This window comes from Sturnira hondurensis, unplaced genomic scaffold (assembly GCF_014824575.4).
Source record: "Sturnira hondurensis isolate 20B ecotype Veracruz unplaced genomic scaffold, ASM1482457v3 Scaffold0011880, whole genome shotgun sequence".
Classification (NCBI taxonomy): domain Eukaryota; kingdom Metazoa; phylum Chordata; class Mammalia; order Chiroptera; family Phyllostomidae; genus Sturnira; species Sturnira hondurensis.
In genome coordinates this window covers 540,500-683,668 of record NW_028084511.1, presented here as the reverse complement: position 1 = coordinate 683,668, position 143,169 = coordinate 540,500, and the positions used below count along the sequence as shown (strand labels likewise).

The following is a 143,169-nucleotide window of genomic DNA, read 5'->3' as shown; positions in this document are numbered from 1 at the left end:
TGGATTGTTTCTCTGGGATGTGATAAAAATCCTAATTCTTTGGGAAATTAAAATAATTATATGAACAAGAGGACATAAGAATTTATTAACCCACGTGCTATCTTCCCACTGTGCTTTCAGTAATTGTTGGACCTGACCAATGTGTTATTGTACTTAAGAAATAAACCTCACTCACTTATATATTCATCCAAAAAGGACTCAATGTACCATGTCAGGTACTGCTGGTATCACTGAGCACACACAGATAAGAACCAGGGTCCCAGGCCTTGTCCAGCTCACAATCTAGCAGCATAGAACAAAGGTAAATTATATAATATTACCAGTATGTCAGAGGCTGCTGGAACATACAAATGATATACCAATTCTACCTGAAAAGGAGTATGTAGAATTCAAGGAAGAGATTCCCAGAGAAAGGAATATTTGAGTCAGGACTCAAGATCATAGCTTCAGGAGATTTTACTTCCTTCCCTCTCCCTCAGAGAAATTATACCACATCTGTTGGAAAAAGACCTGAAGAAATGCCTGTTTATGAAGTTTTCTGGGAGTATACAATAGTTCACTATGTGGGCAGCAAATAATTAGAAATTAGACTTGAGATTTACACAGGAAACCAATGGAGGATGGTCTTCAGTGTTTGGGTATGATGCTATTTTATGAGAATTTTCAATAGAAACTTGAAAAATGCAAACCAGAAACTGAGACGTATTTTATGATCTCCAAATTGCTTCGTAACCCAGCTCCAATCAGCACCTCCCTCCTACCCTTTCTGAGATGGGTATCATCTTCTGCATCCACACTGTGGGTCCTTACAGCCATGCTCTGTCATCTTTCACAACAGTGAACATTGAGACATATGACAAAACGGCTTTTTCTCTTTGCGGGAGCAAAATTATCAAGATGAATTTTAATCACGCGTCTGCCTGAAAGGAAGAGATCATTGCATTAACGTGTCTCTCTCACCACATACATTTCCTCCTTCTGACAATGCATTAGCACCTGCTGTCCATCCACAACCCCATCTGGCTTCCTCTTTGACAACCAAGGGTTTTCCCCAAACTCAAAAGAAATTTGCTGTCATATTGCATCTGAACCATTGTTTTCTCAAACTGAATGCTCAAGTTACTCAAAATAAATATGCATAAATGTGCATGTTACACACTGAAAGTGCACTATTTCTTAAGAGGTATCTTCTGATACTCCCAAAGGGAAATCTCTCTCTCTCTCTCTCCCCCTCTCTCCCTCTCTCCCTCTCTCCCCACCCTCCACAGGCAATTATGGGTTCAATAAATACGGTTAAGGTGCCAACCCTGAGAGAGGCTGAGATTGATACAAAACTCTGAATGCTCCACAGTAATGGAAAAATATTGTTCACAGAACAAGACAGATGGCCCCAATAAGCTTAGTGCTGAGTCCAAACTTGAAGAGAATACCTTTGTTTTTTCGTTGATATAGCCTCAGAGATGCAAAGAGAAAGATTTATACAGACTACCCAGTTGCTCCAAATCACTCTCTAATGTATGCCAAACTGCTAATATAGTACATGGTACATAGTAGGCACTCCCTAAATGATTGTTGAATGTACTAAAAAAGTAGTGTATATACAAGATCTGTCTGGAAAAAGTTAAGGCATTGTTAATATAATGAGAACAGTTTGCATGACATTGATATAACTTGGCAGCCAAGAAGAGTGGATTGGAATGCACATGTGTGAACAATGATGACTTCACTATACTACTCAGTGAGGGTGGTAGACACTATTGAGTAAGCATGTGCACTGTGTGGCCGTGGCATTCAAAATGACTGAGCAAGTAGAGCGATGAATCTGAACCAAATTTCGCATTCAGCTTAATCATTCCTCCACAGGGATTATTTGGGTGACTCAGAAGGCTGCAGCTATGAGCAGTTGTTGTGACTGGCAGCAGCATCACAACACCGCACCTGCTCATGCATCACGTCTCGTGCAGAGTTTTTTGGCAAAACATCCAGTCACCCAGGTGACTCAGCCCCTCCAGTCCAGATGTGGTGCCCTGTGAGTTCTGGATTTTCCCCAAACTAAAATCACCTTTGAGAGGGAAGACTTCAGTCCATTGATGAGATTCAGGAAAATACGACAGAGCAGCCAATTGTGGGCAATTGGGAGAAATGTGTGAGGTCCCAAGGTACCTACTTTGAAGGGACTGAGGCATCATTGTCCTATGTATAATGTTTCTTGTATCTTGTATCTTCTTCAATAAATGTCTCTATTTTTCATATTACATGGCTGGATACCTTCTGGATAGACTGTGTGTGTGTGTGTGTGTGTGTGTGTGTGTATACACACACACACACACACACATATATATATATATACACACACATGCATACACACATATATTCTGAAAAGGAGAAGTAAGAATTAATAGAGATTATAGAAAGACCTTTGCACATATGGTAAACAAAGAGCTAAGAGTAACTTGTGGGTATGAATTTATGGACATTGTGGTTCAGTTCAGTGTCAAGAGAGAAAAATTAATTTATAGATCAGAAATATAAATAACTCAGCAGTAGATTCATAAATCAGGAGCCATATATCTCAGAGGAAAGAAAGCCATTAAAGTTGCTGGAGGGTGAAGGGGGACCCACAGTGGAAGAGCGAGGATTTCTGTCATCTTTTCTGAACATGTGACTACCATCCCACCTCAGCCTAACAGCAGCACAAGACCAACAACAACAGCAAGATCATTGTCAAGGAGTGTGGTGCTATTTCCCATTTGCTTTACTTTTATTTCACCCTCATAAAAACTGTTGAAATAGTAACTGATACTTTTATACTTATTTTACAGATGAGGAAAAATAGGTGAGAGAGGTTAAATAACTTGCTCAAATTAACACATATCTGTGAGATAACACATACTGTTATATGAGATAACACATAACACATACTGTTATGAGTGACAGTATCAGAATTTGAACCCACATCTGAGACTTCAAAGCCCTTATTCTTTATGTCTCTGGCAGTTTCTCGCCATGCTTTGAAGAATAAATGTTGATCTTGCTCTCAAAGCCCTCAATCTATACCATTCTTTTTGTATCAGGATATGCATGAATGCATCTCAACAGCTAACTGAAATAAAATCTTGAGGTTTGACTGCCTTACCTCAAATACAGTTAAAATTTATCTTAAGGATGATACTGATTTGTTTCATTTGACTGTTTTCACAATGCTGATTGCAATGCTGATGGACCTAAAGTCAAGAAGCATTTTTTGTAGTAAAAAAAAAAAAATCTGACTTTTCTTTTCATTGGATAGATGGAGGCTGGATTTTAGCGAGAAAACATGAGATAGAGATTATTCTCTCTGCCTTCTTTAAACCTTAGAAGGCCATGGCATAGTCAGGTAAGAAGAAAGAGTACCAGTTTCTGGGAACAACTTTGGAGTGGTGATCACAGAAGTTACAAAGCCAGGAATGCCTGAAAAAGCATGAAGTTTAGAGTGAAAACAGAAAGGATTGAGTTAAGTGTCCAAGTTTCTCACGATAGGTGCCATGATAGTAGGAATGCGCTTCAAGGCTCATGTTCTTTTGAGTTCTTGGCTGGAACTCTAACTCGCGGAGATTTGAGGTTGAATTTCCTTGTGCTCAAATTCACTTTAATGAGGATGTGATCCCGATTCCACAGAACTGGGGGTTGAGGAAGTTGCCTGAAAAATAAAACAACATCAGTCTCTGAGAAGAGGCTTATCACCTGCCTCTCCTTCCGTCCCTTTCTATTATCATCATGACCATCACCAATAATATTAACTCACTGATTATTACTGTGCTAAATTAAAGTACTATATGCATAGTCCTTTCACAAACATCAGAAATGAATGAAAACAGTTTCATTTTACAGTTACCAAATAATCTAAAAGGAATTGGGAGGTTTTTTCCTGGGTATACAGCTAGAAAGTGACAAACTACAAGGAAATAATAATTCAATTCTTTCTGTATAAAAAATGTGTGCTCTTAGTATGAAGTGCACTCTTTCCTCCTGCAGGTTTTACATCAGAATTCTTTTCCAGCCCTCATTCCATCTCTAGCATTTGTACCATCTGTTACTCCAGGAACCCCACAAGCCATTACTGCATAGATGTTTCTTTTCGATCTCAGGAGTCAGGGATGACCTCAAAACCCAGAGGAAGGTGGCAGACCATAAGGATAATTATTCATGTAAACAAACCCACCTCTCTTGAGCTAAAGCAGTTTGCTTTGCACCCCATGACTGAGACAGAGACGGTTATGCACAATTCCATCAAGGTAAAGATCGGCATTAAAAACACAAGGCCCTAGGGGACATGATGCCTCATATCAGACCCAGTAGAAACATTCAGAGAGAAAAAACATCAGCAGAAAATCAAACTACAATATTTCCCTCCCACAGAATAGAACAAAGGAAACTGTAAGTTAGTTTTAAAACACAGCCACACACTAACACTCTGTAAGAGACACAATGTTGGTCTGAAAACACGGAAACCTAGTTCCTGGAGAAAGAGAGATGTTGTGTTTCTGTATCAGGTGAAGCAGGCATGGGGGGAAGACGCTACCGAGGCAAAATTCTGACCCAGCCACTAACATCTCCCAGTTGGAGTAGCAGCAAACGAAGAAGGTGAGGAGGAAGGTTTTTTTTAAATGGACGAATATCACCCCTCCACAATTTCATTAATAGCACTTCATAATGGTTTGGGCATTTACACTATTCCTAACAACTAAAACACTAAGCAAAAATATTAAACAAAAAAAGTACCGGATTAGTGGTCCTTCTCTTATTATTGAAGCACCTAGAAAAAAGCAAATACAAAATTGCGCTGGAAAGAAAATACCATAGAATCCATGGAAAAATCAGAACCATATAAATATGAACTGAGTCATGAAAAATATAAAAAGAAAATGAAGACACAAACTACCATGAATAGCATCAAAAAACTGGAGGATTACAGGACTTCCACCAAGATGGAGGCATAGGTGGAAACACCGTGCCTTCTCCCACAACCAAGTTTGGATACAAGAAAAGTTTTGGAGAACAAAGACACACCCAGAGACCAGAAAACCAAACTATAGGGAAGTCCAACAGCTACGAACCGTTCAACGGGGACGGTAAGAGAGGCAGAACCAGCAGCGGAGCTGGGTCTGGAAGGACAGACCTAGGAGCGCAGGCAGCCCGGACCTAGTCGGGGTGCGGGGCAGACTGACCAAGGTCACGCATTCGCGCGCAGTGAGACGGACCACGCAGGCCCCAGAGGGCGAACCCAGTGGTGGAGGGCTGACAGCGGTGGCACACTCGCATGCAGTGGAGCGGGGCGCGTGGCCCTGGTGACAGTGGTGGCTGCGGTGCTGGTGGGGGTCGCGGAGGCGGGCGCCAGAGGGAAGCCATTGTCCCTCTTTGACCCCACCCCCACATACAACATCACAACCCAGCGACTGAGTTGCCCTGCTCTGGTGAAAACGTAGGGCTCCGTTCCTGCTACTTAACAGGCACAAACAGCCCAAAGGATGGCTCAAGAAGAACTCAAAGTCCCAGAGCCAATAACTCTAAGTGACCAACAGATTGCCAGCCTCTTAGAAGCCCAATTTAAAAAACTGGAGGATTAGAAGTGAGTAGGTAAATAATAGTTTACAAATCATCATGGGGAAAATGAACAAATTGAAAAAATATCTTAATTTCTATGTTGATCTCAGAAGAGAGAGGATGCCTAAATACAAATACAAAAAAAAATAGAATTTGGAAAGATCACTAAAGACCTTTTCCTTTGAAAATTCCACAACCAAATTTAAAAGTGAAGTAATCCAAAACTTCAACGAGTCATTGTTGGAAAAATCCCAGACCACAGAGGAACTTACAAATCTTCCAAGTTGGTTTTAAAAAAGCAAGATGTGAAACAAAATTTTTTTCAATTTAAACTCTCTGGGGATTTTAGTAGTAGTAATAATATTAATACTAATATAATTCACTGTGGTAAGCACTATTTTAATTGTTTGTCACATATTAATTTATTTAATCCTTGTACCAACCCTGTGAGATTGATACTATCATTTCAAAGATGAGAAAATTGAAACACAGAGAGGTTATCTAATGTGCCCTTCTTTACAGAGCTAATGAATAGCAGAGCAAAGATTCAAATCAAGGCAAGATGGTAAGCCTACATTTTAGATAGTTTGCAATATTTATAATGAAATATAACTTTTTAAATACATATGATTGATGAGACACCCTGGTAAATGCATAAGTCCTGTGATGATGCAGACTGACAACTCTTGAATAACAGGATGCCAGTCATTAAGTTTGTTGAGAGAAAAGCAAAGCCTTCTATAGTGATTGTAGCGCCGGCAACATTGGTCCCACAGTTGTTTTCCATCCAGAAAGCAGTCAGAATTTTCAGTTAATGTAGACAGCACATACTTCCTTCCTTTGCCTACAATTCATTTAAATAAGTATCATTAAACATTGTTTACACAACCAGCAATATCCTAGACACTGGGCAAAAGTCAATGAACAAAGATTCCCTACCCTCAAGGAGTTTATATGCTTAGCAGCAATCACAACAACAACAACAAAGTAATTATACTAATAGGTAAATTATGTAGTATTTTTTTAAAGTAATTAAGTGCTGTGGGATGCTAGAGTGGAGTCAGGAGGATATGGAAACCAGAGAGAGGCGGGGAGGTTTGTGACACTCATCAGGAAGGACCGGTGGGGAGAGGCATTGAAGAGCTGAGGGAGTTGGCCCCCAGCGTATCTGGAGGGACGTCCTTGTAGTCCCGGAAACAGTCTGTTCAGAGCCCTGAGGCCACAGCGTCCCAGGCGTGTTCCAGGGAAGCAAGGGGCAAGGTGGGCAGAGGGGACCGGAAACAGCATCAGGAAATGAAGATGGAGAGTGAACAGACAGCGGACCGTGTTGGTTTGCCATCTCATGAGGATGAATGCAATCGCCAGTGGAGCGAGTAGAGAAGGTGACAAAGCGTTGGGCTCTGGGGCACCCCAACATTAACAGGTCAAAGAGAAGAAAAGGAAGTAGGAAAGGAGATTGAAGAGGAGAGACTAAAGAGACAAGAGGAAAACCATTCAATGAAGATGTCCTGGAAGCCGAGTGAAGACGTTATTGGAAGGACTAAGTGACCAGCTGTGTGCTAGGTGCAGCTCAAGGGGCCATTTTCAGAAGCATTGAGAACTGACCTCTCCATTACCAATGTAGAAATCTGATGGGGGTGTGATAGGGGAGAACAAAAAGCCTATTGGAGTGCGTTTCATTGAAACTGGGTAGATAAAAATTGCAAAGTTAAGATAATTCCTTTATGGCACAGGTTGCGAGCACAAGGCTCACAGGCTGAATCTGGCCCTCCACCTTTTTTTATCCAGCTCAGTGCCTTGTTTCTACCCTGGGGCAACACGGAGCTCCTTGACCTTAGTTAAGGGATGGTTACACTTACACAGTCCTAGCATTATATCCAGCCCTTTGAAGGCAACCGCAAGGCTGATGTGGCCCCCAGTGAAAATGAGTTTGACACCCCCGCTTTAAGAGTTTTAGCTACAAAAGGAAAAGCAAACTGTAGCTCTCAAGAGAAAATAAGGTTGAGACTTTTTTTTTTCTTTTGAGAGAAGTAACTGGATGCTTATAGGCTGATTAAGAAGGTCTAGGAGAAAGAGAACTGGAGTAATACACTTGTGTGGTGGGGAAGGAACAGAAGCTAGGATTCAAGGAGGGGTATTGGCTTTGGAGAAAATCACAGAGAAGTCACTGATGGTAAAAAGTTAGAGTGGAAAAATATATCGGTACAGATCTGGTCCATGAAGGAGATGTTAGAGAGGGATCTGAAAATTCTCTTTTGATGCCTTGAGTATGTCAGAATAGGAAGCCAGGTCATCACCTGAGAGAGTAAAGATGAGAGAAAAGGGATTGGTATTTGAGGATAGAATATAAAGAAGAAATAGCCATCTAGGAGAGAGGGAGAGGAATGGACCAGGAAAGTAGTCTAAATGGGTGGACAATTTAATGGGAACACATAATAGAGACTTAGTAATTGTTTAATGGATCACTAAAGATAGAATTTTTGGCTTTTGGTTGTGGAACTAGTGATGGGAGAATGTACACTCAGAATAATTAGAATTGTTCAAATTTAACAACACAAAAATCAAGAAACTTTTTTTCTAAGTTTCAGATTCTCGAATATTTATAGTAACCATCGTATTCACAAAATATGTGATTTTCTGATGATCTACCATATGAGTGCCTTAAGAAAATTAATTTTACTGAGCATTAAAGAGACTCAGCGTCTCACACTCATCAACTTCTACTCTCCTATTATTTCTTAAAAACTTTTTAAAACAACTTTATTCGTTTACTTTTAGAGAGAGGGGAATGAGGGGAGAAAGAGAGAAACATCAATCAGTCAGTTACCTCTCACATGCCCCCAACTGGAGGCCTGGCTGGCAATGACAGGCATGTGCCCTGACGGGGAATCGAACCCACAACCCTTTGGTTCGCAGGCCAGCACTCAGCCCACTGAGCCACCCCAGCCAGTGCTACTCTCCTATTATTAATCGGTAAAATTTCTACTCTTGTGATCATAGAAAAAGAGAAAGAACTGCCACTTACCAATACTCTTGTGGGTTTTCTCCCGGCTACAACAGAGATCCTGAACTAATAAACTGTTTGAAAAGAGAAATGAAACAAGTTAAGAAATATTAGGTCACCACCATTTTTGTTGGTCTCTCCTGGTATATCTAGCAACAGTCATATAAAACTTCTTTTTGAAATTCACATCCCAGAGCACAAAATTATACTCGATGTTGTTCATCATTTATATTAATACAATTTTAAAATAGTTTAAATTTTGAGTCAATTTATATTTTCATTTAGTTTTATGTCTGACTATAGGTTTATGTAGGTGTGTATACTTTAAAAACATAATAAATATATGTTTAATATAATTACCTTTGTACTTATATTTCTATTAAATGCAAGTATCTATGTAAATATGTATTTACATACACATGTACATGTAATATGCTCACATTCTGTTTTTAAAATATTTTATTTATTTAATTTTAGAGAGAGGGAAGGGAAGGAGAAAGAGAGGGAGAGAAACATCAGTGTGTGGTTGCCTCTCATGTGCTCCCCCACTGGGGACCTGGCCTGCAACCCAGGCATGTGCCCTGACTGGGGATCAGACTGGTGACCTTTTGGTTTGCAGCCTGCACTCAGTCCTCTGAACTATACCAGCCAGGTCCATCCTCATATTCTTAACCAAGCTTCAGGTAAGGATTTGATTTATCAGACTAGATGTTCTAAAAGGTCTTTTGTAAATATTTAAGTGTCTATATCAATATATCCACTATTTTTTAAGATTTTGATATGTTATTGTATCCATCACTCTAATTTTGATACGCTGAATTCTCAAAACCTCATTCTGTTTTTTTTACCTCGTGTTTCTTCCACTTCATTCCTCGTCCCTCCTGATCTCAAAGCTCAGTCCAGCCTTGTTTATTTCTTCCAGTCCTGTCAAGTGTCAAGCTCCCAAACATCCTGAACTTTTCTCAGTACTATTTCCCTCCTCCTGAAACACAGTCCTCCTCAAGCTCCATCTAGGTCATTTTTGCTCTTTTTCCAGACTGAATTGCAGCCCACATGTCCTACTTTGATGAATGTTACTCTGAATTCCCTCCTTCCCTTCTCATTCTACTTACTCCTCTGAGCCCTGATTTTCCCCACGTCTCATCATTCTAACTCCAGTGCCTAGCTCAGTGTCTGTCATATGTTGGGCACTCAGCTAATATATGTTTATTAAATGAATGAACATTTGGTCCAGCCTGATGCCACCGTGCCTTATGAGAAATACATTCACAAGAACTAGAGTCTCATACAGAGAAACTCCAGAGCAGTTCTAGAGGGAGGAAACCTATTCTAACCACATTATTCAACTTGACTTAAAATAAATATATATATATAATCAGGGAGAATTTTTAGCTTTCAGGTAAAGTAAATTATGTTCTAAAATATTAATTCAGTGTTTTTCTTAATAAAGGAAATGTAGACTTTCTAAGGACCCACCAGTTAAGTCCACTTATCTAGCTTTCAATGTACGTTCTAAGTATCCTACTCATGTTACCTGATTTAGTTCTCACAACATCCAAATGAACAGGTGAGGAAGATTCTGTTATGATCTTTTCCATGTGAGAGACGAGGAAGCTGAGCATCAGAGAAGTTACAGTAACTTGCCCAAGGACGCACAGCCAGCAATCTGAGGAGCTGGGAATCAGAACCTGGCTGCCACTAGAAGGTCATTAACTGAAACTGTCCCCCTGAGTTTATGCAGAAACTCACTCCCCAAATTCCATACCTCAGGTGTGTCCACACCATCCCTCGCTGCTGGAGCTGGCAGCCGAAATTGGGTGCAGCCACTTGGATTTAACATATCTAAGGGGTGTACGTCTGTATGTACGTGTGCCCATGCACACCTTCTTCCAAATAAATAACTATGTAATTACATCTAACAATTTGCACCATGGCACCAAAGTAACCATCAAGAGAAAGCCATCTGTAGAGCTGGCTGTTCAGAATTTCTACATAGCAACCAAGCACGAAATTTTGCAGACATCCTCAGTGGCCTACTGGGTGACACTGTTAATGGATACAAAAGACAAGAGAGAGGGACTCTATAGGGTTTACCTTGGAGGCTTCAAGCCTTGACAGACTTCTTTCCTCTCAAGCTTATCTTGCCGTGAGTAGGAGACACTTAGCAACGGTCACCACAGCATCTTTACCAGAAGATGGCAGCCTCTTCTAACTCGGGCTGAATGGATCTCTACTTTATGCAATACTTCAGAGGAGGCAGTGAACATGTTTTGCTGGGAGACTAAAGAGTGTGCTAACCACTCAGATGTCACTGTGCTGTCTGCAGGCATAGTGTTGGGTAGGAAACTGACTTCAGGAATAACTGTTTCTGACTTTGAGATGTTGTTTAACACATTGTTGGAACAAGAAATACAAGCAGAAAGTATGGGTAGAGGGATGGGAAGGAAGGGGCTGTGGAATGAAGGAAGAGCAGTTAGCCAGACCCATTGCAAATGGAATACTGCAGACAAAGGGTACAAGAAAGTACCTTGAAAGAAAGAGAGGAAGAAATATGAGGAAGTGTGTCACAAGCATATGTTCATGATACAGTCTTTCCTTGTAAATCAGCCAGGCAACTGCTCGGCTAGCTGTCTGCTGAGCAGCCTGGCACCAACAGATAGATAAGAGTCACACTCAGTAACTATGCTATTTACTCAGCTTTTATTGAATGCAGCTTCACTCAAAGTAGAACATCGACATATATTAATATCCTCCTCACACTCTAACAACCTAAGAAATACAACACACACACACACACACACACAGAATAATCGATGGAGGATAATGAACCTGAGTCTCTGAGTCTCAGTCTGCAGGTTTGGGAGACAGCATGATGGGCAAAGGAGTTGTCTGTATCCTGCAAGGAAGGATCTCAGGAGCCAGGTGGGCTGCAGGGAAGACAAGTCTTCAGTCCAGCAGGGCAGAGCCTCCAGCAGCCTATGCCAAGGGAGATCAGCATGGCAGGAGGCAGCACTCTGGTGTGCGGAGCTCAGCTGGCTCAGCAGTGGTCTGGAGCCTGCCTCAGTTCTATTTTGAAAGTGGTGCACTCCACTCTTCTGGGTCTTTTGTTAAGTGTCTTGGCACCCCTGGTGGCAAGTGAGGAATTTTTCCAGGAGCCTATCTATGAGTGGTCCTGCTCTGCATATGTGACTCTTCTGCCCACCTGTGCAGGTACCTGAGGTGTGTCTCTTTGCCAGATGTGTCTGTTCTGACTTAGGTAGTTTCCCTCTTGAACCAAAGTGTCCTGGCTGACTGACAGCCTTCTCGATCGACATGAGGGACTCCGCTTTATCCTATGTTGATCGGACCAATGCCATTTTATTGATCCTGCTCTCCACAAAGTGAAAAAAAGTATTTCTTTGAACATACTTGTTTTAAATTTAGAACTGTAGGAAGAGCTGTGCAAGGAAATTATTAAAACTATAAGACTTCAGTTACCTCATTTGTACATTTAAGCTCATAGTACCCACCTTAGAAAACAGTTTTTCAGTGACAGAATGAATATAAAGGTCTTAGCAACTAAGGACTTTTGTAGTAATGGATAACTCTTCAGGTTGTTCGGATTAAATAAGTTGTCACAACACGCTGGTGGTATTGTCTGACATTCCTTTCAGGCCTTCCAGAGATGTCATCATCACCTGTGTTTTAACTGCCAAAGGATGTATCCATTATGGAAATGTTTAAATTCTTTGACAAGTAAGTAGCCACAAACAACATTTTATTGAATATAAGGCAGTAGCATGTTAAACTATTTTTAAAGCTTAATGAATGCTGGGAACTGTCCTGCCTGGTTTCAGAAGCTATAACCCCCGCCATGGCTAAGGCTGAGTGAGAGATCTTGGGACCAGAAGCCACTAAGGAAACAAAGCTTATCTCCCTGGCAGGGGTACCGCCTCTGCCCCCTTTACTTCACCCAACTTGGCCCCAAGCCTGACCAGTTAGCCAATGACAGGTAAGATTCCTCAAGGGAGGGATGACTTAAAACAGGCATGGTCACAAAGGGGCCCTCAGGGAAGGACTTGGGGGTGGGGGCTATAGAAAAAGGGGGTGATAGACTCCCACTCCTCAGCTTTGACATAGCCTGAGTCCTCATTCTATCTGCAAGAAGTCTCCTAATCTCTTTGGCTGCCTTACTTCCCCTACCTGACTTAAGCCTGAAAAAATGCCTTGAGCCTGAAACAATGCTGGAGATGGGTGTGGCCCTGTTCTGGAAAGAATGGGTTCCCTTGGGCAATCAGGCCTAAGAAAGAATGCATAAAATCCTATGAAACCTACTTTGCTAAAACCCTCAATTTAAATGATAAGGGTCCAAGCATGAAATGAGTTTGTTCCCCAAAGTTTTATGGCCCTCTGACCCTGGCTCAAAATAAGCCTTCAGAGTTCTTTGAATGTTATCTATTGTTTGATCATTATTGCCTGACAATGATTGATGAGCTTTACAAATACACCCCGTATTCCTATGCAAATTAAACCCAAGAAAAGCCCATTGAGGAACAGGCTCCTAGCCCTTCTCCTTTGGGAAATAGGCCACTTTTCCTCCCCAAGCAGATCATGTCTTGGTAGACTTATTCTCATCCCTGGTGGCTGGGTGGAGGCGAGGAACTCTTTGGGCAGATACCCCCCCACAAAGAAGCCCTGGCTGATGTACCTCAGTAGATTGAGCATGGGCCTCTGAACCAAAGGATTGCCAGTTTGATTCCCAGTCAGGGCACATGCCTGGGTTGTAGCCAGGCTCCAGGTAGGGGGTGTACAACAGGCAACTGCACAGTGATGTTTCTCTCCCTCTCTTTCTCCCTCCCTTACTCCGTCTCTAAAAATTAATAAATAAAATCTTTTAAAAAAATGTAATGAGCTCTGGCTGATGTAGCTCAGGCCTGAAAACCAAAGGGTTGCTTGTTCAATTTCCAGTCAGGGCATATGCCCAGGTCGTGGGCCAGGTCCCCAGTTGGGAGCATGTAAAAGGCAACCACATATTGATATTTCACTCCCTCTCTTTCTTTCTCCCTTCCTCTCTCAAAATAAATAAGTAAAGTCTTGACCAAAAAAACTTAATGAAAAATATCTTAACAAAATTTGTTCCACAAAGGATGTAGCACCCAAAATGTATATATCAGTAACTAATTGAATATAAGAAATATTCCCAAAGTCAGAAGTTAATTTTTTTTGGTATATTATTGGGCAGACTGCCTCCTGAGTGAAAAGAAGATAGCACAAATAACTGGCGATAGGTGATCATGTAATGAATTGCTCTTATGTGTCAGGATGATGCGATGCTTGAGCATCTCACCCTGTCAATTATTTCAAGTATAGAAGGGTCATATCAGAAAGAAAGGACAATCTGGCATCAAATTTCAGTGAGGAGTGTAGTCCTTAAATTCTAGAACTTAGATTCTATTTCTCCCGCAATAATTACTTAAATATGGTGAAAATTATTTTTAAGACTCAGCTTTACTGATTAATTAGGAAAGCATACCCAAGTTAAAGCATTCTCACATAAAAAGACTTTATGTCTCCTGGGAGTTAGTATATTTAATTTTAACTTCTGTACAAATTTTAGTCTCTGGCACATGTACACACTTGTCTCTATTTTATATTCTTACTAAAAAAATACAATAATTTTAGAGGTTCATATCAAATAGATCAAACTATTGTCATTGAGGACATATGGCTGAATTAATATATAGAACAGGAAATGGAATTTAAATGGGTAATACCAAGTACCACATAGTTAACATAAGATTAATGAGGCATACCCCTAATAAATAATACTATTTAAAAATGCACCTTCAGGCCTGGCTGGTGTAGCTCAGTGGATTGAGCATGGGCCAGCGAACCACACGATTGCGGTTTGATTCCCAATCAGGGCACATGCCTGGGTTGCAGGCCAGTTCCCATCAGGGGACTCACGAGAAGCAACCATACATTGATATTTCTCTCCCTCTCTCCTTCCCTTCCCCTCTAGAGATAAATAAATAAAATCTTTTTTAAAATTAAATTAAAATAAAATAAAAATGCACCTTCATTGAATCAGAACCATCATTGAATTAATTTTTTTTTATCAAGATACCCAAGGAAAGGTTTACAGCAATTACTTTTTGTACCAAAAAAAGCCCCAGCAAACTTTCCAACAAAATTCAAGACGTCAATTTCACATTTTCTTTTTTTCCTAAGGAGGAAGTCAGTTTAATCAGCACATAGTTATCTTAACTCTTCTGGCATTGCCTTGAAGTCAGCAATGAAAGGACTGGGATCCAATTTTATTTCTTCTGTTGAGACTGGTGTAAGCCACACTGGTTTCCTAAAGAAAGGAAAAACAGAAAGCAGCGAGTGTGCACGTGCTTGGCACCAAGTCTTTCTGAGGCTGACCTTGGAGCCAAGTTCTTTTCATTTTCGCCACTTTTGAACAGCATCGTCCCTATCAGTTTGTTGTTTTGGCAGTGCAGAACAGGACCTGTACCTCCTGGAGGAAGGGGACATAATGCCTGCATTAGCAGAATGCCAAAGTGTCCAGACTTAGACAAATAGGTCCTAAGAATGGCAAACAAAAACTGTCAAAAGCTTCACCTGACCCATTGCTGTGTGTGTGTGGTGCTGAACCACTCAGCCTTTGTTTTGCCCAATTAACGGGAAGGTCAGAGGCTTTCAACAGTGTGAATGAGCTTAATGCCACTAAATTTTAAACTTAATATAAAATGTACCATTTTAGGCATTTTGTATATATTTTACCATAGCAAAAACAATTCTTTCTTACTTTCTTACTCCCCCCAATAATACTCTGATCATGCTAAAGGATACTGCACATTAGCTCTGAGCTCCAAATTCTTTGCTTTGGTGTCAACTATTTTTATATATTAAGCAAGGACAGAATTCTCCTGTGGTTTTCAGGTGGTTTCCAGATTTGTCATTCAAGTTTATGCCACTCAGTGCAGATATTTCACTGAAATGGTCAAAGTCTACCAGGATACCATTCCACTGGTCTCAAAGTTCAATGTCGGTCCTTTTAGGATTCAGTGTCTCAGTTTTACAAAACTGCAAGCAAAGTACATTTAATTATTAGGCTGATAAGCTCTTCCTTTCATGTACCTCTGTGACTTAGTATTAAAATGAAAAATTGAGCCCTGGCTGGTGTAGCTCAGTGGACTGAGCGCGGGCCTGGGAACCAAAGGGTTGCAGTTCAATTCCCAGTCAAGGCACATGCCTGGGTTGCAGGCCAGTTCCCAGCAGGGAATGCACGAGAGGCAACCACACATTGATATTTCTATCCTTCTCTCCTTTCCTTCCCCTCTAAAAATAAATAAATAAAATCTTTTAAAAATAAATAAATAAATGAAATGAAATGAAATGAAAATTCCCAATTTTTTAGCTATTTACTCTCCTAACGTGCACAAGTATCAGAAGATATATTATGAAAATAGCTTTGAAAGGTAATATCATGCTTGATTCTTTTACTTACTAAGGTGACTGCATATTTAATGACTGTGCTTTGTAGTTCAGTTACTGTGAAATAACTTAGTTCCTCTAGATTCCATATGTTTTGATTCTAAATGGTTACAAAGGATGAGAGTAGCCATTAAAATATTTTCATAAATGCTAATTTAGTGTTTGTTGAGAGACAGGCTTATGGGTGAATCAGATAGTCTTCAAAATATATGCCTCTACAGAACTGTCTGAGCTATTGGACTCACCTAAAGGTGGAACACTGCAGAGGAATCATTTGGCAATGGCAATGTAGATCGCTCGGGTTATAGTACAGCTCACTTTGCAAGAGGAGAATATGCTCTGACACAACCTAGGAGAGCACAAAGATTAAGTAGAAGGTATTTATTGTGGGAGAGGAGTCATACACAGATATGAACAGGAAGCAGAAAGCATTCAACTTCACAGAAATGGTTATTTTCACTTTTAGGAAACTGCAAAGTTCTGACAACGCACTGGGAAGAAGAAATTGTTAGCTGGATGAGTGGATTTAAAGTGTCTGGGGCAGGGGGAATCTGAATAGTACCTTGAAGTTACCTAAACTGCCACTTAGAGCCACCTTTGTGATTTATTATTGAAAAGGTTTTCAACAGTTCTTTTGAGAAAGATACTTTGCAGGTCAAATAATAGAGTGGTTCAAAGCATCAGCTTTGAAGGATAACCATCCTGGTTGGCTTCTAAACTATCACCAACCAGCCATGTATCCCCAGGCCAATTTTTAAAGCACCTTCCAAAGCTCCAGTTCCCATCTTTCCAAAGCAGAGACAAGACCTTATTCACAAATGACTGCCATCATTAGTAATTGGCATGAAATATTTTTGTAGTATGACTACACAGTGTTTAAATTTGAAAGTCTGTTTTAAAAAATAACATGTCAAGATAACAATGCAGTTGATTTGTGCTACCAAATAGTTGACAGATTTTATTCCAGTGAAAATCTACTCCCCATATTGATACATGTCCTCATAGAACACGGGCAGGTTCAAATGACATAAGGTTGAATATGATAAACTGGCCCAGGACTGGGTACCTTCCATATTAGGAGCTTTCAATGAAATTTAAAACTGTCTGCTAAGCTGTAGTGAAATTCAATAGTAGCCTGAAGATAACTTAAGGTCAGTTCCCTTCCAGTCTGTGAATCTGTGTTACAAGGTCATGTGCACATAGATGGCCCATATTCATTGATTGGTAAGTAGAAACTGTGTTGTTATCTATTCATAAATCATTATAAGCAGGAGCAAAACTTGTTCTTAAAAAACAATTTTAGCCCTGGCTGCTGTGGCTGTGCGGGTTGAGTGCCAAGCCAGCCTGTGAACCAAAGTGTTGCCAGTTCAACTCCCAGTCAGAGCACATGCCTGGGTTATGAGCTGGGCCCCAGGTAGGGGGCACTCAAGAGGCAACCACACATTGGTGTCTCTCTCCCTCTCTTTCTCTCTCCCTTCCCTTTTCTCTAAAAATAAGTAAATAAAACCTAAAAAAAAACCCACAATTTTTGCACCAGCCATAAAGGTCTGAAAAAGTATTTATAAATTGTTTTTACAAATAATCACTAGTCTCACCTGTGTCCTGATACCGCAATCAGAAATGAGATATACAAAATGATACACATATGTTTCAATCCGAGTCGCAGGACAGCCTGACCCCAGGTATAATTCCTCAGCCAGTATATACTGATGTCCACTGTAAGTATTTGGGACAACTTGGACCATCATCCAGTCCAGAGAACAAGCTACTTTCACTACAGAAAGAATCATGAGACAAAGTGTCAGATGTGTAGTTATCTTAAATAAGTGCTAGAAGTTATTCAGTTCTAACCTTTGTAATAAATAAAAGATAATCAATTGATCATGAATCTATCAGTGAAAGGCAAACACAGCTTATAATATAGAAAAGGTTTTCACATTACCATTATTTCCTAAAATATATACAGTTATATCCCCAAATAATTACATTTCAGTAGTTTCACAGGGAAGAAAATCCACACACAAGAAGAAGCACCACCATAAATATACAGCTCCACCCTCTTAAAGAAATTAGATTCCAAAGAGGGTAATATTTTCTGGACTACACACGAGGGAGAGAAATGAGTTATAGTGCATTGGAAAAGGAGTCGTATATTCCCAGAAATATTTTAAAGGAGAAGAAGGACAAAGGGTGTGGTATTAGTAGAAGCCACATCTAGAGTAGCCTGAACCAGAAACAATGGGAAATAGTTTAATTACAGATGAAAGTCGAGCATGAAAATTTCAGAAAATTTCTCATGTAAAACCCATTATTTTCTACACTGAAATCTTTGGTAAATTCATAATAATTACTATTTCTAATACTGATTCTAATGGATTTGTTTTTCCTCTGGAAGAAGTAAAAGTGTGCTAGAGTCTGACTTCGTATTCCAGACAGGCATCAACCAGAGTTAAATTTTATAGGTCTTTCTATTGTTGAGAGAAGAAAACAAAGATTTGTTAGCTTTAGAATTAATTTTTTATCTTTTATAGAATTTAATGACCCCATCCTCTAAGAAATGAAAATATTTCCAAATAACTTAAAACATTATGATGTTTTCCACAATATGGTTTTTTTTGGTGTTCTTTTTTTTCTAATTTTTTATTTAATTATTGTTCAAGTACAGTTTTCTGTCTTTTACTCCCATCCCAGCCCACCCCCACCCCAGTGCTCCCCACCTCCCTCCCATTTTCACCACCCTTAGTTTTTGTCCATGTGTCCTTTATACTTGTTCCTGTAAATCCTTCCCCTCTTTTCCCTGAAATTCCCTCCCCTCTCCCCTCTGGACCCTGTCCCCCTGTTCTCTATTTCAGTATCTTTGGTTTTCTTTTGCTTGCTTGTTTGTTTTGTTGTTTAGCTTCCTGTTAAAGGTGAGATCATATGGTATCTGTCTTTCACCGCCTGGCTTATTTCACTCAGCATAATGCTTTCCAGTTCCATCCATGCTGTTGCAAAGGGTAGGAGCTCCTTCTTTCTTTCTGCTGCATACAATTCCATTGTGTTTACATACCATATTTTTTTTTTGATCCATTCATTTACTGACGGGCGCCTAGGTTGCTGGCAGGTTTTGGCCATTGTAAATTGTGCTGCTATGAACATTGAGGTGCATAGATTCTTTTGGATTGGTGTTTTAGGGTTCTTAGAGTAAAATCCCAGCAGTGGAATTGCTGGGTCAAAAGGCAGGTCCATTTTTAGTTTTCTGAGAAAATTCCATACTGTTTTCCACAGTGGTTGTACCAGTCTGCAATCCCCTCTTCTCCACAACCTCTCCAACACTTGTTTGTTGCTTTGTTTATGATGGCCATTCTGACCGGTGTAAAGTGGTATCTCATTGTGGTTTTAATTTGCATCTCTCTGATAGCTAGCGATATTGAGCATCTTTTCATGTGTGTCTGGACCTTCTGTATGTCCTCCTTGGAGAAATGTCTGTACAGGCTATTCCAAAAAATCCAAAATGATGGAGGAATCCCAAACTCTTTTTATGAAGCCAGCATCATCCTAATCCCAATACCAGATAAAGATGCAACAAAGAAAGAAAACTTCAGGCCAATAACGCTGATGAACATAGACGCTAAAATCCTCAACAAAATATTGGCAAACTGCACCCAACAATACATTAAAAAGATCATTCATCATGACCAAGTGGGATTCATCCCAGGAATGCAAGGATGGTTCAATATTCGCAAATCAGTAAATGTAATACATCACATAAACAAAAGCAAAGACAAAAATCACATGATCACATCAATAGATGCAGAAAAAGCTTTTGATAAAGTAAGACACCCATTTATGATAAAAACACTCACAAAGTGGGAATAGAGGGAGCATTCCTCAATATCATAAAGGCCATATATGAGAGACCTAAAGCCAACATCATACTCAATAGGCAAAAACTAAAATCTTTTCCACTAAGATCAGGAACAAGACAAGGTTGTTCACTTTCACCATTTCTACTCAATATAGTATTGGAAGTTTTAGCCACAGCAGTCAGACAAGAAAAGGAAATAAAAGGCATCCAAGTTGGAAAGGAGGAAACAAAACTGTCACTGTTTGCAGATGACATGATAGTGTGTGTGGAAAATCCTATAGACTATACCAAAAAAACTGCTTGACCTAATAAATGAATTTGGCAAAACAGCGGGATACAAAGTCAATATCCAGAAATCAAAGGCATTTTTGTATACCAATGATAAATCAGCAGAAGCAGAAATCAAGAAAAAAATCCCATTCAATATAGCAAAAATAAAAATAAAATATCTGGGAATAAATCTAACCAAGGAGGTAAAAGACCTGTATGCAGAAAACTACACAACACTGAAGAAAGAAATCAAGGAAGACACAAACAAATGGAAACATATAAGTGTGTTCATGGATTGGAAGAATTAACATCATCAAAATGTCCATACTACCCAAAGCAATTTACAGATTCAATGCAATACCTATTAAAGTACCAATGACATGCTTCACAGGCATAGAACAAACACTTCAAAAATTTATATGGAAACATAAGCAACCCCAAATAGCAGCTGCAATTTTGAGAAAGAAGAACAAAGTAGGAGGGATCACAATACCTGATACCAAACTGTATTACAAGGCCACTGTAATCAAAACAGCCTGACACTGGCACAAAAACAGGCACATAGACCAATGGAATAGAACAGAGAGCCCGGAAATAAACCCAAATCTCTATAGTCAATTAATATTCAACAAAGGGGGCAATAACATAAAATGGAGTAAAGACAGCCTTTTCAACAAATGGTGTTGGGAGAACTGGACAGCTACATGCAAAAAAATGAAACTTGAGCACCAACTTACACCATACACCAAAATAAATTCAAGGTGGATAAAAGACTTAAATATAAGCCGTGAAACCATTAAAGCCCTAGAGGAGAGCATTGGCAAGAAAATCTCAGATATTCCATGCAGCAATATTTTTACTGACACGTCCCCTAGAGCAAGGGATATAAAGGAAAGAATAAACAAATGGGATCTCATCAAAATTAAAAGCTTCTGCATGGCTAAGGAAAACAGTATCAAGATAAAAAGAGAAGCAACTGTTTGGGAAAACATATTTGCCAATGATACCTCAGACAAAGGTTTAACCTCCAAAATATACAAAGAACTCATTCGACTCCACTCAAAGAATACAAGCAACCCGATTAAAAAATGGGCAAAGGCTTGAACAGACACTTCTCCAAGGAGGACATACAGAAGATCCAGAGACACATGAAAAGATGCTCGATATCACTAGCTATCAGAGAGATGCAAATTAAAACCACAATGAGATACCACTTTACACCGGTCAGAATGGCCATCATAAACAAAGCAACAAACAACAAATGTCGGAGAGGTTGTGGGGAAAAGGGGACCCTAGTTCATTGTTGGCAGTATTGCAGACTTGTACAACCACTATGAAAAACAGTATGGAATTTTCTAAGAGAACTAAAAAATGAATATGCCTTTTGACCCAGCAATTTCACTGTTAGGAGTATATCCTAAGAACCCTGAAACACCAATCCAAAAGAACCTATGCACCTCAATGTTCATAGCAGCACAATTTACAATGGCCAAGAGTTGGAAGCAACCTAGGCGCCCGTCAGTAAATGAATGGATCAAAAAACTATGGTACATTTACACAATGGAATTGTATGCAGCAGAAAGAAAGAAGGAGCTCCTACCCTTTGCAACAGCATGGATGGAACTGGAAAGCATTATGCTGAGTGAAATAAGCCAGGCGGTGAAAGACAGATACCATATGATCTCACCTTTAACAGGAAGCTAAACAACAAAACAAACAAGCAAGCAAAAGAAAACCAAAGATACTGAAATAGAGAACAGGGGGACAGGGTCCAGAGGGGAGAGGGGAGGGAATTTCAGGGGAAAGAGGGGAAGGATTCACAGGAACAAGTATAAAGGACACATGGACAAAAACTAAGGTGTGGGGGAGGAATGGGAGGGAGGTGGGGAGCACTGGGGTGGGGGTGGGCTGGGATGGGAGTAAAAGACAGAAAACTGTACTTGAACAATAATTAAATAACTTTAAAAAATTAAATGTGAAAAAAGAAATAGAGGTAAAGAATCTTGACTTTAATATTTTGAGTAATTAAAATTTTTATTTCAAAAAAAGAATTACAAATTGCTCAGTTAAAAAAACACTTATGGGAATGTAAAGTATAGCATGGGGACTATAGTCAATAAAACTGTAATAACTGTGTGGTGTCAGAATGGTACTAAACTTACTCGGTCATCACCTCATAATTTATATAAATGTCTAATTACTATGTTATACACCTAAAACTAATATAATATTATATGTCAATTGAAATTTAAAAATAAATTTTTTGAAAAATAAATTTTAGAACATAATCAGTCCTATTGACAGGAATTTATGGAGATGTAGCTTGTCACAAGAACATGCAAAGGATCTGTTCTGTGTCTCCCATGCACTGGGCAGTTGGAAAATATGATGTAGCCTTTACAAAAAAAAATTATACATCAGTTCCACACAAAAATGACCCACTGCAAACAGAAGGAAACATACACGTATAAGTGATCTTCTAAAAACATAAACACAAAACATAATATTAAAATACTATCTTAGAGTGGTTAATGCTTAGTCAGGCCTTGAAGCTGGAAAGCATATGCAAAACGCACATATACACACACCCCCACACACAAGAAAATATTCCAGATAAAACAGAAAAATATTGGAATCAGCTTATGGACAGACCAGATATTGATTTAGCTTTATCTTCCTATCTTTGCAGAGCCATTCATGAATCTGACATGAGTGAAGTTCAGACAGTATTTTTAAAAAACAATAGGACTTCTGGCCAAGATGGAGGTATAGGTAGATACATTATGTCTCTTTACACAACCAAAAGAAGGACAACAACAAATTTAAAAACAAAAAACAACCAGAACTCACAGAAAGTCAAACTGTATGGATATCTGATAACCAAGGAGTTCAAGAAGAAACATTCATCCAGACTGGCAAGAGGGGTGGAGACAGGCAGCTGGGGCAGAGATGACCCATGGCAAGGCAGCCATTGGAGGACTGGCCAGTCCCACATTTGTGTGCAGATAAACCAGAAGGAACAACAAGGGACCAAGACAGACCGCACAACCCAGGCTGCCAGTTTGGGAAAATAAAGCCTCAAAACCTCTGGCTGTAAAAATTTGTGGAAGTTGCAGCAGTGGGTGAAACTCCTAGCCTCACAGGAGAGTTCACTGGAGAGACCCACAGAGTCCCAGCACATACACAAACCCACCCACCTGGGGATCGGCACCAGAAGGGCCCAATTTGCTTGTGGGTAATGGGGGAAGTGACTAAAAGTCAGAGAGCCAAGCAAGCAGCATTGTTCCCTCTCTTCATTCCCTCATGAAAAGAATCTTAAAAGCAGCCAGAGAAAAGGAGTTAGATACAAAGGAGTTCCCATCGGACTGTCAGCTGATTTCTCAAAAGAAACCTTGCAGGCAAGAAGGGGCTGGTAAGAAGTATTCCAAGGCATGAAAAGCAAGGACCTACATCCAAGATTATTCTATCCAGTAAAGCTATCATTTAGAATAAAGGGGCAAATGAAGTGCTTCCCAGAGAAGGTCAAGTTAAAGGAGCTCATCATCATCATGCCCTTATCATATGAAATGTTAAAGAGACTTATCTAAGAAAGAGAAGATGATGAAAAATATGAACAGTATAGTGACAACAAACTCGCAACTATCAACAACTGAACCTAAAAAACAAACAAACAAAAAACACTAAGCAAACAACTAGAATAGGAACAGAGTCACAGAAAGGAAGATCACATGAGGGTTATCAGCAGGGAGGGGAGAGAATGGGGGAAAAGTTAAAGAGGATAAGAAGCCTAGCCCTGGCTGGTGTAGCTCAGTGGATTGAGCGCAAGCCGGCAAACCACACAATCGCAGTTTGATTCCCAGTCAGGGCACATGCCTGGGTTGCATGCTGGTTCCTTGCAGGCTAACTACCAGCAGGGGACGCACAAAAGGCAACCATACATTGATACTTCTCTCCTTCCCTTCCCCTCTAAAGATAAATAAATAAAATTTAAAAAAAAAAAGAAGCATAAATGGTAGATACAAAATAGACAGGGGGAGGTTAAGAACAGTATGGGAAATGGAGAGGCCAAAGAATTTATATGTATGATCCATTGACATGAACTAAGTGGGGGGAGGAATGCGGGTAGGAGGGGGCATGCTGGGTGGAAGGGAGTAAAGGGGAGAAAAAGATAGGACAACTGTAATAGCATAATCAATAAAATATACTTAAAAAAGAAGAATAGAGCAGTATCATCACCAAGAGAAATATTAAGAGTCTGGAAGTAAGAAGGTCAGTTAAGATACAACCAAGTATCTTACAATACAATACAACCAATTGTATTGCAACTGGCTGTGGGCTTGAAAATACAGACGGACACATAGAGCCAAGGACTATTTCTGAGGCACCTGCAAATGAAGATCAAGAAAGAGAGAGAAGACCACAACAAAAGAAAAAGAAAGAGCTCAGGCACTTGGGCAGAAAGAGAAAATGTCCTCAACAAACGGACTCAAGTCTAGTTGGTCTAAAATATTTCTCTTCTAGCAAATTGTAAGATCGGGTTTCGCAGAGGGGAGAGTGCCTAAGTGGAAAGCCATCATTATGAGTAGCCCCTCCAAGGGTGCCTTCTCTAAAACTGGGCATTTACCATACATGTTGTTAGCACAAGGCCACATCGAAGCAGCAAGGAGAAAGAAGACCTCTAAAGTCACAGAGACCTCCATCTCGGCAGACCCGCTGCACGGGGCTTCTCAGGAAATAGGAAGGGGTAACTGGCTTAAGTGATTTTATATGGTCTCCCATGCTCAGCTGCCTTTATTTTCCTACTTATTTGAATAATCCATGGGGTTTGCTTATAGTACCAACCTCCCAGAAGCTGAGACTCTCCTAAGTTCCCAAACACTGAAGTTCAGAGAGGTGTATCAGGCAAAAAGTGCTTTTTGACCTTTGTGTCTGCGTGAACGGCCTATTTAAGTCACCTGGGAGATTGGCATGACACACTACACTTCCAACAGATGCTCACTTGTAGGAAACTGTGTTCACTAGGTGATTCTCAGGTGTTGCCGAGTAGGCTGAGCAGCCTAAATCATGCATATTTGAAATCAGGAGATGGTCACTTTTTCATTTCTGTGGGTTTGGCTGAAAGAATCATCAGCAGAGACAACTATAAACCCCCAAAAGGAAAGCTCTTGGTTTACTTTCTTCGGCCAATTGGGAGTATTTAGGTAGAAAGTAAGTTAGTAGTATAAAATTGATGGACCATGGATGTAATTATCGAAGATACTGTTTGTATTACAGAAAGAGAAGCAGGTACAGACCAAAATGAGTCTCCTATGGCTAATGTCAAGGTGCCGGCAGGGCTGCATTCCTTTGGATTACTCTAGGGGAGAACCTGTTTTCTTCTTGTCTTCTAAAGGCCCCCCACATCCCTTGGCTGTGGCCCCCTCCCTTGTGGTCCCATCACTCCAATCTTTACTTCCATCATCATATCTGATCACTCTCCCTTGTTCCTATGATCCTCTCTTCCACCTTGCTTTTACTACATTAGACCCACCAAGATAATCCAAGGTAACGGTCCCATCTCAAGAGCTTCAATTTAATCACACCTGCAGAAGTCCTTTTGTCATATATGGTAACACAGTCACAGGGATTAGGATGTGGACAATTTTTTTTTCTGTACCACAATTACCCATCCAAGTCCAATCACCTAGGACCCGACACAGGTCTCATAGAATGATAATGAAGAAGTTGACTATACTCAGGAACAGAGGAAGGAGGGTGACATAACAGCAGTTAAAATCCTAGTATGCAAAAACATCAAACTCAAAGGTAACAGTAGGGTTGGAAGCATCCTCTACTGGAAAATAAGCACACGTGTATAAGATTTGTTCAAGGTTTCCACAGTTACGCAGCTCTGAGGATTATCAGAAGGAGAAATCCCTTAGCTTTCAGTTGTACTCGGCCGAAATGATGTGCAAGCCTGGAGAATGAAGCCATAGCATTGGTTTTAGCAAAGTCAAGGGCACGGCCTCCATAGGTTTCTAGGGGGAGAAAAAAAGCATCTTGAATACACTTACTGATGTTCTTCTTTGCAGAATTAAAACACTTTAAAGGTGACTGAAATGCACCAATATTGCTACTACTCAACATTAACTCCGATATTGGTAGGTGGGCATACTGGAGCAAACTAAAGATTCCTTCTCAAATAGATGAAGGAAACTATGAAAACGACTTACTTCTGAAGATATACTATGTGACTGGCACTGTTGAAAATGCTTTAAATGTGTTATCTTATTGCAGCCTCACCATGAGCCCATCAGAGAAGGATGAGAGCGGATGGTTCAACTTAGGCACAGAGAACTCAAGGACCTCTCTCAACATAATTCAGCAAATATTGAATAGACGGCAGAGAAATTTCAACCTGCAGAAAGCCTAAGTGTGGAGGCAAAACCCTGAGACTACCATCATTCTCTTTATTGTCCACTACAACCTTCAGTCGCCACAGTCAGAATTAAGAAAGCCCATGTCTTCTCAGTCCTAAAGCCCAGCCTCAGCAACTGACGCTGGGTTAAGTTTGACTGAATTTATTTCCTGTGTCCTAATAACAAGCGTGGGTCTAAGTACTAGGAGAAGGACAAAGATGAAGGAGACCCTCGTAAAACTTAAGGCCCTTCTGACTTGTTCATAAAACATGAAAGTAATATGTTGGAATCACTGTACTGGATGATCGTACAGGAAGGTCAAGGTGGCAGCCACACAGGGATGAAACCACGAACCTGATTGGAGATGCAGAACCGGCCCATCAAACCAGCTACTAGTTTACAACCAAGGGAAAGCCTGTTTCAGAAAGCCGTAAAGGAACTATTTGTACGACAGTTTTTCAAAGGCCGTCACACTGTATAAACCACAACTACTCTTCTATGTTCTCTCATTCATATCAGGTAATAGAGCCAAAGCAGACCAAATCACAGAAACAAGGAGGAAAAACCTTTGTAGCACAGAAGCCTTCATCTCCTCTGATGCAGAGTCAAAATCATTAAGGAAATGAAAATGCAGTCATTGACTTTGCCACATGCATCTGTCTTCGATGACTCAGTCTGCCCAAGGGCAAGACCAAGACTCGGCACACGGCACCAGGTAGGGCTCAGGTGTTGAGAAATCAGCTTTTGCAGCCTGCATCTGCTCGTTATTTCTTGGGACCACCGTTTTGCCTTACAGGTAAAGAAAGCTGCTTTGCTTTGACGTTCGCTGACCCATTACTCCAGTCGCCTCTCTTAGGCTGTGCGTGTACAGGAATGGAGAGCACAGGGTTCAGCTCAGGTGCTTCCTGGGCTCTGCAACATTAGCAACCAATTTAAAGCAACACTCCTGCATAGCCTCCTCTGTGTTCTCCGTGCCAGAGTGCCTGATACTAGGCCAGCTGTGAAACTCTCTTTGCCAATATTATGATTTTCCCACTGCTAGTAGCATTTACCTACCCTCTCCTCACACCACCTTTACTTATACCGATCTTTTATTTTATTTTTACAGATCTTAACAACGTTTTAGTAAACAAGAGCCATTCAAGCAATCCAAACCCCCAACAGCGAGAGCTACAAAAATAATGCGCACAAACCAAGACTGTAAAATCAGCCTCCTCACACACACACACACACAAATGTGTGTGGATGGATGTAGACAGATAGATACAAAAATAGCTAGTGTCTAGGACTTGTACATTTCAAGAGGCCCAGGCCAGGTGCACTGCAAGACTACCCCGTTCCATCAACTGACTTCACTCAGGAAAGTGAATGTTTTTCTATACAAAATTGTATTTGAATTAGGAACATCTGTGACTTGGCATTCAGTTACAAGTATATATTGAGAGATCACTATGAGCAAAATATTGGTTTATGCCTAAGGAATAGATTATTTTTCTTTAAAAAAAGACAAAAATCTCTTCCTTTCTTCACCTCACATCCTAATCCATAAGAAAAGTAAAATATATAGTATGTGTTCAGTGATAAGAAGGCAAAATAAAGAAGAAAGGGAGTATATAAAATGTTGATGTGTGTGAATTTTTAGATAGGGTAGGAAGGACTCAAAGAGAAGATGGTTTTGAAGAAAGTGAGCAAGTAGCTATATGGATATTTAGACAGAGGGAACAGCAAGGGAAAAGTTTGTGAGAAAGAATAAAGTATCTCAAATAATGCCATTTAAAGTAATTAAAGATTCGCTCCCACAAAACAACAGCACACATTGGACTCAAAAAACAGTCACTGCTGATGCACGTGGACAACAGTGTGGTGATGGCGGGGCGGGGTGAGGGTGGAAGAGAGTATGGTGGTGGGGGTCAATGGTGATGGAAAAAATAAAATAAATTAGTTAATCAATTTTTGTAAAAGATAGTCACTAAATACATTATACAATTGCCTATGATGGAGGAAGGACTGGTCAATTAAATCAAGAGAAGGGTCTTGCACTGGCTAATAATAATATGGGATTAACCTGACCCTTCAAAATCTCTTTAAAAAGCATGTCTACCTAGGTTTGATTTTTGTCTAAAATCGGAAGTAGATGAAGCTAGTTCTTCTAGGTTTACCTAGAAGAGAGACTTCAAATCTGAAAAATTAACTCTAACAGTGAATAATTAGCAACTCAGCACCCCAAGAACTACCTCACATGGGCAGCCCCTGCAAGTGAAGTGCCTCTTGACACTCACCATGCAGCAGATTCACCTGGGGAGCCTGTTAAAACACAGACTGCTGGGCTCCCACTCCCAGGGGTAGGGCCCAAGAATATACATTTCTGACAAGTTCCCAGATGATGCTGATGCTGGTACCCTGGGGAGCACGCTTTGGAAACCGTACTTCAGAAGTCTTAAAGATATTCCAAAGATGACTCACAAAATGCTTCCGTTGGTTCACACAATAATACCCTGCACTTCAGACCTCAGGAGTGTGTTGAGGGCTTTCTCTGGGCTCCCCAAAGTCTCAAGTAATCATATACTAAGTGGGGCATTAGGTATAAGCCCATTTCAAACTTGTCAGATCCTCTCAACGTCCAGTTGCTTCAGGTGTTCTTAACTGCAATCTAGCATAAAGGAAGGCTTTGTGAAGTTATGTTCTATGCATCTTTAATTTGGACACGTTCTGGGCAAGACCCAGGTATGAGTGAACTTTGGCTGATAGTACTTTGAAAGACTGGTTTCTTGATGACCATAAGATAGGGGCTTCCTGGCAAGTTGCTTAGGTTTGATTGTTCTTTCCTAAAAACTGAGAATGGGTAGTCTCAATCAGCCTCCTTGGGCATGGTTCATATCGCTGGGTAATTGATGTGCTCCCATCATCTTTTCTCCTGAAAACATAGTCTGAGGGTTCTCAGATTTAATGGGCCTTTTATCTCCCATTTCCTCCCATTAGGACATCCTTGTCCTACCTGCTTCTCCTTCCTGGCAGTGAGAGAATGCAGCAGTGAACAAATCTCTACCTTTGCAGATGCTGCCCTCTAGTGGCGGAGTCAGAATTAGAAAACACCCAACCCCAGGTTACGTTATCTGTTTAGTTTAAGAGATTCAGCAAAGAAAATGACAATGATATGGGAAGGATGGCTAGTGTGGATAGGGAGCTGAAAGCAGGTCCTCCTGGGGAGGAGACATAAAGCAAGACATGCAAGATAAGACTCATCAGTGCAAATGTCCATTTGAAGAGCATTCCTGACTGAAGGAAGAATTCGACCTGTCCAAGGAACAGAAAGATGGCCAGCATCCTCCCATCAATGGTCATCAGTAAGGAAGTAGCAACTCACCCAGGGTCATCCAGGATATGCCCCCAAAGAGGAAAAAAGGGGAGCCGCAGTCCTGACTTCCAGACTCGGCTGCTCATCCACAGATGGGGCTCTGAGAAAATATTTAGATGAATTACACTAGTCCAGCCAGAAATGATGAGCGTCTGCCTGAATTATAATGAGGGAAATCAAGAAAAGGAGGTAGGTTCAAGAGTATTTTAGAGTAGAATAAAATATTATGTAATTAAAATTGACAATTTATAAATGCGAGCAACTAAGCTCATCACTCACACCTCCATCTTTAACACAAAAAGACTACCCTTCTAAGAAAGTTGACCAGGTAGATAGATGTAAGATATAAACTAGCAATCACTTTCATAAGTTAATTTGTTTGTAAATATCAGCTTCCCAGATTGGTAAGGAAGTGGGCATACATGTAGTTATAAACGATTAAATGTGATACGTGCGTGTCTGAGAGCAGGACCTGTATTCATGAGGTCTGGTATCACACGGCACTGCCTTTTTTAGCAACATGATCTCCATGAATAAGGGTTAATTGTGACCCTTATTAATTAGTGTTTCCTATACATATTAAAAATGAAATTAACAAAACTTTCTAGTTTCACACGGGTACAATCTATAATCATCTCACAGACCCCAAAATATACCTGGAAAATGCAGAAAAGTCTAAAAAAGAAACAACTGTCAATTCATGGGGTTTTTTTAAATTCCTGTTTCTTTAACTTGCCTCTTTTTGCATACAAGTGCAAAGGTAAACAGACCTCGCTCCAAGCCTTGAGGGTGTCATTAGGTAAGGCAATGAGTCGGACTATGTAAAAAAGGTAACGGTCCTGAAGGTACCCACAGGACTTCTGTGCCCCTTCATTTCCACACATAATGAAAAATTAATAACTATACCCTTCTTACAAAATAATGATAACATGTATTATTCATCTACATAAAAAGAGACCTCTACTTTTTAATTTTAGACAATCATGTTTCTCAAAGTACGAATCAAGGGCCAACAGTTTCACCTTTACCTAGGAAATCATTAGTGTTAGAGATTCTTGGGTCCCACTTCAGACCCTGTCTCAGGAACTCTGGTAACAGCAAGTGCTTAATTGATTCTGGCGCATGCAGAAGTTTGACGGTCACTGTAGACTGCTGGTCAAGATGACAGCACAGGTGGACATGGCTTGCTGTGCACAACCACATCAAAAGTACAAGTAAATTATAGAATAACCATTACTCAGAACCATCAGACATTGAGTTGAATGGAGGAAAGCAACAGAGGAAAAATTCACAGGAAATGGAACCGACAAAGAACTTGTACACATGGCCCATGGACACGAACAATGCAAGGGGGATTGCCTGTGGGAGTTGGGGGAGCTGGGTTGACAGGGTCAAAGGGGGGAAAATTGGAACTATAATAGCATAGTCAATAAAATATAATAATAAAAAATCACTGTAGAGTCCTTTATCTCTAGCAAAGAATTTGGTATTCTAAAAATACACACTGGGCTTCCGCCAAGATGGAGGCATAGGTGGAAACACTGTGCCTTCTCCCACAACCAAGTTTGAATAAAACAAAGATTTGGAGAAACAAAGACACAACCAAAGGACAGAAAATTGAATTATACGGAAGTCTGACTACATCTAACCGTTCAACGGGGATGGTAAGAGGGGCGGAGCCAGCAGCGAGCAGGGTCGGGCAGGACAGGGCCCCCGACCCAGGCGCGCAGGCAGACGAGAGCCAGTTGGGGTGCGGGGCAGACCGCGGGCGCATATTCGCGCACAGTGAGACAGACCACGCAGGCCCCAGGGGGCGAGGGCTGATGGCGGTGGCACACTCGCGAGCAGTGGGACGAAACACGTGGGCCAGGTGACGGCAGCAACTGCGGCACCGGTGAGGGCCGTGGCGGCAGGCGGTGGACAGGACGCCATAGTCCCTCTTTGACCCCGCCCCCACATACAGCGTCACAACCCAGCGACTTAGTTGCCCTGCAATACCAGTGAGAGCCATTGTCGCTCTTTGACCCCGCCCCCACATACAACGTCACAACCCAGCAACTGAGTTGCCCTGTTCTAGTGAACATTTTAGGGCTCTGATCCTGCTATGGAACAGGCACGAACAACCCGAAAGATGGCACAAGAAGAACTCAAAGTCCAAGAGCCAATAACTCTCAGCGACCAACAGATTGCCAGCCTCTCAGAAGCACAATTCAGGACACTATTTATCAGGATGCTCACAGAACTGGTAGATTATAGTCACAAATTAGAGGAACAAAGTCACAAATTAGAGGAACATATGAAGGCTAAACTAATTGAAATGAAGGGAGATGCACAGGAAACCAATAGTGATGGAAAGGAAACGGGGACTCAAATCAATGGAATGGACCAGAAGGAAGAACAAAACATCCCACCAGAAAGGAATGAAGAAATGAGAATTCAAAAAAATGAGGAGAGGCTTAGGAACCTCCAGGACATCTTTAAACGTTCCAACATCCGAATTATAGGGGTACCAGAAGGGGGAAAGAAACAGCCACGAGTGGAAAACGTATTTGAACAAATAATAAAGGAGAACTTCCCCAGTCTGGCAAAGGAAATAGACTTCCAGGAAATCCAGGAAGCTCAGAGAGTCCCAAAGAAGTTGGACCCAAGAAGGAACACACCAAGGCACATCATAATTACATTAGCCAAGACCAAAATGAAGGAGAGAATCCTAGAAGCAGCAAGGGATAAGGGGACAGTCACCTACAAAGGAGTACCCATCAGACTGTCAGCGGATTTCTCAAAAGAGACCTTACAGGCAAGAAGGGGCTGGAAAGAAGTATTCCAAGTCATGAAATCCAAAGACCTACAGCCAAGATTGCTTTATCCAGCAAAACTTTCATTTAGAATGGAAGGGCAGATAAAGTGCTTCTCAGATAAGGTCAAGTTCAAGGAGTTCATCATTACCAAGCCCTTATTATATGAAATGCTAAAGGGACTTATATAAGAAAAAGAAGATGAAAAATATGAACAGTGAAAGGACAGCAAACACACAGCTATTAACAACCACACCTAAAACAAAAGCAAACCAAGAGGACAGCTAGATCAGGAGTGGAACCATAGAAATGAAGAACACATGGAGGGTTAGCAACAGGGGGGTGGGAGGGGGAGAAGGGGTGAGAAGGCACAGAAAATAGCATAGACAGTAGGTAGAAAATAGATAGGGGGGAGGGCGAGAATAGTGGGGAAATATAGAATCCAAAGAACTTGAGATACGTGGTTATAAACTAAGGGGGGCAGAATGGTGGGGGAGGGAGGGTGCGGGTGGAAGGGATTGAAGGGGGGGAATAGAACAACTGTAATGGTATAATCAATAAAATATATTTAAAAATAAAAAAATAAAAATAAAAATACACACTGCCCAGGGGGAGAGGGGAGGGAATTTCAGGGGAAAACAGTGAAGGGTTTGTAGGAAGAAGTATAAAGGACATATGGACAAATAACAAAGGGGGTGGAAACAGAAGGGAGGTGGAGAAGGCTGGGGTGCTGGGCTGGGGTGAGGGTGAAAGGAAGAAAACTGTATTTGAACAACAATTTTTAAAAATTAAAAATTTAAAAAATACATGCTGCACATGAATCAAATGATGATCTCAGGTTTTTTTCTTAGTAAGTTCTGAAAAAATCTTATTTAAGATTTCTGAGTGAAAAGGAATTTCACTTTAGCGCTAAATATTTTGTAACATGCAAAAATAAAGAATGAGCTTTTGACAGGTTTTCCTACTGGCACTATTGGGAGTAGATAAAACTGGTTTTCTGGGTCCCAATTGTACTCAGAGGTTTGCTTTGGGGATGTACAGAAAATGTAGTGTTTCTTAAAGCGCCTCACTTCAGTACCATCCTACCACCAGCACCAAGAAATGTACTCAGAAATGTTAAAAGAAAAAAAAAGCCTGCAAGAACTCCTCTATAGGTTCAGAGTCATCAGCAATAAAGATGATCCTCTTCTGTGCTTTTCAGATTTCCTCCCAATGACCAGACACCTATATTCACTCAACACACATTTAAAAGTGATGGATTCACCAACACAACCTTGACGCCAAAGAAGATGGTTTCTATGGAAGTATTCAAATAATACATTTCACTCTATTCACCTTATTCTCCAGCACTTGTATTAATAAAATGCTAACTTTTAGGAGGCTTTCTTACAACGAGTAACGGTCCTCCTCAGGCTGTCCAAGGTGGTAGATTATTGTGGACACCTGACAGACTTCAGTTACAACAAAAGGCAGGTGGTCCTCTCACAGCTCCCGGTTCCCTGAGTGAATGTTGCCTTGGGCTCTGGCCAGATGAAGGCTTTTCCAGTGTTAGGAGAGCTGTACCTCCTTTTTTCTCTGATTTGGACTTGCTCCGGAGAACAACCAGGTATTTACAGAGCACTCAGGGAGGTGGTGGAAAGTTGATGATCAAGAATGAGGCTACTTCTTTGACTTTCCAAATCTGAACGTTTCAGTCTGCTACTTCTTTGCTAATAACGAAGGGTCTGAGCTACACGATCAGCTTTGGGTGGTTGCAGTTGAAATACCTCGTCTTTCCGCCTGGCTTCACCCCTAGTAGCTTCCTTTGCTTCACAATATCCCCTCCCCTTTAAGGATGGCTTCTCATCCTGTGAGAAAAGTGGGGTTGGTCGATTAGAGAGCAGGTTTCCATATATCCAAGATGGAAAGGTTATCTTGGCTTCAGCTATGAAGAATGATGTTGGGCAATAAACCTTTAAGAGAGAAATGCATTCACAATATATGTGCATGTATCAAAGCTTGACTCTAGATTATAAGCTATTTCATGGGGACCTTTATGTTTTTAGCCTTGTAAAGCAAGATGTCAAGTGATTGGGATTATTTGTAACAAATATCCTGACAACGGAGCCAAGAGAGTTATTATGTCCCAGTACATTTTCAAGATACAGAGTCTAGTTCACCTCCAGAATTTGTTATCTGACAACATACACACTTAAGGACCTCTGGACATACATTCTTAGTGCTATTTCTAAAGAAAAGGAAATGAACTCTCACCGCTGGAGAGACTAATTCAGAATTCTGACAAATGCAAGTCCCACATCACTCAGTGGTTTTGAAGGCTTCTTGGATAGAGAAGATCTGGGGTGCATTTTAAAATATGTAGACCTCTGGGTCCCACTCTACACCTTATTAACACCTGGATTTCTGAGAATTTGGCCAAATAATTTCATTTTTTAAATTTTTTATTGTTGTTCTATTCCAGTTGTTCCAGTTTTCCCCCTGTTGCTCTCCCCTGCTTCACCCAACCCCCACTCCCACAGTCAATCACCAGCCTGTTGTCCATGCCCATGGGTCATTTACACTTGTTCTTTAACTAGGCCCTTCCGCTTCTTTCCTCCTTATCCCCCTCCTCCATGCCTCTTGTCCCCATCAGTTTGTTCCTTGTTTCCATGCCTCTGGTTCTATTTTGCTTGTTCGTTTTGCTCATTAGGTTCCTGTTATAGGTGAGATCATGTAGTATTTATCTTTTTAACAATTATTAAAAATGACTTCACAATGGAATTTTGATAAAAATTAAGAGACTTCGTAACTTCTAACTGGAATTGGGACTCAATGTGAAGTCACCTTATGCACATGCTCAAAATGGACAAAATCAACTCTCAGAAGATTTGGCAAGGCCCTCCAATTCTTCTCTACAATACAAGTTCATGTTCATAATTTCTATATGCCAAATTCTTTGAGATCTTATACTAATGCATTATCTCATTTGAACTCTTCTAACTAGCTATCAGCATATTAACTTGGATGTCCAGATGTATCTTTAAATTATTATATCTAAAATAAAATGCCTGCACTTAAAAAGTATCTCAAACCCACCTCTCCCAGTTTTGTTTATCTCAGTTGACAGCAGCATCATCTATTCAGGGTGTTTTTTTTTATTTTTTATTTGTTGATTTTATAGACAGGAAGGGAGTGGGAAGAGAGAGAAATGTTGATTTGTTGTTCCACTCATTGATGTATTCATTGGTTGATTCTTGTATATGCCCTGACCAACGCTTGAACTCACAATCTTAGGGTATTGAAACAGTGCTCTAACCAACTGAGCTACCCAGCCAGGGCCTATCTGGGTTCCTTTCAAATTAATCACTTTTTCTTCCCCAGCCCCACATCCACATGCATCCAAAATATTTCTAGAATCTCACTGGTTCTCACCATCTCTTCTACAACAATTCTCAAGTCCAAGCCTCCAATAGCCAGCCTTGGTCTAATTTAATATTCTTAGAACTGATCTCCCTAATTCCATTCCCACTCTTCCCCTATCCACCAGAACAAGCTTCTCAAATCATAAATCAGATCCTATTTACCCCATACCATACTTGCTGTGGTTCATTACATTCTGACCACATTGGCCACTCTCTGGTTTTGGAAGTCACCAACCAGGGTCTTTGCACTCTTAATTCCACTGCCTAGAATAACAAGTGACTTAATGCTCAAGATGCCCTCTTCCCCTCTGTGTAAAGGAAGAATGCCTAGTCTATCCACCACATGTGAGCCAAAAAGAAAGAATGGACAGGTCAATGGTTTTATGTTAAGTCTCATGATTCTAGTACCAAGATTCTCCAGTGGTTAGAAATTACTGTCAGCTAATGATGGCTTTAGTATAGTGAATGGTTTACCCATAAAAGCTCATCAGTCCCACCACAGGTTAAGCTCCCAGTGGTTCTATGCCTGCCCTTTAAAAGAGCACAAAATTCCTTCTCAGATTCTCCAATTTATTATCTGAATTGCCAGCAGTTCCAAATTACTCTGGGATTTAACTGCCAGAACCTATATTTCACCATTCTGCTTCTGGGTCTTTAGCAAACTTTAATGCTTCAATTAAAAATATAGCTTCAACTATCTTCTGGTTGATGAGGTATAATATTTCTTGAAGTCACAAACATTTTTCCACCTTTTATCAGGATATTTTGACTTCATTACAACTCCAAGTTTTCCCTCTGTTTTAGGTCTCCTAAAACACAGCCCAGTGCGTATCTCTTTCTGAGCAATAGTTTTGTTCGTGTATTTCCTTAACAAATATTTACTGAGTGCTTATTGTGGGCTTGTTCTTGGTTCTAAGTAATGCAGCAATGAAAAATAAACAAACCAAATCTTCATTCTCATGGACCTTCCCTTCTCATGTGAAGAGAGCAATATTTTACAGCATATAATTACTAGGTCACAATTAGTACTAAAAGAAAAAAAGTATTAGAAAAGTGTACTCTGTTAACCTATCTATAATCACTAGATTTCTATTCCAACTTTATTAGTTTTAGTTTGCTCCAATGTCTATATTGCTTCAGAAAATACCGAAATTGAACAGAGGTACCAGGATCAGAATAAAGATTGTGCTTTTTAGGAGCTGAAGCTGGGAATGAGGCCTGGCTGACCATTGCCCATAATTACTAATATAAATGCCACAGTGGAGATGTCTTCCACTTAGAACTGAAATGGGGCATCTAAGATCTTGTTTGGGTTAATGCTTATCCACGTGTAGGATCACCTGGATGATCCTTAGAGGCGGGAGGGTAAGTGAGTGCTTCAAGGGGGCAGGTAAGACTATAACGATCACCTCTCAAATCTGTTGTCCTCTACCGAGGGCAGGGACAGGAGTGTGCCTTTTTTGTTAACCGGCCTTGAGCTTCCCTGACTTTCCATGGTACCATTGGACTATCTGCCAGTTTCTCCTTTCTACCTTGCAACAGTGTATGTGCGGTGCAGCCCCTCTCTGTTCCTGGCCAGACTCAAGTCAACTGCGTTTGATAATGATCTACCGGTGGGCCCAGAAGAAGTGTTTCTAGGAGATCGTTGTCCTGTAACCTCGGTGCATCAAGGATTTTATGAGTTTCGATATCGTCCCACTGATTGTAAGATTAGGATTCAGGTAATGATATACCTGCCTAACTAACTGAATCTTCTTAGAGACTTTCAGGCTCACAAACAGCATACCATGGTTTTGGTTTGGGGATATTTTGTTGTTGTTTTAGTTTCCTGTTATTCTAGTAATAAGACTAGTTGATTCTTGCCAGATGTTGTATCCAGACCATGAGCAGTGGAAGAAGGTGAAAATGCACAGTTTCCACTCGTCAGTCAGTTGTATCTCCCTCCAGAGAACGCAAAACTAAATAAGACATACCCTGGCCAGTAAGGCTCAGTTGGTTGGGATGTCATCCCATAACCAAAGGGTTGTGGGTTCCATCCTGGTTTCTCTCTCTCCCTTTCTCTCTCTCTCTAAAAGCAATGAAAAAATATCCTAGGTAAGGATTTTTTTTCAAAAATTTAACTAAATAAGACATGGGACTCATCTTACTCCTAGAGAAGAATAGGCATGTTTTATTTTATTTTTTGTTCTTTATACAAGGGGTCAGCAAATTACTACAGCCTGCAGGCCTGATCTGGCCCACCACCTACTTCTGTGGTCCATGAGCTAAGAATAGATTTTAAAATGCTTAAATGCTTAAAATAATATTTGATGGTAGGTTAAGAAGTATAAAATTCAAATTTCAGTGTCCATTAACTCAACTTCATTAGAATGCAACCACGCTCATTTACTCATTTATTTATTTATTGTCCACAGCTGTTTTCATTCTAGGAGGGCAAGGTTTAGTAGCTGGGCCAGAGGCTACATAGCCCATCCCCACCCCATTGTAAAAAGTTAACCACAGAGCTTCATATACCTCTAAATTTTTATAGTGCTTCCTGGCTGCAGGCCACTGGAGAAAGAGTTCAAGTAGTTGACATATGTGACATTTTCAAATGACATCTTCAAGCGACCACCAGACCTGTCCTGACATCTTAGCTCCCACTGAAGAGCCTGGTGCCCCTTCCTGGATGGGGGGTCAGGCTGGACAGAATGAGGGCATCAGGCTGACTCAGGGTATGGATAGTCTGAAAGCCTCACGGGCAACTTGGGTGCTTTGCCTTCACACACACCCAATCCCACCCCACTCAACTTCCAGTAAGAAACCCTGAGAAATGTGTCATTTCCTGTAACTTCTCCTCTACTTAAAAACTGAAGAACAAAGGCTTAATGCCTTTTTTAAAACAAAATTTAATACTATGTTCATGTTCCTAAAAAAATATTAGGAGGCTGATGAGAGTTAGTGGCTGGGCTCGATAAGCTAATAGGAGAGTTTCCCTTTTATTAAATAAATATTGAGAATAAACAAAGAAAACATGCACCAGTCTTCACTGTGGCGGTCCCCAGATGATGAGATTAAATTTTCCCATTGTCTATGCTATGTCATTCACATTTTCTTAAAAAAATGTTTTTTCTGAAGAACATGAACCTATTCAAAGTATTCTTTATAACTAGATGTATCTCAGTATTTTAAGATCATGCTCAGTATCTCAGGGCCTAAAATCTGGAGAAAAGTTTCTCAAGAGAAGAAATTATTCATGTTTTCTTGATGATATAAATGGTCTTTTTAAAGCAATCTTATTTAAACTCAAGTGGCAGGTTCTTGCACTTCCTGGGAACCATACCCTATAACAAAAGTTAATTCTTCTGGCCTCTTAGAAAATGGCTCTCTCTTTCCCACTGGTAAGATGCCTTTTAATGTGTGTGCCCGTTTCTCAGAGATGTTGACTGAACCAACTAATTCCTAACAAAATCTTGAAGTCGACTTATACATTTCCTTTGGCTCCTCAGACACTCCCAAGGGATCGTCTCCTTTTTATAACTGAAATCATCTTCTTGTCACTGATCTCCGTTCTGGAAGCTTCGATACCTGTGGCCTGTGCTGTCCCCCTGTGAGTCTGCCAACCTGGTTTCATATCATCTCCACTGTCCTCACTGGTTAGAGGAGGAGAAGTGAGCCGGAGCCTAGAAATGAACACCATGTTGACCAAGCCTCCGTGAGACTCTTACTCTCTTGCTGCCATATTGTTCTTTGTCCCTGATCTCTCAGCTCTGCTACCTACTACCAGTGTGACTTTAAGGAAGTTATTTATTACTTCTGTGCCTCAGATTCCCCACCTTTAAAGTGAAGAGAATAGTGCCTGTTTCACAGACTTGTGGTAAGAAGTAAGTGACATAATGCATGTAAAGAGATTAAACAGTGCTTGACTCATAACCTGTGTGTAGTGGCTGGTGCCCTCATTGCATCAGTTAATTCTCTTCATTGTGGTAGAAAGCTGTGTATACAACCAGTAGGTCTCATTTCACCATATATGTAGTAACTCGACTGAGAAATCACCTTGTTCTAATTATAGTGTTCATGTTATAAATTCCATTTCTTATCTCTCAGCCAAGACCCACGGGGAATATTTGAGGCCCTAATTGAATCAATGATAGTAGACTGATCACTATAAAGCCATAGACTAGGGAAAGAGGTTTATTAGAATACTAGTTTTAACTACTTTAATGTTAAATATTTTAACTTTATCCATGATTGATGACATAGGACTCTTATTGGCTCATTTAGACCCTGCCTTTGATTGATGGCTTAAGATCATCCAATTTTAAATAATGATATCCGGTCAGGTAATAGCAATCTGGTGATATATTCGGGAGACCCTTCCCTAGATGAAGCTTCCTAGGTTCAATTGTTAAACTATTAACTCATTTTCTTTTTTCTAATTTTTTATTGTCACTATATTACAGTTGTTCCAATTTTCCCCCTTTTCCATCCTCTGCCCAGTCCACCCCCACTCCCTCAGTCAATCCCTGCACCATTGTCCGTGTCCGTGGGGCATTTGTACATGTTCTTTGACTAGTGCCCTCCCCTCCTTTCCACCGTTGTCCCCCTCGCCCCTCCCCTCTGGTCACTGTCAGTCTGTGCCCTGTTTCCACACCTCTGGTTCTATTTTACTCATTAGTTTAATTTTGTTGTTGTTGAACTATTAACTCATTTTCTAAAGTGAGGACAGGATGACACCACATGTAGAGGTACTGAACTTCAGTCACCAGGACTGGCATAAATATTAATCCCATTCCTCTGTGTCTTCTTTTCCCTTTCTCTAGCCACCCAGCTCCTATAAGAATAAGCATAGGAAATGATGCAAATAAACAAGGTGGTCCCCCAAGAAGATCAGGAAGAGCAAATTTATACATTGGAAAGCCAATCAACCAGAAAGTTGAGGTGAGCTTACTTAAAATATGTAGATTAACTTGGTTCAAGGATATGTTATAACAGGAAACAAGGTTTTTACGAGGAAATTGTATAAACACCTGCACTTCCAATTCAGAAAAGGCTGGTTAAGGCGTTCCTGCCTCACTAGGGGTGCCGGTCTTTTTAGCAGCCCCTTGTCTGTCTGGCATTAATCAGCACGTTAACTGGCTTTAACCACATTCACTCAGATTGTCTCTCAGGAGCCATGGAAGAGGAGGCAGTAGGTGAAATATGTTTACCAAAGTCCACATCAACAGAATATTGAATAGAAATGTTGTAAAATTGATACCAAACCGTAGACTGTGGACTTTGATAAGGTAGAGATAATCCATGGTAATATGCACTCAGGAATATTTTAGACTCTGTCCCTAACGGATTAAATGCCTGACTGCCATGGTGTGCATTTCCTAAATTATATGGCTCCCCCTTCCTGGGCAGTGAGAAGGGAAATTCTAATTTACAATATATACAATATTTGTATACAAATATGTATATTGTGACCTTGGATGTAGCTCTCTCTGGAGGGGAGGAGCTGTACGCTAGAGAGAGGTAAGCACTCTTTAAAATCTGAGGTGTGTTACAGATGCTATATTAAATTAGATATATATTACAAATCTCTGATATATTTTATGGTTAAGAAAAGTAAAAATACTTATATTGCTAGACATATACAACGTGTATTAATGCTTTTAGAACATGATCCAAAACATTACCTCTTTGCTCCCCTCCTCCACCCCTCCCTGGGGCTCAGGAACACTAGGGCCTCTGAGACAAAAGAAAAAGCTACACTGTGAAGATGCTGATCCTTTTTCTCGTTGCAGAGCGATGATCATTTCTGCCCCTTAAAATACCCACTCGGCTCATCTTTCTCCACCTGGGAATTCAGAAGCGAATACTGTCCCCGTAGCTGTGACTCTAGGAGGATGGTGTGTTAGCAGCTGGAGTGCTGTCTCGGGGTCCTCTTTGTCATCTTAAACTTTTCAATGTTTTAGATGATTTGATTTTTAATGGGATGGACTTTGTTGTTTTATAGTTCTTTATTTAGAAGGGTCTGCCTCTGTTTTTAACTTCATAAGGAGTTATAATAAAATGGTTTTTCTTATAATGGGTTATATATTATTGCTTAATGCACTGTGCTATGTGACACCTCACCCCCTGTACAACTTGTATATGGAAACGCCCGTTGTCATTAGTGGTTTAGTGCCTGGAGTCCAAGGTTAACCCTAGTCGTCCTGATTGACACAACCTGGGAATCTAGCTAATTTGTTTGGGACTGGTTAGAATAAATTGAACTGATGGAAACAAACAAAGTTAGAGTAAATGGGTGAAAACTTTCCTGTTTCACCCACGCTATTCAGTTCCAAGGGGAAAGGGAGCTAAAGACCCCAGGAAATATTTCCATTTTACCAACAGGGACCCTGATGGCCAACACAGAGAAAGGCTTATTCCAAGACCGTGAAAGCAGGAGTTGCTTTGACCACTAGTCCCATACCACCACCAAATCCAAAATTAAACTAAAATATTTTCTGTGTTCTCTGAACAGAACTGGTCCTGAGTTTGAGAAATGCCTCTTCTTAGGTGACATTTGTAATTGTATCCAGGGAAAAACCTGTTTGCAGTATTATAAATAGTATAATCACACCCACCCTCCAGGTTTCTCAAAATATTGAAATACTATGGAGCAGAATACAAAAAAAAATTTTTTGAACAGTGAACCCAGTAAGAGTGAGTTCACTGGATATCCTAGAGCAGAACAAATATTAGTCTTATTCATTTGCTAGTGTTTTCATGAAAAAGTACCAAAACTGGCTGAAACAACAGAAATTTAGCTTCACAGTCCTGGAGTCTAGAAGTCTGAGGTCGAGGTGTTGGCAAGGTTGGTTTCTCTTGAGGCCTCTCTCCTTGGCTTCTTGATGGCCATTCTCTCTTTGTGTTTTCACACGTGGTCTTTCCTCTGTGCGTATGTGTGTGTCCTAATATGTTCTCCTAATGATTATTATCATCTCAGGACCCAGAAATCAATTGATCATACTCTACAGCATAGCCGACTAGTATCATTCATCTTTGTGAAGACCCTCTAATTGTATTATTTTTCTTTTAGCCAACTCCCTGATTTCCTAATGGTCACCCTTAGAAGTGGTCAATGTACATCCTTCCATAGTACTTTCCAAGTGTTTCTTACATATGTGCAAATGTGAAAAAGTATGTTTTATTGCATGTTTGTAAACAATGTAGTGCTATAGGCCTTAGGGTTTTTCTCGTGTTTTTTAAATTTATTTTTATTGTATTTTTCCATTACCATTTATCTCCCTCATACCCTCTTCCACCTAAACTCATCTCCCCTTTACCCCTGCAATGACCACACTGTTGTCGATATCCATGAGTCCTTTTATTCACCTTTCTGTGTGGAGCTGAATCTGTGTTTCTAAGTGACATCTAATCGATTCCTCTTTATGTTGTATTGTATTCCCTACAATTCTTCCCGCCTCTCCAAGTTCCAGAAACTATGACCCAATTCTCTCAAGTATTCAGAATCCCTTATGTATTACTTTCCTATCTCTGCATAACAAATCGCCACAAATCTGGCAGCTTAAAGAAACACCACTCATTACCTCACAGCTGTGAGATCAGAAGCCCAAGTGGGCTCAACTGGCTTCTCCACTTAGGGTGCCATGGGGCCAAAATCACAGTGTCGGCAAGGCTGGACTCTTACCTACAGGTTCTGGGAAAGCAACTGCTTCTGTTGGTTGAATTCAGTTCTGATCTCATCAAATTTACAGATAGACCTTTGTCTTATTCCTTGTATCTGTGACATGAGGTAACATTTAAACACATTTTGTTCTAAAACAAAACTCATAAGCACAGACAACAGTATAATGATTACCAGACGGAAAGGGGGTGGGGGAAGGTAATAAAGGGTAAAGAGGGTCAAATATATGATGACGGAAGGAGATTTGACTGTGGGTGGTAAATTCTCAGTGCACTATACAGATTATGTATCATAAAATTGTACACTTGAAACCTGTATGATTGTATTAACAAATGTCACCCCAATAAATTTAATTGAAAAAAATAAATAAACACTTGTTCTAAAATTTTTCTTAACTCATTTAGTCATTAAAAGAGTCCTAGGAGGGAGATATTATGTATATTATTCCCATTTTATAGATAATCACGTAACACATAGAAGAACAAAAAACCAGTCCTAAGCCACACACTCGTAAGTGAAATGCAATCTGAACGGAATTCAGACTCTGAGATAAGAGTTCAGACTCAATATTGGTTTAAAAGTAGGAGATTGATACAATTGCTAATATTAAGGAGGGTTCCTGATATGAAGATGTGCTTAATTTAACTGGCAGATGGGAACCATTCACTCATTTTTCTGGAAGTTCTTTCTCAACTCATTTTTCCAACCTCATCTCCACTCACAAGAGGTTAAACTAAAAGAATTCTAATGTGTTATCAGGCATAAACTAGTAGAACCATTGTATAAGCAGAACCACGCCCCCCCAAAATGAAATTATCTTCTGCAGGGCAGGCCACTTGTAGTAGAGGCTTTTCCCTCTAGGTGAGTGTTCTGGGCATCAGTGTCCCAGATGGCATTGTTGTGAGAGGCCGCATTCGGCTTCAACGAATGTTTTATGAAGATTCTTTCAACACATTTATCCATTTCATGATAGGTGATTTACGAGTGCACCTGTCTACACCACACTGAGTGTTCAGCAGCTTTTGACAAAACAAAAACAAAAAACAGCATGACCCTTTGCCCCACCCTCCTTATTCACTCAATCTCGTCCCAGGCAATTTTTTTGTTTCCCTGGAAGAAAAAAAGTCCTCAAAGGGAAAAACTATTTGCTGATAAGGAAGAGGTGAATCAAAAAACAGCAGAAGCACTAAAAGGCATCAAAATCAACAAGTTAAAAAACTGTTTTGAGCAGTGGAAAAAAATGTTGTGATTGGTGTATTGCATCAAATGGAGAGTACTTCAGTGGTGACTGAAGCTTAAACATGTAAGAATAAATACACAATTTTATATAAATAAATTCCAGGGTTTTTTATTTGGATACCCCCCTCATAAGTGATTTAAGATTTTATTTTATTTTATTTTTTAGCGAGAGGGGAAGGGAGGAAGAAACAGAGGGAGAGAAATATCAGTGTGTGGCCCCCACTAGGGACCTGTCCCACAACCAAGGCATGTGTCCTGACTGGGAATCGAACCAGCAGCCCTTTGGTTTGCAGCCATCGATCAATTCACTGAGCTACAGCAACCAGATCCCTCATAAGTGATTTATTGAACAGCTACTTACAGCAGGTTGGGTGACAATGACCTTCCACACCAACCTCACAGTATGTGCCTTATGTGAGTTGAGCACTCAGACATCAAGAAGCACAGGCACAAAGACACGGCATGTTTTCTTCGTAAAATGAACTCCACATAAAAACTATATACAGACACCCACTTGTCATAAGAAAATATACAAGGGCTACCTTACCACTTTGCTAAAACACACACTTCTTAAAAATGTATGAAATATTAGGCACGATCCCAACACATCTGGAAGTTATTCTAGATGGCCTCCCAGGAGGCATAGAGAAGTCCCCAAATCTACAGTGATTGGTTTAAAAACTAGATTTAAGAATTCTACAGAACACACTTGTCAAGATTGCTACAGAGTAACCTAAAACACAGTCACATTGCCTTCTCATAGGCTAAAGAATGAGGCCTTTCAAGTAGAAATGAGTGATGGGGTGGCTTCACCTGAAGAAGAAAAAGACAAGTAGTTAATGAGCAGCTGCAATGTTGCTACCAGCAAATTTGGTACAGAAAACCCAGCTGACTACTCTCTGACCAATGAATATTAAGCACCTACTATGTGTCAGCTGTTAGATGGGAAGGGTGAGGAGATCGAGACACATGGCAACTTTTATCCCAGTACACAAGCACTATTTAAAGTGAATGGTTTGATCATCAACCCAGATTACATGTAAACCAGATGAAGATTTAGTTCATTTGACTCATAATAACTGCAGTGAGGGAAGACTTATCAATAAGTCTACAACATATGTGGACACATAGAAGTAGCACTTTTTCCAAACATGATTATAATTAATGTGGGACTTATCACCTAGCTAGACACTATTTAAACTAAAAGAAAAAACTAATAAGCAGAGACTTGAGCTTTGTCCTTCCTTCTATCAACCATGTCATCATTGCCTGTTCTAAGGATCTCACTGAGGGGTCGTGGAAGTATGGAATCCAAGGCAATCCAAATAAGCAAGTATTGTGTAAGTTCCAGAAAAGACCAGATTTGGCAGAGAGAAGATCATTGTCAGACTCTGTAAGTCTGTTGTCAGTGGTGCTTGGAGTGGTATCTAAAAAGGATGAGCCAAAAGTTTTAAAGAAGAGAAATTTTGTCTATCAGGTCAAATTTTAAAATAAGCCACTAAGTCTCATTTTCACCTGGCTGATCGCTGCCTACCCTATTAAACAGAAGTGGCTTTACTGCCAGCCTTCCCCCACCACCCTGCCCCTTACTTGATTTTTTTTAGAAATAACACAATTAAGAGTTTCCCCTCCAAATGGATAAATGGTCATGGAAAAAATACAATTAAAAATTTAAGGAAAGAAAAGAGTTCCCCACTCCCCCTGCCAACACCCTATCATTGGGGAATCTGTTCCCCAATCAAGAATGTTTGTTAGTTCTGATATCTTTATGCAGAAGTTCCCAAAGACAACCCTCCCAAGCATAGAGTGGAGTCATAGATTTTTTAAATTTTCCACTAGAAGTAGAACCTAATCAACAAAACAAACAAGTGAGCAAAATAGAACTAGAGACGTGGAAATAAAGGACAAACTGACAGTAACTAGAGGGGCTGGGGGAGGAGGAAGATGGGGAAAAGAAGGAGAAGGGTCAGGGAACACGGGTAAGGACACATGGATAAAGGCATGGTTGGGGGGGATGAGCACTGAGTGTGGGGGAGTGGGGCAGGGGAGAGTGATGGTAGAAAAATGGGAGCAACTGTAATTGAACAATAAAATTTTTAAATAAATAAATAACAACAAAAATACATTCCAAATAGTGTTGGAATACATTCCAAAATAATGTATAGAATACCAAAAAGTGTTATTTCATTGATCCTTAAGCTATAAGAAAAGCTTAGTAAATTTTCCCAAAAGCCATAGGGTCATAGTATCTACGTTAAACAAGCACCTAATTTCTTTTTTAAAAAAACACTAGTTTTTCAATCCAATAATGACCCCTCAAGTGTACAGGTTTATGTAAGTTACACAGTTAGAAAACATCAGGTCTTAAATAGAAGAAAAAGTCATACAACTTAGGTCAGGATTAATTTTTTTTTACGTTTGACCATAAAGAGTAGACACTGAATGCTTTTGCCACCATTCCTATCTTTCCAAGCATCTCCTGATCCTCAGAGGGGCAACTTTGTGACAAGGACTGTTTAGGTCCTCACTTGTCATCTCCTAACCAGGTGACCTTAAGCATTTCAACCTCCCAGCTCTATTAACCCACTGTACTGTCTCAGTAGGACGCCCACAAGCAGAATCTGACCAGAAGATTTAAATACAGGTGATTTATTCTAGAAGTGCCCACAGTAAGGCAATGGGGAAGCAAGAGAGGAAAATGAAGATAAGAAAAGTGTGCTATTTCAGGCAAAGTCCTTGCCTCAGCCAAACCTGCAAGAGGGCTCCAAAGTCAAATGCCGCTTCACACTTTGCCCTTGAATCGGGCAATGGAGTCAGCTTTCTCACAAATTGCACTCGGTCGTCGAGGCAGGGAGAATTTCGTCAACTCCCAGGCCTCCTTGGGGTGATTCAAGGCCCAACTGCCCAGAAGCAAGGTGAGGGGCCACAGAAATGGAGTGGACAACTCAAATGGGCCTGGGCAGAGCACTTGCAATGACACATGACACAGAGAAGTATTTCATTGGACGAAGGAATTGTTCAAACCAGCATCATTCCAGGACTCCAGCCCAGCTGAGCTTCATTTTCCAAATGTTTAACTTTTAACAAGCAGTTCTTAGAAAGCAAACTGTGAACCAGTCGGTCCATTAAACTCACCTGGAAACAAAGCACATTAAGGGAATTCTTCCAGTGATTCCTTTGTGAGTGATGGTATAGTGGAGAGCTGAATAAAAATCACTCCATGGAACAAAACCTAATGGGGCAAAAAGACCTTTGTAATATCACCTCACACAGGGGTTTTAATGAAATCTGGACAAGGAACAAATCACATCAAGATGTAAGATCTTTATTCTAGTGTCTCTTCAGAGAGCATCAAGAAAACACCAAGTCAAGCTCTACCAAGGGTGTCGAACCCACAGTCCATGGACCACATGAGGCCCAGGAGGGCTATGAATGCAGCCCAACACAAAATGGTAAACTTACTTAAATTTTTTGACTTGAAAATCACTATATTCTTCCCTAATGCACCATGACCTCTTCAAGACCAAATCCTGGGTCCCATTGGCCTTTATCCTAAAAGTGCCAAATTCAAGTGTCATGAAAACAAGCAGGCTCTTCATCTTTGGCCTTGACTGCACCTATCTTGCACTGATTCTAAGCAGAGCACCATCGCAAACTAAGATCAGGCTGACATTCAGGTTGTTATTTGAAATGGCCACAGCTCTTCCCTCTTTCTGAATCCCACACTCAGTGACCAGGTACTTAAACTCATGTCCCTTCTCAGGGATTATGTTGGTTACAGGACAGCCAAATCCCAGAGACATTGTGTCAGAATGCAAAAAGTGATCTTGGCCAAGTAGAGTCAGTTCAACCACAGCCCAGAACATGGAAAAAGTACATCCTACAGACACTGTTGAAAGAACACCCCCCAAAAAGATTCAGACAAAAATTTTAGTCCTGGAGGACACTCAGAGAAAATTTGTGCATAGTCTCTTAATAAACTAGTAAGTACCCCCTGGAACACCCCTGAGAGATGCAATGCAATCGCTTCAGATGAAGTTGTAACAGCTGTGAGTAAAGAGTTAACGTCAGATCAGGCTCGTGCAGGCAACCTTCATTTCCTCCTCCCAGCACCATTTCCTTAAACACTACAGTTAGGCTACACACGTGATCCTGACTCCGCTTCGCTTGCGGTGTGGGACTGTTTCGGAGCCGGGGAGCCTCCAGCTGGTGGGCCAGCCTTGGGTCTACAGGACAAGGCACTGCAGTATAAATGACCAGTGGGACATTTCCTCTGGCCCTCGTCCGTAGTAGCCACACACCTTTTGTAGCTGAAGGAACAAAGGAACTAAACCATATAGTTGAGCAACTGCTCATCTTCCTATGAATTGAAGATCTGTACCTGTTGTGTCTCCTGCTCCGTATCCTTCTCTACAGCAAAAGGAAGAGTATCTTAGATTAAAGCTTATCCATGTCTGGTAAGTGTGACTGTCAACTCAATTTCTTATCCACAGCTGTGGTGCCTCATTTACTCTACTACCAGGGGTAAATTCTAAGTTTTCAGATGGAGATGCCGAGACACTTTATCTACAGATAAAGCTATCCAACACTGTGTTTTCATGATTGGGAAGTATGAGAAATAACAAAATTAACATTAAATTTACTTTGTATGGAGTACTTCTATCCAGTGACATTTTCAATAAAGAAAAAAATAAATAACTTACATGAGAGAAGATCACTGTAAATTAAGCCACAAGTAGAATACATAGGGTTACGAATAAGAGATATTAAAAGATAACTTTATGATGCAGGAAAAGTAAGAAGTGAGAAGAGAAAAATGGAGAGCTCTGTTTCCACAACCTGACTTAGAACTAACACTCAACCGCTTAGGAGGGGGCCAGGGGTGACCAGACGTGGGCGGCTGGATTGGGAGCGGATCACTGTGGCATAATGGAAGAGCAGTCTGAAACTCAAAGTTGGGGAATCTCTTTCCCCAGGTGGGACGTTGGGAGGGAAAGCCGCACAATGGGAAATATGTGTATCCAGAGGAAGAATATAATTATCTCTTTCCCAAACATAAGGTAAACTGGATAAGTCACTTGCTTCGGCGTATGGGGGCAGGGCATGGAAAAGGAGAAAGGAGAAAGCATCACTGCTACAGAGGTTAGAAAAATAAAGTGGTGAGTCGTCGCTCCTGAAAGCAGCAAATAGTAACAGCCAGCAGCCTCTAAGAAACCACACCTCCGAACAACAAAACAGGTACCTGACTCTTGCTCAGAAAAAAATAAAATCACGCACAAAAATAATTATTAACCCCACAAAATCCTTCCTGGTTTTGGTCATCAGCTCCCAACCAATGATCCTTGAGAAACACAGGAAATTGGAACCACCTGACCTGCTCTGGATACTTTTGTAGCCAATGCCACACCCAGCTGACTGCATTTCCAAATTACTTTTTGCTGATTGCTTTTATTTTCTAGGGATGTGTATTGAGTTTTTTCCTGATCCAAATTGCTTAAGGTCTGAAAAATATGGAAAGTACAAAGAACACAATTAAATATTCTTTATAAAACTGGCCATTTTTAAAAATATTCCCAGAAAGACTTCTTCCTCCCTCCTGAATCTGGACATCTCATGACGACTCCAGTGCCGACACCAGGGATGCATGTGCAATGCCACTGGCAAAGCTTTGAGACCTGTGACTCCTCCAGGCCTTCTGAAGCTCCTGGGGGAACAAAATGTTCAGAAGTGTCAGTGCCTGTCTATAAAGTGTCAGGGAATGACATTCAGGGAGATATCTTGAGACTGGTTTTTAAACACAAGCACCATCCAAATCACCTGCTGGGCTTGTGGAAACATGAGTTGCTAGGCTATGTCCTGGAGGTTTTTACTCAGGGATGGTGTGGAGCCTGAGAATGTGAATTTCTGAAAGCTCCCAGGGGATGCGGATGATCCTGGTGCCAGGACCACATTGTGAGAACCACTGACTCAGACACTCTCCCTTCAGAGAGCACCCAACATTATCTGGAGTGCTATTTAAAAACACAGATGTGTTAGTCCCTCTCCAGTCCAGGGGGACCTGCTGTGGCTGGAGACTTTAGAGTGTGTGTGAATCACTGCAGTTTCTTGTCTAAAATGTCAATCCCCACAGTTTAATATAGAGGAATAGGGCCCAGGAATAGGCATTTTACCAACTGCCCCAGGTGAACTGTGGGGGCTCACATTTCGAGAAACCTTGAGCAGAGGTCCTGGGGACCACTGATGAGGGGAGGAGCGAGGCAGGCCTCCAACTCCAGTTATTTTCATTTCACTCTCATCTGTTTTATGGTAGGAGCCTTATTTTAAAAAACCTACCAATTTTAGAAATCCTCTGTGTCCTCTGACATGTAAGATCATAATTTTAAATAAGATATCAGATGTGTCTAGACTACTCAATAAATGTCGTCTTTGATGAATCACCAGGAATTAAAAAGTGAATCTAAATCTTACTTCGCTTCATGTACTCTCTTGGTATTTCCAACACTGACCCGACAGAAATGCTGTAAAACATTCGTGCTAGTAGTCATGGTCATTGGAGGATCTGGAATGACCTAAAAGAACAGAGAGACCAGTCCAAGTAGCATGACACTGGGGCAAATTCCAGAATCAGCAGTCTGAACAAGGCTTTCCATAAGTGGGGGAGAAATAGCCTCCACAAACAAGGTAGCATTTCACTCCTTCCTCCCAGTTTTAGCCTCTTCTAGACTTCCACATATGATAACAGGGGGAAAAACATGGGATAAATCAGTTGCCACCGTGCCATCTTTTATCACCCTCTTGACATGGAAAGGAAGGGCCTCTGCTCAGCAATCCATGCTTTCCAGGGCCTCACTCTGGCTTTCTCCATCGTGCCTTTGCTTGGGGAAAAAGGTAAGTTGGACCGAGAGGTCAAGCCCCCAGAATTCCCTGCCCAAACAGCCCTCAGCTCACGCTCAGGGCCTACACAAGACCCTTCCCCGAGTCTGCCCTCCCAAGGTGTGTACCCTGCACCCCGTGAGGAGCCAAGGGGCAGTTTCCTGCTAGAAATGTGAACAGAGCTTGGATGCATCATCTGTGGTGCCCACACACATGCACATGGGTGGGAGGGCCCCTAGAGCACAGGTCAGAGTGGGGTGGGAAAGAAGGGAGACACCGGCCCCTGGGCTGTGAGTTGGGGAGTGCAGCGGAGTGGAGACGGCTGATGGCACTCACCACATGGAAATGTTTGGGGAGGGCGTTCTGAGCCTCTGAGAATTCTGGATTAAAATCTGTCTTTCTATCTCATTATGAATGTTGGCTTGTCAACACAGGAAGGCAGGACAGATCTTGTTTAAGAGTTTCTTGAACTGATTTATAACTTTTACATAGAGATATGGTATATGTGCCTCCACTCATACCCTTGTTCCAGCCCCCATACGTGCAGTGCAGGAGTAGACCTGAGGCCATTTGTGCTCAGCTCAGAGTAACTCGTTTTGGGCTGTATCTCCCGATCACCCTAGGATCCCCGAGGACCTTGCCTTGCTCTCCTGATAAGCCTGGAAAGACTTGGATAGTATGTAGTAGTGTGTACTAGCAATGTCTAGTATGTACTAGACAGTTTGGTACTTGGCTCATTTCTCCATAGTCACCCTCAGTAAGTCAAGCAAACAACCAGAACTACATAAATCTTGCATATCGACACAAAGAAGTAAAAGAAAAGGAGTGTAGATTATCCCAAAATGGATCTGCTTGATTAGATAAGGAAGTGCTGAATAGATGACTCCAACATATTTAATAGTTGGGTGACCTTGACTCCAAACCCCAGATGCTTCAATTCTGAATTCTCTCTCAGTCCTGGTGGAAGTCACCTCCATGGCTTAGTTACTTTTCTAGTTTGCTCCTGTATAAACTTCTAATATTTACTCCAATAAGATTATCTGTGTGTCCTTAATTAATCACCTGGCTCTGGATCTGAGGAGTTTCCTTCCAGCAAACATTGGACAACCTCTTATCTAGCAAGCATTTCATAGGAAATACAAGAACAAACAAGAAAAATCTACCCTTACCTTTGAGGAACTCACTGTCTGGCAGGGAGACACACATTAAACAAACACAGTTAAGAAATAATTCTGCAGGTAACTAATTGTACTTCTCAGAAGCACCACAAAGGAAAGCACAGAGTGCCAGGAGAGTAGATCACAGGAGGGCATAACCGGGTCTGGGGGTGCAGGGAGAGCATCCTGAATAAGTGGTCTTGAATCCAAAGGAGAAGTGGGCTTTTTGAGGAGACAGGAAGCAGCACCACCTGAACGCAAGCAGTCAAAGAGAGGAAAACCACTTGTGCAAATGAGCCTTCAGGCAGGAAGGAATTTGGCACACTAGAAGAGTTGGGGGAAAGGGAGTCTGGAGCATGGTACACAAGATAGTGAAATAAATGCTGAAGAGACAGGCCAGGGTCAGAAGGTACAGGTTTTCAGAGATCACATTTAAAATATGGAGTTTTATTCAAAGTGCAATGGACGCCTCCAAGGGCTTAACCTGGAAGCAAATAATCAGAATCAAGGTTTGGAAAGTCATTGTGGGCGTGAGACCATACTCAGAGCTCCCAGAGTCGCAGACATATTTTCAATTCCATGAGGATCTGAGTAATTTTTTTTTTTTAAATTTACCAGGACAATGAAATACCTGTTCTCCAAGAAAAACTTAAAACTGACATGTTCCTAGAGTCGAAGTCTTAGGGTACTCTGCATCTAACTCTATTCCTTGGGAATTCCTTTCCTTTAGATGCAGTGTGTGCATTAATCAGGTTTGGGAAATACTGCTCCAGGAGTTAGACAGAAAGGGGCCAAGAGGAGGGGGCAAGTGGCTAAAAGAAAAATGTGGAAGTAAAGAAATTATGGTAATTTAAACCACAGTAATAGCTGTGAAGGCAGAGGAGCAGACTGGTTCCAGAAGGTAGAAGGTTTGACTCTGGAGACTGATTAGCTCAGTGGCTGGGGGAGGGAGTCACCTATCAGGGTTGACCATCAGATTTCGGGTCGGTACAAATGAGTTAATGGTTATTGAGACAATAAGAGTTAGGAATTATGTACTGCCTGTTTTGTACTAGGTGCTATTCCAGTGCCCTTATGGTAATTTATAAAATTCTCACAAAACCTTTGGAACAAAGAACTATTATTATCTACCTTACATTGATGAGGAAACTGAGACTCACAGAGGTTAAAGACGTACGTAAGGCTGTTTCTGCATCTCTAGCCAGGACCACAGTCAGTGAACCAGCCTTCTCGGGTCACAACAGGGGAAATGCCAGGCCAGGAAGAAGAATTCGAGTTAGCTGATCCTGCACTTGAGCTTGTGGGTATACAAGGCTCTCTCTGTTGGTGTGCCTTCTTCATACAGCCCTCCTCGGCAGCTCCACTGGGGTTTCACGACTCCCTACCTGGAACCTGAAGTTCCCACAGAACTTTCATCCATGGATGGCTGTATCACATGTTTTTTCTGGGGAGGGAGAGGCAGTGTGAGCAAGGGACCTCCTATTACACCATCTTGCTGACCCAGAGCGAATAGTTTAAAACTAACCTGGTAGTATTTGCTAAAAGTTCTTGGAAGAACTGAGAGCCATTTTTCACATGTAGCATGTGGTATCTTGCCTGGCACAGCCAAAATCCATGTTTATCATGTATCTTTGTGGTTATCCTTCTGGCTTGCAAATTCTCAGGGCATCTATCTTGGGAGAAAATCATTGGTAGAAAACCACTCTGCCTCCTGTGTGCCAGGCTCCCCTATACTGTCTGCTCCGATTTTAGGCTTAGAACTTCTGCTTTCACATTTATGTGTTGTAAGCCCTTGCCACATCAAATCTAATGTCCAGGACACATAAAAAATTAACAACAGTGGAATGGAAAAGAGGGAAATATTACTGAAAATAGTCATGCACCTAATTTATTCTCATTGGGATGAAGGCAAGCAACACATGTGGACCTTGAAGGTTTGGAATAGGAAACAAATTATTTCCTCATTCGCCCTGACTGTACCTTTCCAGTTTTTTTCCTGGTTTGTCATATTACTTGGAAAAATACCCTTGACCACACCTACCTGAATTGCTCAATATTTGCTTGAGTAAAAGAGGCTGCAAGCTGAAGTAGGAGCTCTCATTATCTTCTGTCCACCACCCAATAAATAAATAGCCAGCCTAGTCCTCCCTCACCTTCCCAATACACTGTTGGAGAGATGAAATAGTCACACCAGCTGCCCCTAGTGGGGCTCCTATTGTTTTCTCTTATTCCAAGCCAACTATGTACCATCTGTGGTGAGTACCCTTTGATCTAATATTACTCTAGGGTGACAGACTCCTGACAGGTACTGATAGGAAACTTTGTAGAGAGTTACCTGAGCAAAGACCCTATTTCAGTTCTATATGTGGATGGACCCTATGAGTAACATAAAGGGTGGCCAGAGAGGGTAAGGAAAATTCTACAATGTATATTATTATAAACAGGATTATGGATTCAATGTTAACTTGCCTAACTCTACTTTCTATGCTCAGGTCCTCTCTACTACAGTGACACTACCAGGTAACTGCCTATTTTTGTTCATTTTCAATGGTCAAAAATTCATGACCCCAGAAAATTCTCAAGATCATAGAAAGTTATCTTTCAATTTTGAGATACAATTTATATTCCAAAGTTCAACCCATGGGTTTTGGGTTAACCATTTGTGACAACACAGAAACAAAAACAATATTAATAATCCCTTTCAAATGATGAAGACTGTTCTCTGGTCATCATTGAGTTTAGCTGTCCCAAGCTACACATCCCCCTCCCTTCAGCTTTTCCTACAGGGTGTGGGTACAAGCCCCATTAAGTCTTCTTTGAGTGTAGGTTCCAGCAATTACATGGTTCTATTAAAAAGTAGTAGTAGAAGAAAGAAAAATTGGGTTCAGTCTGATCCCCTAGTAGCTGAATGATCTAATGTTCTTGACTAACTTCATTCATAAACAGAGGATAATCAGAGAAGGGTGTTGAAGCAGATTTCTTGAAGTCTAATGTAGCTTTCAGATGTATGATTTCTGCATGTAAGTCTTTACCTTGGAATTGAGCTTCAAATCACCCCAAAGATGACTGTATGGTCCCATCTGTGGCTTCATCTTCCTGGTGCTCTATAGCCCACAAGAAGAGATCAACACCACAACAGAAAGACTTGTGTTCAGATCAGCTAAAGCACAGACTAGACCAACTCTAATGTTATTTCCCAGCGCGTCATTTCTTTGTCATGTCCTGTAAAAAGGGATTCTCTCTAGAGGCTTTGAAATTCAATTCATTATACAAAATCATTAACTTTGCCTTTAGTGGTCAAGGAAGCTTATTTGACTTGTCGACCAGGAACTAAAAAGTCTGTTTCTGAGCCAGAAGATCTGCTGAACTGGATGCTTCCACAAAATGTCAGAGGTGACCCAACAATTGTCCAATTGTACTTGTGGCAAAGCATGACCTTTCTACAATAACTCAATTCAGATCTTCCTGATCTCTATTTTAAAATGAGGAAAGGTGGGCAAGGCAAGTCACATACCCTGGATTCTCTAAGTATAGGGACAGAAGGTCCAACTAAGCTAAAAGTAATAGTTTGTACAGTATTTTACAATTTACTAAGTGACTTTCTATCCAATATCTATGAAGTAGGTGTTAATATACACTGTTTTAAAATGTGGAAAGAGAGAAGTTATGTAACTTACCCACAGTCATAAATTGAGGAGCACAGAATCCAGCCAAGGTCTGGCTGGCCCAGGGTTCATGTTCTTCTCATTATCCCTCTAATCCATGATAATCTGGAGATGGGTAGGATTTTCTTGGAATTATAAACAAAGCATATACAGAAATATTCTGAGTGGTAACTAACTCTTCTTATTCTCCCCCAGTTTTTGAGGGACTCTGGATTCTCTTATTCTTTCCACCATATAATGTGATTCCCACCACCCTTCCCCCTGGGATTTGGGCAGGTCGTTGGCTAAGACTGGAGAGTTTCCCAAAGCATGCATACTGCTAAATAATTATCTTGATGCTTGGTCAGTTGGTTGTCAGATAATTCCATTTTGGGGCCGATTTCCAATATAACATAAAATGTTTGCCTTCTCTCCCTCAGTATTAACCAAATTGAGTTAGCAGAAGATGGAAAAGAAAAGAACAGAATCCAGAAATTAGAAAGGGCTATAGACTGGGAGTCAGAAGATATGTATTCCAGTCTCCATTGGGCCTCTGATTACCGAATTTTCTTTAAGGACTCCCTCTGTAGGCCTCATATTCAAAATTAGGAAATGATATTAGGTCTCCAAGGCAGAATTGGTCAGTACACAGTGGCAAGGAGGAGCCAGGGGTTAACATATTGCAATACCTCCCTGCTGGTCGGTAAAGGAGTAGCAGAAGCTCCAGCAACTCAGCCAGTGGCCACTGGGTTTGTCTGTGTCTGTGCCATATCTGTTACTGAGTATTTTCACATTACACCTGTTTCTAGCCTTAATATTTTCTGTGTATATCTTATTTTCTCCCTCCCCTGTCACAGAGGTAAGCCAAGACAACTACTCCTATCTAACCATATTGCCTCTATTAAATACAATGATCAGTTCACAATATACCAGAGGAATCCAAGCTGCCCACGTCCTGTTGTCCCTCAGACTCGTTGGGATCCAGGACCAAAGCTTAGAACAACAGCTGATCCAAGAAGTCAAAGAAAATGAGGGAAAGAAGGGTGAGTACATATATTCTCTGGAAAGTTTAGGGAAACAGTTGCCTATCTATAGAGTATCCCCAGAGCCCTGAGAATTGTGTCTAAAGTGTCCCTTCTACATCTATCCCAGCTGCGTAGAACTTGAGGTTGCCAAAACGTGCCTCAAAATACCAATCTCCTGCCAGTTACTCTAGAGCCACTTACTTCTTTGGGTCCTAAAAACCATTTTCCTTCAAGAGGTCACAGGGAAAAGCAAAAGGAAGTTATAGAGTCTCACCCATTGCTATTGCTCTATAAGATAGCTGAGTTCACAGCCAGACAGGGAGGTGGACCACAACTAAGAAAGCTGACACCAGGGAGGCAACCAGAGAGCAACAGAGATGTGGCCTGGGTTTGAGTCCAGGCTCCACTTTTTGCCCTTCATGTCAATGTGGAGCCTCAGCTTTCTGTTTAATATCAGAGGGAAATGAAGCTATGCTTTCCTACCCCTTATTGCAAGAATTATGAGAAGCCTGGGCGTTTTGATACTCTATAAGGCAGAATATAGAAGTCAATTATTACTATCCTGGCAAGATGACACCCACAAAAAGAGAATATCCCAAGATTTCCATTATTTCTCTATTTTTTCTTTATTATTCTTACAAAAATTGCATGATTTCCAAAAGCTCCCATATTTCATGGGAAAAAAACCTAAGATTTAGCTTACATTTTGATCATACAGCTAGAAAAGGCTCTACTTGGAGAAATAAAAACGAGAACAGTAAAATATTAGTATGGAGTGGAACAAAAGGAAGAGGTGAGATGTGAAATAAGTCACAAGGAAGAGAGGGGGCCAAAAATATTTAAAATATATACCTTGTTAAAACTAAATACTTTTCTTTTCAGGGTTAGCTTTAACCTCAGAACAGCTTGCCTTGGTTATGCTGGCTTTGGGAGCCTGTCAGAACTCTGATGAAACCACTACATATGTTCACCTAATCAGCCAACTAGAAAAGAAATTTTAAGAAGAAATTACAAATATGGGTGAGAATCAAGTGTTCTTGATTCTCAAGGTTGTCTAGACAACCTTGTCTTCTCCACTGATTCAAAAATGTATGAAGTTTCTTTCCACCCTTCGTTCTCCTCTTCATTTCATACAACCCACTTTATTTTGTAGATCATCTTCCTTTCTTCCCTGTTTTTACACACATTTTGAATTGTCTTTTAAAATATGTTCAACTGAGCATTGACCCTACATCAAGGACTACCTTATATTTGATGGTGCGCATGTGCCCGCGCGCGCGCACACACACACACACACACACACACAACATAATTCTCTAGTCCTCTACAAGCTTGACTTTTAGATAAATAATGAATCACACCATAAATAGCTGAGCAATAAAAGACACAATTTCATTGGTACCAAAGTATACAATACCAGTATGGAAAATAAAGATAGTCAAAATTACTTCATCACTGGAAACAATAGGTTAACCATGATGGCTGCCACTGAGGTGCATTGTTTTCATTTCAACTCCTACTCAATATTCGATAATTCGTTAAGTCCCTCCAATCGCACCCTTCTTTGAGATGGCCTCAACTTCTGCTTATAGCTTTAACATATTACTATTCAAAGTGCAAAAGGCTTGGGGGTGGGAAATCTGTGTCCTAGTCTCAGCTCTGTCACTACCTGAATATCAGGATAGTATTTTAATCTTTTCAGTGCTGGGTCTCCTCAGTGATCAAATGCAAGGACTTGAATTTGGTGGCTCTTTAGAATCTTTACATTTCTCAAGTTTGCTGATTCTATGAGTGATTGTCCTTTCTATTGCTCACCTCTCCTTAAGTGGAAAGAAATGAATAAAGTAAGTAGGAATAGGCCACAAATATATTAGCCAGCACCACTTCCATGAATAAAGTCTTTCTTTTCTCTCTGCCAGTGACACACAATGGCAATCCGCTGACTAGCTACTACCAACTCAGCCTGGACATTCTGGCCTTGTGTCTGTTCAACGGGAACTACTCAATCACTGAAGCTAATAAATACTTCACTCCTGAAAATAAAAACTTTTATTTTGGTGGTCAGTTCTCAGTAGGTGAGTCACTAAACCCAATTCCCTTGACCAAGAGGACACAGCTACGAGCAGGTCTTCCCTTAGAGTTTTTCTACCAGTAAGTACTTAGATTTTTTTTCTATCCCATCTACAGTAGTCTCCTTAAGAAGGAAATTTTCTGTTTGAGATTAATGAAAATCAGGGGGGCAGTCCAGTCTCTTTCTATATTTTTAGCATAGTAGAAAAACCTGGGTTCTATCCCAGCTCTTCTTTGAGTTATAGAATCAATAAACATTAAATTTTGACTTCAATTTTCCCATCTTTAAAATGAGGATAGACCACGAGATCTTCCTATAAGACACTTTAGGGAGTGTAAGTGTTAGAGAAAGGGAATCCAGTGGAATTGATATACCATAACACTTGCCCCTTTTTCCAATTTATTGGAACCCTTTGGATGTGTGAGTTTACTTGAACAACACAACCTCTCAAGGTGACAAGGCCCAATATTTTGATTAAAAAAAGTGTGTATTCACAATGGGGGAGGACCAGAAATTTTCCTCCAGGTCAGCTTACTCATCCAAATAAAAGTCCCTTCTAGGATACTATCATTGGTATTCAGGCCCTATGGATCCAGATATACAAGCTCAAAGAAAATCATTCAGTATCTCTGGATAGTAAGAAGAATGTGAGATTTATCATGCTTTTTTTCCTATGAAAGAGGGAACCAGGTAACAAGCCAGAACAAAAACCTGTTTTCTAATCAGTGTAATGGAAACTTTGGAAAATTACAAAGACATATTTTGTTTGGTGTATCATCCTTTCGTTTTAATTCATTTGCCAACGTGGCAGAAAGATTTCTAAAAATGAAAACAAAACAAAACAAAAACCAAGATCTAAAAGTCAAAGACTGTTCATGTGTATGCACCTACAAATTTATATGTGTTTCTATGACCAAGGTGTGAGTTAGTGAGTACAAGGTACTGGTTACTCAACATGAGGAAGGAATCCTAAAATATATGAGTGACTAGTATTGAAGGGAAACTTCTATATCTTGAAACCCTTCTCTCCCACCATCAACTAGCACGCCCAGCCATCCCAATGTGCCCAGATATGTTCCTCTTTCAGCACTGCAAGTCCCACATACCAGGAAACCCACCAGTGCAGGGCACACTGGCATGGTTGGCCACCCTATCACCAATGTTTGGTTTCCTGAGAGACACTGGTGCAGTGGCTGTCCTGGCCCTGACCTGTATGAAAAGGAGCATAATAAATGGGCAGATCAAAGCAAATGAAATAGATTTAAAGCATATCAATTATTATACGAAGTCACTGGTAAAAAAGATTTTGCATGAGAAAAAAGAAAATGGTCTCGTTGGAAACGTATTTACTATAGGAGAAGCTGTGCAGGTAAGTCAGAGGTTAACACAGGAGACAGAGAAGGGAGTCATGGAGAAAAGCACCATCTCCATCCTTTCTTATTGGCCTCCTAAGATCATATAACCATTCTGTTTCCTATACAAACCTTGATTCTACTCACATCTCCCTCCCTGCCTGAAATGTATTCTTCTTACCTTCACTCTTTACCTTTTCATAGTCAATGCTTTCATGAAGGGTTTTTTTTTTGACAACTTCTTCAAGAAATTCCAGAGTCTACTACAATTACAATCTGTCTTGTTGTATCATATGCAATTTTACACTTTACCATATCCCATTGTTTTGAGTTTTCATCTTACTTCCCAAATTACATTATTGTACAAGTTGCAGTGCAGGAACAGCAGCTGGTATTTAGTGACATTAACTCCTTGATGTACAAAACAACCCAGTGAAGAAAGAGTCACTACCTTCACTTCCTAGGATAAGAATATGAATCATAGAGTATCAGTAACTTGCAACTGGGGATGAAACCTAAAGAGCTGGTTTCGGAGCTCACAGTCAGCACCTACACTGTCTTGTAAATCTCCCTTGAAGTCTCAGACTTTATTCCTGCACTGATTTACTCAACTCAAAGAAGAGATCAGGAAGGCTTACAGAGAAAATTTTTCATGGAGTATTTATGATGAAAAAAGTTTTGTCATGCCAACTTAAGGTGAGAGGACCTTCAAAGAGACAGAGGATGGCAAGAAAAAGACCAAAGGCACCAAGGAACATTATACATTTTAAGGAGATCAAGGTGTTGAGCATGGTCAGCATAGGGTCCTTGGGAAAAATCACAATATGAGGCAGGTGTTGCAGGCAGGAGTCCAATTGTAAGGTTGTTCATGTTGTTGTTGCTATTCATGCCATCTGCCTTGCTAAGTCNTGGTTTCAGAGCTCACAGTCAGCACCTATACTGTTTTGTAAATCTCCCTTGAAGTCTCAGACTTTATTCCTGCACTGATTTACTCAACTCAAAGAAGAGATCAGGAAGGCTTACAGAGAAAATTTTTTATTGACTATTTATGATGAAAAAAGTTTTGTCATGCCAACTTAAGGTGAGAGGACCTTCAAAGAGACAGAGGATGGCAAGAAAAAGACCAAAGGCACCAAGGAACATTATACATTTTAAGGAGATCAAGGTGTTGAGCATGGTCAGCATAGGGTCCTTGGGAAAAATCACAATATGAGGCAGGTGTTGCAGGCAGGAGTCCAATTGTAAGGTTGTTCATGTTGTTGTTGCTATTCATGCCATCTGCCTTGCTAAGTCTGAATTTAATATAAAACAGTGGCTTCTCATTCAGGCTGCATATTTTGAATCACCTGGAGGATCTTTTAGAAAACACTCTTGTTCAACCCCCATGCCATCCAGTTAATAAAGGAACATGTATAAAGAACACATGGACAAAGCTAAAGAAGGTAGGTTCAAGGGTGGGAGGTGGGGATGAGTGGGGCAGGGGTCATGGTGGTAGGGGAAATAGAGACAACTGTACTTAATTGACAATAAAAAATTATAATAATAAAAAATAAATAAAATATTTGCTTACTAAAAAAAGAAATTTAGGGGTGGATCATGGGCCTTGGTGTTGTTTATTTTTACTCTTTTATTGTTATTTAGTTACAGTTGTCCCCATTACCCCCTTCCCTGCCCCAATTTTCTCCCCTGCCCTGTTTAACCCCCACTCCCAAGGACCCATTGTCCTTGTCCATGGGTCCTTTGTACATGTTCCTTGACTTTACTCTCCTGTTATTCCCCTTCCCCCTCCCCTCTGGTCACTGTCAGTTTGCTCTTTATTTCCATGTCTGTGGTCCTATTTTGCTCATTTGTTTGTTTTGTTGATTAGGCTCCACTTATAAGTGAGATCACACATTGTTTGTGCTTCACCGCCTGGCTCATTTCACTTAGCATGATGTTCTCCAGTTCCACCCATGCTGTCAGGAAGGGCAGGAGCTCCTTCTTGCTTTCAGCCACTTGAGCTCCCTTCTGCTTGTTTAAAAGCCCTTCAGGTGATATTAATTCCCAGTAGGATCAAGAGCTTTCTGCCTGCAAGACAGTTTTTAAGAGATGCAGTATGCTCAGTTTTGTCTCTTTTAATATCCCACTAATGCTTGTTGACTTGGTTAACTTGAAGAGCCTTCAAGAAAAGATGGAAAGGGGGAACCTCCCTCCCCTGGGAAACTACAGAACAACACCTTCAAGTCCAACCTGTTTTACTCTTTGTCTTTCTCACTCAAATACCCTCCTGACATTCCCTAACCCATAATTCTACTCTTTCAATCCTGTTTACATCTGCTGGCCAGATAGTTTCTGATCAAGAACCTATGAGACTTCCCCACTGTCAAGCAAATAATGTCAGACACCTCACCCTAAAATTAAAAGCTCTACCAATCTTCCCCCACCCGCCTATCTAAACTGTGCTTGTATAATGTTCCTGATTGTTCCCTATACACCAGTCCTCCCAGAACGGGAGAAAGCCCCTGGGAATTTTGCTAAAATGCAGATACTCTCATCACAGCCAGGCCAGGCCCTGGCCACTGCTACTCTAGCACCTTCCATTACTCAGTTCCCTCTGGGTACAGGGCTCCCCTCCTCACGTTACCTATTGAAATGCCACCATATCATCAGGCCTACCTCGAGTACTACCTTCCCCACCAAGGCTTGCCTTGGCCCCTCTACCTGTTTAAAGCTCTTCCTCTTTAGAAAGACTGTGCCACTAAATGCTCCTCTTAGAGCATTCATCCCAGGGACTCCTTTACAACAGTTTTTTTCTCTTAATGATACTTATTGAGTGCCTCCTGTATGACAGGTATTGTTCCAGAGCTGAGGATACAAGAGTGAATATGGTAGAAAAAGTCTCATTGGTGCTATTATAGTTTGTATTATTAAGCAATTCCCCCCCTACCCACTCAAAATAGTTTATAAGCTTCCTGAAGTCAGGAAATGTCTTTGCTGGATAAGGTACCTCCTTTGTAGTCAATGTCAAATGAATATTACTGAATTAGATGTAAGCTTTTCCCTTTGTTTTAAACAATTCTCTCTCTCTCTCTCTCTCNATTGTTCCAGTGCTGAGGATACAAGAGTGAATATGGTAGAAAAAGTCTCATTGGTGCTATTATAGTTTGTATTATTAAGCAATTCCCCCCCTACCCACTCAAAATAGTTTATAAGCTTCCTGAAGTCAGGAAATGTCTTAGCTGGATAAGGTACCTCCTTTGTACTCAATGTCAAATGAATATTACTGAATTAGATGTAAGCTTTTCCCTTTGTTTTAAACAATTCTCTCTCTCTCTCTCTCTCATTAGGCTCTCTCTGTCTTATCGAACTATTACAACCAAACTGAATGGAATTGTCAACAAACTCTGTATACAGTACTCAAAGAAATTTCTCAGGAATCATTCCGTATGCCAGCTGCTGCAGCCCAGATCTTACCTGCCCTATTTGGAAAGACCGACTTGGGTGTTAACAATGGCTTTTCTTGTTCTTCAGGTATAACACTAAAGAGCAAACTGTTTTTGCCTTTGAGTATAACACCCAAAGCTCATGAGATGTAGGTGTCCTTCTGGGCCAGAAGTAACCAAATAAAGCACCGCAGTTCCCATATAGAACTCAGTCCTTGATATGTCGTCAGAGATTGAGAGCCCCTGAGGATTTGTTCTTAACAGGGTAGTAGATGTCATTTTTGGTTTAAACATTGACAAATAAGGTAGACTTGATAAAATGATGTCTATCTCCAAAGGCATTTTTCTGATTGCTGGATACAGAGAGATGTTCTGAGCATCTTCCCATCCTAAACAAAGCATGCCATATTTGACTTTGCATTATGCACAGTAAATGATCCCTCAGGGAAATAAGACATCAGTGTGGAAGGAATACGGCAGTATTGTAAGATAATGCAGCATAAGTCATTGATTCAAACAACTGGTTTTACAACAAGATAAAGAGACTTACTCCATCACATTTATTCTTGGTTCAGTCACTGACAGGGTTAGAGAACTTGGACAAAATGTTTAACCTCTAAGATTCAATTTCTTAATGTAAGAAATACAAATGATAATAGTATCTAACATAGATTTTTATAAAAACTGAATAAAACAGTTCATGTAAAATGTCCAGTACAGGACCTGACACACTATTCTTTCCATAAGTGTTAAGAAGTAAAAAGGCAAAAAAACAAAGAAGCATTTTTGTATGCTGTAGCAAAAGAAAAAAACCCAGGAGCCTCCACAATAAAAATGAGAGAGGAGGGCAACTGAGTTGTTAAACAGCTGGGAGTTGAGCTGAACACAAGCTTTTGAAGCTGGTGAGCATCTGGTTTGAATTTCTGCCTTCATCGTGTGAGAGAGCTGCCCTCTGATGATGTCACTTGCTCCTGTGGCAAATCCCCTTCTGCATAAAGGGTAGGAGTTCATGAATAGAGGTTGGATAGGTTGCAAACTCTAACATCGCTTTTATTATTCCAAATAATAATTCCTCCCCGCTTTCCTGTCTCTGCCGTGAACGTCTCCATTCATGAGCCTATACCTGTGGAACCTAAAAGCTCATCCTCATGGATCTCAGTCAATTACACTTTGAAAATCAATGAAACATATGTCACCAATGTCAACGTGAAAAAATGGCTCTGTCTTTCTGGATGTGGTGAAGAGAGCTCAGCAAATCAATGAGACTGTATTTCCGTATGTCTGTACATAACTTAAGGTTAAGGGATTTGGTGTAATTTTAAAAGACTCAGTAAAAAATACATCTGCTCGTGAATACCAAGTACATTTAAAACACATCTTAATCAGCACCTTTGCTGACCATCCACATCTCATGTCAGGGGTTTAAAGAAAGAAGGGAGCCTTTCATCTTCTGGCACATAGTAGGCAATAAATTCTTAGTAACTTAATGGACAAGTAAGTCCCAGGGACCTCTCTCCTGTCAGTAAAACTCCTTTAATAACTAGAAATTCTTAAGTCAGACATTGTGTGTCTAGAGCAGCGATTCTTAACTATTTCTGAGTCACTGACCTTTTTTGCGTAAGATGTTCATCCCAGAAAAACGAACACAAACACAAAACATTTAAATCAGAGGTTTCACAAATGCCTGGAAGCCTCTCCATGCTCACCCCCCTTTTCAAGAGATTTCATGGACCCCTAGATAACAGTTCCCTGGTTTTGAGATGTCAAATATTAAAATCAAGATCTTGACTCTTTACCTGAAAACTATGGTTTGTTTGGTTTCTTAAAGTAATTGACAATTGTTTATTGTGTTTAATAACATGATGTAAGATGCTACAGAGAAAATCATATATATGATGACAAAGGCTCCTTTTCAGTATTCCCAGGAAGATTGAGAAACATGACTAAAGAAAGTGAAACATATATTGACCATGTCAAGAAGTGAAGTGAAAGAGATTGGACCATGTCTAATAAGCTGAATTCTATTCAAGTTTCCCCTGGTGACTGAGTGACCTTGGGCACCTGAGGAAAATGGGAAGAAAGGTTTACTGTTGCAACCACAAGCAATGAGATCAAGTAGACACCTTGCAGGAGAATGAGCTCTCACAGACCCAGATGCAAGAGAGGAACCAAGTGGACATATGGACCTCATACAGATAGTGGATTGGAGAAGAAAATGTTGCTCTGCTCAGAGGGGAAAATGTGAGGTTCATACATAAAAAGTCAATCCATAGAGTTTGAGAAAAAATATCATGCCCTCCTCCAGCTGTCTCTTATCTCCCATGGGTCCCACTTGTTCTTTTTTCCACATTTATTTTCCTTATTCTACCCAGTAAAAATCACATTGATATTCATATCCTCAGAAGAAACCTGCAAATAAAATCACCTCTGACTTTCATCTCAGCAGAATGCACATTTTTCGAAAAGGTTAAATCCTACTTAAGCAGCATCAGCTGGGTTATACTTTTTACTGAGGATCTGAGCTACTTGCACGTACAGTCAGGAACTGGAAGTACCTTCAAGATGCCCAAGAACAGAAGGTGCTTCAGATAAAGTATCAAGTTACCCATTGAAGCAACCACCAAAAGGAAAATGCCTGGAGGAGAAATTAGTTAAATTATTTTAGCCCTGGCTGGTGTGGCTCAGTGGATTGAGTGCTGGCCTTCAAAACCAAGGGCCACTGGTTTGATTCCCAGTCAAGGCCCATGTCTGGGTTTTGGGCCAGGTCCCCATTTGGAGGCATGTGAGAGGCAACCACACATTGATGTTTCTCTCCCTCTCTTGCTACCTCCCTTTCCTTCTCCCTAAAAATAAATAAAATATTTTTAAAATTATTTTAGCAATGTTTCCCTCATTTCTCCAGTGTTTTCTTCACAACAGTTCTTGCTTCCTCCCCTCCACCAGCAACTGTGCAGCATAGTTGGGGTTTGAGCCCTCTTCCCACGCACTTGCTTTCTGGTACTCATCATCTGCCCTCAGGTTCAGCTCTTCCCGGGCCTCTAGTAAGTGGGTGAGACAGGTGTCCTCACAACTAGACAGCAATGCATTTGTCCTCTTGGATCTGTGTCACATCTTAACAACTAAATTGGGGACAGGGGAAAGACATGTTCTCCCTTCCGGGCCTCCATGGTACTATGATTACATTGGGCCCACTCAGATAATCCAAGATAATCTTCCTATCCTGAAGTCGGTTCATTTGCAAATTCAATTCCATGGGCAACCTTATGCCCTTTACCTGTAACCTGACACATTCTCCAGTTCTAGGGATTAGGACGTGGACATTACGAAGGCTGTTATTCTGCCTACTGTTCTTTCACATGGTGTGCAAGGCCCTCCATCCACCAAGCAAACCCAAACTGTCTCTCTTGTCTCATCCTCCACTCTATGCCATGTATCAGTTATACATTGCTGCATAACAAGTTACCCTAAACCTTAATGGTTTAAGACATCAACATTTATTATCTCACAGTTTCTGTTGGGTCAGAAATCCAAGAGATGGCTTAACCAGGCCCTCTGGTTCAGGGTCTCTCCTGAAGCTACCGTCAAGATGTCGGCTGGTGCTGCCTCCATCTCCAAGTTCAACTGGGGGAGGTTCTGCTTTCAAGCTCATTCACATGGTCACTGGCAGGAGTCCTCCCTCCCTGGCTGCCGGCTGGAGGCCTCTCAGTGTTTGACACATGTGCTTCTCCAGAAGGCAGCTCCCAACATGGCAGCCAGCTTTAACAAAGCAAATAGACAAGAAGAGATGGAGAGAGACTGCAAATGACAGGGAAGTTTGTGTTTAGTGACCTCATCCCATCGCTCTTGCTATATTATATTCATTAGAAGTGAGGCCAGTCCACACTCTGGAGAAGATTATGCCAGGGCATGTACTAGGAGGTGGGAACATGGGGCCCTGTTAGAAGCCTTCTTGCTCACCCCAACATGTAGCCTACGGTCTCCCCTTCCAACACCACTAACATTCCCTGAGAAAGAAAAATAGGCTTTCCAACCCATGTCTTACATCTGTTGATCAGTTCACTCGTTCAGAAACTGACCAAGTGGTACCTACTGTGAGCTAGGTAGTATCTCAAGTGCCAGGGACAAAGCTCTGAGGAGCGAACATTCTAGTGGGAAGGAGACAGACAATAAATAAACTGCACGTACACTCAGTGTGACAGAGGGTGAGAAGGGCTACAGATAAGGCATTAGTGGAGCACAGTGGGGGTGAGCCTGTCTTATATACAATGGTCTGGGAAGAGCTCTCTAAAAGCCAACCTTTGCACAGAGACATGGAAGGAGTGAGGGACCCACTGTGAGAATATTTGGAGGAAGAGTGTCCTGGGAAGAGTGGACAGCAAGGGCAAAGGTGACTGAACAAGAAGTCCTCACAACCTCAGCAATGTACATGTATACAAAGGAATACTGCTCAGCCACAAGAAGAGATGAAATACTGCCATTTGCAACAACACAGATGGATATTGAGAATGTCATGCTAAGAGAAATAAGTCAGACAGAAAAAGTCGAGAACCATAGGATTTCACGCATATATCAAATATAAAGCGGAATGTAACAAATGAACAAACAAGAAAAACAAACAAACAAAAATGCACAGACAACAGTATGGGGGTTACCAGAGGGGAAGGGGTTGTGGGGGATGGCAGTAAAGGGCAAAGGGGGTCAAATATATGGTGATGAAGGTGATTTGATTTGGGGTGATGAGTACACAACGCGATATATGAATGATGTATCATAGAATTGTACACTTGAAACCTATATAATCTTATAAACCAACGTCACCCCAACTCATTTAATTTTTTTAAGTTCTATGTGGCTGGAGCATAGTGAGCAGGAGACAACGTGGACGGAGGCGAGGTACAAAAGGAACCAGACGCCAGACAGCACGGGGCCTCGTGGGTCATTGGAAGAACTCTGCTTTTATTCTAAGGTGGGAGCCACTGGAGGAAGTCCCCCTAAAGGGAGCTGCTTAAAACCCAGTGGTTAGAAAACATTAGCCCCCTCCTCATAGTCTTAAGACACTATTTCCAGTTCTCTGTTATTCACACACACACACACACACACACACACACAGGTGGTGGGCATAAGTAGGTTTACAGCTGTTCATACAGAAAAAGACATGCAGGTTGTGATTATTACAATAGCTCCATTAACTCAAATGTCACAGTGGTGCAGTGCTCTTAGGTACGGTCACCTGAGTGCTCAAATTGCCGGACTTCATTATTTATATATCGTGGTCTACTTGCTGTCCCCAAGCACACTTTGGCAGAGTTTTTTACCCACTTTTGCCCATGCCTGTATATACTTCACAGTTAATACAGCTCACTGATCCCATATTTTCTGATTACTTACTTTAAAAGATAACATCTGAAGCCCCAGTATTTGAAACTAATTTCCAGATAAGGAAAGAGATGTCAAACAAAATTTCTGGGGAACTGGTCCATTGCTCTGCCTAAAGTCAAACAACTTCAAAGAGCCTAGGCTGGAACCCAGGTCATGTCAACTCCACTGATTACATAAAGCCAGACCTCACCTGGAAGATCCTCACCTGAGAGCCTGAAAGGACACGTGGAAAAGCACATACCTCAAACCATAGAGTGAGGTGGGGCCTTAGGTGTCGCCCAAACCTCAAGGAAGTGGTTGCTGGTAGAGAGTTATCTGACAGGGTAGAAAGCAGCCTGGGAGGAAGTCTTGTCTATACTCAGTGTAAAGACCCAGGGTCCTGGTAAAGGGCACTTTGTCATCACGGCCTTCACTGCATGTGCAGCCCAAGTTTCTCATATGACTGTGCTACCTAGAAGTCACCTTCAGATACCCCGGTGGGTCTGTATAGTCAGTAGACTTAGATAAGCAAGTGGAAATGAGTTCTATTAGGGAGAGAGAGGTCAGCTGAGGTGGTTAGGAGTGGCTGGGCTGGGCGTGGAGGGCAGACTGTTCCATAAAGAGAAGTGTATATAAGAGAAAGTAGAGAAACACCCCTAGTCAATAATACCAGGATTTTTGAACGGGAGACACGGACAGGACAGGACAGAGAGGGATGGCCTGGTTTTCCCTTTGCCTCCTGAACCTTCTCTGGGCTATGGCTGCGACCAGCACCCAGACCCAAAGCTCATGCTGTGAGTATGCAGTGTTTCCCAAGGACCTCGGGGATAGGCAGGAACCTCAGACGCTGAGGTCTGCTGATGGGAAGGTGGTGGAAAACGGCAATCACTAGGGGTTCCAAAGAGGGTGAGTCAGGGTGCGTGCGGTTCCTTTTCCCCGCGTAACTTCTCGAAGAGGTGAGTCTGTGCATGTTCAGTTAAGAGAGACTGAAGTAGTGTTGCAGGAGGGATGGTGCAAAGACAAAGATGCTCAGGGACTGACCTGACCAGGTGCCACCACCAGTGGGGACCTCGGGTCCTCACTGAGTCATATGCCAAATCTTTAATTAATTCATCACATAAGGAGGAAAAAATGCGAGGAAAACTGATTTCTGGAAATGTGTTACAACGAATACGAACTGTCCAGGAGCCATATCGCTTGAAGCTGTCAAATGAGAAATGAGTTTCTGAAAGATAAAAATTATTTGAGAAGATGTAGGGACTAATTGGCCTCAAAAGAAAACCTTGATGTTTTTTCCATGTTTCTTTAGGAATCAGCCCAAAAGGGGAACCCTGAAGAATTAAAATGCTAATCCTGTCTTCCCCTAAAAACATAGCAAATGAGTTTCTGCAAAGAGAGGAGGATGGTGAGGGGTTTTGTAAATGGCTCATCCACTGAGCCACGAAAAGACTCATGGACAAAACCAAAGGGGGACGGAATCAGGGGAGTGAGGTGGGGATGGCTGGGGTGGCGTGAAGTTGTAGGAGGTAAATGCAGGCAACTGTACTTGAACAACAATAAAACTATTATAAATAAATAAATAAAAATACAGACTACAGGTTTTTGGCATTTCAGACACCCAACTAAAATGAGATAAAATTATTTTTGTATTGTCTCCCACACCTGTAGTTTTCTGATTGAAAAAAATATATATGGCTTGTCTCTTCTCAGCTGTTCCCCCGGCACAGCAGCCCTTGGTTGACGGCATACAGGTGTTAATGGAGAACTCCGTGACCGACTCAGCCTTCCCCAACCCCAGCATCCTGATTGCCATGAACCTGGTCGGAGCCTACAACTTGGAGGCCCAGAAGCTCCTGACTTACAAGCTCATGGCCAGTGACACAGCCGGTGAGACGTCAGAGCCTCCCCATCCACATGCTCCCTGAGTCTTGCTCCCCGAACCATTCACAACCCCAGATCCCAATTCTTGCCCCTGATTATATCCGAATCTTCCCAACACCTTTCCGGAAACATCTGGAAAACACCTAGAAAGGAATATGTGTGACATTAGGACATTCAGAGAGGAGGGCAGTAGCACAGAAAGAACTCTAGACGAGATGTAAAAACAGCAGGCTTCCAGCTCTGGCTCTGCCACTTATCAACTCTGTGACCTTGACCAGGTCTTGTGAGCCTGCTCAACCTCATTTTCCCCTCGTTTGCAAAATGCGGGTGAGTCCAATAATAATCGCACTGATAGTAATAATAACAAGGATAATGATAATCAAGTTTCTGTTCTGCTACTTCACAGGAGTGGCCTTGACACTCAAGTTAGAAAATAAAGTTAAAATTAGTTTGCAACTAATATGAATTCTCACACCTGAATTTGTATAGAAGTTCTTGTTGTTTTTCTAAACAAACAGCAGGCTTCTCCCTTCTTGGTGGTGTTGTCAAGTCACACAGAGGCCACTAGATTCAATGTTCCTTAAGTATTTTTCCATACTTCTTCCCTTAAGAATTAAGACAAAACTAATCATGTTATTTTTTTTTAAATCAAAATGATCTGGAAAAAAGCAGAGAATTCAGCCCTGGCCCCCGGCGCTTTCTCTTGGCCAAAAACACCTTTCAGTCTTTTGTTCTCTGCCCTACAGATCTGACCATCGGCCAGCTTGCACTCAACATCATAGCCCTCAGCTCCTCCTGCCGAGACCCTGGGAATAAAGTATCAGTTCTGCAGAGACAGATGGAGAACTGGGCACCTTCACGTAAGACCTCACCAGAAGGGAGGGTAGAGTGCAGCAAATGGTCCTTCCTGAGAACTTTACACCTAGAAAGAAAAGGGCGGGAGGGTGCAAAGTTAGGAAAGAGACGATGTGCCTCCACTCAGGTTCCCTCTGCTAATTCCACGGGGGTGTTACCTACTCCTGATCCACAGGAACTAGAAAAGGCCGCTAGCCCCAGGCCACAGACTCTCCAAGCCATTAGCACAGTGAGGACACGTGCCTGAAGGATGTGCCTGAAGACAGCACCTTTTCATTGCAGTCTCATCCCTTTAATTCCATTCTCAGAATATTATTCTGAGAAATACTGACGGGCCCTGACCAGTGTGGCTCAGTGGGTTGGACATTGTCCCACAAAGCAAAAAGCTGCTGGTTTCATTCCCAGTCAGGGCACGTGCCTGGGTTAAGGGTTTGAGATGTTTCTTTCCCTCTCTTTCTCCCTCCCTTCCCCTCTTTTAAAAAAATAAGTAAATAAAGGGTCATCAAGGAACCTGTATAAAAAACCCACAACAAAGACAACAGGGTGGAGGGAGGACTGAATGTGGGAGGTGGGGGTGGGTTGGGCAGGGGAGAGTAATGGGGGGAGAGGATGGGGACAACTGTAATTGAACAACAATAAAAAATAAAAACAAGTAAATAAATTTTTTTTAAAAGAAAGAAAAGAAAAGAAATATTGACAGAATTTTCACCAATATGGTGTCTTTCTTTTCGGACAGGTTTTCTAGCAATGTCTATCTAAAAGGTTTGTCTCACTGTGGTGGATATTCTTCTCATGAAGGCCCTCTATCCCCTCCCAAGGCCCCAGTGCTGAAGCTTCCAGCTTCTATGGACCCAGTCTGGCGATCTTGGCACTGTGCCAGAAGAACCCAGAGACGACCTTACCAATAGCAGCCCGCTTCGCCAAGACCCTGCTGGCCAATTCCTCTCCCTTCAATGTGGGTGAGTCACTGGCCACTGGCACACTGTCCAGAGCTGGGAATGTCAAGGGCAATAAATGGTGAGGCTAAAGGGAAAAGCAGGAGGGGGAGGAACTGGGGCCCAGGAAATTGTCTGTGGAGGGGTGCTATTGAACAAATATGTGTTGGACATAACAGCTAAGGAGTAAATGAAAGGGATATAGTAAAACATAGAAACCAAAACAATACTTGAAATGTCTGACAGTTACAGAATCCCAGGTACACCGGGAACAATAAACATGGCACCAGCTTTTCAGGAGTTGTTCCCAGGGGAATGGTTGAATCGATGCCTGGACTCAACTCTGCCCTGAACCCTCTCTTTTACCACTGCTAATGCTTCCACCCTCTATTCTTCTCAAAGCTTCTCCTTAGAACACCCAAGTTTGTGCTGTCAGTTAAACAGCGGCTCTCTGGCCCCTAAGCCCACCGTGCACCCCTTTGGGGATGCAGGGGAACCGTCTTGGTCCTTCATTCTGCAAGCACATGGCTGCTTGTGAATGGACACTCCTCCACAGCAGCACGTCCTTCCTGGGCCCACCCTTCTGCATCTCACGATCCCTCTCGGTGTAGAGCCCCTCACATACAGCCACCTTTCCTCCTCTGCCCTCTCTAAGCAAAGGCCTTCCCTCGGCTTTCCACCCCCTTATTCATGCCTCCTCAGCAGCCTCGCTTACTTCAGGCTCCTTCAGGCCAACAAGCAGGTAGATACTCACTCAAGTCCCCTTACTGTGGGTCGAGAACGGACTGGCTTCCATGTCCCATCTGGAGCACCTCTGCCAGCACAGGGAATTGGGACATTTTTTACAGCACTGGTTTGAACAGTTCTGTCACCTTTAATGAGGTCACGCAACTTGAAGGTGGAGATGGGGACAGGGAGGAAAGACCAATGCAAGGAGAGATGCCACCTGGCAAGGTTTTTATTTGTCCTGGTTTTGTCATGCCGGAGCTCGTTCACTCGGCCCACACACATTCTCCCACAAAAACAGTGGAAAAGCCCCTGTCCCGGCTACTATGGGGGTGCAGAGCTCCCACTCTGCAGGAGTTCACGGAGCACAGTAACAACAAGGCAGCAGAGGGCCAAGATCGCGGAACAGGTAAAGACAGCCAATGCCACAGAGGTCCGGGAAGGAGACTGCCCGTTGTGCTGAGGTGACCAGGGAAGGCTTCACAGAGAGCAGGTGATGGCTAGGTCTTCAAGAACCAGTGACATTTTTTGAAAGGTAAACACTGGGATAAGAGAAACGGGATCGAATACACTGCCAGTCTATGTGAATTAAAAGCGTGAGCTGTGGCGTCATACAGATCTGGGGTCAGGGCCTGGGCAGTTACTCAACCAGAGACTCCATGGTCTCGTCCCTCCAACGAAGATAATTATAGGTCCTATTTCACAGATCGTCCTGAAGAGTCAAGGAGATAGGCGCCTGGAACACAATAAGCACACAGTAAATGTTCACTGGCCATATTGTTGTGATGTGGCTGTCTTATCCCCCTATGATTCACAGACACGGGAGCGATGGTGACCTTGGCTCTGACCTGCATGTACAACAAGATCCCTGTAGGGTCAGAGGAAGGTTACAGAACCCTGTTTGGTCAGGTGCTAAAGAATACTGTGGAGAATATCAGCCTGAAGATCAAAGACAATGGCATCATTGGGAACATCTACAGTACTGGCCTTGCCATGCAGGTAAACACATCACTGATGCTCTTCGCTGGGTCCATGCCGGTGAGACCCAGTTGTGGAGTCAAGAGACCAGGCTTCCTCTCATGTCTGTAGGGAAGACCAGGTAGTGTGACTTTAGACAGATTCCTTGCGGTGCCTGTGCCTCAGTTTCTCTACTGGTAAGATGCAGGTAAGGGTTAATTCCTCCCTAGTTCATAGGTAAACTGAAAACAAATCTACATGAACTATTTTCCCTTCCTTAGGAAAAAAAGAAACTAACGAATCCAAGAAATGTATGGCTTTGTTATTAATAATGATCAGTTTGTTCATAAAAATTATAGACTAATGAAAATTTGGTGTGTGAAAAATATACAACATATATAAAAGATATTAATATAGGTCCTCAAAAATATTGAATTATTCTAATTCTACTTTGCCAGTTGGTATTCTTTTTATAAACCCTCACCTCAAGCCAAAATAAAAGGGGGTCTTGTATTTAAAATGATTCATTTAAATGATCTGACGCTGACCGAACACCCTATCTTGGTCAAGCTCTATTTCGATCTTGATCCCATTTTCACCTCACAAAGGTGCCCCAGCACAAGGCAGGGCCAGGTGTGTCTGGTAACAAGCCCACACTATGCTTCCCTAGTACAGATGTCCAGGCTTCGATTAGATAAGATGCTGCTTGATTAGGGTTGATTAGGGCAGCATCTTCCCACGCAAAACCCCCCACGGATCGTGGAGAGAGATAACCAACTGGAATCAGAAACTAAATGGTCATCAGTGGCCCGATCCTCTATCCCAAACGAAGAAGTTTGTGCTTCAAAGTCTCAAAATGCTCTCCGGGGTTAATAGAGAAACAACATCATGACCTTCCCAACTCAGAAAGCCCAGGAAACAGAGTCGCGGAGCTACCAGGCCAGCCCTAAACCTACTACAGCTCTGGACTACTCTTAGAAACCCTTTGGGAAGGGCGGTGGACAGAGACTGGTATCGACAGTCCACACGTTAAAAATTATGCAAAAGGCATAAACAGGCTAAAAACTGGTTCATGCTAAACATAAGAGTAAATACAAAGTCCTCACTCCAAGGTACCATGAATAGGAGCAATGAAGGAGAAGTCGGCTTCTGTGTCATGTCATGGTCAACAGAGTTTGCTATGGAACAAAATGCTGAGGGTTCCCGTGGCTGAATCACACAGGACGGGCCCCAGGGCCCAGGCCGAGACAGCTTTGTGGAGGCACAGGGGCCGTGGGAGAGGGGCAGGAAATGCGGCTCAGTTACGAGGCACTTCAAATACCCTTGCTTCACCCAGCTTTGCTTTGCCTCGTTTGGTTTGTGAATTCTGTTTAGATTTTATCACCTGCAGGGTACACTCTCTCTGATAAGCTGTTGCCAGGAAGAAAAGCTTTTCCTATCAAAAGGCAGGATATGCAGATAACAGGCCACGTGGATTTCCCATCAGTGCTGATAAAAAGCCTCCCCCTGACTCCCTTATGGCCCATTTTCAGAGTCTACCCAGGCAGCCCAAAGTCTGAAACCACACAGTGTGTGCTATATGACCTTTTTCTGCTCCAGAGTGTCCGGTATAGAATACCAAAGGGCTCCGGAGCTACGACAACTTAGGTTCAAATCACAGATCTGGCACCATCTTATGCAAATATGGAATTTACCCGAATTTCGTGTTCCCTCGCTACTATAACAAGCTTGGAAAGGTATTTAAAAAGTCACAGGCACAATGTGGCATTCAATAGTTGCTGGAGGTCTCTCCCAGCAGAAGGGTGGTGACATTAAGCTTCCCCGTGAGCCTTCGCTGACCCCCTTCTAGGAGGTCAGTGGCCTTCAAGTGACCTAAGCTGCCCACACTGCGTCCCTGAGGCACTCGAGAGGCATTCCCTCTGTTCCAGAAGTTCTCCCCTTTCTTCCACCAATATTCTCATGCTTTTCAGGTTCCTCTAATAGAAACGTAACTTGAAAAGGGATCTGATGAACTTTCTCACGAAAGTTATTAATGATTTCTCACAGCTTAATATGTTACTCCTCCCTAGAGTGTTGGTGTTGGTAGTGTGTTATCCCACACTTAGCGGGACTTGGGAGGTGGATATGACACGTGAACAAGGTATGACTGCTGAGGGGTACGTACCCGATGCCCCTAAACCAAACTGCCCTATAAAGTGGCCTCTGGCAGGTGCGGTTCGTTATTGCTGAGGTCAACGGCGATAGTTGTGCCTGTCAAAACTGTCTAGTTGTTCACACTACTGCTCACAGAGCCATTTCTGACTCCCCCTCCCTTCTCCCAGTTCCCATCTCAAGCTTCAGGTAAATTAGTCATCAGCAATCTCAGCCCATTAACACACGCTGGTGGCCGTGGTCAGCACAGACCTACAGAGAGGGGGGTGGTAACGACAGCTACACATCATACATTGCAAACTGATGCTGCATATCACCCCGTAAGGGTCCCCCTAAGGTGAGCAGGAGTTACAGTTTCTATTTTGCCCATGAAGCAAAAAACTGAGCAAAGTAGAGTGAATTTCTTGGTGTGTTAACCAAGACTCCGTTTGCAAATTACAAAAACCCAAATAATTTTTGCTTGGGAAAAATGGAGACTTAGCTATTTCATATAAACTGGCGTGTTCAGAGCTGGATTAGGTGATTTCAGGATTCATGAGAATAAAGGGCTCCAATCGTGATGCTCAGGGACAACTCTTTTTCACCTCTCAGCCCTGGTTTTTGTCACTCTTTCCTGCCCCTTGGCTCCTTCAAAGTGGCCAAGGAAGATGGTCACTAGCAGCTCAGTGCCTACTGACACGGTACCTGCTGATAACCCCGGGAGGGGGGAAAATGCTTCTCTCTCCCAATGTCTGGATATCAGGGAAGGACTTTGTCTAGTGCACGTGCCCACCAATCACAGCCACCCAGAGGACGACATTGCATGATTACTCCAGCCCAGGCCAGGAGTCCACCCCTGCAGCCAGGGTGGTGGAGCCTCTGGCTGACAGTCCCAACACAATCACAGAGTGTGAGAGGAGTCCACCAAGGGTGCACAGGACAACACAAAACAAGAGGTCTACTGTGTTTAGATGGCCACGTTGTCCTAGACTGACTCTCCCCTAGGGCTTGCTTTGCCCAGCTCTCGCCCTCATTCTGTCCTAGAACTGTTAGTAAGTCCAGCAGCCCCAATTGCATTCCCTGAATCTAAGTGTGTGCCTACTATGTGACAGACACTGAGCTTAGTGGTGGGGATGCAGCAGTGAGCAAGACAGATGGTGTTCCTCTCTGCAGCTCCAGGTTGGGTCGGGGTGGGTGATCACAGAGAGTAATGATCAAGTGTATCCCTTATAAGGCACATAAAGGCCAACTCTCAGCTATGCTCAACTCCTCTCTCTCCCCCTCTCTCTCCCTTCCTTCATCTCCTCCCTCTTTCCCCTCCCTCACCCTCCTCTCTCTCCCTCTGTCCCAGGCTCTCTCCGTGTCACCCAAGCAACCTAACAAGGAGTGGAATTGCCAGAAGACTATGGATGCAATACTTACTGAGATTCAGCAGGGGAAATTCCACAACCCCATGTCTATCGCCCAAATCCTCCCTTCCCTGGAAGGCAAGACATACCTAGATGTGCCAGACCTGTTTTGCACCCCTGGTAAGAGCTCTTAACATCTGTCTCTCCTCATGTCATAAACTGGCTACTTACATCAGGAATGCTATGTGGATCAATTTTAAGAGGCATACGGGCTTTTTTATGCCCATTACTTTTGTGCAGGTGGAACCACATCGGACTTTCAATCCCCGAGGGCTGTGTGAGAACACACAGCAACGTCCCACCCTACATGCAGAATTTGGCCCTGTGTCTACTTCATCCAGCATGCACTTAGGAAGCACCTACTATACGCAAAGCATTCTGTGAGCTGCTGATAGAAAGGAAATAGCTGTGACCCGAACAATCAAATAACATGTAACTTCATTCATTCGTTTGACAAATATACCAAATATGCAGTATCTTATCATATCTTCTCTTTACAAAGCCAGTTGACAACGTTGTAGACAAACACCACCATATCTAGAAGAATAAAATAACTAGTAAATAGAAACAAAGCCATATACAGTTCAAAAGCAAAGAGGGTATAACCCATCATCCATCATTGACTTTGTCTGGGAGGCTTAGGAGAAGAACATTTCGGCCAGGCCTTAAAGACCTAAATTTGAATCTCTGGGGCTCACGGCCCACCAAAGGGATGGGGCAGAATTCTGGCACACAGCCTTTTTATTGGACATATCTTTGTTTTGCCCAATTACAAATATAATACAGAGATACAATGCCAAAATATGCATTTAGAAAGTGGGAGCCTTGCAGAAAAATGTTATCACTCCATAGATAACTAGTCTTTGGTATAGATTCCTCCAACTCTTCTTTCTACTCAACTGCTACGATAAAATATTGTTCATTTTACATTGTGTGGACATCCTAAGACAAGCAGAGGTTAATAAGCTCCTTTTCTACCTCAGAGCACAATCTAGAGAGACCACAATCAAGTAACCTAATGCCACTCATGCCAGACACAGCCACAAACACTTCCCAGTGATTTCCCAGCCTTAACCACGTGACCACGGAGTCCTTCCAGGATTCCATAATAGTTGCTCAGGTGCTGTGTTGAATACTCTGAAATGCACTACCTTTGCTTTCAGATTCTTAGGGTTAACAAAGAAACCCACAACAACAGAATGGTGAGTATCACATAAAATGCGTGATTTAGGACTCCCAACCCTCCCTTCAAGTTACGGATTCTTTTAATAAAATCAGTGTTCATTGTGAAGCCAGCTGTCAGTGCTTCAGCCTACGGTCAGTTCTCCAGACTGGAAATGAGAGATTCATAGATCACATTGGTTCCTCAGCACAATCCACAAGCTCATTGCCATTTTTTGAAATGTTTTCTGGGATGGGTTGCCAACCACAGGGATTTTGCACCTTTAATATGGACTCCATAATCTTTAACAAATTTGGCCTCCTTGCTCTTCACAGATCATGAGGTGCAACCAACTCGACCCAGCTATCCTAGTCCTGTCCCCACCGCCACATCCAACATCACTGTCACGTACACCATCAATAACCAGCTGAGGGGAGTGGAGCTGCTCTTCAACGTGACCACTGAAGTTAGTGTGAGAGGAGGATCCGTGCTGCTTGTGGTCCTAGAAGAAGCAAAACGCAAAAATCCCATGTTCAAGTGAGTGCTCCAAGTGGCGTTAGCCATTCTCCCCAAGCCTAACCTGAATTCCCATTTTTCCTCCCTCTTTCCTTCATTTCCTTTTTTCCTTCTCATAATTTAACAGATTTTTATTTAATACCTTCTTGAGAGCCTGAGATCTGTCATGAAAAATTAAATCATACAAGTTAATACATGACAGAGTTTTTAAAAACAGGAATTCAAAGGAGTGAGAGTCCATTGTGGATTAGAATCGTCAGGAAGGCTCATGGCTTTGTACAGCATTCGAAGAATAGGTGCTACACAGGAAATGTGAGAGGGTGGTGTCTAGGGAGGGGGAATGGCTAAAACACAGCCTTGGAGACAGGAATAGGCAAGGAATTCAAGACCAATGAGTAGGCCAGCTTGACAAGAGAATTTGAGATTTAATTGAGCCTGGAAGGATAGATTGGGTGATAATGTAAAAAGCTTGAAATATAAGGCTAAGGAGACTGGACTTCACATTGCACAGAAGCACTGCAAGATTTGAATATGAAAAGTCATGTTGTAAAATGTGAAATGCCAGGGGATGCGTGACTGCGGTAATGAAGCTGTAAAGTGATGAGGACTTCATCTCGGACACATGGACTCACAGCAAGGAGGAGTCCGCAGGGCTGCGTGAGCCCTGGATGTGGGGGTCAAGAGAAAGAAGCTCTACTCTTGACAGGAGTGTCAGGAAGAGAAAAGGACTCTTAGAGCAAAAGGCAATTCCTCTGTATATGTTTAATTGTGGATGTTTGAAAGAGAGACATTCATTCGGAAGCTTTTGGAAGTATAGAGGAAGTTCTAGAAAAAGAGGTCAGGACAATCAAAAGAGATGGAACACAAAACCTAGACAGATCTAATTATTCCCATTTTATAGATAGAATCACTTAGGCCCAAAGAGGTTAACAAATATTCCTAAGGTCACATAACATGTAACTACTAGAGCTGAGATCTGAACCCAGAGCTGAGCCACTCCGAAGCTCACGTTCCTTCTACTGCCCTGCTGGGAGAGGGTAGAACACAGAAATACATCACAGAGGAGAAAATGAGACTTTGTGGAATATTGATTGTTTGCAAAAAGAGAAAGCAGTAGAGAAATTTAAAGAAAACTTGGCTATTGAAGGAGTGAAGGGGAAACGTCAGGTCAGGGAAAGGACAAAAGGAGATAATGTCAAAAGAAAGTTGACATGATCCAGATTCTGCAGGACAATGTCAAGGAGAAAAACTGGCAAAGGTCAAGGTTAAGTCATTTATCTGCTGCCCACATCCCACCTCCAAACCTTCCCTAATTTCTGTAGACAAGTCAGGATAAAAATTGTGTTTCAAGAAAACTTAATTTCAAACAACCCTCTGAATGTACTTTCCTTCTGTGAGCTTAGCTTTAATTTTGCCTGATTTTTCTTTTCTGACTGTAAATGTAATTAAAATATATAGAGAGGTTTTTTGAGGAGGGGGAAGCATAAAGAAGGAAACAAAGCCTTTATTGTCCATCCACAATATAATTACTGTTGCTATTTTTTATAATTTTGTAGGTATTTTTCTCTATGCATCTTACAAATAGTTGTGATCCACTATATACAGGGGATAGATTGATATTTCATATAAAATGTGAATCCCACATTTTCACTTAACATTATTGCATAAGCTTCCTCCCCTGTCACTGAAAATTGTTGAAAAATACGATTTTCACAACTGTAAAATATCCAATGTCAGATGTTCATTCATTGCTCACCTAATTATTTGCCCTTTGTTGGACATTTAAACATTTTAGTTTTCTTATTGATAGTTTTGTTTTAAATCCACTCATTTAAATTTCATTTAATTCCAAGTAATTTCATATTTTTCAATCATTTACATTTTCTCTTTTAAGCATGATTTTACCTGATCTTTAAATCATTTCAGTGTCTCTCTCCCTTCATCTTAACCCCTTCTTGCCTGACCTAAAGTGAGGTATTAATCATACACATGGTTTTATTCTTCAGATTCAAGACCACAATGACATCTTGGGGCCCTGTCGTCTCTTCTATCAACAACATCGCTGAAAACGTGAATCACAAGACGTATTGGCAGTTCCTCAGCGGCGTGACACCTTTGAGTGAAGGTGAGAGGATAGAAGAAATGTGGGCATTTCCTCCTTCGAAGGCTACATATTTCTTTTCCTTATTTAATTAATCCACTCATTTAATCAGTAAATAACTGTAAGATTGTATGTGCATATACAGTAATTATATATACAGCAGTTGTATGTATGGACATACACAAACATATTATGAGTACATATATGGTGATTAGATAGAGAGAATGGATAACTACCTAAAGTAGCTTTTTAAAAAAAATCCAGAATCCTAACTCCACTCTGGGAAAATATCTAGTGCACAAAAAAAGTGGATGGACCTACTTAAAATAAGGGCTGAAGAAGGAAAAGGCAAATAATGGGAGAGAGACCAAAAAAAACACCAAAGGACAGAGAAGTGTCATGTGATCGAAGAAGATGGCCGCCTTGGGACTGAACATAAATGCGTACATATAAAGCAAAGGCACCGTGAATGCACGACCAGTAGTTAACAACTACGAGGGACAGAATAACAGCCATTTGTGTAGTGATGTCACATTTTCTTGTTTCACGCATCTGCTCTGTAGGTGTTAGTGACGCTCTTTGACAGAAAGAAAGGAAGCCTTAGAGTCAGGAAGGGGCTTGCAGGAGGCACACGTCCCGTGTGTGAGGGATCAGAGTCGGGCCCAGAGGGAGTGTGCTCTGTACCACAGCTTTGCTCAAAATCCACTCTCCGCCTTCCCTGCCGTTACTGTTCCGTTTTCACATCTCCGGGGCCAGGAGAGTCTGTCTGTGCAGGAGGCGAGCAGGACAAATAAATCCCAGAGTTCAGCAAACCTTTTTCTTTAAAAGTGCTGCACAAAAACTAAAATGTCCTCCACGTGAAGGGGCAGTCGTGTGTAGTTTTGTCTAAGGGTGATGTTCCTTGGTTAATCTGCCAATGTCACCGTGCAGAGAGATGTGAAGCCAAACAAAGCGGCAGCATAGCCGAGGCTGGGCTCTGTAAAGATGCTTCAATACCCAAGATTCCAGTGGGAAGGATGCTTTTCTGACAGTCTGTATCATGTATTTAACAAAACCTGGCTAATCAGAACTTGCGGAATTGCAGCAGAGCCTATGATAAGGACCTTAGAGCCACGTGGGCCTTGATGGAAGCTCTTTCTCTGATTTACTAGCTGCATTTGGCAAGTAGTAAATCTTCTCCGAGCCAGTTTCCATAGCTGTAGAATGCACATAGTAATCACCACTTCGTGCATTATTGTGAGGATCGGCAATAATGTATTTAAAATGAGTAAGTGCAATGTCTTTTGCATAGCATGTGTTCAAAATGCTGATCATTATTAGTATCAGTTCCCCTGCCACCTTCATCTCAAGAATTGCCTAGGGAACTTAGGCAATTGGTCAATTGTTACTCTTCTCAAGTGGTCAATTGTTACTCTTCTCTGAAGGAAGCAATGGTAAACAGAAAGGCCTCGGAGATCCAAAAAGATTTGGCCCTGGGACCCTTATTCTTTCGGATGCCAAAGCCCATCGTCAACATTGTCATCATCTAGTTTTCCTGCCTTGAAAGACAAAAATTCTCAAAAACATCAAAAGTGAACTTCAGTTCCTGCCACAAACGCTCTGAATCTGGCTTAAATAAGCCATTTTCACAATAATCACCATTTATTGAACACTTATGTGTCAGGTGCTATACTAGGCATCTAGTAGTCATTATTTCTAATCCAGGTAAATATTACTTGTGCACTTTTATGAATGAGGCTCACACAATGTAAAGGGTTTGCCAAAAGACATGCTCCACGTGGCCACCCAGAGCCTGGAAACAAGGCCTCCCTAAACCTCAATTCGACGCCCCTTCCACCCCTTCCCCAGGCTGCCCATTTCCCTTTACAGTGATTTTACTTCTCTAATGACAGGCTGATCCTCTGGGAGGAGGGAATGGTTATCTGCACCTTGGTGACCTCCTGTCCCTCTGCGCTTGTTTCCAGGAGTTGCCGACTACATACCTTTCGATCACGAACACATCACAGCCAATTTCACCCAGTACTAAGGACAAGGTGGTTCACATTCTACTGGACATCTCTCCAAAGGACCGCTGAGATTTTTTTCACGTCATTTCGAATCTATGCCAAACGGTGGACATCTACGGTGGTACCATATTCCTGGAAAAATATGGAAACTATGGGTAGAATAAATGATACAAACTTCTCTAGAGTCTGAACATCTGTGACCTATGACAACAAAATGTGGCTTCTCAAAGGCAGTGACCACCAATTTCAGTCCAACCCCAGGTGACGGGAGATGGGACAGCCCAGCTGATGTTTGGGGGCACCAACCTGCACTTGATTAATCAACCAATGCACTCCTTTATTTTTGCAGATGACGTGATATGTTTTAGAAACTCCTATTTTTTGCATCATATAACAAGTACTCTTTTTCTAACCACTTGTGTGAACATATGAACATACACATACACATGAAATGGCCAAAATGACTTCATGAGACCCCCCAGATGGTTCAGCATGAGGCAAACTATATTAATATCATAATTCTCCACTCCCACTTCCAATATTTGTTCTGGGTAAATTCAAGTTTAAATAGATACTTTTATACAATTTATATATGAGTATACATATAATATAAATACAATTTAATATTTAATATTTAACATAAAATTTAATATACTTTAGATAGTAAATGTACATATACATCTATAATCCCACCTCATATAAACACATATAATTTTATACACAAAATATAGATAAATCTATAAACCCACAATATATGTTGGTATATGTATACATGAAAGCTTACCCAAAGCTTGACCTAAAAGGCAGTCATAATTCTAATCTCGGCTAAGAGTCAACATTGGCACAAACTTTATAGAGAAGAATATAAAAATTTGAATCAAAAACACCTAAAATACACTCAACTTTGACCACCCCAAAATCCCAGTTCTGAAAGTTATATAAAAGGGAGAATGATAAGTAGACACAGATATACAAGATCAAAATGATGGGACAATTAAAGTATGAACCTTAGATACACAGTTACTATATATATATATATATATATATATATATATATATATATATATGNTTATACACAAAATATAGATAAATCTATAAACCCACAATATATGTTGGTATATGTATACATGAAAGCTTACCCAAAGCTTGACCTAAAAGGCAGTCATAATTCTAATCTTGGCTAAGAGTCAACATTGGCACAAACTTTATAGAGAAGAATATAAAAATTTGAATCAAAACACCTAAAATACACTCAGCTTTGACCACCAAAAATCCCAGTTCTGAAAAGGGAGAATGATGAGTGGACACAGATATACAAGATCAAAGTGATGGGACAATTAAAGTATGAACCTTAGATACACAGTTACAATATATATATGTCTTAGATATGCAGTGTGTATATATACTGAACTCCAGAGCAGACAGAACTAATGGCCCTGTCACAGGTCTCCTGCCCCCACGCCCCACACCTGCATCTCAGAGCAAAGACCTGCTCTCTGGTACCAGTCTGGCTCCGGGAGAGAGAGGTGTGAACCACACAGGCCCAGGTCCCCATCCTAAACATACCTATTAGGCAAGTCACTATATCCCCCCCCAAAGTCCAGGACTGTTACTGAAATGAAGGAACCCTTAGGGGGTGGTAAATCGTGCTCTCTCATAACATAACATAATATTTATAACATGGAAAAATGTCCCAGAGGAGATATGATGGGATACTTAAAAGTCACTAAAACTCATTTAGAAAATAAACACTTGCTGACGTGAAAAGACATTCATGTGAAGGAAGCAGATGACACAGCATTACGTAATTACACCTACGTCAGAGAGGTACAGTGGTTATCTCTGTGAGATAGAATTATTGTTGACTGACTTTGCTTGCTTCTCTGTTTTCTAAGTTTTCTCCTTCAATACATAATCATGAGCAACTGGAAAATGGGAAAAATTACTTTAAACAAAGACTTTTTTCTTATTTAACAATAAATTAGGCAACAAAAATAACGTGTGTGTGCACACACGCACAAGAGTCATGCCCCCCAGGACAGAAAAAGAGCTTCCCAGACAAGAAAAAACTAAAGGAGTTAGTTCATCACCACCAAACCATGACTATGTGAAATGTTAAAGAAAACTTATTTATGAAAAAGAAGATCAAAACTATGAACAATAAAATGGCAATAAATACATATCTATCAACAACTGAATCTAAAACACAAACTCAGCAAACAAGAATCACGAATACAGAGAGGGTTTTGATGGTTGCCAGATGGGTGGAGAGTGTGGGGGAATCGGTAAAGAGGTGAGGGGATTGAGGAGTACAAATTGGTAGTTACAGAGCAGCTGTGGGGATATAAAGTGTGGTATAGGAAATGGAGTAGCCAAAGAACTTATACGCAGGACTTATGGACATAAACAATGGTGCAGGGGGTATCGCCTGAGGGAGTGAGGGGTACTGGATGGAGGAAGGCAAAGGGGAGAAATTGGGACAACTGTAATAGTATAATCAATAAACTATAATTGAAAAAAAACAGTCCTGCCCGCAACTTTTGCTCTCATGTTAGAAAACTGGAGGAACAACAGCAGTGTGGGAGACAATGAAGAGGGAGACAGTCACAGGTTGGTCTCATGTATGAAAACCTTGTTTTAGCTACGTGCCTAGTAATCCTGTGTGTGTTCGTCTGTATCTGCAGGGGTGGGAGACAGGGAAGTGATAGTGACCTGAGATCGCCTATGACAAGTTGTAATTCCGCTTTGAGTAGTGCCTTAATCAAATGTAGCTATGGTCATTATTGCAGAAGGCATAGTGCTCAAGACCGCATTTCAGTTGTTTCAGTGACTAATAAGAAGCGCTTTTTGTGACCTCTACTGGCCATAGCTGGTAAAGCCTAAACTTTATTTAGGGGTGTGGTCAGTTATGAAAATTTGTGAAGACTTCCGCCAAGAATGGAGGCATAGGTGGAAACACTGTGCCTTCTCCCACAACCAAGTTTGAATAAAACAAAGGTTTGGAGAAACAAAGACACAACCAAAGGACAGAAAATTGAATTATACGGAAGTCCGACTACATCTAACCNTCCCAGATGAATTGCCTTGCACTTCTTACTCCTCAAACCTTTCTAAGGTCAAAACCAGGCAAAATTCTATAGCTGCTCTGTATCGCAAACAAGTATTTGCAAAGAAAACAGGAAAGCAGACATTGTAATCATTGACCTGAAATTTAAAACATTTAGAATTAGCGTCACTGTGTTCTTTTTCTGCACCTACAAAGTCTTTCCTTCTATTCACGCAATCATTCCCCTTCCTTTTCTCATAAATACCCCTTGCCTTCACCTACCAATTTAAGTACGATTTGGGTTTCTTCCTAAAACATTTCTCCGCAGAATTATAATTCTTTTTGGATTTCAAAGGTAATTGCCTCTCGCCTAAACTTTTTTACTTCTGGGTTAACAGAACCAAATTGCTATGTGAATCCAGGTTTTCTCAGCACAGTAATCCGCGGAGAAAACACCGCATCCTGCGACCCTCATCGAGGAAAAGACCCCAGACGCAGACCCCAGAATGTCAAAGGGGACTCCTTCCAGACCAGCAGGAGCCAGCACCGGAACCCACGCCCAGAAGCTCGAGTTTCTTCTGCTTCCGTGGGGACTCTCTGCGGAAGGGACCCGCGCAAATGCAACTTCCGGGCCGACGGATTTCGGTGAGAGCGAATTCCAGCAGGGCCTTGCAGTGCTACAGTCTGGGTCAAGATAACCTCCGTGGTCGCTGTGGGAGCTCGGCGTGGCTGGACACGAGTGACCATGTGGCGTCTGCTGGCTCGCGCCAGCGCGCCCCTCCTGCGAGTGCCTTTATCAGGTCAGACGTCTGCTCGGTCCCACTGGCAGTCCATTTTTTCCACCCCATGCCCTCCCTATCCTTTATCGCTCAAACTCAGAAGTCCTGTGGATTGTTACGGAAGCGCTGGTAGGGGCTGCGCATTGCTGCCGCCCCTCCTGCCCTAAAATCCGTGCAAAAGGGTTCCAGCCGCGGGGGGGGCGGGGGGGGTTGGCGCCCAGAGACCCCGGCTGGGTGGTCTCTTTGGGCGCGTGGGCCTGCGAACCCATTTAGTGGAACCCGCGTCCCACCCCTCAAGACACCTCCATCAGGAGTGCCTTTGGCCCAGAGTGTCTATGACCCTGGCCTTGTCGCCTTCCTCGTTTAATTTAATTCGTCTTTGTACAGATCCTTGGGCAGCTCCGCCCGCCAGTGCTGGCCTGAAGACGCTGCTCCCGGTGCCGACTTTTGAGGGTGAGAGGTGACTTGTCCTTTTCACGTTTGTAAGCGGTTTGTCTGGTGGAACCCAGCGCGGGGTTGGGGTGAAGACGGAGCGTTCTCGTGCTTTCCATCTCCAGTCACTCATTCAATAACTATGTGTTGAGGGCCTTCAGTATGCCGAGAAGTGTTCTAGTTAAAGAACAAAGCGGTCCCCAAAAGGTCCCTGCTTTTATGGAACAAATGCACAATGGGAATGCTCCCCATGTCCACCCTCAGCTAGGGCCAGTGGGCCTCAAATTTAGACTTTAGATGTTCTCTCCAAATGAGGTTACATATATGTAGCCACTTAACAAGATTATGTGACAAGCATTGATTTGTTAAATGTAAATATTGACAGTAAGCTGAGAATTTATAAGTCGAATTTCCCTTTTTAAAAAAAAATATATTGGAAATGGCAAAAATGCAAGGGGCCTGGACCTCTGAGAGCCTTATCTTCTACACATAATTGTTACACTACCACTTCCTGCAGAAGTACACATGGACCTGTAGGCCGGAGAAGGCAGTACTGTTTCTCTCTGGTTTCGTATAGAAACTTGTGGGGTGGGGGCAGTTTCTGTAACTCTGAATAGCCCATTAATAACTTGATATTTCCTTGAAGTCTTCTGTTTTATATTTGACTCCATCGTAGAGCCATACTTTACTATAGAAATGATTTACAGGTTCATTTTTTTTTCCCAAAACGCCAGACATGATAGACGTAGGGTGTCTTGACCTGCACATCAGGCCAGCCACCCTCACCCAGCACTCCGTTGCACGTGGTAGGATGTGTGCAAGCCTGTAACGGAGCACCCCTGCCTGAGGAAAGGGGCACTGGCCTCAGGAGTCCTAGGTCGTAAGTTGCCCAACGAGTTCTCCTTGGAGCAGGAGAACTGAGGTGTTTTCGTGTACAATGTAGTATGCTTTCCACTACCCCCGTTAACATCCAGAGAGGCAGTGTAGGTTTGTTTTTGAAGTGCCCTACTGTCTGGCTTTGCTGTGTTAACTGGATGGCCTAAACCAAATTAGAATAAGTCTCTAGGCTTCTAGTTCCTCTTATGTAAAATAGAGATTAAAAATGCCACCTGCCTCATGTTCTGTTTCTTGATCTGGGAGACAGCTATATGGGTGTGTTTAAGCATTCACTCTGGGGTAATTCCCTGAGCTGCATGGTTTTTTATTTGGCCCTATGATATATGTGTATAAAACCAAACAGTTCAAAACTATTAAAAAGGAAGCCCTAAAAAAAAATCCAAGACTATAAAGTTGTTTTAAAAGATTAAATGAGATAATGCATGTAAAACATTCAGTTCAATTCTAGCAGTGATTTTTTAAAAAATATTGGCTAGTGTTATTCTGTGAGTCTTGTATTTTTCACCATCACTGTCCCAAATGGTCCCTTTAGAGTGTTAGGCACAGAGTAGGCATTTAATAAGTGCATTTGGGTTTGAAAGTTAAAACTTTGCTATCTTCAAAGATTCAAAAACATTTACATTAGCCATTGTCATAGCCAAAGGATCCCAGTATCAGTAACAGCATCCACAGAAAAAAACTAACATAATTTTGGAACTAGTGTTCCATAGTAACTTTCATTTAACACTTTCTCCTGGTTGCTACAAATCTTTCTAGGAAGAAAATGAATCCTTGGAGATGTGCAGTTCACGTATCCTTAATTGTGCTTCTTTCAGATGTTTCCATTCCTGAAAGGCCGAAGCTGAGATTTGTTGAAAGGGTCCCACTTGTGCCGAAAGTCAGAAGAGAACCCAAAAACTTACGTGACATACAGGGACCTTCGACTGAAGCTACTGAGTTCACAGAAGGCAATTTTGCAATCTTGGTGAGTTGAGTTCAGCATCAGGCAACTACAGGGTGGGAGCCAGGGGTCAACATCATCTCATACTTTGAGTCTCTGCCTTCACTGGTTTTATTAAAACCGCCACCTGTTGCTCTTTAAACGGATGTGCAGTAACCAGTAAACATTTGAGTCATGAATCTTTTTTTTAATGTAGAGTAAAAATAATGTAAAAGCAGGGCAAGAAAGAGGCTACCTAATTTACTCCATAATCAGCTATGAGAGCTTTTCAGGCCTCTGGAAACATGAAACTGTGCAGTATTCAGCCTGTGAGACAGCTGTTCCCTTACTCAGCAGCTTCCACGAAGGCCTGAATGTCAGTAGCTACACAGATGGGTGCGGACTGGGCTTTACTCCCCGCCAGGCATCCACAGCCGGCAGGGTCGGCCTCTGCCTGCCTGTCAGAGCCTCTGCCCACAGACCCCAGCCCGTGTGCCTCGCTCTCCTTCAGCTGCACTGGCGTCTCCAACTCGTCTTCGCCAACACCACTCCCGCACCTGCAGCACTTTTCTCTCCTCCTTTGGCTGCTTCTTACTGTTCTGGCCTCAGCTTTGAGTGCCGCCTCCTCAGAGAGGCCCTCCCTGGCTACCCATGACGTGGGTCCACCCTTGTTCTCACTTAGTGCTCAGTCCTGGGCTTTCCATGGTACTTACTAGAACTCTTACTTTCACGAGTACTTGTGAAGCCACGGCTGCTATAAAAGACGTAAGAATAGAGCCTTTAGAAGATATTTAAATCCCCATGTGCTTCTAATGCTTCCATTCACTTTTAGGCACTGGGCGGTGGTTACCTCCACTGGGGCCATTTCGAAATGATGCGCCTGACAATCAACCGCTCCATGGACCCCAAGAACATGTTTGCCTTATGGCGAGTACCAGCCCCTTTCAAGCCCATCACCCGCAAGAGTATGGGACAGCGCATGGGGGGCGGCAAAGGTGCCATTGATCACTACGTGACTCCCGTGAAGACTGGCCGCCTCATAGTGGAGATGGGGGGACGCTGTGAATTCAAAGAGGTACAAGGTTTCCTCAGCCAGGTCGCCCACAAGTTGCCCTTCCCAGCAAAGGCGGTGAGCCGGGAGATGCTAGAGAAGATGCGGAAGGACCAAGAGGAACGAGAACGGAACAACCAAAACCCCTGGACCTTTGAGCGCATAGCCACTGCCAACATGCTGGGGATACGGAAGGTACTGAGCCCCTATGACCTGACCCAGAAGGGGCGGTACTGGGGCAAGTTCTTCCTGCCTGAACGCGTGTAGTGAGGATATGAGAGAGGAAGGCACAGGGGAAGAGTCTGCATTTGTGTCCCCTCAGCCCCCCCTGTGAGGCTCCGGGGAGCTCTGGTGTCAGAACCAAGGAGCAGCGTGCAAGTGCTGTGGGTGACTGCTGGAAACGTGTATCTGTTGATTTAAGTGCACTATATATACACTAAATAAAATTGAGTATCAGCTCAGGTTATAACTTCCCATTGGTCACCCTTAATCCCTTCAACGATGAAGAAACAGGCCTGAGGCACCCTCGGGAGCCCGGGGCCCCCCTGGCTGTGCGGGGAACGTCTGCAGGGCTCCAGCAGGTGGTCGCATCTCCCGCCTCTGATGCAAGTCAGACTTAATATCTGCGCTTACTTGGACATGCACACACTTCAGAAGCCAGTTTCCGTAACATTTTACTATTTACAAAAACAAACTAATGTTTTGGGGAAAGCAAAGAAAAAAGTGACAGTACATAGGTTAATCCAACAGATATTTATTTATGCCCAGCTACCCATCTTCTCTCCATCTCGGAAGTGGGGATGTTGGACAATACAGCCAGGAACACACCCTGGCCTCTTAGCAAAAGGAACTGATAAAAGTAGAAATTGTGTGGCCTTGCCCAGGTTTGCCTTGCCCTTCCTTCTTTGAGAAGAAAGAGTAGCTTTGCCTTTGTGCCCCTGCAGGTCCTCGTCCTGGGCCCTGTCCCCACACCACACTCAGTAGTAACTGCTGGGTAGATGAGGGCCCCCAGGTTGCAGCTCCCTTTGACTTTACCAAGATTAACCTATTGTTCAGGAGTAGCCAGCACTAGCTTTCTATCCACTGTTCAAACTAAAGGAAATACAAATTGACAGATATATTAAACCCATGTGTTTTTGAAAGTGGGTAGACTATACACTGACTAAAGTATCAGATGTTTTTATCCCACTTTCTTTAAAAGATCCCCTGCAAAGAAAGCCATTCACTTTCAAAAGTGCACATTGATCTCAACAGTGTGTGGTCCTCAAAAGTTGTGTACTATTTTTAGTGTAAGTCTTGTTAACCTCTTGTAATATAATTACTAAATTGCATAGAACAAACAGGAACCTTGAATTGGGGACAGTGTGTGGAACAGTTTTGGGGGCACACTGCTGGCCAAGAGAGTTAGTTCCAGCTAGCAACATGCACCAGGGAAAGATGTGAGCGAGAGTCTCACCTCGCCTTTCTCACCTAACACCTCCAGCCCCTCCTCCGCAGCGCGCGGTCCTGCCGACTGCCGCGAGTCCAGCCTTACTCCAAACCTGCTGCTTTTGTTCTGGACCCATGTTTAGTTCATTGGACCACCACCCTGGAGCCAACCACCTTTGCGAGTGCGAGGCCACTGACACAAGTCCACCATCACCACCCACAGAGAGAGGACTTTGCAGTGCAAGTTGCTGTAAGGGGGATCCTGTTTCATTTTCACATAAGCAGATCAACCCATTCCAGGCATTTTATGCAGCCTCTGGCACTAATGAACCATATTCCATTGGTGCCTTAAAGGGTTTGAGAGTCAACTCCAAGGACTTCTCCGTGAGCAGAAACCAGATCATAACTCTAGGTAATTAAGTCGACAGACAGTGGAGCACCTGTCAGCAGCAGGCACTGTGCTGAGCACAGGACACGGCACTGAGCAGGACGTGTGTGGTGCCTGTCACTGCACACTCCACTCTGGAGACCAGAGGGCCCAGAAGGCGGCAGGCGGGGCTGGGGAAGGGTGGGGCCCAGAAGAACCTGAGGAGGAGTAACAGGTGCCCTGACCCTGGTGACCTGGCAGCGGTGAGCCTGAGGTCCTGTTGAACCAGGTGCAACGTCTGCCTTCACTTCCCAACCAAGGTGCCTGCGAGCCTGCAGCCCTCTGCTATAAACCATCTTTCCGACCAGCCAGGTGTTTCTGCTCTCTGTCCCTTCACGCCTGCCCGCCACCCAGCTCTGCATGGTCGTGAGCCTCCCCCTGCATAATTTCCTGTAGGTGGTTGATGGACAGTGCCCTGTGTCCTAAGAGGTTTCATAATGGAAAGAGGAGTCACTTGAGGAATCCGAATCCGTAGTGGGAAGTGATGGCACCACCGAGAGGGTAGGAGGGTTAAAAATGCCAGTCGTGGATCCAGCTGCAAGGGCTAAAGGAGATAACAGAAAAGCAGGGGAAATCAGATATTAGACAGCAAGGTGCTTGAGGTCAGGATCACTAATCCCTCTCCTGCAGAGGCAAAAGGCTCCTCACGAGGCTCCGTTCATTTGTCCTAACCTTGTAATGGAGGAAATACTTTGACATCCGGCTTACTGCGTGGCCCTCTTCCAAGGAGTTCCGGGTGCTTCTAATGCAAGAACTGATTCTTCATCCTTCGGCCATTCCCAGATGACATGGCCCAAATTGTGCCACAGGAGATCACCACCCTATACCAGGCATTCTGCCACCAGACCTGGTATGGCACAGGTCGCCACCTCTGTCTCCCTCTCTGCCTACTACCAACTCATTCTTTGCTCTCTTTTCTCACTTCTCAGCGTTCTCCAACCTTCATCTCCTCTAACACCCAATCCCGCCCAGATTGGGGCACCTGGTGACAGACAAGGAATGCCCGCAGGACACGAGCGTTTCAGGCGCACGAGGGCAGGCCTCACCCTCCCCACCGATGGCTCACCTTTCTCAGGCAAATATGCCCCCAAGGGTAGAAGCTAAGATGATTGCAAGGATGACACAGCAGATCATGATCATGACCTTCTTCTGCTTATCCAGATGAGAAAAGAAAAAGCACATGAGAAATAACGTCACCGTGCAGGTCCAGGTCCCAAGGGAGGGAGGCCGCGTGGGTCTGGGCGAGGCAGAGGACACGAAGGAGAGGGGTGATGGATCTGGCTTCTAGAGCCCGGGGTGTGGGAATGTGACTTCTAGGTGAGCGGTTCAGTCAACAGCCCACTCCGACGACAGGGTTTTGTGTGTCCTGCTGTTTAGACACCATCACACCGATTCACCCCATTGCCCCCGGGGCCAGTACCTCCAATGAGGGGGCCAAATTCTCCTGAGGGGAGCACTCAGCCCTGCACTCAAATACAGTTACACCACACTCCGAGAGGTCTGATCCACCTGACCCAGCGCATGTTCAAAAAAGATTGAAACCCCTTTCCAAAACCTAAACTAAAGCCACCACGTGATGGCACCCGATCACTACGTACTTTGCAGGGAAATGGAGCCAGAACTGTTTCACAATCAATACAAAGTCCTTTATTTTTAAATAGCAATAAAATAATCAAGTTTACATTTTAAAAAACATACAAACAACAAAACCCTTCACTTACTGTATTCCAAACTCTAAGCCCTAGACCTCAGTCTCAGCAGAGCAAAAGCCTGTGATTAGAGCGTGTCTGGCCTTGCTGCGGGAGCCAGCCCGGGTCGACTTCACAGCCACGGGCACGAGGGTGATGTGCCCCTGGCTCCATCTGAGTGCTGGGCGATGACTGGGAGTAAGCAGCCTTTGCAGAGGAAGCCAGTGGGCAGTGCCTGGGTGAGGGCGCACACCCTGTCTTAGCATTAAAATCGATGCCGAAATATATTAGTAAATCAGACAGACTGGCAGGAACCAGCGGGGAATCAGAGACGCACCACCAGGCCAGCACAGTCACTCCACTTGAAAATGTCCTGGCTGTTGCTTTGCTTCCTCCCTGACAAGAACTGTCGGGGGGGCCAAAGAACCTGTCAAGCTCACTGACCCAGTAGAAGGAAGAGCTACTCACTAGTCCCTGGTGTCCCCCAACTGACTCAGCCCCGGAGAGAGGACATTCCAAAGGCCACACGAATGATACCCAATTTCTCTGGGATGTTCTTAGGGCAAGCCCAGCCTCACCAGCGGGTAGGGACAGGTGTCAAAGCTTGGCCAGCCTATCTGCTAAGCAGACAGACTTCACGGAGGTCAACTTAGTCCTCACCCCAAAGGTGTACGATTCTCCCAGGACTCATACAGAACCAGCAGGTTTCTCGATGACATGGGAAGATCGCACTACCACTGTGATTCATTTGCAGGGAAGCAAAGGTCTCTTAACCTAATTGTTAGCCTAGATCAAGGTTATTTTTTGAGGTTAGCATGTCCTCCACTTCTAGCTTCCTACTTCATGAGAGAGACTTCATGAAAATATTTACATCACACAGAACGATAAAAATTCATCTGGAACGCATGAAATGAGTGACTGAAGGCTGGCACCAGTCTGGAGCACTTCGGGAGCCGGAGACTCGAGCACCTTGTTCCTGGCCCAATTTTAAGTGCCAACATTTTTTTTTAAGCAAAACATATTTGGCTTCAAGGCAGCGGCTACACAAAGCATGACTCTAACACTGAGTAACCCGTTTCCAAGACTTGACCATGAAGAGACACATCCCTTACTCGCAGCCTCTGCGAATGGCGCCCTCAGACGACAGCGTCACACTGGCGCCGCCTACAGTAAACATGAGGATACAACGCGGACGAGCGTCAGGGGTGGCCACCAAGCTGAACGTACTGAGCTTAATTTAAGGCGGAATTTCAAACAAGTCAGCTCCCAAACCCAAATGACATCTGCCAATCCCTCATGGTTTCAGGACAGAGGGATAGCAAACCGTGAGAACTGGGATCCTCCCAGGTAGAAGACTCAAGTCTGAACCTTACACCTGCCATAACTTGGCAGGATCCCTTTGCTTTGTTAAAGAAACCCTCCTAAAAAAGTACAATGCAATTTGGGGGAGAAGAATGCTCCGTGAGGTAGAAAACACAGCACTCTGGGAAGGTCTCAAATCATTGGCTTCCCAAGGTGCGAGGCAAAATTCGACACAGCAGAGGGAAGAAACAGAAGCCGGGTTGGTTTGGGAACTCCAGGAGAGGAGGGCTGGAGGGAAACTCAGGGTTGCATCAGGCGGATCAGATTCCTCCCGGGCTGGATGGTGCGCTGGGTCAGGTCCACGGACGGTTACAGGAGACAAGGGAATGGGTCCCACTCTCTCTCAGGAAGGCCCCTGAAAGTCCATTCCCATCTGAAGACAAGGTGGCCACACCAGGCGAGAGCAAAATCGGGCTGTAAGGGAGGCAGGGGGAGGGGGAGCTGGTCAGCACACAGGGTGACAGTGAAGAGCGACATTATGAATCAGCCACAAACCCAGAAGGTGGAGAGGCAAACTCAGAAATGCCTGGAAAAAGGAGAATACTGGGGAACGTCAACACTAAGCCTGAGAAATCCAACAGGCACGCCCAAGACAGGGCCTGAAATTCAGTATCCCACTGCTTACGAGGGAAGAAGAGAGGGCAAATTTTGAAGAGATTTCAAAATTCCCTTAGGAAGAGAGGGCAAATGTTAAAAATCTCTGGGCCTCTCTAGCCATTCACACAGGTTGTCACATTCCCATGGAAGGACTTGCCAGTGGGGAGGCACAGCCACTTGCTGAAGCACCTATTCCCTCCCTGACCGGCACGGCCTAGTACGGCTGGGCATTGTACCGCCAAGCAAGAGGACGCCAGTTCAATTCTCGGTCAGGGCACCTGCCTGGGCTGCAGGTTCCGTCCCCAACCAGGGTGCATGCAACAGGCAACGATGGAAGTTTCTCTCCCTCCCTTTCTCCCTCCCTTCCCATGTCTCTAAAATTAAATAGACAAAATCTTAAAAAAAAAAACACCTATTGTCTCTGTGGGGCCCACATCAGCGCCTTTCAAATCCACGCTTCAGAAGCTTGCTGGGGTTCGAGTCTTCTCCATGACCCCCCTTGCCCTCCCCTTTCCTTAAAAGGCGGAAAGGCACAATGAAAATACTGTGGAACAGTTCAGGGGTTATACTATGGCCACACCACATTAGTGACGTACGTTTGGGCACGTTTCTTCACTTTACTGAGCTTCAAAGAACGTTCCGGTCTGACAAGGGGGCAACGTTATTCTCCCAGAGCAGTAACTGCTACACAGCTGGGGAAGAGAAATGTGGGTGGTCCCCCTTCCCGCCTGTTCAGAGACCTGTCTCTCTCTCAGGTCCCATGGAGACGGGGCGGAGTGGAGACCCAGCAACAACCCGTGCTGATTTCATTAGGAAATATGGCATACATCACGGTAAGCCACTCAACAACTGCTCGGTGGCTTAACACGTCAGTTGAAAATAATATACTAACGAGTCTCCTCATTTTCAAAAACAATCCATTTACATTCTGAATTCCTGGAATTAGGAACGGTAAAGGGCATGATGGATTTGCAAGAAATCTTTCACCCAAGGATATGAGAAGATATCCACTATTAATTTGCTTAATCAATGTATTTGCCTTTGCTTAAATTTAATATTCTTTCCAATGAAAGTCAGAACAAAACTTGAACTTTAAAAGCAAAAAACAGATCATAATAAAGGCCTAGACGCCAAATGCTGGGGGAATAAAGGACCAATCAATTGATCACGGAAGACGTGTTGATTGCCTCACTGCTGCTTATCTCTCCGGAGGAGGGAACGGTTAGTGCTGTAATGTGGCTGACATGGAAGGAGGGGGAGAGAAGTGAGGGGTCAGCGCTGGGTATCAACATGGTACTTCATATTGAGTCTCAGAAATATTTCTGCCCCGGCTGGTATGGCTCAATGGATTGAGCACCGGACTGTGAAGGAAAGGGTCATCAGTTCAATTCCCAGTCAGGGCACATGCCTGGGTTTTGGGCCAGGTCCCATGCCTGGGTTTTGGGCCAGGTCCCCAGTAGGGGGCAAGTGAGAGGCAACCACACATTGATGTTTCTCTCCCTCTCTTTCTCCCTTCCTTCCCCTCTCTCTAAAACTAAATAAACAAAATCTTTTTTAAAAAAAGAATTAAAAAAAGAAATATTTTTCTCTACCTCAGTAATCCAACTTCTATGAATTTATAGTAAAGACAAAATAGAAATGAGAAAACTATGTTCTGAGTTAGTCACACTGTCAGAAACAGCAGAACAGTAACAACGAACTCCAACACTGGGGAAATGTGAAAAAATTGAGAGTATATTCACAACCTTGTGTTGAAAATCGGATTTACAAAGAGATTTTAGTAGTGTGGAATGACGCTTATAATTTTGTAACTGGGTCAAAAAAACTATAGGTAACTATCACTAGAAAACCATAGTCTAAACTGTGTAAAACCACATCTGAGTGTGTCACTATGCCACAAGGTTATCACCCAAAATATTAAACATTCATTCTGTTTACCCTTTCTGCATTTTATGAGTTTTTAAACAAAAATACTATATTTTATTCAGAAAAAAATAATATTCAAGAAGTCACAGACTTAAGAGTCTTAAGTCTTAACAGTCGCAATAACTGAATCTTTCTTATTATGTTACCACTGTACACACGCCATCCTGATTCAGGGGCTAGCTGTATTTTTACCAGACTTTCAAGAAATTAATAGGCTACATTCTGAAGTCACCATCCTGCTAGACTTCATACACAATGGTGAATAGCTACCTTGTTGTACTGAGAGAAACTGAGATGTAGTAAAGGGCCCTCCTAGGTGCACTATTATCTGTGTGTTCACACTTGGTCCTGTGACTTCACTTCTCTTTAAGCCGAGGTGTCTTTGTGTATAAAATGTGGATAATAACAGCACCTCTCTCACAGGGGTGAGGAGTCAGTGTTATGTGTGTACGGTGTTGAGTGTATTGTCTGGCACAATTCAACACTCAAAAACGTTAACTATTAAGGTATTCCCACCAGTCAGCCACACACAAAGCCCTAGAGACCCCAATTCCAATTCAAAGCTTCATTTACTTGAAAGGGAGATGAAAGCAAAGCCCAACATCCATGAAACCCAGTAAGAATTCGGAAGACAAGCCCCAGATCCCAAACACAACTGGTGCCCAGCTTAGGAGCATGCTTGCTGGGGAAGGAGCGTGCCAACGAGGTGCTCCGACAGGCCAGGAATGGTGCTGAAACACACGAACAGGCAAGAGCAGGGGCAGAACCCACCAGATAGGAACGAACAGGAGACCCAACCCCTGGACTGCAGCCGGAACCCAAGAGCAGAAGTTTAAAGAGATGCAAGAATGCATGGGCAACTGCAAGGTTCAGAGAGCTCAGTGTGTGCGAGGACAATCAGAAGGCGGGAGAAGTGGAATCAGAAATCCCAGGGAGCCAAAACAGAGCGCCGAGAACCTTCCATTTACTTACTTACATTTCAGTGCAGCAGCCTCTCAGGCCGCCCTCACTTCAGCCCAACGGAAAGTCCAATAACCAACGCTAAAATGCCCAGCAACACAACCACTACCACAATGAGAATGATCAGTTTCTGGAGAGGGGTGAGAGAGACAAACACAAGTCGTCATTACAAACAACCACAGAGCCACGACAATTCACCCAAAACCCAGCCCCTCTCACCTTCACAGTGAAAGCGTCTTATCAAAGCAAACAGCCTACCTCTCTCCACGGACACATCTGTTAGGATATTTTATGTTTGTCAGATTACTTCTTGGCTAGCCAAGCACTCCAGATGGAAACACGGAGTCTCCATCGGCTCTCAGCTCATACCGCGGTCTCCCACATGTGGACAGATGTCAGAGCAACTATCACGAAGCCACCGAGTAGCAACAGGCCAAGATATAAAGTGACTCACTTTTCCTTCCCAAGAAGGAATGTAAAGATGATTTTGACATAGTCCCAATGTCAAACTTCTGCCCATCTCTCCCATAAAGTGCACCACCCCTGTGGCTGTGGACTGAAAAGCGTGATTATGGTCCTGCTGTGAACCAGCCCGGGTCCATCACATAAAATAACTCCCCCGCATCCTAAAACCCTGTGCAAGCAATAAGTAACGTTAGAAGGAAAACAAGGAACAGAAGGAGAAAAATACCAGAACCCAGAAGAAACAGAACAGTCTAAAAAGCAACAGCCACGGAGCTGGCTACCAGTCACGGGCAGAGGGGCTGGAAGGCCTCCAGCGTCACCAGCAGGAAGCGGGCTGGGGAGAGAGGACAGTGTGGTGGCAAGAGCGTGATTGGAATCCGAGTCTGAACCCCGGTTCCCATGCTGACTATGTGGCCTGAAGCCAAGTACTGAAACACTTCACCCCTGCTCCTCAACGGTGTCATCTATGAAGAAGAAGTAATAGATGCTCCAAGAGATATAGGAGTAAGATGTTTACACAGCCAGCAGCACAGCACTGGGTTCATGGTAGAGAAAAACGGGGGCAGAGCTTGGGCCTGCTGGAGCAGAAGACAATGGAGAGAAGGTTTCTGAAGACAGAGAGGACAAGTGTGGCATCTGAAAGGACAATGTGCTGTGGGCAAATGCAACACCCGGCTGATGCGTCCACGCTACAGAACTGCATTCAGTGTGGGTTCCTGGGTGAGAGAGCCTGTGAGCCAGATCCATGGGAGGCACACCTGGGAGGGGAGGCCGGCTAGTCTCTAGGCAACACTGACACCGGGGTTTGGATGAGGCCGGGACAGGGAGAGAAGGCATAGGTTCAAGGACACGGGTGGGGGTGACCGGAGAGGGGAGAGGCAAGTAGGAGCAGCTGGGACGAAGGCGCTCACCCTCCGGGCTTCACTCTGATACTTGACGGCCTTTTTGGTATCAGCCACGGCCCGCTCCACGAAGCCCACTGACTGGTCCATGTTGTTCTCAATACGGTCAATCATGGCTCCCTTGCCCCAGACGCAAGAAGTGGTAGCAGCAGAAAAAGCGATAGGCGGAGGGAAGAAAGAGCGAGAGACAGCGCACAAAATGGACCCTTCTCGAAGGCAGCGGGAGCCTCACCTTCCGGGCCTGCCCCTGGTATTTCACGGCCCTTTTGGTTTCATCCCGTGCCTTCTCCACGTGGTCGACTGTGTGCATGACGTTCAACTCTATGTTATCTAACATCTCCCCCTGCAAAGAACGGACACTAGTCACCCTCGGTCACCATCCCCCGCCCCAGGGCAGTCCTAGCTGCCCCACATTACAAACTTCAGTGCCAGGAGGCGCATCCAGAGAGCCTGAGTGCGGCCTTTGGGAAGGCACACTTCTCCGTTTCCCCTGTGATTTACCCACGGTTCCCATCCTTGGTGGCCACTCTCTTTGAATCACTTCTCTGTGACAGGTACTGAGCTGGTCACCTGGAGCACACTGCCTAGATGCCCGGTAACTACATGTTCCTAGGGCGTTACCCGGATCCTGGCCTCTTGCTGGCCATTCGGATGGGAACCAAGTTCATTTATCCTGAACTAAGTTTGTTCGCTACTATAGAATGGAGCCTGGCACACCACAGGTACTCAATATATACCTGAGGCTGGGAACATGTGCTTTCTGCAGGAGACATTCCCAGGCCCCTTAGGGGATATACAAGGTGCACCCAAACTGTGTGGCTAAGACACGGTGATCTCGGAACAAGATCCCCGACCATTTCCCAGCTATCACTTCCTGACAGGAAGCTGTGTCACTCCAGCTAATCTCTGGCATTTAGGATGGGAATTCTCCTCACCTGCCTACACTCTCCTCAGCCCACCCCTTCGCTTTATGGCAGTCCGGAAGCAGAGAAGGCACTTACCAGCACTTGAATCTCAAACCAGCTCCTCGGCAAAGCAGTGTGGGGAGAAGAAAGAAAAGTGGGGCTGGGGGGACTAGAAACAGGCCTCAAAGGCCAGAAGGGGCGGAGGCCAGGCACCTGAGCCCTGAGCAGGGAACCAGCGTCAACGATCAGCCAGGCAGGGCTGCGGCTGCGGCTAGGTTTTGCCGTCCTTCTCCCAAGGGAGTTCTCAATCCTGTCCAGCTGGCTGAGCAGCTGCAGGTCCACGGTGACGGTGGCAGGATACCATGACACCAGGCCGTGTCTGGCCACCTCGTAAGGCCTGGGCGCCGTCTGACTGTGTGACACTAACACCGCACACAGGGACAAAGACTCGCACCTGGAGAGGTGCACCCAGGGTCGGAACAAGCTATCCTGCTAAGGTCTACGAGTGCTTCGAGTTTTTATGTAAATACCGTGCTGTTCCCTCATTCACTGTGTTGGGGGAACTCTTGTTCCCGAGCAAAAAGTGTCAACATTTTAGGAAGAGCGAATATAGAATAAAAAACAAAAAATGGAAAAAAAATAAAACTGCTACACCTAACGTTTCACTGTTAAGTGGGGAAACGAGCACATGTTTTCATTATTACCAGTGAAATAGTTCATACCAGGGGACTGTTTTAAGGCATCATCATTAAAAGCCCAAATCTCGCCCTGGCTGGTGTAGCTCAGTGGATTGAGCGCAGGCCTGCGAACCACACGATTGCAGTTCGATTCCCAATCAGGGGACATGCCTGGGTTGCAGGCCAGTTCCCAGCAGGGGACTCACGAGAGGCAACCACACATTGATATTTCTCTCCTTCTCTCTTTGCCTCTAAAGATAAATAAATAAAATTTAAAAATAAATAAAAGCCCAAATCTCTAATTAAAAAAGACCCTGACTCTGGATGGAACTAGGCACTTGACAGATATATCAAACCCCATGTTAACTAGAAATAACTGTGAGGCCAAAGTGCCAGGAAAGAATGACGAGGCCCAGCCCGCCCCACATGTCAGGGTTCAAGAGAGGACCCCTTTCCCCGGGGTACTGGAATTCCGTGCCTCCATTCAGTAGATTCTGATCACTCTCCCGCCTCGCCACCCCACCTGGCTCCCAGCCCCTCCCTCACCGTTCCCAGGAGAGCATGAGCTCCGCCCCCTCCCCCCCCACACACACGCCCGCACGCACGCCGCTCACCTGATTCTCCACCAGCATGGCGATGTCCATGAACATGTCGTGAAGCTCCTTGATGCTGCTCTCCAGCCTCACGATGTCCTTGTGCCGCCCCTCGATCTCACTGAGGGCTTGCTTGGAAATCTGAGAGTCGATGATCTACCCCACAAAGACGGGCCGTCGGCCACCATCCCCCCGCGGAAGCCCTCACGCACACTCCTGCCCAGCCCCTCGCCGCCCCTCGCCGCCCCTGCCTCCCCACACCTGCAGCCCACCCTTCACTCACTATCCGAATGGAACTCCCCAGTGGCCTCCTTCCTCCATGGAGGGACGAGCACCCCAGCTCCCGAGTCACTCACCCCGGACGTGAAAATGGCAGGGTTTCCACTCTCCAACATCTCCTCCAGCTCCTCATCTGTTGTCTTTTTGCCGGCTTTACAACGAAAGAAGGACAGCATCAAGTACAAGGTCAAGGCACGCCATTTCAAAAGTCGTCTGGAAATTAAGACTACGGTAACTCCACCACAAAGACCGTGGCCTTAAGAACACTCTGCCAATGGTCTCATGACTCATCTGCCTTCTGATTTCTCCCCTAATCCGACTCATCTTTAACACTTTCCTGTGAATTAGCAATTACCTTCCTGAAGCATACACCTCACCATGTTCCTTCCCAGCTCAGAACATTTACTGGCCTCATCACTACACCAAGGCCCTCAGGACACGGAGCTGGTTGCTGGGTGAGCCCTCCCTCCACCCCTGTGAACCTCACACTGCTTCTCCCAAATGCACACTTTTCCAGGCCCGGGACAACTTGCCACTCCTAAATACACCTGCATTTTTCTGACTACATCCTTGTTCCTACAGTTTCTCCACTTACAGGGCACGCCACCCCTCAACGCCCTGCGTTCCTCGTTCCTCAGTTCCTAAAGGCCACGGCTCCACTAACGTCATCACTCCTCACAGCAACTGGCACTATACCTTCCATTTCATAAATGTTCTTTGCGATCAAAAAGACACAAAAAATGGCACGAGTCCCCTGGACAGCAACTGTTTGGTGTCTTTCCTCCATATATAGGGAACGCTGGCTCCCGCAAGAACAAAATCGCTTGGGCCTGATAAACACAGAGCCACCTTTCAACCCAAGAACCAGCTTCCAGAAAGAGCCGGCACTGGAACACCTGCCCTGGGCGTGGCTACGGGGTGTGAGAGGGAAGCCACAAGCACAGGTGCTGCACCTCCTCCCCAGGTCTCACGACCCAGACGGACAGCCACCCCGCAGGAAAATGGAAAAGCACCCCGGAACACCAGACACGTACTGATTTCCAGCTGCCGCTGGATTCGCCCTTTGCTGCGTTCACGGAAGTCCACCTGGGCCTCGTTGTATTTGGTCATCACCTCCACAAACTTCCGGGAGAGGACGGAGTGCTGTGGGAATAACGTCAAATGTGGTAAGGCCCAGGCGGTGAGCGGGGTGGGAGGTCCCTGTTACAGCTTGGTCTCCAGCAGCATTGACCTTGGAGTCAAAAGACCAACGTATATTTTGCTTGCTTATTTGTTTTGTTGAGGTTTCACTAGGTTCCACTTGGACAAAGCCAAAGGGGGGAGGATCAAGAGTGGGAGGCAGGAATTGGGGGGGTGGGTATGGGGGGGGNCTGGATTCGCCCTTTGCTGCGTTCACGGAAGTCCACCTGGGCCTCGTTGTATTTGGTCATCACCTCCACAAACTTCCGGGAGAGGACGGAGTGCTGTGGGAATAACGTCAAATGGGGTAAGGCCCAGGTGGTGAGCGGGGTGGGAGGTCCCTGTTACAGCTTGGTCTCCAGCAGCACTGACCTTGGAGTCAAAAGACCAACGTATATTTTGCTTGCTTATTTGTTTTGTTGAGGTTTCACTAGGTTCCACTTGGACAAAGCCAAAGGGGGGAGGATCACGGGTGGGAGGCAGGAATTGGGGGGGTGGGAATAGGGGGGGATGGTGGGGGGGTGGAGACAATGTACTTGAACAACAATCAAGTAAAAAAAAAGACCAGTGTATAAAATCCCACTTTTTGATTTCTTAACTTTACAGTAATGGAAGAGACCCCTGACCTTTCCAAAGCACGTCTTCAGCATCTGCTTACCTGCCCTGCTGGCGTCATAGGTGATTGTGAGGCCAGACAAGATACTCGGTGCATCTCAGAGCCCTGCACCCACATGCACAGGCAGCGTTTTTCTGCCACCACACCTGGCTTGCTTTCTAACGCTGCCAGACTCCCTTCCTACATCCAGTACTACCAGATTACTCTTCCGAGCAGACTGCAGCCTGAAGTAAACGCACCCAGGCTGCTCAGTGGTAATCAGACAAGCAGTCAAGGACCTCTGGAATATGGTACTTTCTCTACCAAGAAATCAGTGGCCACTGTCCCACAACAGCCTTTTATCCAGACGGCTGCCCTTCTGCAAGTTCACCCTCCACCGCTCCCGCAGCCCCGGCACCAGCACTATTGCTACCGACACACACACACACACACACACACACACACACGCACACACACAACCCCCCCTCTGCTCCTGTCCCCCTGCCTTTTGGGAGAACCTCTACCCCTAAGCCTGTCCCTGTGGGTGCTGTTACCCATCCAAGGCCCAGGCTCCCCTGGCCACCCCCAGTTCTTCCCGAGACCTTCTAATGCTGAGAGCACAAGCATTAGATTACGTCTTTGCACACTGCTCCCCTGTCAGGTCTTACACAGTAGGTTTCTTATGCCACTGGAATGTCACGCCAGTTCCTTAAGGACAAGGATCATGACCGCCAACCAGACTAACTCCAAACTGGACAATTAATGACAAACAATCTTTAGAGAGATTTCAGCTTCCTGGCCTATGAAACAAAGAGGCACGTGAAACCCTAAGCCGTGCTCCGGGAGCCCGAGAAGTCCTTCGGAGCCTCCTTGCAGAAGGAGCGTGTGAGAGGGGCCGGGGGGCTGGACCCCGTCCTCTGCTTTACCCTGGACAGCTCCCCCTTACCAGTTCTTCAACTGAGTTCCAAGTAAGAACTGTATTTTTTTTAAATCCTGAGCTAAGAAAAAGAATAAAAGATTGGACTAGACGATTGTTAGACCAGACAAAGTCCTACCTGTGACTTCCGAATCCGAAGGTCTGCTGACGAGCGGACCTCATCTCCCTCGATGTGCCGCTCCATATCTGGAGAGGAGAGACAGATTATTCTAGCAACGCACCTGCTGCTCTCCTCTGAGACACACACGGTCCAACTGAAACCCCCTCGCTCCTCCTCAGCCAGCCCGTGAAGACAGACAACAGGCAGATACAATCTCAAAACGCCGGCTTATGTGTGCACCCCAGGACTGGTACTGCACACTCTTTACTGTTACTGGGTCCTCTCTGACTGCATCTCAGCAGATTGGTTAACAGCATGAGTCCTCGTCACCAGGAAACTTAGCCTCAAACCCTTGTCCTGCCACTTATTAGCTGTGTGGCTTTGGGAAAGCCACCTCACCCCTCTTAGTGTACCCTCGCCACAAAAATGGAACGGACCACAGCACCCCTCTCGCAGCCCCAATGTGAAGACTCAGTGGGACTGCCCATAGAGTGCCTGGCCCAGTGGCAGACACGCTAACACCACTATTATTGGAAGCTGCTACTGTGACCTCTACCTCTGACCTCCGCCCCCATGAAAACAGGCATTGTGACTTGTTTGGGGGGAAGAAACAATAACTTGGGCTGAGCAATGCTGATTTCGCTCTCTGAGCAATAACATGCATTCACCAAATACACTGCACAAGAATGCAGACCATAGCCATGGACCTAAGAGACCTCTGGGCCCCCAGAGGAAATCAAATCTCTGACCTCAGCTTCCCTGAGCGATGCTCTGCACTGAAGGGGTGGGGCTGGGGTAATGGGAGGTGATATACCCGCCCTCCCCCAAAAGTGTCTATGGACTAAATGATATATTTTGCATCTATATAGCTGTACCATTACTATTCAGATGTATGTAGATGCTGGGGAAACAGAATGGCTGAGGCACTAAGATACAGGACCCAGTCACACAACTACTCAGCGGCCGAGAACACACGTGAGTTCCCATCTCCTAACTTCAGTCCTGCACTCTTTCGACCACGCTCACGATCAAGAAGAGGTCACTCCAGGGACAGTGCCCAAGCCACAGGCAAAGGGGGAACAAGTGGCGTCACTTAGGTGGGGTTGAGGTTCGGGCCAGAAGAGCCGGGCCCTGCGGATGGGAGACAGACGGGAGGTGGGGGCGGGCTTGCTCCCTTGGCTCCCTTCTTACTCTTCAGCTTGTTCCGGACGTTGTTGGCCCTTTTCTTGATCTCAGCTGTGAGCTGCTCTAGATCATCCTTGGTTTCTGGGTAAACAAAGGCAGGCAGGATCAGTTAGGGAAGACCAACTAACAGAGCAGGTGAGGCGCTCCCTCAGGCACCCATCGCGTGGACTAAGCCTGGAGTCTCTGGGAGAAGAAACAATTTGTGAAAGACCCGTGGGGACAAGCAGCGCTGGGGGAACAAAGCTCGGTCTGGCTCCAGCACAGGTAACACGGGGAGGACGGCAGGAAGGCGGCCAAGATGATTCCCATGTGCACCGCTAACACATTTCAACTTTAACCTTTAGGTGATAGAGAGCCCCTGAAAAAGCTGAACAGTATCAAGCTTGTTCCTCGTCCTTACGGAATCCAAAATATAGCCCTAAATTCCACTCCAAAAATGTGAAATAATCGGGGGCGGAGGGGAGTTTTCCTCCATGGTGGTGCCAAATAGAAAACTCATGATGGGAGGGACTGAGGTGAACTTGAACCGCCTTGGAGCACCTCATAAAAACATGCACGTGATCTTGGACTTGGACAGGGGCTGGGGGAAGCATCTCAGGCAGAGGAGATAGCACAAGCGAAGGGGCAGAGGCGGGGCAGAGATGAGGAAAGTAGGAAGCAGTAAGGGTCACTGCTAGTCCTGAGAGTGACCAACGGGGAAGGAAAGTCTGGCTACATGGCATACGCAGGGCCCTGAAGGGTAGAGCTGACCGTGGCTGGGCGGGGTGACCTCAGGCACAGGAGAATGGGGGATGAGATGACGCACACATGGGGGAATGTAATGCGTAGGTGCACTCCCCTGCTGTGCACAGAGGGAAGGAAAAACAAGGCTGGCTCGGCCCCAGTGCCAAAGGCCGTGGCTGGGTGACTCAGCCCTAGGTAAACACTCACTCGGCTCTGGAATTGGTGCAGACAGAATGATACTGTAGAGTTTCTTAGCCTCCTCCACGTGCTCGGAGATCTTGTCAATGTTGAGCCGAGTTTCCTCGATCTGTCATCAGAAAGACAACGGCCTTTGTCATCAGAGGAAGAGTATGTCCATGACGGAGTGTGCCCATGACTTAGCAGAGCTCCCTGGTGAAAGCTGCCCACCCTCTGGGTTTGGGGAAGAAGTGACTAAAGTGTCTTCTGCTTTTCACGGATAAAGTAATCACAACAGAGCAGTCACTGAAAAGCCACGCCAGCGCTCCCTGAGAGGAACACACCTGCCCCCCTTGGACGGGAAGATTCAGGCCAGCATCAAGAGGAGCCAGGAAAAGCCATGAGGAGGAGTCAGAGAAGGACCAACACACCTGATCAGGCAGAGCCTTTCGCTCCCTGCCCCACCCCTGAAGTGAGAAAGAGAGGATGAGGATGGGAGAGAGGGAAAAGGGAAGGTAGGACAGAAAAGACGTGCAAGGGAGAGAACCCACCTGGAGCGTGAAAAGCAGAGAGAAGAATGAGAGGAACAGCAAGACAGAAACGGAGAAAGGTAAAGGAGAGAGAGACTCCGCAGTGACCACATCAGGAGGCAGCCGCAGACCGTTCGGCCTTTCCACACCATTTCACTCACTGCAGACTCCCCAGTCTACGCAACTATTAACAGCGCCCAAGCCATCACCTGTGAAATCTGGCAGTCCTAGAGGCATAGCCGTCTCAGAGTCAGGCCCTTGGGTGACCGGAAATTGTCCCCTTTACCCTCCGCTTTCCCATTATCTATCAGACACTGGCTCCTCTGGCCAACTCATGAAATGTCATTGCATCACAGCAAGTTTCTATTTCCACCACATGACTGTCTTGCCAAAGCCACTACATTATATAAAACAGGACTGAGGGGAGAAAAGGCTTTCTAGAATGAAATACACTGACCATTGGTAAATGGACTTAACATATTTTAACAAGCCAGAGGCCTTAGATTTTGCATATTCAATAGATCAAATGTCTTAGAAAATACATTTGGAGTATTTTCCATAAATGGAAAAGCATCATGACCCAAAGTTTGGTCAATGGTATAGAAAATGAGACTGGCAGCTGCGAGGATGAGACGGTGGGGCCTCAGGCTCAGAATGCTCTGGACGTTTGGAGACTGGATGGTAGGGTCAGGGTTGTCCAGCCCTATGGGCAGGAGGCTGGAGCCCCGGTGCTCCATCCTCAACCTGCCCATGGGACTTCCCGAGGTTGGGGAGCACGTGCCTCCTCTCCCCCCGCACTCATCCTCTACCCACCGTAGCTGCTCCTTCCTCTGTCCTCATCAACCTCACCTCCTGGAGGCATTTCAGAAGCGGACTGAGTAATTTAGTCCGTGCACCACACAATCACCCTTTAGACACAGGGGTGTCCAACCTGCGGCCCATAGGCCGCATGCAGCCCAGGATGGCTGTGAATGCAGCCCCACAGAAGATCGTGAATTTACGTAACACATGAGATTTTTGGTGATTATGTGTCACAGTGTATTTAATGTGGGGCCCAAGACAACTCTTCTTCTTCCCGTGTGGCCCAGAGACGCCAAAAGGTCGGACGGCCCTGCTTTGGAGCTTCAGGGTGGGCAAGTGGCCGGTCCTAAAGCTTCCTTTTTTGAACTTTGTGTCTTTACTTTTTCTTGGAAGTGCTGGTTTTCCTCAGAGGTGACTTTCTGGGTATTTCACAATGGCAGCTGCATGCAGTTAACTTCCTTTTGTGTATCTTCCAGATGACCAAAGGCTCGTGGGGGTGGGGGTGAGGGTGGGGGAGGGAGGGCCCAGGACAGGGAACCTGGCAGTGCTGAACCTAACAGCTCAAGGCCATGTGTGTGTTTGTTTGGGGCTGTCTGAGGTACACTGACATTCCCCTGCACAATAAAGTTTAAGAACTATAGCTGATTTAGCACCTACCTGCATCAGAAACAAGGGCCTTCAAGTCTGCCTGTGAAGTCCCCATCACTCTCCCTTTTATGCATGAGAACATTTTGGCTCAAACAGGTACAGAAATCACCCAAGGCCATACTGCAGGAAGATGACATCAAGGTTGAACGTGGCGTCTGTTCTATACCAAGCCCGGCCTCCTGAACCAGGTAAAGGTGCGGGAACCACCCGCAGGCGGCTCCTCCGCCTTCTCTCCCAGGTCCATGCACATCAGCCTGTGTCAGGTTATGCGATGTTTGACTCACAGTTCTGTGACAGGCTCACAGTGGCCTTTCACTGAGATCACGGGCCTTATTTCTTGGTTCTCCAACCAATGCTCCCTATGGGGAGCTTTTCACACAAGGTGTGCTCATGGATCACTGCTGATGGGGGGAACCAACCAGGTTCTTTCATCAACACACTAAATGTGCCACTGGTACATCCTCATTGCCTGCTTATTGTATGTTACTTTTTATTTGTCAGCAGTGTGGAAGTCCAAATAGTATAGTTTAAGAAAGTAAGCATGAAATAGACCAAGTTCAAGTTTCAGCTCCACCTCTTTGCAGTTTCATGACCTTGAACAAGCCACTTACCACCCCCCTCCCAGCCCCAGTTCTCTCACTTATAAAATGAGGATTATCACCGTTCCCACTTCCTAGACTTTTTGTGGGTTTAAATGAGATAATACACATCAAATGCTTGACACAGAGCACATGCTCAGTAAACACTGAGTGATGGTGATGATAACACAATCATAACCAGCAGTGACTGCACATCCATTAATGCCAGGTACTATGCTGCGCCTACGCAGGGACATCTCGTTTAACCCTCACGCCACTCCTAATATTAGCAAAATGCTCTGTGGTATCGTCAGGAGCCACCCATGGAAATTAAGTAAGAACAGCAAGTTGACCATTCTTCAGGTTGGGTGTCTGCCTCAGGGAACAAATTATGATTACCACAGTACACTAATCACCATTATCTAATTAAAAGGAGAGAGCTATCTTCAAGGCATGGGTGGCTTCTCCTCTCTGGACCTAAGTAGCCAATGGAATTTAATTAGACAATGGAAAGCAGAGAAAGTACTATGGCAACACTTTGGAGAAGTGGCAGTTGTCGTGGGCTAGGGTAGAAAGCTTTGTCCATTCTACCTAAAACATGTCTGCTCCCCCCAACTTCCATGTACCTGTACCTCTCTCTAGTTAGGCATTAATCCCTGCATATTTATTTATCGAAAACATATTGCGTACCACCCTTTAATGTGACAAAAGTAATGGAGTTGTAAGGGTCAAATAAATGACTCCTTCTTTTCACAATTCATTACTTTTTGCCCAAAACAGAACAATCCAAAACAGTCCTCATACTAGAAGTTCTGAGTCAAGTCCTCTTCGACTGCTTGGCTGCTTTGCTTTGGAAAACAAATACACATTGATGAGAAGGGACAGAGAGCGGTCTTAGTCAGCCAAGCAACAGAAGCCAAATCCCTCCGGGGTTTTATCAAGGTTGGGACTAGTGTTTCAACTCTCTCTCGTGAATGAAAAGGCATGAATGGTCTCGGAGTCCCACTGACCAGTGAAATCGAGTATTCTTAGACACATCAACAGTGTATTTGGCCTTTGCAACACTCAAAATTGAGTCAGGAAAACAAAAAGCCTGTCCAGTCATTTTACGTGAAGTAACAGAAGACAGGGAATGCTTTACACAGAGATGGAAGGGCCAAGAAGCCAAACCGAGGACAGTGAGACGCTCTGGAAATTGGCAACAGCAGGTGGGAGTAACAAAGAAGGCGGGCAGGGCCGCCTGGGCCTAAGGCCAGGGCCCCTCTGACGGGAGCCGGACCACAGGGAAGTGGACCAGCAGGACGGGACCATGGGGTGGGGTCCAGCAAGGGAAAGTTGAGCCCGTGGGGGAGACAGGTCCGGGGAGGAAAACCATGGCCTCTTCCCCCCTCCGTGAGTCTTCTGCCAAAGTCCAACACCCCGAAAGCCAGTTGGCGAGGGAGCCTGGGAACTGGGCTCCCGGAAATGCAGAGTAGAGCCCAAAAAGGGCAGGGATGGACCTGAGAAGAAATAGGAGCCCTGGCTGGTGTAGCTCAGTGGATTGAGCGCGGGCCTGCGAACCAGGGGATCGCGGTTCGATTCCCAGTCAGGGCACATGCCTGGGTTGCAGGCTGGTTCCCTGCAGGCCAACTCCCAGCAGGGGATGCACAAAAGGCACCCATACATTGATGTTTCTCTCCCTCTCCTTCCCCTCTAAAGATAAATAAATAAATAAAATCTTTAAAAAAAAAAAAGAAAGAAATAGGCAAAGAATTGGCCAGGGCTTTCTGCCTGCCTAGTGAAGAGCCCAGAAATGCAGAACCTACCAGCTCACCGGGTCATCCAAACAGTCTACGGAAAGAAAGAACCAAAGAGTATTTAACCTGCTGTACTTGACTTCCTGCCTGGATTTCCAAGTTACACTCACTCACTTTGAGGTTCTCAGTTTTAACAAACATCAAGCCCACATAGCGACAGCTCGCCTCCCAGGTCCTCTGACCAGGTGCGCCCCACCCTCCAAAGCCCCACAGCACTTTGCCCGCACTGACCCGCTCTCACTCCTCCCCAGCCTGACTCAGATCTCCTCAAGGGCGGGGACCGGCTGGTTCCTCTTAGACAACTTGACACCCATCCCAGCAGAGACGTAAGTAACCGCAGGAAACAAGCGCACGCCACTGCAGGGCTGTCCCGTAGACTTTTCTAAAGCACATCCAAAAAAGAAAACTTTCTGACAGCATTTTCCAAAATGCATCCATTCGTCCTTGTTAAGAGAAGTCACGTGTCAGAAAGGGTTCTGTGAAAAAAATAAATAGGAAGTAAAGCAGGTCTCTTTACCACAGGACTTCTTGGAGCCTTGAGTAAGTTAAGCTGCTTTTTACATCTCCCTGGCAGGAGGGCGGAGGAAGCATTTCCCAAACACACTCGCTCCCCGCAGTCCTTTTTGCGTCTCAGACTGCCGACCAGACACGCGCTCTGATCCGCCCAACAGCCACCCCGCCTGCCCTGCTCTTCGTGTTAACAGACCTCTGGTTCTGTCAGCAGCGATGCTGCCAGCCCCGAGGATGAGTCATGGCCAGTTCTACGGCCATCCTGACAATCCTGTCCCTTTGCGAAGGAGTCACTCTCCGGGTCTCCCTTCCAGCTGGGAGTGGCCACAACCAGGGTGATCCAATGCCGGCCAATGGGTAACACGGGAAAGGCAGCTTGGAGGATTTTCGGTCCTTTTCCTCCCTGATAACTAGAGCTTTGAACTTTTCTAGCTGCCCCACCAGTGCAGGCTGAGACCACGTGGAGCTGTGCCTCTGGCGGTTTTAGCACACGACCCAAATTCTTTCATGCTCCTCCTGCTGACAGGTGGTATCCCATGTAGGAACCTTTGGAATCCCGGGGACTTGCGCTGCTTCCACAGCAGAGCAGAGCACAGGTGATTTCTGCAGCTGGAACGCCGGCCCTGGGCCTCTGAGTCTCTGTGCACCACGCTCACACTCCTGACTCCGTCATGCCGAGAAGTGCAAGCCACAGAAAGAGGTCAGGTGTAGACGCTCCAGCTGACAGTCTCCGCTGAGCTGTCCTGGTCGCTCTAGTCCAGGCACCCATGTTAGAACAAAGGCGTCTCTCTCAGGTGCCAGCTTTTGGCTGCACAAGTCTTCACAACTAAGGCACCAGAAATTGTGGAGCAAAACTCATCCACCTCCACTGTGCCCTGTCTGAATTCCTACCCCACTGTCAGCATCACCAAAGGGCTGGTGACACCAGGAATCGTGACAGCAACCTGTTACACAGCGATAATCAGAACAGACCCTGTCTCTCAACTCTAAGGGACAAGAGGATCAGAAAGACACTGACCTAGAGCCCCAGCACCTCTGCGCCAGGGCACCGCCCCTAACTCCAGACCTGTCCATTTGTGAAAATAATTTCCTATCTTTATTGCTTAAGGCGCAGTTACTCAAACGACTCCCGAAGTGGCACACCATGCTGCCTCTCAGGGTCCCAGATTCAGACCAGAGCTCTCATCTTTCTCCCCATGGGCTCCTGCACCAGCCGACTTACTGATCTTCCCGTTTCTGGCTTGTCCCTCCACACGCTGCCCCTAGAATGACTTTCTAAACACACCGTACTCCCATTACTTCCTTACGTAAAACCTTCAAAGGCCCCCCAACACTTTGCAGGGGGTGGCACATGTAACTGCAGAATCACCTGGAAGAACTTCCCAAGTCTGAGCGATTCCTGGCCCCCGACTCCTGTGTGTGTGCAAACCGCTCCCAGGCGAGTCTGATGGAGGCGTCCAGTTACAAACCACTGGAGCCGGCCCCACTTCCCTCTCCCTCCTCCCCAGAAGAAAGCGAAGTTTCCTCCTCTGGGCTCCCACATTCCTACCTTGTTAACATTTCCATGATCATGCGGCTTTTAAAAACGTTGTCACCCTCACCAGATAAGGGGACCCCAGAGGGCAAGGACGCCGTCACATGAAATGTTTCCTCCCCAGCACCTAACCCACTCTCCTGGAAGACAGTGTCACTCATGGAACCGATGCGTGGATGAAAGAAGTGAGACCAAGAGACCCCTCGGGGTCCCCGTCTCACAAACGCTCCATGTCCTCTCTCTGCCAACTGAGGACGCAGAGCAAGGAAAACAGGGACAACTGCAAATTAGACAAAAGTCTTAGGTGTGTCATTTACTAGACCCTGGCTTACCCAGCCAAGGAGGCCTGAAAACCCAAGGGCCGGTTCTTTCCTCTAACAACCGAGACGCTGGAGAACCCACTGGAGTTTCAGAACGCAAACACATCTGGAAACCGTCCCGGTCCTGTGACTTCATCCCCACCTTGCCAGTGCCTCTCTGACCACCTGTGATTTGCATGGCTGGTCCTCAGCAAATAGCCGAGGGTGACCTACTTGCTGAAATGAGACCAAAAGGCAGGTCTTACCACGAGAGTGATTTCCCAAGAAATCTACTCAGCTATGTCCCGTGGCATCGTAGTTTGTACAGGGTGTCTTCCCCCGTCACAGAGAAACCTCCTTCTGTCCCCAAATCCCCATCATCTGGAATGTACTTTATTTCACCTTCAAGGAAATTTCTAGCCCAGACTCTATAAAATCAACTCTGTGGCCTACTCACTCTAAATACCTTGGGGAACAGGATGGTGAAAAGGACTGAAATCGCTGCAGACATACTTAGCGTATGCCAGGCACCGTGTTGGGCGTATCATATAACTTTCTCATTTCATATTTATAATGACCAGCAGGACTGTTCTTGTTTTAGAGGAAACTGGGTTTTTGAGCAGTTAGACAACTTTTCCAAAGTTACACCACTAGCAATGGGCAGAGCTGAGACTGAGACCAGGATCTCCGTGGTGCCAGAGCCTGTCCGGTCTCTCGCCATGGCTCGCTTCCTCTCGCCTCTGTCCCACTCCAAAACGTATGCCTTCTATGCTTTCTACCTGATGAGAAAGAAGGAACACCCACCCCTGCCCACACCAAGGACTCTCTGGGCGTGACCTCCTTTCATCCCCAACAAATCTGTGAGGCGACTATTTTTCTCCCCATTTCACAGATAAACCCACTGAGACTTAGAGAAGTTAAGGAGTAAGCCCAAGATCACAGTTATGGCAGTTAAGGAATTTCTTTCCAAGACTATACTCTTTCCACCCCCCAGTGCTGTCTCCTTCTTCACCCTAAATAGGATAGGGTGAAGCGACAAAGAAAGCATGTGACAAGGAATAAGCAGCAAGAAAAAAGCAGCCCTCGAGACCTCAAGTCTCCAAAAACGACCACCGCCCACCCAGTGCTTTTCAGTCTAGATCATGCTCTCCTGGCGTGGGACCTCCTGTGAGCTTCTCAACAGCCTGGAAGGGTCCATGTTCACAGGGTCCTGCTCTGGAAATCAGGGATCGAGGCCCAGACGGGATAAGTGACTTAACCACGTCACTGTCACTAAATGCTTAAGGATGGACACAGGCCATGTTTTGGAGGCCGACGCCAACCATCTCCCCACCTCGCAAGGAATACTGTCTCTCAGAGGCCCTCTTACCGGTTTAAGAGAAGGCACAGAACAGTGTCCTTGGGTAAGTAAGAGTCTTTATCCCTTACTCCTTATCTCCTTAGATTAAGTTCCTGATTGTATCTGGTTCTCCAAGGCCAGACCTGAGGGACAGGCTACAGTGACGTAAACACCTCGAGTCTAACCCAACTAGTAAACAGGAATGATCCACACCGGGAGCTCAATCGAACTCATAAAATGCAGATGTTTGATCTCACGATGACTTCTCAACCTAAAGGCCAGGGCCACCCACAGGGAAGGCGGGGCTCGGGGGGACGTCCACAGCCACCTTCCCAAACAGGCCAGCACGCGCTCTCCTTCACTCACAGCTGCTCATCACTCTACCCCGGGAGCGGGCCTGCCCTGCCCGGCCTCGCTCCACTCTTGTCCGGTTAGACAAGACCCAGAGGCTGACTCTTCTACAGCCACAAGCTAGAGGACGGGAAGCACCCTCACGCCCCCGCTAGAGAATAGGATGCCTCTTGTCTTCTTTTCAAAAAAATGTAAAAGCCATAAAAAGAAACCACAGTTTGGTGGCAGAAACTTCAGTGCCTGAACTTTCTGAGGTTTTGTTCTTTTGGTTTCAAAGTATCGTTATTGGGCACATACAGGTATCTCAGATGCTACACTGAATGTTTTAGAAATATTATCCTTTTCAATCCTGATAATAACTCTCCAGGGGATTATACTACCCACCCAATCTACAGGTGAGAAAACCAAGCCCGCTAACAACGGCTGGTGGGAAGCAGGGCTGAGATTTGAACCCGGGTTTACCTGGCTCCCAGGCCTGTGCCCTGCCCGAGACGCACCATCCCCCACAGCATTCCAGCCCTCACTGTCTACAGTAGCACCTTCCCAACAGGGACCTTCAAAACCAAAGACTGTGGGCGTCTGTAGCCACGGGCAACCTGTCTTCACCCCTATTCAGCTGCAGAAATATAAACCAGTGGTTTCTTGATCCTTCCGTTACCACTAGAATTAAGTCAAAGGAATGACATTTTTTGAAATAAATCTGATCTGTATGAATCACAGGCCTGAAAACGCAATGTGTTTTATCCCTGTGGCTGAGCCCCCATGGTTGGTCCTGTACTCAAGTTACAGAATTTAACAAAAAAAGGGTATCACTAAAAAGTTGTCATGTCACATAAGAATAAGACTTCAAAAGCAGCTCTTTAATTACATATCACTCATCTTCTGCTGACTTTCTCCCTAAGATTGAAAAATCCAAATCCTCCCAAGTAAGTATCGGACAGACTCTCCTTGTAACTTCTTGGTCTGGCCACCCCGCCCCAGTGAAAGGCTGACTTTCCTGCCTACCCTTCAAAGGTCTGAGGGTTTTTACTCTTCGCCGAGGATGCTGCGTTTGCGTAGGTGCACTCAGAGGGAGGCAGCGGGAGGTCGCCTACCTCAGAGAAGAACTCATCCATGAAAGCGGTGTTGTCGATGGCGATCTCGACCTCGTCGGCATCATCGTCCTGTGTCAGCTGTTTCTGTGAGACCAAAGGAGCAGGTAAGACCAAAAACAAGAACTCGGTCACAGTACTCAACGCTCACTAAGGACAGGAGCTGGGTCACGTTAACCATTTTGCATATATAATCTCCAAAGGCCACAGAACAGCTCTGTGACGTGTCAGACTCTAAGGCCACACTGTCTGAATTTCAATCCTAGTTCCACTGTTTACAGGTTTGGGGATTTTTTTTTTTTTGGTAGGTTAGGCGAGGGAAGGATGGGCACAGTACTAGCCTCACTGTGCCTCGGTTTCCTTATCTGTGAAATGCTAATAACACTGCTAACTTCGCAGGCTTGTTTAAGAGATCAGTAAGATAATCAATGACAAAACACTTCTGCACAGTGTCCGGCATGCTGTAAATACTCAATAAATTGCTAAGTTTGTGACAGAGACGTCACTATAACTCATTCCAAGCAAAGAACCAAAAACAGAGAAGTTAAGCAACTCGGCCGAAGCCACATAGCCAAAATGGGAAAGCTGGGGGGTCCTGGCCCATCCGGGATTTGGAGCCCAGGTTCCAGCCCCTTCTCCACCCTGTCCAGGGCATGAGCCACCCCACCAGGGTCTCTTAGAACAGCTTCCAGCCACATTCCTCCGAACACTGGCTGCAAACTCTCACAGCAGGGGTGAAGATTTTCCTGTTTTTAGAAGCACCTACTGCAAAGGAAACGGCCTTTGTGAGGTTCCCTGCCTGAGTTCATGTTTACAAGGAGAAAGGAAGCTCTACCTCCAGCCCCCAGCCACCCCTGGAAACACCAGCTTTCTTAACCTCGTTCAGTTTCCTCTGCAAAATCACCAAAATGGCTGTCTAGAAGAAGGGCTTCCCCTCCCATCCGGCATCAAGGGCCTGAGCATTTGCTCCATTCTTCCCCAGTGTTCTTCCCAGACCACTGCTGGGTCGCAGGTGACCCATTTTTGAGGACAGAGAATGGGATGTCGGCAGTGAAGGTGGGAGGGGTAAACCCCCTACACCAGCTTCTCCACCTTCAGTGCCCTACGGCCTCCAAAGCCAAGACGCATCACTCACAAACACTCAGAACTCCACGGGCAGTGAACGCCACCAGGGGCCTCTTCTCTTTGCCTGCTACCATCCCCTGATCTGCAACACGGAGTTGCAGTCTGGGATTCTCCTGTCACCCAGGGAGCCTCTTTTGACTGGCGCCCCGTCATCTCATTCGGTGGCTCAACGGGAACCATCAGCCACCCAAGTTCAACAGCCACGTTCAGAGGAGTTAAAATTTGAGACACTGCTACAGTCCCCACAACGCCTTCCTAAAACTAAGAACTGATCATGAACGTCTGTCACTTAAAGTCACTCAGTGACAGCTTACCTCCGAGGACTAACATTCCCACTGCCCACTGGGGCACCTGGGCCCCTTTAAGATCGGGCCCCAGCCTCGTCTCTCCCTCTACAAGGGACTCCCTCCACCAGGCACTGGGAACTCCCTGCATTGCTGGGACACATCCTTCTTTCATATTGCTGAACCGCCACACAAGGGCTTCCTCCTGAAAGGCATTTGTCCAGCTGGCGACTTTTTCCTTAGCCTTTAAAACTCAGCCTCAGACAACCTCACCTGTCAGCCTTACCTGACCCTCCCCCTTCCCACGCCCTACATCCCCTACACTCCACCCCCCACACACAAAATTTAAAACCTCCCTAAGCTCCCAGTGCATTCTGTACAAGCTTCCATAGCAGCCACCTCCGCCTACTGTGAGTTGTCCCTCGATTTATGTGTCCTTTCCCTGCCACCTGTAAACTCCTGGAGGGTCAGGACTACTGTGTGTGTGTCCTGTGGTAGCTCCTCGGAGTGTGGGCCTGCCCAGAACTCCTTCCTTCGTGGAGGTACCCCTCACCTGCCCCCCTGGTTCTGGGAAGGCTCTCAGTCCTGACCCAGGCTCCCTGAGGAATTTGAACTGTGAAGGGAACAGAGCAGGCTCAACCGGCGTCCGCAGACAGAGAAGTCCGCTCGATTCCCAGAGCTGCCCTCGTTGCTGTCCTTCCCAGGCCACGCCCTGGCTTGGTGCGGGCTCTCTAGACCTTCCCGATACACTGCCAAAGGGCAGAACAGTATTCTTCTACCTTGTTTAAACCCCACTGAGGCAGAATTGGCTTTTGCCACTTGCAATTAAAATTACTTGTACTTGCACCCTGACTGGTGTGGCTCCGTGGACTGAGTGCCCTCCTGCAAACCAAAGAGTAGCAGGTTCGATTCCCAGTCTAGGGCACATGCCTGGGTTGCAGGCCGGGTCCTTGGTTGGGGGCGCGTGAGAGAAACGACAACACATTGATGGTTCTCTCCCTCTCTTTCTCCTTCCCTTCTCCTCTCTAAAAATAAATAAACTATTTTTTAAAAAAATACTTGCACTTGTCATTAATCTATTCCACATGTATTCTGGGCACTGACCATACACTGGATCTATAACAGCAATGTAGTCAATTATAGCTGAGTAAGTCACTAGTGTCCACACGAACTAGCAGCCTGCCTCCACCCAGCAGCTTCTAGTTTGAGAGAAACGCTCCCCTGATCACCTGTCACCAGTCCCTGGGCACCTCAGCAGCCTCCAGAGAGCTCATCTCCCACAAAGGGTTTCCGTGGTCCTCACTAGCAAACAGGAACCCAAGTCTTCCTCTAGGAAGCACTTGCTGAGTGTTTCCTCTCTTCAGAGGTCTTCTGCAGACCCGCGCTGAGGGGGCACACCCAATGTGTGTGTGTGTCCACAGCCACACACACACACAGACACACAAGTGCGTCAACTCAACTTTCTTCAAATAGACATGCATGCTAAGAAAGTGGGACAAGGCTACCATCACGGGATGGACTGAGGGAAGTTTCTGGAAGCTGAAAACAACTGTTCAGCGTGAGAGGCAGGCACTTAGCTCTCCAGCATGACACAGCTTTAAGACCCCGAGAATCTGTACGGGGATCCCCCACCTCCAAGACAGCCACCTGTTGGCCGTCAGCAGATTCCAGCAAGGCAGCCTGGCCCACGCCCCGTGAGAGAACATGTGAACCGGGAAAGGGGACGTCTCTGGCAACTCACAACCTAACAGGTCCAAGACCTGTTACCGATGGCTGGCTGGGAGACCTCAGTCAAGCCCGTTACTACTCTGAGGTTTTTCCCTGTAAATAGTAATGACACCACACACTTTATCACTCTGATGAGGATGAGAGGAGATCACATATGGAAATCTTCTACCACAACACTGGGCACACTCCAGGGCCTAATAAACAGATGTCAGCGTTCGTGTCACCTAGAGGTAAAGACCCGACGCCTAAAGGGTGAGTCCGCCCCCCCCCCGCCCCAGGAAGTGCTCATAGTCAGGCTCAGTCGGTGAGGTGGATGGCACAGTGTCATGACGATCAGGGTTCCTTCACACCTTGGTCACTTAACCCACTGGCTTAACATCTCTGAGCCTCAACATTCTCGCCTACACAATAGGAACAATAGTGTCTACCAGGGCTTCTGTGGGGATTAACTAAGACACCAGTTAAAGTCCCTTATGTGATGACTAGCACATGGTTACAACTCAAAAGAACACCTGTATGTAAGATCTCGCCAGCTTCTCTACAGTTTTAACCGGGATCTAAGTACCTTTAAACAGGAAAGGGGGTGGGGAGGGAAGACACAGGACTTGTAGAGGCCAGGGCAGCCTGACCGAGTCTATCGCTACATTCTCTCGGAGATGGGCAAGCCGACACCTGACACCAGACAATGCGTTGCAGATTCAGCAGGAAGAGAACACAGGTTTGCTGACCCGGGCTCCCAGGCAGCTCCCCGCACGTGGTGGCTGCTTCCAACCACATAAAACATCACAACGGCAGCCGCGTGCAGATCTGAAAACTCAGGGACGAGGGCCGGTCTCCCAGGTCATCTGGGTGAGGTGGTTGTCTGGAGTCACACGACACTGGGAACTGCCACCACGCTTCTCAAGGAAGGGGACCTGGCAGATCCCAGAGCTGGGACTCCTTCCCGTGAGACCCAGCTGTGCCTTTCAGACCGGGAGGCTGCGGGGACCCCAACGGCCCTTTATCTTCAGCCCACACGACTGAGCACAGCCAAGAAGAAAACTTTAGCATCTTTATCAAACCATCAAGGCGTGTGGTAATAGGAACGTTCCAGTAGCTGCAACATCGGCCACAGTTAAAAAAGAAAAAAACAGTGTATGTCAGCCCAACGGCCCACTTCCTGCCCCCACGACCTGACCCCAGCCTCCTGCTGCCCCCCCCACCAGGAGGTCGGAGGTATCATCAGTGACTTAGGCAGCCCCGAGCAACAGCCCAGGACCTATCTCGCACCCACCTCTCAAATGTGTTCCCCAATTCAGTAAGGGAGTGAGGGCAGCCGGGCCCATGCCCTCCTCTTGGGACAGAAAGTAGAAAGAGTTCAGGGGCCCAGAAGGCAACAGGAAGTGATTTCACCTGGGAGTCCTCTCGCCCCACTTTCCCCACCTTTCTCTCAACTGTCCCCTCTGCCACCTTCCGTCTGTTTGACCGTGGGTCCCTTTTCACAAGCTCCTTTAATATAAATACTCGCCACTTCAAGTCCCTAGTAGGAGCTGAGTGGCCACAACACTGCTTTACATAAACTAGGTCGACAAAACCCATCTGTATGTTGAAGTTGAGAACCTGCAGGTCAGAGAACGTCTATGCTATTCGAGGGCTCCCAGCTATTGGCTGGCAGAGTCTGTCCCAAGCTCTTGCTACCTCCACTGCACCCGGCTCAGAGCAGCCCATCACCAAAGCAGCCAGCAGCCCCACCCTGCAGAAAGCACCTGCTGGGAGAGACAAGCCGTGGGCCTTGGGCACAGCCCTTGTCTCCGTTAAGCCTCGGTTTTCTCGCCAAGTGGAATTTAGCTTTCCAATGTGGCTTTGTGGAACCCAGGGCACCTGAGATGTGCCTCAGGAACCACTCAGGGAAGTCAGGGAGCGTGGAGTCAGGCAGGCCGGTCCTCTCCCCCTGGTCAATCTGCATAGCTCCACCTTTTATCTGCTTTTTACGTTGGGGTTGAATATAACATTTCAAATGAAGCCCTGTTGTCATGAGAGGGAAGAAAAAAGAAGGAAGGAAGCCAGTAAGCTCAGCCAGCCAGCTGGAAAACCACTGAAGTAAATGAACGGATGCCTTCTAAAGAAAAGAGAGAAAGAACAGGGAGGGCCCTCCAAGTGAAAACGCCTCTCCAAGTGAAAACACAGGTGCCGAGAGGTTAAAATCATCAGCAATTCCATAAGGATCATGCCGAGTCAGAAAGGCAAGAGGAGAAGGAAGTGGCAAAGAAAGAAAAGAGGAACCGTCCCACCCTTGGCCAGGGCTCCGTTGGTTGGAGTGTGGCCCCGTACAACAAAGAGCTGCTGGTTCCATCCCTTGTCAGGGCACACACCTAGGTTGTGGGTTCAGGCCCCAGGAGGGATGTGTTCAGGAGGCAACTGACCAACATTTCTCTCTCATTCTCTCATATTCTTTTTCTTTCTTTTTCTTTCTCTCTCTCCCTCTCTCTCTCTCCTCTCTCTCCCTCTCCTCTCTCCGCCCTCCTCCCTCCAATCAATCCTCAATGTGGAATTTTTTTTTTAATGGAAGCCATCCCAAATGAGGAGGGCACCAGCCAGGGGCTCCCTGGTTCTCTGCCTGCCAAAGGCGCCGGCCCAGGAAGACCAGAGGGTCCCACAAGAAGACAGAAGGCCCAGGGCTCTTGGGAAAACTTCGAGGTGAAGAAAATAATAACAGAGGGGAAGGGACCAACAGCCTGGACTGAAAAGGGACATTTGGCCCTCAGTTCCCCAAATCGGGGTGTTCAAGGGTTGTGGCTGATGGGGGCCGGGGTGGGGGTGGAAGCCCTCCTGGCAAAGCTGGTGACCACAGATTCCTGTACCTCTTCCTTCCTCTCCGTATTTAAACAGCTCTTTGCACAGGAGATACACACTCTTCTCTATAAACCCAGATTTTCTCCCAGTAAACTTGATTCAAAGAGACAGCGGCATGATGTTTACTGTCCCTGCTGCTCCTTCCCCTGCACGGCCTCCCTCTAGGATGAGGATCCGCGGATTCCCAAAGATGAACATCACCAGTTCCAAACATTCTGTGCACACACACACACACACACACAGCCCGACATCTGGTTTTTCCAGTCCCTCTTCTTTGATGAACAGAGGTCAGAAATTCGGAGTAAGCATGTCAACTCTCGATAGGCACTCGGTGCTCTCTGTTCCCCATTTAAAGAATCAGATGGCCTTTCTCCATTGCCCAGTTCTCCCTCCTACACTGTTTTTTTTTTCCTTGTCCAGTGAAACCCTCCCAGAGGGAACTTCCCCTTCTGACTGAAATGCATCTTCCCCAATATACTTGTCAGATGAATCAAGAGGAGACCCAGGATAATGAACCCGGGGTGAGCCTCCCACTTTCTCTTTCCCGGTGTTTGTTCTACTGAGCCCTGGAGGCAGGCACGGCCCTCTCTGGAAGCTGAGACGCTGAGGAATAAACTCAACACCAGATCAGTCCAAGGTCAGCAGGTTGGTGGACAAGTGAACCAAAGCCCCCGAGGACCCCATTCCATGCATTCTGTCCTGACAATCACACTACTAGATAACACCTGTGTGTGTTTGCTTGCAGACACCCTTGTGGTTTCAAATATGCTATTTGATTCTCCCGTCAACCCCAGGAGAGACAAATAATTACTTTCTCCAGTTACAGATGAGGCAACCACTTAATTAGGTTAAACGATGCACCCAAAGTCATTCAGCTAATAATAGCAACATTAGGACTCTGTTCTTACCTTCTGTGCTCCCCTTAAAGATGAGCTTCCCACCCTGGCTTGGTAACACACCCTCACTTATTGCAGGAGATGCCCCAAAGTCGATATAACTAAATTGGATTAGTCTATACGCACGAATGCAAAAAATACCGGTGCACATAACCTGTGAATGTGCACGTACGTAGAGATGCAGATACCTCTGTGTTAGAGACCCAGCTCTGCTTCTCAGTAGCCCTGTGATCGTAAACAACTGACCTGACCTCTTAGGGCCTCAGTTTCCTCATTTGCAACGTGAGTGCTCTACTCACAGAATTGTGGTGAGGGTTAAATTAGTTGACACATAAGAAGAATATAAAGCAATGCTAGGTACATATTACAAGTCGTTACAGTCATCCTCTGCCTGAGGATGACAGCACTCAGCACCGGGTTGTACACCCAGGAGAAGACGGTGGCCCGACCTCTCCCGAAGGCAAGGCAGAGACTGGGAAAGATGGAAGCCCATTGGAAATGTGCGTGCAGGTGACTCCCAGGGAAGTTTGGCAGGTGGAGTGGATTTAGCAAAGGATACCTTCAGGAAAGGCCTCGGGGTGAGAACACCACACCTTTTCCCTGCTTTCTCTCGGCTCCCAGGAGCCATTCAAGCAGAGTTCCGGTCCCCATTCAAACCTTCCCCCCTTCCCAGCCTTCTCCACTCTTTTCTGACTTCCACCCCTCCTCTACCCCGCAACGCCCACGACATCCATTTCTGTATCTCAAGAATACGGAAAGGAGGAAGGAGCTACCAACGTTTCCTCTAGTCCACCCCAGCCTTCTCCTCAACCCTCAACCCTTTTGGCCAGTCCCACCAGCCCCCTCCCCTTCACGATCCCCCTAGGCCACTTCATTAACTTATCATTGATAGCATTTTTTTATATTTATTTTTTAGAGAGAGGGAAAGCAAGGAAGAGAAATAGCAATCCAGGCATGTGCCCTGACCAGGAATCGAACCGATACCCTTTTGGTCTGTGGGACCACACCCAACCAACTGAGCTACAGAGGCCAGGGCTACACATAACATTTTTGAGCACTCTCCATGCACTGAGGGTTCTTCTAGGACAGGTGCTCTATATCCACCAAAGCATTTAATTACATAACAATCTTCTGAGGACCTTCCCCAGCTGAGAGCTCAGAAACCGAAACATAAAGATGACCAGCAACGTTGTCGAGATGGTACAGGCAGCGGTGGCGCCTGAGCCAGGACAGGCCGGGTGGCTGGCGGCCCAGCCCTGGGACCCCCCCAGCAGAAGTGATGCCTCCTACCAGCACCCCCGCCCCAGCTCAGCAGGCATCGCCGGCCACAGAAACACACTCACAAAGCTCTGAAAGCCGCCACACCCACAGGTCACGACACACAAGGGACTGAGAAGCTGTCACACATAGGCCAGAGGAGGCCAAGAACACCTGACAACTAACTGCAGTGTAAGGTCCTGGATTGGATCCTAGAGCAGAACAAGGGACATTTGTGGGAAAATGAGAGAAATCCACAGAGCCTGGCGGTTAGTGAACAGCAATGCGCCCCTCTGAGCTTCTCAGGTCTGACAAGAGCTCCATTGCAATAGGTCGTTAACGACAGAGGAAATCGGGTGAGGGGTAGACAGGAACTCGCTGTACTGTTTTTGTGACTCTTCCGTCCACCTAAAATTAGCCTAGACTAAAAAGTTAATTTTTAAAAAGAAAAAAGCAAATCTGATGCCATCCCAAACTGCCCTAACCCGGACAGCTAAACACACCAGACAGTACACGAATCACCCATCTCCTTAGGTGGGAGGTGAATGTCACTCAGCATCCAGAGAGACTGGAGAGTGTTGCCATGGAAACAGCCCAATGCCACAAAACAAGCTGACCTAACGGTGGCAGTGGTGAGGGGGGGAAATTGCAGAAGGGCCTAATATAACGATGGCTGGAGATAAGCGCCCCCCACTCCCGGGGACGACAGAGTCTCCAGAAAAGTTCATCTGCAGATACCCCCATTCATCCACTGAAGGTTTGGTTAACAGCTTTCCAAGCCATGGGCTGGGAAGTGGACAATGCGGGGGCAGGAGGCATGTGGGGTCTGTGCTCCCTTGGGAGAGCAGGACACTACGGGGCCCGCGGCATCTGAAATTATGACACTGTGTGGCTGCTTTGCTATATCAACAAAAGTAAAGGAGTCTGTGAAAGTCCCAGGGAAGGCAGAGTCCATGCTGTCAGCTCGGGGTCTGGAGGTTTCCCTGCAGTGATGACGCTGGAACCGAGCCTCAAAGGATGTGCAAGAAGCTCCGGGGGCAGCTGGAGTTTCTCTGTGGCCTCCACGCCTTCCTCATCTCCTTTCTGAACAGGGCAACCTTCCATGGTGTACGGGCGGAGGGTCGGGGGTACAGCTAGGAGCCTTGGAACTCATCCATCCCTGTCCTTGGGGGTGGAACCAGGACCTCTGGCTTCCTTAGAAAATGCATGGGTGCCCTGAGTTAATGCTGCACTTCAGGCAAGTAAAGATTCACCAACCCACAGGGAATGGAATAAGAAGAGCGTCATAATGAGTAAGGGATGGATAAGGTCAAGCTGTTGTTCACTAGTCAACAAACGTTTAACAGGCAACTGACTACCATGCAGAGTGCTAGGCTCTGGGGCCCCAGAGGACCGTCCCTTCCACCACCACATCCAGGAGCTTACAGTAGTTGGGGAGATGAACAGACACAGTGTAGGGCGACTTAAAAAAAGCGCGAAAGATACGCTCAATTCTTGGTCCCACCACTTCCAAGCTGGAGATGTCAATCAGCTGTGTGCCTCAAGCCTCTTACCTGTTCAGTGAGAATAATATAACAACGCCTTGTCTTGTAGGGTTGAGGGGATCAGAGGCGAGGTAAGTAAGGCGCCTCACGCAAGTGCTGTCCAACAGGAAGTAGCTGCTCAGTTAATATTCCTGTAGCTGATACAGTGGCAACAAGAAGTAATAGAACCATCGATCTTAAAGACAACAGCACCCAGAAGACAAAGACTCCATCTCATTTAAAAAAAAAAAAAAGGAAGGTGGGCTCAAGTCCACTACAGGGTAACAGGTAACCCCACTGATTTATTAGAAGAAAGGTATTTTGCTACAAAGTAATATATAGCCATGTGGGCTGCTGGAATGGAGGAAGCATATTCTAGGCTCCAGTTAGGGAGCATCACCTGTAGCGAATCAGTTTTGAAAGACAGGTGGGGACTTTGACCAAGGGGAAGGGAACGCCAAAAGGGAGAGGGAAATGGGGGCAAGCATTTCTCCCTCAGTGCCTGCCAGTGCCCCGGCCTCCCCCACACTCACAGGAATAAAAATAAAACTAATCCCCTTCTCTCATCCAAGCATGTTCTCTTCTGGCCTCTGGCCGATGGGTCTGTAATCCCCGCTCAATCCCTGTCACTCTCGTCACAGCTGCTTCCCACCTGCTCACAGCAAAACAGCTCGCCCAGGGGATGAGCCCTCCCAGGGAAAGAGAGGAGCCGAGGAAGAAATCCCTGGCTGGGTAGAGAGCCTGTCATTGAAGGACGGGATCTCAGTGACAAGATAGATCCTCAAGTCAGGATGTTAAGGTTTGCTTATGATCCAAAGCAGAGCAGGGGCTCAAAACGCAGGGTCTGGCAGGAGTAATGCTTGAGTATGGTTGGTAGGGTAGTGATATGGGTGTAATAATTTAGTTGCAATGTGAGCCTTTCACCTAAAATGTCATACAGTATGACTGACTGATATGGTTATGTTGCAGAATTGCATGCCTATGCTTTTGTAATAAAAGATTTTCTTAATAAAAACCAGGGGCGTTATTTGTGCCGGACCCTGTGTCTTCACAGAATGAACTAAGCTTTAAAGGGGAAGTTCAGCTGAGTTCCTTTGGGGCTGTGCTATCGCCAGTATCCTGAGCAACTCTGACCTCGCAGAGACACCAGGACTTCACGTGGGGAAGGGGGCCAAAGATAAGCCCTGCAGGGCACACAAGACAGAGCAGAAAGGGCAAAAAGTAAGGCTGACCTTGAGAGCCTCAGGGGGTTGATTTCATTAGGTGCTGGCCTTGAAGGGGCCCATACATCCCAAGCCATTTCTAGTCCTCCGTAGATCAATCTCCAACAGGTTCCCAAGGCCTTGACCTCTATTCCATAGATCATTGGCATCTCTATTACCATTATGGACCTTCAATGTTTTGGTGGGGGCAAGGTTCTTATTTCATAAACTACAGCCCTCTGTTTTCCCTATATGACTATTACCTCTTAAAGACCAGGACTGTGTGATAATGCTGTCTAACATGATGCCCAGCAGGATGAGGTCTACAAGAATGAGGATGAGCAAGCCCACCAGGTCAAAGAGCACAGATTGTAGTGTGTATGTGGACACTCACCAATGGGAGACTGATTGAGAAGCTTCAGGATCCTTGCCTTACTGGGAAGACTCCACATGCCTCTGAAGGCATTAGACTTGATTTTAACTAGGACTTGAAGAAGAAACCTGAGCTCAAGCATCAGGTCTTCTGGGAAGCAGCCCCACCCCCTAATGCCCTGTCCCCATCTCCCAGGGGCCAGCCAACGAGGTGTTTCTGCAGATGCTTCTACCAAAAGGATGACACGGTTGTGTCTGTTTCTCGTGTGTCTCCCCATCTGACTGGGAATGTCCTAAGACCCAGGAAAATGTGTTAACCACCATTACACCCCAGCACCGTCCCAAACACCTGGGACATAGCAGGTGCTTAGCAAATGTTTGCTGGCTGAAAAGAGAGCCAAGCAAGAGGTGCCGGGCCAGGAATTATCTGGACTCAGCAGATCCAAAGTTCAGCTAGTGAGAAATCAGCAGGACCCTCCTGGTGAGACAGGCCAGGTATAGGCACCGCACATTCCTGGCGAGCTTGTCTTAGTCACTGAGGACGCTGACTGCTGGGAAAGCCCACCAGGAGGGCTGGAGCCAGAGATGAGTCTGGTCTTGTGACAAGGAGGGTGGACCCCTCAATGTGGCTGCTGCACCCAGCAGGTCAAGTTAGAGGAACTCACATTTACTGTGGGGGGTGATTATCAGGGATTCTCTCATTTTACCCTTTCAGTGACCCTAGGGGAAAGGTATGATGAGCCACTTTATATTTTATTTCTTTATTTTTAGAGAGGGAGGGAGAAAGAGAGGACAGAGAAACATCTTTCCCTCTCATACACACCCCAACCAGGGCCGGAACCCGTGTCCCAAGCTCATGCCCGACCTAGTTGAACCGGTGACCTTTCACTCTGCAGGACCACACCCAACCAACTGAGCCACACCTGTCAGAGCTGATGATCCGCTTTACGTGTGCAACTCTGAGACCTCAGTCCTGCAGAAGCCAGAGCCTAACAGGTGCTTAGCACAGGCTTGCAAGGAAACATGTCGTACAGCCACACATCCCCCCAGGGGATGGAGGCCTTAAACTTCCTGACTGCCTCCTCTCCCTACGACAGCCAACATTCCAACAAGTTCCTTGCCTCCTCCCTCTTATGCATGAGAGTTCACCGCCTCTCCAGCCAGCCCAGCTGGTCCTTGGGCAGCTAGGACCACTAAAAATCCTTTTATGCAAAATCGTAATTTCTACCCATCCACTTCACATCTTCTCCCTGTATCTACGCAGTTGAACCTAAACTTTGGCACGTGACAGCCCTCCAGCTATCTGGTGGCAGTTACTGCCTCGCCTCCCCCGAGGTTTAGAAAGATGCCTCAGAAAGAAATTGCACAGCATGAAACTGGTTTCATGCAGATGAACAAACGCCTTTCCTTGATAAAAGAAATCAGAGAGAGAAGATGGTTATCTTGTTGCAGTGAGAGCTGTCTCTCTCCTGGGGGAGGGGGAGGGGGAGGGAGGAACTGGACTAGAAACCAAACCGTATGTAAACCTTAACAGTCTTCATGGAAAACATTAATATTGCCAAAGGAGCTTCTAAGATCAACCAAACTCTTTGTTTCACAGAGGAGGAGCAGAGAAGCAGTCAGGGAAAGGAACACAAAGGAACACAGCTATTAAGTGGCAGGGCCACGGAAGCCTTTGAACCGGCAGCCCAGTCCCATCCCCCTCCCAGCTCCAAAACCCTAGAGCACCTGTGATGTCAGAACTGCGCTCCCCTAACAGCTGCGCTACTACAGTCTCACCTAGACCACCACCCCGAGAGGCAAAGGGAGGAGACGCAGCATTTGGCCCATGTTATGGGGCGTGGTAAGGAAGCTTGGAGAAGCAAAGGAACTTGCCTAGGCTCCCTGGCAAACTGAATTTATACTGGGAATGCAAAGCTCAGTGAAGGCTCTTGGCTCTTTGTGGACAATGGACTACTGAGAGAGACCATTGCGTATCTTCCTCTGGAAATCCCTGAGGGGAAGGGAGCTGCCTCTGCCTGCTGTTCGGTTTTGCAATGTTCTACGATGCCTGGATGTGCTGATAAAGACCTTCAAAACCACGCTCCTCTTCCCTTTCTGCCTCGCCAACCAGCATGCTTCAGAGAAAGAGCACTGTGGAGGGTCACCAGCTCTGTCACTTGCGGCACCCCTCCTGCCCCAGCTGAGCTCCAGTCTCCTCACTTACAAAAACAGTGGCAAGACATTCTGCCCTGTTGGTAACCACTGTGGGGCTCAGGTGACAGAGAGCAGGTAGGAAGCACAGAGGCTCAGTCCCTCAACTGTCCCTTCCTGTCTCACATCCCCCCTTGACCCGCTCCTCTGCTATCCTTCTACCCAGAGAGGGTGAAAGGTCACGAAGGTCTCACCCAAGGCAAGGGAGGAGAAAGAAAAACAACTTCGACATCCACTAGTCCCTCGTATTTGTATGAGGTCTCTATTCTCCAAAGAGCTTTAACAGTCAGTAGCATCCCATGTACCGTTCATTAGTCCCCGGGGTGTGTGCAGGCCCTTCTGGGGTGGTCCTCACAACCACCCAATTCACAGGCGACAAAACTTCAGATCTGAGGTCGAGGGGCAGCTAGCACTTCAGCACTCCTAACAAGCTCCCAAGTAGATGGACTACTTTGTGTCCAGGACTAGATTTTTCAATTCCATTGAGGGAGAGCCTGGCCTGGGCCTGCCCCCAGACTGCACTCCATAAGTATTTGTTGAGTGAGTCAGTGAATACCTGACTCAAAAACCTGTGTATGCTCCGTCTCATTATGTCACTTGACCTCTTAACAAAACTCTAGTCAAGGCGTGATCACCCCCATTTGACAGATAAGGGAAATAAAGGCTCAAAAGAGTAAGTAGCCTAAGGTTCTCCACCCTTGTGTAGCAGGGCTGGAGGCGAGCTACCTTCACAGCCTTTGCCCCGACCCCAGCTGACCAGAGAATGCTGGGGTAAATTAATAATTACAGAACGCCGGATGACAATGAGCTGGACCTGTCTCAGCACACAGCTCAGGGGGTCCCCCAGGAGCCCGGAGCTGCTTCCCGGGGTGGGGGCAGCCAGGCACGGAGTCCCCCAGGAGGAAAACAAAGAGGGTATAGGAGGAGGCCAGTCCTGGGCGTAGTGAGGTGCCCAAGCACCCGCCGCGGATCCCAGCTTCGCACTGACGCTGTCCAGCTGGGGAGTGGAGGAGGGAGGAGAGCCTAGTAGAGGCATCCAGGGAAATCACAGTCCAGCGATGAATCACCGGCACATGACCCCGGTGGGGAGGGGAGAGTGCGGAACCGGCGCGGGATGCGCCTGGGACTTGTGGGGGGCAGGGCTCGCGCGCGGCCCCCTCCGGCCTGGATTTGGGGAGAAAAGGGAAGCCCCTCTCCCGCGCAGCGCCACCCTCCGAAGGCCCCCGCCCGCCGGGCTCCCGGGAGCGGCGGGACTCACGGCCTTCAGCTGCTCCAGTCGGTCCTTCATCCTGGTGCCCAGGCGCAGGGAGGCAGGTGAGCGCGTCCCAGGTGAGCTGCCGGAAGTGGCGACCCGGCCGGGCCGGCGCCGGGGAGCTGGTGGCGGCGGCGGCGGGCGGGCGGCGGCGGCGGCGGGCTGGGAGGAGTGTCGGAGACCTGGGGAGGCTCCGCCAAGCCGCCCCCTGCGGCCCCGCCGGCGCCGCGCGCTCCAAATCCGGCTCCCGGGCCAGCGCTGGCGCGTAACGCTGATCCGCCCGCGGGCCCGCCCCTTACCTGGCCGCGCCCCGCGCTCCTCCTTAAAGGGGCCCAGCCGGGCCGCGGCCCCGCCACCCGCGGCTGCTCTAACTCCCCCGCCCGGGCTCGCAGTCCCTGGAGAGGGCGGAGAAGTGCGGGGAGAGGGCGGGGCGCTTGGAGACCCGCCGCAGGGCAGAGGAAGAGCGAGGGCGCCGGTTTGGCCTCAATTCCATCCTTTGCACCCGACAGACATTCTGTGCCTGCGCCAGGCTCTCTGCTGGGATTCAGCCCTCGACAGACCCGCTGGTCGTTTCGAGGTGGAGCGAAGCACTGTGGACGAAGACGACGTGACTTGTCCCATCACGTGCGGGGGAGACAGCAACCGAGGTCTCCCGGGGGGAGGGCGTTCTAGTAAAGGAGCTGGCACAGCTGGCAGGGGGCGGCCCTGGAGAGAGTAACTGGAGGTGGAGAAGCGGACAGGACGGGAGGGAACGAAGAATTCGGATTTTCCGGAGTTGGCAGTGGGGACACTTCGGAGAAATGTCAAGCACTTCGATACTGAAGTCAGAACACCTGCCGCTGTAAAACCTTGGGGGGAAATCACGTTCCTCTTTCTCTAGGGCACTGTTCCTGTATCTATAAATAAGGGCCAATACTCCGCAGTTTGGGGTGAGGCCTGTGTGGCAGCGGAGACACGACTGGTTAGTACGTTATAGAGCAGGGTTGTAAATAAAGATGCTTGTATTGGAAAGCTTAAGCCGTTCTCACTTCCTACGCGGTGTAGACCCCCAGGTGGATTGTAACTTCCGAAAAGGGGCGGGGCGGGGAGGTTCATGGCACTGCCCCTCCTTCTTTGCCTCTGTCTCCCGAAACCCACCCTCTCCTCTCTCTTCCCCGTTTGTCCCCTTTTGGGGGGAAAATGACATACTCAGCAGAGAATGGCTCTCAATGAAAGGGACTGACACTCTGAAGATTCATTTCTCAAGTCCAGAAAAGAATCTGCTCGATGCATTCAGGTTAAAAGGCTGCAGTATTTTTCGAAATTCTAACAGACCTTTGCCCTCTTCTGCGATCTCAGCGCGTGCTCCGTGCTGACTTCATCGCCTCCCATAAAGATATACTTGTACAGTCCGTTTGAACTCGGCCGTTCTCAGCCCTAACCCGCCCTGGTTCGTCCGGCACGCTTCCTTCTACGGCAGGTGTTACCTCTGGGTGGAGTTTCCCACCTGCGGTACTAGAAGGCTTCTGCGCCCCCTGGTGGTCGTACGCAGAAACAAGTGAATCGGAACCATCCCACTCTTAACAAACCTTTGTTGGGATAGCTGGGTCCTTGCGCTTCAGGAAACGAGGGTGTCTCCTGAATCTAGTCTCAGAGTTTTGCCACAAAACAGCGCTCACCTGACATCACCCAATCTATTTTCTCATCTTTCAAGTAAGGGAGCGGATCAAGACTAAGGATTACCAGTCTTCAAGATCAAAAATATCATGCGTGCTTTTTTTCACTTGTGAATCTCTGGTTTTGAAAGACTCCATATCCCTAACAAAATACACTTACTATGTAGTAAGAAATTTGGTTTCCTCGAATTCATACATAGAGAGCTCAGACTGGCCCCTAGGGGAAGGAGCAAACTTTAGGGTGAGGGCACAAACTTTCAGTTATTAGAGAAATAAGTTCTGGGGATGTGATGTGCAGCATGGTGGCTATAGTTAACAATAATGTGTAATATATTTGAAATGTGCTAAGAGAATAGATCTTAAAAGCTCTTATCATAAAAAATTGTAACTGAGGAGATGGATGTTAACTTATGGTAATCATTTTGCAACGCTGTATGTACATACTTGTATACTTAAAGCTTGTAAGTCACGCTGTACCTACTTGTATACTTTAAAGCCTGTTACACGCTTTAAACCAATGCAATGTTATATGTCCATTACATCTCCATATCACTGAGGGTGGTGGGATTTGGTTTCCAATGAGAGGATGTTTCCATGAAGAAAAAAAAATGACCTTTTGGTTAGCCTGTGTGGCCATACAGAGATAACTCTATGATGCCCTTTATTTTTTTAAACCCTGAAAACAGTGTAAAGAGCCCTCTGACCTGCAACTGGAGTCCAGGAATCCGGGAAGGGGGCATCGGCAGACTTCTTTTGTCATGGCATTCCATTCGAGGGTAGTTATCACAGACTTCAAGCCTTCTTCAAACTTCCTAGTGGGCATGAACCCTATTTTATTAAGTTTATCTTAACACTAACATTTGGTCTTTCCTGACAGGCAGAAGTCTGGATTCTACCTACTAGTTGTACACAAAAAAAAGAAAAAGAAAAAAAAAACCCAAACTGAAGGAAATCAAGTAACTGTGGCACCTGGGGCCCGAGCTCGAGGAGTCCCTGGGCTGGTGAGGAAAGCACGATACTGAGCCCAAGTGGACTCCAGGGTCCCCACGTAGGTGGACAGTGACATCAGGTCCCAGACTTGGTATCCTCTCTGATGTGTTTTCTTTATTCTGCCCCACAGTATACTTGGTCTTCCCCACCCACCAGTTTTAGTGTAGCTGTTTCCCCATTAAACAGAGTCAGGACTCATTCAAGTGTTTGCATTTTGGTTATAAATAAGTCAGCCAACAATTTCATCTTTACAAACAAACCAAAGACAGACTCCTAGGACTTGAGGCTTTCTCATTCCTCGCTCTAAGCCTCTTTCTTTCCCAGTGAAAAAAAGAAGTGAGCATTACCCCGAACAAACCTCCAGAGCCTGCTGTGAAACAGGGAAAACCACTTTCTGGCTGGTGTACCTTGAGGCAGGGTCTCTGGCACGTGGTGTTCAGTAGAAAAAGATAAGGGGAGCTAGAGAATTGAAGGGAAGGTTCTGTCTGTTCTCCACAGCGATTGTTCCCCATGGCAGGAAGGGCAGAGAATAACCAGGATGGAGAATAAGCTTTCTGACTTGTAGCTTTGCCTCCTCATAGTTTGTATTAGTTATCTATGGCTGTGTAACAAATGCCCCAACACCCAGCAGCGTCAAAGAACAAACATTTATTATCCTATCGCTTGTGCAATTCAGGAGGAATCCAGGTGCGGCTTAGCTGGGTGTCTCTGCATCAGGATATCTCACAAGACTGCAGTGAAGGCATTGGCTGGGCTACAGTGCTGGGCTCATGCTTGCCTGGGAAGGGATCTGTTTCTAAGGTCACTCACATGGGCCATGAGGGCCAGCAGAATGCAGTCTGTGCTGCCCGGGAAGGCAAAGAACATCTGGGCGCCAGGGCCAAGCAGGGAGATGAGGGTTCTCCCTGTGGACAGGCTGCTGCCCAGAGTCAGAGGGGCAGCGGCGGAACAGCAGCAGATCTCCAGCACGGCCACACTGGCCAAGAAAAAGTACACAGGCGTGTGGAGACGACGGGAGACCCGGATGATCCGAGAAATGCAGGCACTGCTGCTGCTGCTGGAAGGTCACGAAAATCAGCACCTGCACGTCAGCGAGTTTGGAGGAGGGGCTGAAGTGGAAGTGAATCATCCCAGCTCGGTTCGTGTCCTCCTTGTATTCAAGGCATAGGGCCTGATAAGGGCACAGGTGCTGCCCCTGAACATAAATAAACGTCAGGACGTGGAGCTCCTCCTGGGTGACCCATTCAACTCCTGGCCTTGCCCTTCCTGGATCTTCTCAACTCCAACCATCTTTACCACTAGTCTGCATTCAGCAGCTCATGTCTACAACAGATTTTTTGTTTCTCCAATCAGCCAGGACTGGTTCACCACTGAAACATTTTTTCAATTTTGTGGTAAGATATATATTGCATAATATTTACAGTTTAGCCATGTGTAAGTACACAATTCAGTGCCGTTAGGCCCATTCTCAACCTTGTGTAACCATCCCTGCTATTTATATCCCAAACTTTATTACCCCAACAAAAGCGCTGTGCCCATTAAAGAACGACTCCCACTGTCACCTCCGGTCAGATCCTAGTAACCTCTATCCTGCTTTGTCTACAACCTTGCCTACTCTAGGTACCTCATGCAAGTATAATCAGACAACATTTATCCTTCTGTGTCTGGCTTCACTAAACATCATGTGTTCAAGGGTGATCCATACACACCAACGTGTTGGCATTCCTTTTTGCGGCTGAGTAACATTCCATCGTGTGTACATACCACATTTTGTTTACCTCTTCATTTCTTTAGGGAAACTTGGATTGTTGCTACCTTCCGGCTATTGGGTACCCTGGAGTGTAAATATCTGTTTGAGTCGGCACTGGAAACTTAAAGCTCAGGATACCATTCCCAGACCACAGTCCCTCTCTTCTCTTAATCCCTTGCTTGGTTGTCAGGAGCACAGCCCCTGGGGTGAGACCATCTAGGGTCTAATCCAAGATCTGCCATTGACCAATGGTACGACCTTGACCAACTTATTGAAGCTTTTTGCTTCAAGTTCCTTATCTAGAAAGATAACTCTAAGATCGCTGTGAGGAGTAAATGTTTCTGCCCTCCATGTATGTTAGCAATAATCATGAACACCACTCTTCCACCTTCTCAAGTCTTCCTCCGTGCCTCCAGTTCCCCCCGATGAGCATGCTTTGGGCTTTACTCCCCGCCCCATCCAACCAAGACTCATGGTCCCTCCCTTGCATTGGTCTTCGCCAATACTGTCACTACCCTTGGCTTCTTGATCAAGGATTACACCCAACACCTGTAACCTCCCCCAACTCTGTTCCAGGCTGAACATAACTAAAGAAGATCACGAAATTCTACTGGCTGGTGCCACAAAATAAAAATTAGCTCATTGGTCTAACCCACTGAAATCTTGGGAACCACAGACACCAAATATCTGAGGAGCCCACCAGCACGAGAGGCACGGGCCTAGGTGCTATGAATCCTTCCCTGCTGCTGCTCAAGGGAAGAACACGAAGACTTGGGGACTTGCAGAGACAGACTTCTGGGTTCCCTCTGAACTCTCCTTCTCATTTCTGAACCATGCTTTGCCTACTTTGATTCAATAGGGCCATACGAAGTTAACTTGACTTTAACTTGACCATCCCCTGTAGTTCAGTGTTTGAACACAAACAGGAATTTTTGAGGATGTGATATTCTAAACTAGTTAAATTGCTACTAGACTCAACTGTATGAGCTGTTGTTAAAATTTTTATACTCCAACTTTTAGGGAGCTTATCAAGACATACAGGTTTACAAAATTAAAAAAAAAACTCATACAGCCCTGGCTGGTGTAGCTCAGTGGATTGAGCACAGACCACAAACCAAAGGGTTGCTGGTTCGATTCCCAGTCAGGGCACATGCCTAGGTTAAGGGCCAGGTCCCCAGTGGGGGACATGTGAGATGCAACCACACATTGATATTTCTCTATCTTTCTCCCTCCCTTCCCCTCTCTAAAAATAAATAAATAAAATCTTTTTAAAAAAACTCATGCATACAAAGAACAAATTGATGGTCACCAAGTGGAAAGGAGACTGAAGGTGGGTGTAAAGGGTGAAGGGATTAAAATACAAATTGCCAGTTATAAAAAATACTCACAGGGATGTAAAGTACAGTCCAGGGAAAATAGTAACATCGTAACAACTAGTTGTGGTGTCAGATGGATACTAGACTTATCAGGGCAATCACTTCGTAAGTTATATAAATGCCTAATCACTCGGTTATACACCTTCATGTAGTACTGTATATCAACTGCAATTAAAAATAAATAAATACAGTTTTAATTTATCTGAGTGGGGGTTAATTTCACGCACCTAGACAAGTTCTAAGAATTCTTCAAAACTGAACCACAATGTCACCTGCCCAATAAGCCCACATATCTTTCCTAACCCTCCTCCAAAAAGGGCCTTCCTCTGCCAGTAGACCTGGTACAGGGCAGAGAAAGTCAGGGGCAAAATGACTCTCCTGTGCCCTTGAACTTGGAGGAGGCTCAGTCTATGATCATCGACTATTTATCCTCCTTGCTTTCTTTGGAGTTTGGTTAGTGTTATCTTGCCTCCCTCACTGCCCAATCTACCAGCTGGGTGACCTTGGAGAAGCTATGGACTGGAGCGTTCTCATTTCAGACGTGGGAAGAGTACAAGAGGCCTCTCAGAGCTGCTGCAAAAGTGAAATGAGACCCCCTCTTTGAAACTGCCAAGCCCGAGGCCACTCTTTCCTTGCTCTTGATTCCTTTTTTTTTTTTGGAACGAAACTCTCCTGACCATTCTCATGCCTGATCGTTACTATGACTAGTGTGTCGTTCCAAGAACACTGCACGTACAGTGGATACATTTGCTGGTCAAAGGATGACGTGGGGACCAGCAGGATCTGCATCAGCTGGGAGCTCGGCACAAGCGCATAATTCCAGGCCTCACCCAGCCCGTCCTAATACTGTTAATAAGGATAGTAGTTTTACACTGAAACTCCTTACATTTTCTAGGTTTCAAACCCTATCGTCTGAGACCAATTATTTCATTTTCTTGCCTCACTGCATGATTCAGAATCTCCAGAAAGTGTTGACTCATCATGGCCATGGGGACCCTGTCCAGCACCTAATATTTCATGAACATGGTTTGGTTATTTCGCCAATTAAATGGTGCCTGCTGTGAGATGTTCATAGAGTCTTTTCCCTTGAAAGAGTCAGTACATGATTGAGGGTCAAGCTCTACAGCAGGGATCAGCATATTTTTCTGTAAAGTCCCCTAATCTGAAAAATGAGGGTGTTAGCAGTGTCTCCTTCATGATGTATTTGGGAATGTTAAGTGACGGGAAGTACATTTGTGAATGTTAAGTGAGGCACGGGAGGCGCGTAGAAGAGAGCCTATTGCAGAAGAAGCACTACTAAGGCAAGTACGAGACCATGAGTCTTTTCTGACTTACTCCCCATTGTACTGCCAGTTCCTGGCACAATGAGTACTCAATAAATATTTACAGGGTTACTAAAAGTTAGCTATTACATATTTAAAGTTTGTTTCTATTACTATTTTATTCAGAGCTTTTTTCAAAATTTATTGATTTTCTTTTAGAGAGAAGGGAAGGGAAGGTGAAAGAGAGGGAGTGAAACATCAATGTGTGGTTGCCTCTCATGTGCCCCCTACTGGGGACCCAGCCCACAACCCAGGCATGTGCCCTGACTGGGAATCGAACTGGCAACCCTTTGGTTCACAGGCCGGCATTCAATTCACTTAGCCACTCCAGCCAGGGCTATTCAGAGCTTTTATAAAGAATCTCTGGAAAGATGGAGGCATAGGTGGAAACACTGTGCCTTCTCCCACAACCAAGTTTGAATACAACAAAGGTTTGGAGAAACAAAGACACAACCAAAGGACAGAAAATTGAATTATACGGAAGTCCGACTACATCTAACCGTTCAACGGGGACGTAAGAGGGGCGGAGCCAGCACGAGCAGGGTCGGGCAGGACAGGTCCCCCGACCCAGACGCGCAGGCAGCCCGGAACCAGTTGGGGTGCAGGGCAGACTGGCCTCGGTCGCACATTCGTGCACAGTGAGACGGACCACGCAGGCCCCAGGGGGCAAGGGCTGATGGCAGTGGCACACTCGCGTGCAGTGGGACGAAACGCGTGGGCCCGCTGACGGCAGCAACTGTGGCACCGGTGAGGCCATAGTCCCTCTTTGACCCCGCCCCCACACACGGCGTCACAACCCAGCGACTTAGTTGCCCTGTTCTAGTGAACACTTTAGGGCTCTGATCCTGCTATGGAACAGACACGAACAGCCCAAAAGATGGTGCAAGAAGAACTCAAAGTCCCAGAGCCAATAACTCTAGGCGACCGAGAAATTGCCAGCCTCCCAGAAGCACAATTCAAGACACTATTTATCAGGATGCTCACAGAACTGGTAGATTATAGTCACAAATTAGAGGAACATATGAAGGCTAAACTAATTGAAATGAAGGGAGATATCCAGGAAACCAATAGCGATGGAAAGGAAACTGGGACTCAAATCAATGGAATGGACCAGAAGGAAGAACAAAACATCCCACCAGAAAGGAATGAAGAAATGAGAATTCAAAAAAATGAGGAGAGGCTTAGGAACCTCCAGGACATCTTTAAACGTTCCAACATCCGGATTATAGGGGTACCAGAAGGGGGAAAGAAACAGCCACGAGTGGAAAACTTATTTGAACAAATAATAAAGGAGAACTTCCCCAGTCTGGCAAAGGAAATAGACTTCCAGGAAATCCAGGAAGCTCAGAGAGTGCCAAAGAAGTTGGACCCAAGAAGGAACACACCAAGGCACATCATAATTACATTAGCCAAGACCAAAATGAAGGAGAGAATCCTAGAAGCAGCAAGGGATAAGGGGACAGTCACCTACAAAGGAGTACCCATCAGACTGTCAGCGGATTTCTCAAAAGAGACCTTACAGGCAAGAAGGGGCTGGAAAGAAGTATTCCAAGTCATGAAATCCAAAGACCTACAGCCAAGATTGCTTTATCCAGCAAAACTTTCATTTAGAATGGAAGGACAGATAAAGTGCTTCTCAGATAAGGTCAAGTTCAAGGAGTTCATCATCACCAAGCCCTTATTATATGAAATGCTAAAGGGACTTATATAAGAGAAAGAAGATGAAAAATATGAACAGTGAAAGGACAGCAAACACACAGTTATTAACAACCACACCTAAAACAAAAGCAAACCAAGAGGACAGCTAGATCAGGAGTGGAACCATAGAAATGAAGAACACATGGAGGGTTAGCAACAGGGGGGTGGGAGGAGGAGAAGGGGGGAGAAGGCACAGAAAATAGCATAGATGGTAGGTAGAAAACAGATAGGGGCGAGGGCGAGAATAGTGGGGAAAATATAGAATCCAAAGAACTTGAGACACGTGGTTATAAACTAAGGGGGGAGCATGGTGGGGGAGGGAGTGTGTGGGTGGAGGGGAATGAAGGGGGGGAATAGAACAACTGTAATGGTATAACCAATAAAATATATTTTAAAAAAAGAATCTCTGGTGAAATTTATCAAATAACTTTTCAGCATCTCCTAAGAAATGTATTATTTGTCACTTCCGTTCAACATACCAGAAGTCCTAGCCAGAGCAATTACCCAAGGTGGGGGTGGGGGGAAGGCATCCCAATCAGAAAAAAAGAAGTCAAATTATTTGCAGATGACACAATTTTATACATAAAAAACCTAAAGACTCCACAAAAATTCTATTAGAACCTGTAAAAAATTCAGTAAAGTTGCAGAATACAAAAGCCGTATACAAAAATCGGTCGCTCTTCAAAAAGGAAACTAAGATATAATCCCAATTATAATAGCAGCTAAAAGAATAAAATACATAAGGAGTAATATACTTGAAGCGTGAGGATGAGTGGGCGGAGGAGGAGGAGGAGATGAAGAAAAAAGTGGGGAGTAGAAGAAACAGCTTTTGTCTTCTAGGCAAAAATGTCGAGTCACAGGGGATTCTGGCTGGCGTCTCAATTACTCCCATTGACAACATGTCCCTGGCGGTATTTGGTTCCTTTGCGGTTGCTACTTTGCAACAGCGGTCCTCAAAGGGCAGTCGGTTTCCGGGATCAGGAGCATCCGCATCACCTGGGCATCTGTTAAAAGGCAAATCCCGGGCCCCACGGCAGAACCACTTGGTCAGAAACTGGAGAAGGCAGGGTCCAGCAGTGCGAGTCTTAATGGGCCGTCCACGCTGCCCGTGTGATTCTGCTTTACGAAGCAGGCGGGTTGGGAAATGGTCAGCACTCACAGCTACCCCCGAATTCTACCATCTGTTCCCCAACCTCATTCTCCTTCCCGAGGCAAGAGCTGACATGGTTACTATGATCAGTACTCCCAGCAATTTCTCTGGTCATTAGATTCGAAGGACGGGACTTTTAAAAAAAAATTTTATTTTTGCCACTACAACTCTTTATGGTGTGGCTTCAGGGTCAGTTCCATTTTCAAAACCTTTGATTTCTAGATGGATTTGGGGAGGACTGGGTTAG

General features: G+C 44.9%; 5 protein-coding genes across 13 annotated transcripts; 2 read left to right on the top strand and 3 right to left on the bottom strand.

Moving 5' to 3' along the window:
• Window positions 1–3,432: 3,432 nt before the first annotated feature.
• MS4A3 (membrane spanning 4-domains A3) lies at window positions 3,433–9,456 on the bottom strand. Its single transcript, XM_037060597.1, has 6 exons — window positions 9,436–9,456; window positions 8,614–8,653; window positions 6,279–6,375; window positions 4,762–4,795; window positions 4,202–4,303; window positions 3,433–3,450 (listed from the first exon to the last, which is right to left on the bottom strand). The coding sequence occupies exons 1-6, from the start codon at window positions 9,454–9,456 to the stop codon at window positions 3,433–3,435; spliced, it is 312 nt and encodes a 103-aa protein (XP_036916492.1).
• Window positions 9,457–14,715: 5,259 nt separating this feature from the next.
• Window positions 14,716–39,811, bottom strand: LOC118996932 (oocyte-secreted protein 2). The gene is made up of 4 exons (XM_037060596.1): window positions 39,700–39,811; window positions 17,662–17,840; window positions 16,312–16,415; window positions 14,716–14,924 (listed from the first exon to the last, which is right to left on the bottom strand). Exons 1-4 carry the CDS (start codon window positions 39,809–39,811, stop codon window positions 14,825–14,827), a joined length of 495 nt encoding a protein of 164 aa, XP_036916491.1. The 3' UTR covers window positions 14,716–14,824.
• A 15,356-nt stretch (window positions 39,812–55,167) lies between these two features.
• On the top strand, window positions 55,168–84,693 carry CBLIF (cobalamin binding intrinsic factor). 3 transcript variants are annotated; one of them, XM_037060475.1, is made up of 9 exons: window positions 55,168–55,316; window positions 71,644–71,820; window positions 72,561–72,674; window positions 73,488–73,628; window positions 75,148–75,329; window positions 78,769–78,946; window positions 80,324–80,525; window positions 82,511–82,629; window positions 84,570–84,693. In XM_037060475.1, the coding sequence occupies exons 2-9, from the start codon at window positions 71,691–71,693 to the stop codon at window positions 84,629–84,631; spliced, it is 1,128 nt and encodes a 375-aa protein (XP_036916370.1). In that variant the 5' UTR covers window positions 55,168–55,316; window positions 71,644–71,690; the 3' UTR covers window positions 84,632–84,693. The 3 variants fall into 3 exon arrangements, with proteins under 3 accessions (XP_036916370.1, XP_036916371.1, XP_036916369.1); XM_037060476.1 differs by lacking the exon at window positions 55,168–55,316 and adding an exon at window positions 70,277–70,430; XM_037060474.1 differs by lacking the exon at window positions 55,168–55,316 and adding an exon at window positions 70,497–70,727.
• A 3,582-nt stretch (window positions 84,694–88,275) lies between these two features.
• Window positions 88,276–92,209, top strand: MRPL16 (mitochondrial ribosomal protein L16). Its single transcript, XM_037060473.1, has 4 exons — window positions 88,276–88,457; window positions 88,824–88,889; window positions 90,581–90,729; window positions 91,517–92,209. Exons 1-4 carry the CDS (start codon window positions 88,403–88,405, stop codon window positions 92,000–92,002), a joined length of 756 nt encoding a protein of 251 aa, XP_036916368.1. The 5' UTR covers window positions 88,276–88,402; the 3' UTR covers window positions 92,003–92,209.
• A 1,860-nt stretch (window positions 92,210–94,069) lies between these two features.
• On the bottom strand, window positions 94,070–133,284 carry STX3 (syntaxin 3). Of its 7 annotated transcripts, none has more exons than XM_037060470.1 (12): window positions 132,988–133,262; window positions 118,321–118,404; window positions 108,871–108,970; window positions 107,947–108,021; window positions 106,774–106,841; window positions 105,326–105,407; window positions 104,979–105,005; window positions 104,022–104,095; window positions 103,687–103,821; window positions 101,723–101,833; window positions 94,657–94,739; window positions 94,070–94,134 (listed from the first exon to the last, which is right to left on the bottom strand). In XM_037060470.1, the coding sequence occupies exons 1-11, from the start codon at window positions 133,015–133,017 to the stop codon at window positions 94,662–94,664; spliced, it is 864 nt and encodes a 287-aa protein (XP_036916365.1). In that variant the 5' UTR covers window positions 133,018–133,262; the 3' UTR covers window positions 94,070–94,134; window positions 94,657–94,661. The 7 variants fall into 7 exon arrangements, with proteins under 7 accessions (XP_036916365.1, XP_036916364.1, XP_036916367.1 ...); XM_037060469.1 differs by lacking the exon at window positions 101,723–101,833 and adding an exon at window positions 101,500–101,610 and having other exon boundaries at window positions 132,988–133,254; XM_037060472.1 differs by lacking the exons at window positions 94,070–94,134; window positions 94,657–94,739; window positions 105,326–105,407 and adding exons at window positions 96,095–97,054; window positions 100,382–100,383; window positions 101,500–101,610 and having other exon boundaries at window positions 104,979–105,087; window positions 132,988–133,284.
• Between the last annotated feature and the right edge of the window lie 9,885 nt (window positions 133,285–143,169).

Excerpts from the sequence above, each read along its gene's own strand:
- MS4A3 (XM_037060597.1), bottom strand. The coding sequence starts at position 9,456 with ATGAAGTGGAAGAAACACGAG. Across the intron at positions 8,654-9,435 it reads TGAAGTGGAAGAAACACGAG|TTCAGGATCTCTGTTGTAGC; the intron begins GTAAAAAAAACA and ends ACAGTTTATTAG. Across the intron at positions 6,376-8,613 it reads CGGGAGAAAACCCACAAGAG|TCTGGATGGAAAACAACTGT; the intron begins TATTGGTAAGTG and ends TTCTGACTGCTT.
- LOC118996932 (XM_037060596.1), bottom strand. The coding sequence starts at position 39,811 with ATGGTGTTCATTTCTAGGCTCCGGCTCACTTCTCCTCCTCTAACCAGT. Across the intron at positions 16,416-17,661 it reads ATTGCGGTATCAGGACACAG|GTTGTGTCAGAGCATATTCT; the intron begins GTGAGACTAGTG and ends GTGCTCTCCTAG. Across the intron at positions 14,925-16,311 it reads CTGCAGTGTTCCACCTTTAG|GAAACCAGTGTGGCTTACAC; the intron begins GTGAGTCCAATA and ends TCCTTTCTTTAG.
- CBLIF (XM_037060474.1), top strand. The coding sequence starts at position 70,649 with ATGGCCTGGTTTTCCCTTTGCCTCCTGAACCTTCTCTGGGCTATGGCT. Across the intron at positions 70,728-71,643 it reads CCAGACCCAAAGCTCATGCT|CTGTTCCCCCGGCACAGCAG; the intron begins GTGAGTATGCAG and ends GTCTCTTCTCAG. Across the intron at positions 80,526-82,510 it reads CGCAAAAATCCCATGTTCAA|ATTCAAGACCACAATGACAT; the intron begins GTGAGTGCTCCA and ends TTTATTCTTCAG.
- MRPL16 (XM_037060473.1), top strand. The coding sequence starts at position 88,403 with ATGTGGCGTCTGCTGGCTCGCGCCAGCGCGCCCCTCCTGCGAGTGCCT. Across the intron at positions 88,890-90,580 it reads CCCGGTGCCGACTTTTGAGG|ATGTTTCCATTCCTGAAAGG; the intron begins GTGAGAGGTGAC and ends TGCTTCTTTCAG. Across the intron at positions 90,730-91,516 it reads AAGGCAATTTTGCAATCTTG|GCACTGGGCGGTGGTTACCT; the intron begins GTGAGTTGAGTT and ends ATTCACTTTTAG.
- STX3 (XM_037060472.1), bottom strand. The coding sequence starts at position 133,017 with ATGAAGGACCGACTGGAGCAGCTGAAGGCC. Across the intron at positions 106,842-107,946 it reads CGTCCGGAACAAGCTGAAGA|ATATGGAGCGGCACATCGAG; the intron begins GTAAGAAGGGAG and ends TCTCCTCTCCAG. Across the intron at positions 105,088-106,773 it reads TTCGGATTCGGAAGTCACAG|CACTCCGTCCTCTCCCGGAA; the intron begins GTAGGACTTTGT and ends TTATTCCCACAG.